The 135,496-nt window shown below is 41.4% G+C and overlaps 7 protein-coding genes across 14 annotated transcripts; 5 read left to right on the top strand and 2 right to left on the bottom strand.

The window, feature by feature from the left end:
* The first annotated feature begins 10,235 nt into the window (after positions 1-10,235).
* klf13 (Kruppel like factor 13) lies at positions 10,236-28,600 on the top strand. Its single transcript, XM_085282192.1, has 2 exons — positions 10,236-10,713; positions 22,090-28,600. Exons 1-2 carry the CDS (start codon positions 10,236-10,238, stop codon positions 22,383-22,385), a joined length of 774 nt encoding a protein of 257 aa, XP_085138318.1. The 3' UTR covers positions 22,386-28,600.
* A 7,657-nt stretch (positions 28,601-36,257) lies between these two features.
* Positions 36,258-82,554, bottom strand: otud7a (OTU deubiquitinase 7A). The gene is made up of 13 exons (XM_085282189.1): positions 82,274-82,554; positions 61,487-61,622; positions 57,449-57,602; positions 55,180-55,365; positions 54,852-55,070; positions 53,533-53,634; positions 52,878-53,005; positions 52,152-52,264; positions 50,676-50,803; positions 50,434-50,583; positions 42,676-42,790; positions 42,005-42,089; positions 36,258-41,234 (listed from the first exon to the last, which is right to left on the bottom strand). Exons 3-13 carry the CDS (start codon positions 57,531-57,533, stop codon positions 39,669-39,671), a joined length of 2,877 nt encoding a protein of 958 aa, XP_085138315.1. The 5' UTR covers positions 57,534-57,602; positions 61,487-61,622; positions 82,274-82,554; the 3' UTR covers positions 36,258-39,668.
* Positions 82,555-82,645: 91 nt separating this feature from the next.
* On the top strand, positions 82,646-97,648 carry LOC146569707 (uncharacterized). 2 transcript variants are annotated; one of them, XM_085282188.1, is made up of 16 exons: positions 82,646-83,488; positions 84,957-85,160; positions 85,244-85,312; positions 85,452-85,491; positions 87,933-88,078; positions 88,830-89,024; positions 90,018-90,104; positions 90,212-90,410; positions 90,540-90,763; positions 90,852-91,094; positions 93,209-93,454; positions 93,838-94,033; positions 94,312-94,517; positions 95,461-95,561; positions 96,728-96,899; positions 96,980-97,648. In XM_085282188.1, exons 1-16 carry the CDS (start codon positions 83,110-83,112, stop codon positions 97,360-97,362), a joined length of 3,090 nt encoding a protein of 1,029 aa, XP_085138314.1. In that variant the 5' UTR covers positions 82,646-83,109; the 3' UTR covers positions 97,363-97,648. The 2 variants fall into 2 exon arrangements, with proteins under 2 accessions (XP_085138314.1, XP_085138313.1); XM_085282187.1 differs by having other exon boundaries at positions 82,647-83,488; positions 85,449-85,491.
* Positions 97,649-97,955: 307 nt separating this feature from the next.
* On the top strand, positions 97,956-99,840 carry LOC146569706 (beta-1,3-galactosyl-O-glycosyl-glycoprotein beta-1,6-N-acetylglucosaminyltransferase 3-like). The gene has a single exon (XM_085282190.1). The coding sequence runs from the start codon at positions 97,975-97,977 to the stop codon at positions 99,241-99,243; it is 1,269 nt and encodes a 422-aa protein (XP_085138316.1). The 5' UTR covers positions 97,956-97,974; the 3' UTR covers positions 99,244-99,840.
* Positions 99,841-100,166: 326 nt separating this feature from the next.
* On the top strand, positions 100,167-101,519 carry LOC146569705 (beta-1,3-galactosyl-O-glycosyl-glycoprotein beta-1,6-N-acetylglucosaminyltransferase 3-like). Its single transcript, XM_085282191.1, has one exon. It carries the CDS (start codon positions 100,167-100,169, stop codon positions 101,424-101,426), a length of 1,260 nt encoding a protein of 419 aa, XP_085138317.1. The 3' UTR covers positions 101,427-101,519.
* An 8,599-nt stretch (positions 101,520-110,118) lies between these two features.
* On the top strand, positions 110,119-111,411 carry LOC146569704 (beta-1,3-galactosyl-O-glycosyl-glycoprotein beta-1,6-N-acetylglucosaminyltransferase 3-like). Its single transcript, XM_085282186.1, has one exon. It carries the CDS (start codon positions 110,119-110,121, stop codon positions 111,385-111,387), a length of 1,269 nt encoding a protein of 422 aa, XP_085138312.1. The 3' UTR covers positions 111,388-111,411.
* An 854-nt stretch (positions 111,412-112,265) lies between these two features.
* Positions 112,266-126,127, bottom strand: bnip2 (BCL2 interacting protein 2). 7 transcript variants are annotated; one of them, XR_014893396.1, is made up of 12 exons: positions 125,064-126,126; positions 122,172-122,267; positions 121,984-122,051; positions 117,858-118,034; positions 116,271-116,453; positions 115,573-115,675; positions 115,367-115,498; positions 115,154-115,240; positions 114,966-115,064; positions 114,357-114,392; positions 113,840-113,948; positions 112,266-113,086 (listed from the first exon to the last, which is right to left on the bottom strand). XR_014893396.1 is itself a non-coding variant. In XM_085282185.1 (12 exons), the coding sequence occupies exons 1-11, from the start codon at positions 125,426-125,428 to the stop codon at positions 113,770-113,772; spliced, it is 1,359 nt and encodes a 452-aa protein (XP_085138311.1). In that variant the 5' UTR covers positions 125,429-126,126; the 3' UTR covers positions 112,266-113,086; positions 113,755-113,769. The 7 variants fall into 7 exon arrangements, 6 of the variants coding, with proteins under 6 accessions (XP_085138311.1, XP_085138308.1, XP_085138310.1 ...); XM_085282185.1 differs by lacking the exon at positions 113,840-113,948 and adding an exon at positions 113,755-113,782; XM_085282182.1 differs by having other exon boundaries at positions 112,266-113,948.
* Between the last annotated feature and the right edge of the window lie 9,369 nt (positions 126,128-135,496).

Genomic DNA, 135,496 nt, shown 5'->3' with positions numbered 1-135,496 from the left:
AAAAAAAAAATCAGCCTGAGCTAGATCCTCCAGACAGGAGACTCCCAGTGAACATAGCAACAGAAACTCTCCTCCCATCTCTCTCCCCACCCTCCCTGCCTCCCACTGGAGCGATGCGGGCCAGGCTCTGTAGCTACAGCCTCACTTGGCTTCAGGATTGGGGGAAGGGGAGTGAGTTAACATATGGCTTATTGTGCATTGTAGGCTATGGCTTTCAGCTCGTCAACACTGGCACGAGCTGGAAAATTGCACTTGTGTTCAGCAGCTGAATCTTTTCTTCTTCTTTTTTTCTCGCGATATTTGTTTGGTGAAATACCCACTCAGAATGCCATAAACCCAGCCGCTTTGTCACCAAAACTCCCTATAATGTGCAGAGTTATTGTCTCCCAGACTCATCTATCATCACCTTAATAGCCACGTGTGTAACACTTAAAAATGGTAATCACCTCGGCTGTAACACCCGCAGACAGCTGCTGGAGAACGATGACTACCTGTTTTATAACCATGTTTGCTTTGGACGAGAGTGTGGTGCTGGCATAATTTGTGGTTCAGTTGCGTGTCAAGCAAAGCGGTCGGCCACAGTTTGGTGACGCAAGGGGAACTATTAATATCTCGGGAACGGGATGTTCTCGCTTCGGCATCGGGGTCATTCGAGGATAAACAACGTGTTGACGGTGTGGTTGTGGGGAGTGCGACAGAGCGATCGTCTGAGAGTTTTAAAGGGGGACACGCCGAAGTTTCCCTCTTTCCTTTTCTTTGTCCCTTGCACTGGGCGCATGCCCGCGGTCAAGCTGGTTCACGCTCCGTGCCGGGGTTGTGCACTTCAGTCCGTGTTGAGCCTCGCCCACTTGTGAACCCGCTGACTTCTGAGCACACTCTGGTCGAAGTGGTGGAAACAGTCATGTGATGTAACAGTGCCTCTTTGGAAGTCGTATGTTTTGAAATTCTGCCTCGCTGTGTTTTTTTGTTTTCACTTTGAACTTTCTCTGCGCCAAATGGAATATAAAAGGGAGGCTTATGTGCGCATTCCGTCCAGATTACAGGCCCGCAAAGCATCATGACGGCGCACAACTGCAAACAAAAGTTTGGTATTGCAATTAAAATGGAAACCTGCATTAGTTATAGGCAAGATGGATTATTGTCATGTAGTGCACAAGTCGGGGGGCTTGCACCAGCAACTGGTTGTTTATCATTATTATAAGAATACATTTTTTATTTTATTTATTTATTGGCGTTTTACAAATGAATTATTTTGAGATAAACAGTCAAATATAAAGAAAGACCAAATTTTAATATGAGGGAGCTGTCCGAGACACAACAGGAAGAGTTTTCTTACCGTGTCAGCACTTATTAGGAAGTCTTCTACACAGAGTCGGTTCATCAGCGACTACCTCCAGAATTTGGGTGTTGAGAGGATGGAATGGCGTGCCTGCAGTCCTGATCTCAACCCCACTGAAACCTTGTTGGATCAGCTCGGAAGTGCCAGAGTGACCGACACAACCATGGTGGCTAGGTTAATCTTGGTTGAAGATGCCATCCCACAGCAATGTGTAACCAAACTGGTGACCAGCATGAGGAGGATGTGCCAGGCTCTTGTGGCTGTGTATTAGTCTTCCTCATGCTACTGAGGCCTCTGTTTGTTAAATGAATAAACTGTTCAATTACTAGCACGTCTTGTTTCTTCAGACTTAAATCCCCCAATCCAATAAACAACACCAAACAAGAGTCAATAGCAGAATTAGCAGCTTGACATTGGCAGAGAAAATTTGTCAAATTTCTCAACTCTGCTGCTCAACCCACAAATGCGTTTCTGGATTCCTCACAAATATGGCAATATCTAAGGGGACATAAACAGGCTTTCCAATTGTATAACATTTATTGCCGTAAGTGTATTTTGTAAGTTTATATACAACTTTCAGTTCTGTTTTTTATTGATCTTTGATTTTTGTAACCGTTGAGTAGATAAAACAAGTTCAAAGACATAAGCTCTGGGAAATGATAGTGAGATCTGTCATTATGTTCTGAGATTCTTTCCAAATGGTAATTTCATTCTAATGTTTTATTTCAGCTTACAGTCCATATAAAGAGAAGTGACAGAAAAAAAACATCATGACCTTTATTAGGCTACCACAAGCCATGAAAAGAGCTCCAGTGCAGCGTGGCACTGTTTCTCTTATTGTCTGAAACAATACTGGATATTCCCTCATTTATCATGTGGTAGAGAGTGCTGTCTTTCACTTCAGTCCAAAATCTCCCACAGGTGTCCAACTGTGTTACGATCATATGGCTACAAACACCACAGTAAACTGTTTATCATGCTAATGAACCCAATCAGTGACTCCTTGAGCCCTGTGGATGGGGAAGTGAATACTCCATCAGGATATAAATGTTCTTTCACTGGATACCAGTGATCAAAGTAACTGTACTGCAGTGATCCTCCCCTCTCAGTGAACCATGTAACCCTTATTGCTGGCATAAAGTATTTAGGCCTGCCCTCATCTCTGGATGTACACAACATGTTCACATCACTTGCTGATTGTAAGGTTGGTGGTTTGACTCTCACGTCCTCTAGTACATAAGTTTGAAGTGTCTGTGGGTCAGATGTTAAACCCCTCAGTCAGGGGCTGTACACAAAAACACTAAAACAAATAAGAACATGAAGTTCCAGAATAGCCAATAAAAAGAATTAATAGTACACAATAAAATAAAAAAGTTTTTAAATAAATAAATAATAATAATTCAACAAACAGAATGCCGATTTAAACAAAAAAGTTTGCCCGATTGTGTCTTGTAATAAAAAGTGCTTAGTACTCACTTAGAGCATAAAAGCACTGTAAGTACCAGCCCACTGGCCATTACTGTAATATCCCTATATAATTATGGGTGCATTGTTCTTGCAGACGAGTCTTTTCACACCCTGCATAGACAGCCTCACTCACCTGAGGAAGAGCTACTCTTTAGCCTTGCCTTGCATGCACCAATGCAGCATCGCAGTCATCAAAGCTGCACTGCTGATGACAGTTGCCACAGATTTAAATGTAACTTGTAGCCATTTTTTCAAAGTGAAAACTTGTCAGACTGAGAACTCTGTCACTGAAGCTCCTGTAATTCATCCCAACAGTGAACCCTTTTTCACCATCATAAGAAACAGCAAGTTTTTTGGTTTGAGTTTAACTTAATACTATGCAGTGCACCAGCTTGGAAGCATGCTTGATTTGCTTCTACACTCATTTATTTATTTTTTTCCTCTAATTTTAATCTCGATCGGTGTCAGTAGAAAATGACTGTACTGCAATGACCTGTACATCTTGCACACACTCAAACACTGACCATTAATAATGGACTGCATGCCATTTAAGTGCCTCTGCTGAATGTCCCACCAAAAGAGATGTTCATCTCAAAAGCATCAGCGCAGTGAGCTAATGCAGGCCCCCTGCAGACTCACCGCCCAGATGAATAGTGCATTTCAAAGTGTTGTCCCCTCACCGGTGCCCGCGAGGCACATCCCTCTCCAGCCGTCACACCAATCAATGCATTTTGAATAGCACCAGCACTGACCAGCAAATGGGTGCAAAAACAAAACTGTGTCCGCTTCACATTGCTCTTTTGAGCTGTATTGTGTTGAGCAGACAAAGCCACCATGCCAAAGGAACAATGATGGCAGTGCATACTCATGGCTAAGCATGGGCCTAGGGTCAAGCGAGTGACGTACAAATCAGCTTGTGATTATGAACTCAAGTCTGCATGCAAGACAGTCGTCACTCTCACGTCAGAGCACTTGTCTACTGCTTTCAAATTACGCAACAGAAAAAATTATCATGTTCTGCCAGTGATGCTGGACAGCTCTCTGTTCTTTGTAGTAGAGTGCCGGGGAGGCGGCACCGAGGCGGGGGAGGAAAGCAGGATTAACATAGTGGTAAAGAAGGTTGCCTCTTGTGTGGCTGAACATTGACGGCCTGGAGGCAAAAAGACAGGGAGGATGACAACCAAATGGGACTCCCATCTAAACAACACCTCCCACCCTTCTGAGAGCTCGCACAGTGACCTCTTCTCAGCCTAAGCCCCCTTTCTGCAAAGTGCTAGGAAGGGAGTTGAGCACTGTTCTGGTCTTGTTGTTGTTGAAAAGCAGCACCTGAATGACGCTATCTATGAAAGCTGTCATGGGCAGCTTTTATGAGTTAATTTGTTTGTTGTTTATGTGCACAAAGCCCTGTCTTTAGATAAGATTTCTCCACATGAACAGGTGTTTGCATGGGGCGTTTTGTGCACATGTGTAAACTGCACATTACAGTTTCTTTTGTATGAATAATTTGCAGTTACTGGTCGTAATATATAGAGCCTTTGCCTCTTATTATGACAATTAAACTATGCTCTTGCTAGGAGTTGGCTTAGCTTTGCGTGATGACTATGAATTCAACTGTGGGGGGAAAAGAGCTTAAATAGGGTCATTTGTGGGACTTGGCACATATCCTTGGATAGAGCCAGTGTCCAGGATTTATACTGCTTCTTTTTCTTCTTCTTTTGGTTTCTCCCTTTAGGGATCACCACAGTGGATAATCTGCCTCCATCTAACCCCTGTCTGTCACACCAACTCTCTGCTATGACCTTCTTCACTACATTCATGAATCTTCTCTGTGGTCTTCATCTTTGTCTCCTACCTGGCAGTTCCATATTCAACAGCCTTTTGCCCAATGTATCCACTATCCCCTCTCCACATGTCCAAACCATCTCAGCATTGCCTTATCCCGTTAATATTGTTCATTCACTTTAACACCTTCAGCTTGGCCTTCTGTCTTTTTGTCAGTACCCCTCTCTCCAAACCATACCAAATGTCTCACTGCTACCTTGTAAACCATCCCTTTCACCCTCACTCTGTGCATGTTTCCACCTGTCTCCGTCTCATTCATACACACGTATTCTATCCTTCTTCTACTGTATATCATACCTCTTCTGTCAGAGCATACCTCCACCTCTCCAGACAATCTTCCACCTGTTCCCTGCCCTCACTACATATCACATGTATCGTCTGCATACATCATAGTCCTGCTTGACCTCGTCTGTCAGCCTGTTCATCACCAATTCAAACAAGAATGGACTCAGAGCCAATTATTGATGTAATCTTACCTCGAATCCTATCACACAGTTTACCACTGTCTCACTATCTTCACACATGTCCTGCACCCCCCTCACATGCTTCTCTGCCACTCCTGACTCCTTCGCACAATACCGCAGGGTTTATGCTATGCTAAGCTAATCAGGAGCTTCCTAAAGCAAATATCTAGTTTGGACACAGGAGAGGTGTTCATTGTATTGGCTAACATTTGGCAATGAAGTTAAGAAATCATCTCTGCGTTACTGGTGAGCCTTTAATTTAGAAATGTGGCTTAACTTGTCAGACTTAAAGTTCAACACCCTGGAATAAATTAATCACCAAAGTACACTTTTTTGGATGTTGCCCAAGAGAGTGTATTCTGTATCTCGTCTGTGAGAGATGCTACAAGTTACCTTAAAAAAAGGACACCCTGTTCTCAGAAAACATCAAGATTTTTGAATACCTAAGGAGGAGGGATGTGAGCTTATATTTGTTCGTGTGCCAAGTGGTCATTTACCATTTATTGTTCCCAGTAGCGTTTGCTCAATCTGATGTTTGCACTTGTGTTCCTAATGGTAATGTTATGACAGTAAAGTGTTGATAAGGACCCAATAACTCTGTAACTTGTATATCCTGCTAGACAGCAGGAAGGCTGCACTTTGTTATGATAGCATGTAGTTTGGACTTGTTTACCCATCTCATCGACGCCTGGCTGACTCATTGGACCTGGTTTTATTACTGTACGCATACGTGCTTTACATAATCGGGTGTTCTTTTCTCTCCTCAGCAAAGGGAACAAAGATCAACATTTCACTTGTGCCCTGTCGAAACACAAGCGCAAGTGGTTGGCTGTTACAGAGAGGTTCACGTGGTGGGTGTACGCCCTGCTGACTCGCACGTGTTACACTTACATCTTTACTGTTTAACACTTGTGTGTCGTCTGTATGACTAATCCTCGTTTTTTTCTACACAGGTAAAACCCAGCCTGTTTCTGTCATCATTAGTCACGGGGCTGCTTGTCTGTCACAAAGGGCTTGGAGAACAACAAGAAGAGGGATATATTATAGTGCAGTGTCCACACTATAGCACCTTCAGCTCTCTATCAGTCTTTATTCATTCATTCAAACCAATATTTTTTATAAAATATATACTGTATAAATTATATATCGTGACTTAGTCTCTCATTTTTCCGAAACCACAATTGAAATCTTGATTTTTTTCTTAGGAGTCAATAAAAAAAAACTTGACATTACCAGAAATACTGGTTTGGCGATATCTCGGAACTATAACAGTCTTAAGTGTTTTACTGCTTCTTCTGTTCTGATAAGAGGCTCTTTCCATTTCAGGGACGTTTACCAAGCAGTTGGACTGCCCTTCGAAACTCACAGCTGGATTAAAGGAAAGAAAGGCAAAAGGTCTTAGTTAATAAATGACTGAGGTTTATGAGTAGACAGCATTTTAATGATAAGCAACATAAGAGTGACTATTTTAACCAGACCCCCAGTTTAAGAACCACGTGGAATTTGATACTTTTGTAAGTTTTTCAAAGTCTTCAGAGGGCGGGGTCTTGCCTTGACATGACAGCCGAGCCAGAATGTTACAGTGTTCAGGCTTCACTGTGCTCGAAGAGGATATCTCCCATTGCAAACAAAAGTGAAGAGGCCAATCAAATTGCTGTTCCTGCCTGAGAACATTATCTCAGTGCCAGACAGTGTGCTGTTTGGACACAGTGCACTGGGGGTTGGTGCTGGGATTTGGGAACGTACAAAAGGTCTCTCGAATCATCACATTGCAGCAGCCACAGACAGAGATACTCCACTGTTCCCCTCTGAGTGAGATTGTGAAAGATATGATCACTTCCACAGCTGCTTGTCACCTTTGGAGGGGTTCCGTTGTTTGAGCTGCAGCTGATTTCCTCGCTGTCTCTTTTGGCTTTCGAGCACTTGACACCCAAATGGGAGTTGATAAACACATGCAGTTTCTACGCAGCTCTGGGAAATAACCCTGTGAAAGAGGAACTATCCCCTTTTGCTGCGCTCTCATTAGAAAAGATCGCCAAAGCACTACATGAAACACAAGAACACCACGTTTTTGTGGTGAAAGAATATGTAAAATAATACAGCCAGATGGCCTTCTGAATGCCACATTGCCGTGAACACTGGGAACTTTCTAGTGTGGGCTTTTGTGCACAATGCTGAAAGTGTGCATTCATTCTCACAGGAGAGCATCAGCTGCTGCAGGAAAGCAGGTCTAATCCTGTACTGGTGGAGTGCAACTTTACTCCTTTTCTTAAAAGAAAAAGAAGTTTTGTGTCCTTTGTCTGTTGCTCTTAAAGCATGCCACGTAATATCCGACACATATTCTGGTACATTCAAAATCTGAGCTAAACAGATCCTTGAAACTTTTTTGATGAAACACTGGAGTTCATGTGGGTCCACACGAGGTTAACAGGGACATTCAAGTGTGTCCTTGTGCTTATAATCAATAGCATTAGCTGGTTTGTTTTCTGCCAGGACTTTGTAGCTAGTGACATGATAGTTTCCAGCATGCCTGGATTTGATAACTGTTTATGGATTTATTTCCAGGTGTCTGGAAAAATGATCAGATTGATCCAGCTGTAAAGCTAACGCCATTAAAATGTCCAACACTGACAAAAACTTTGTATCTTGACTCCCTTTTTTTCCACCATAATGGTGTCACTTGTCTCTTACTGGAGAATAAACCAAAGAAGACAGTGCCTGTGGGAGCTGGCTGGATTACAGTTGGCAGAGACTGAGAGTTGCTCAGAGGAAGGTTTTGAGGTAAATTGCTAGTTTGCTGAGAGAAACCACCATCTTCCAAAAAAAACAACAAAACAACAACAACAACAAAAAACACAAGCTGTTCATTAAAAGAAATACTGAACTATAAAATAGATTATAATCATAAAGCCTGTCAACTGCTGAAAGTCATTTTTGAGTCAACAAGTCAAGTCTGATGAAACTTTTGTTATCAAACCTGCAAGACTGAGAGGAGAATAGCACAGACGTTATCAGCAGGGTCGAGCAGGATTTAAACAACTTACTGCTAGTGTTGTTGTGCCACTCTTCTGTCTTTGAATGAAAGTTTAAAAAGCAGTTTTGGAAACAACTTATTTTCTCTGTCTAACATCAGCTGGTTAAACCAGTACTTTCTTCGCTGAACTCTCTGCCGATGCACTGTGCTGCTGGCCAGAGGCCCACTAGAGATATTCATAAGAAGGGGAGTAAATAATATTAAAAACTCTTGCTGAATCTTGTTGCTTCGATTTGAGACTTTGTTCACATGACTTTTGCGCTTTTAGTTGATTGTTTTCGTTTTTGAGTTCAGATAATGTGTAACGGAGGAAATCGGTGCAATCACATTTTCAAATAGTCACCTCATCAGTTTTCTTCATGACAAAAATTGCACATTCAGAGCATAAAGGGGAAATTGCTCAAATGCTGTATTTCAACAGTTAGTTCTCATCAAATAAAGCTGCTTGTATTTGTGCCTTTGCAGAAAATCAGTTAAAAATGAATTAGCTAATAAGTAGGTCTTTTCCGTCTTACATCACTGAGAGGGAAGTATATTGGGGGTTTGGACTCTGGGTGCTCAACAACTAATTTCAAGTCCAGTTTGGAGAAGGGGAAATGTTAAAAAACAAACAAACAAACAATAAATTATATTTTAAACATTTACTTGCAAACCAACAGCATTCAGTAGATTTTTGACAAATATTGCAACAAGTGTCAGTCCTTCTGCATACAGGATGACTGACCCTGATGTACTGCAAATCAAATCAATCTGTACAGCAGTGTCCCCAAAAATATACACAATATCCCAAAACAAGTGCCACGAATAGATTTTATTTGTGAATAAACTTCACAGAGAACCCAGGCAACAGGAAAAAAGACCTTTAATAATAGTTTATCTCAGGAAGTCCTGGCAGGTAGGTTGTTCCAGCAGCTGGAATTCTTCTTCTTCTTTACACTCAGGGTTTCTGGGTGTCATCTTCTGTGAATATAAGGGCTCTGTGAGCAGGGGAACTTTTTTAATGGGGGGGGGGGGGGGGGGGTACAGGAGGGAACTCAAAACAAGATAGGGTACTCAGTGGTCCAAAAACACTCATGTGCAGCCCTGTGTCCTATTACAGATTTATTACACAGAAAATGATGACATGCAAGAGTTTAAAACAGTCATTTTATCTTTTGTATAATTGTTTTTCAAAGTGTAAAAAGGGATTTATAGCTTAACCTTTAAACTATAGTAGATCATAAGCAGAAAGTAGAACAACAACACCTTAAATAAAGTGAAAGTTGCAAACCTGTACTTGTATGCTCTCTTCCAATGGTGCTGGGCACTGTAACGCTGCTCCAGACCAGTGGTGTTGGTGGCGCTGTGGACACGCCCACGTCTGTGGGCCGCATACCACATGTTGGACGTATTCCTCTTATAGCTGTATATTCAGGCTATATTTGCTGCAGAATGCCTCTAAAGACACCTCCTTACCGATATCATCGGTGGACAAAACTCCAAAGCGCCTGGAAGCTTTTTTGCGCCACTCCGCACGATTCTGTTGTATGTTTTAAGATCTGTTAACTTTGCAGCCTGCGAGATATACATCATGTGAAATGCGTGGAGGCAACCTGTGGTGAAACTTTCAAGTTTGGTGCATTTGGGGACAGACAGCGCCCAATGAATGAGCGGCTACTCTGACGATGCTGCCCGGTCGTCGCCGGTCGACACGCCCCCAGCATGGATACACCGAGCAGGAACAGGCGCTCAGGAGACACGCACTATGCTGGAGACTGTTTGAAGCCGCGATGGGAGTTAACGCATCCAAGTTTCTAGACTTCTTGTTCTTACCAGCGTCGTTGCGCTAAACAAAGACTTTGGGTTTCTGTTGTTTTCTCGCTCGCTCGCTCTCTCTAAAGGGAGGTTGTCTGCATTTCTGTCCTAGGCGTTTCTTGCACAGGATGTTGATGATATTGGAAAGCCGGGTAAGATCATAAAGTCAATTCTCTCTGATGAGAACGACCTCCTCCTCTCCACCACCACCACCACCACCACTACACAAAGGGAACCACGGAACAAGTTCTTTTTCTTCCCCTCTCACGGGATCATTTTTATTTGATTTTTGTGAATGTCATTAAGAAGCAGAGGGGGCTCTTTCAAAGACAAAATGGATCACTTTGCAGCAGAGTGCCTTGTTTCAATGTCCAGTCGTGCAATTGTTCATGCTCCTAAAGGGAATAGGGAGATTAAACCAGAAATCCCATCCTCCTCCAAGAACGGGGAGGAAATTAAGGAACCTTTGGTGAAGGATAACTCCTCTCTTTTTGTGGTGGCGCGGATTCTGGCGGATTTTAACCAGCAGACTCCCAACAGTGTTGCCGAGCAGGCAAAAATAAAAGATGAGAGCATGCCGAACCTTAGAGATGATGGAAAATCTGCCACACCTTCCACCATCTCCGATCCTTCGCTCAAACAAAGAGGCAAAAAACCGCGGGGACGAACTGAGCAAGAGCCGCCTCAGAAAAAGCACAAATGCCACTATTCAGGTTGTGAAAAAGTTTATGGCAAATCATCCCACCTCAAAGCCCACCTAAGGACACACACAGGTCAGTTTCATTGGGTGCATTGGATGTTTGTTGCTGTGAATGTGGGTTTCCCTTATGTATCTGAGAACGGATGGGATGATTTAAAACATTGAGATACCAAAAGTGTGGATTCTCGTACATTCATAGCGCTATGTGTACAGAGGTGATTGCTGTGTTTCGAGTCAGTGACTCATAAATATTCACCCACGGATCCACCCTGAATGGATACTATGAGCATATCACTTTAGTAGTGGCCTCTATAGTTTCATAATGCAGTTGTGCGAACTTTATGAAATGTCCTTTTAATTTCGGTTGCGGGGGTTAGAAAACAGTGCCACTCCCACTCATGTCTCAGAGCTTTGTGACGGCTTTCCTTTAACCCCCCCCCCCCCCCCCCCCCCCACCTTACTCACGCACACGCGCGTGCGCACACACGTACTCACAAACAAACCCCACCGCATGGAACACTGTGTTCAAACTGCAGCGCAAATGCAGAACAAAATTACACAGATCAGATTTCGGGCGTTCTTCTGTTCGCTTTAATTAAAATAAACTTTGGGTTGTACCACGGCAACACGAGAGTCGAAACCCTACAAAATACAGCCTAATGTCCCCATTAGAGAATAAGCCAAGTGTGCAATAAATAAATGTGGGCATGCTGAAAGTTTGCAGTCCAGCAAGTGCGCCGTCACACCGCTGAGACAAACCCTTGCAAATGCGCTCCGGATCGGCAGTTTGCTACCTGTGACCTTCCCAAAGGATACCTCCACATCTGCGCTTTGCATTCCGCAGAATATTCTACTGAGATAGTGAAGGATGTAGATCGACTCAAATTGGGGGGTTGATAAGAGCTGTGCAGTAGCCTGTCTGCCCAAAGCCCTTTGTTGTGATGTGCCACACCCCCGCTAGACAGACTGCCAGCTGATCTGGCCAGCAACAGACTCAGCTAGTTGAGCCTCGACTGAGGAGCCTTTGCTTTTCCCCTCCTGCTCTGTATACTGCAGTTCATCATCTTCTACACACATATCGAGCTGACGGACCAGAAACAAAACAAAACCTTTATCACAGGAATCGCATACAAATTTATTGTGTGAACTTGACTCATCTTAATAATTGTTATGAATAGAGAAAGAAATTAAACCAGAAAATTGAAACTATGTGGAATAGATTCCCCCCCATCACTAGATTTACAGGGTGTGGGAAGAACTGTCCATCTAAAAATCAGGCTAAAATTAGGCACAGGTTGTGAAGATTTATACAATCATTTGCTGTTGTCATGTTGCAATCAAGTTTTCTAAAATTGTTATTGAAAGTAATAGTTTTTATTTATCAGCTGCAGGTGGTGGCAACTGTTGTAGTAGCAGTATGCAATCAGTGTTTGTCAAGGGAAGTTAAGAGAGTGAAACACAGATTTGGTGCATGCATATGCATAAAAAAGGGCTCTAGCTTTTTCTTCAGTTGCATCCTAGAGGAAATGAAAGGTCTCTCTACTGATGCAGTTCTATTGCTGTCACTCAGCCCTGTCCTTGTCCTTTTGCCTATTAGCCATTTCCTTTCTTCTGGGATTCACTCCTCTATGGCTTTGTGATTGGTTTGCAGTCTATAATTTCTTATAATTGGGCTGGTTTCTGCTTATTTTACCGGATAGTTAGAGAGCGTGAGTCATCTCAGTTAAGCTGCCTTTTTTTCTCAGCCAAACTTCCAGCAGGACTCTCAAAGAGCCAGCCTTCAGCATTCAGCGGTGCTTCTCCTGAGCCCAAACCATGTGAGCTTAGTGCAGTTTCATTGCTCCGTATTAACCCTGCCCTTGTCTCTGTGCCTATTAAGCATTTCCTTTTTTCGCCTGCCTTTCTGTTTGGATACAATTTGGCGTCTGGCTTCACGATTGGTTTATGTCCCATAAATTGTGAAAATAATGACTGTTTCTGCCTGTCTGATTGGATAGGCCCAGAATGTGGGTCATTTGAGTTCAGCCGGGATGCCTCAGCCAATCTTGCAGTGCTTTCATAGAGCCAAAATCTGGCAGCGTGCTTCCCTTCAGCCCCTACTAGCAGAGTCAAGAGAGAATGGATCCCAGCCCAGTCAGTTCCTGCCAAACACCACTATCTAATTGTGGAGGAAAACACTGTAATAGACACCAAACAAAGAACCGGGGACAAGACGTCCTTACTTGACTCCTGTAACGCCCAAAGCCTCATCATCCCAGCTTTTGCATATCTTATGAGTCTTATTCGTTAGCATCTTAAGAGAAGATGAAACCTGTAGGTTGTTTTTGTAAAGCAGTGTCTTCAGCACAATTCCATAAATAGGTCAAAACAAATCTTCCCCTTGAGTCACCATCATTTTTTATCATATATTTACATGTTTTATGTGTTATTTTATGAATGTCATTTACATGTGCTTACTTATACAGTTTATAGTAAATTTAATTAGAGTTTAGTGTACTGTAAATGTAATGTGTTTTTGTGTCTTAAACAAGCTACATTAGCTATGGAGCCTGTTTTTCCTCCAACCTGTAAGTTTTTAGGACTCTTTAGACCAGCCTTTTGCGGCCACTCCAGTTACACTCATAAACAGTGTACTGAGCATCCCTGAAATAACTGTGATTGGTTTCATTAATGAAAACTGTCCACAACAAGGCCCGTGTCACTCAGTGTGATGTTTGGGCTTTCATTTACTGTCTTTGTGTAATTGTTTGTCAGTAGATTATGTGGTTACTGCTGGCAGTAGAAAAATTTACCACTCAGGGAGAGCAAAGATGTTCTTGATCCCCTCAACGGAGATTATGAAGGGTTCATTGTAGGTTTCTTTTGAGACTCACTGTCTAATGCAGCAGACATCGAGGTACACACTGAATTTAAATTGCTCATTATGCTGCATTGAGTTGTATGGTGAGGAATGCGCAGCAGTTTAAGGGTCAAAGGTGACCAGACAGCTTTTTATCTGATCTCCTGTTGCAGGAGGTGGGCCTTTTCTGTGAAACATGCATTAGCCCTGCAATATGGAAAATGAAGTCATGTAACACCGATGTACATATAAACTATTTACGGTGTAACATTTGAATTCATTCAAATTATTTCTTGCGTTCCTTTTCCTCTTATTTTCATGTTCTTTCTGGCTTTTTAGCACCTTTTTCACCTCTTTTTTAAGAGTGATGCTCCATTTTCTAAATAGTGTGTCTAATAGTGTGTCTTGCTTCCATAGAGAGTACATGATGTTCTTTCTGAAGCCTCATTACTCTGTTGTGGTCATCTCACCCAGACTACCATCAAAGGAGAGATGGGCCTTGACTATTCTTCGGCAATAACAGCTCAGACTTTCTGTGTCCTCCACAGCTGGGTCGTACAAAAGGCCATCTTGTCAGTGTAGAAGACCTATTCAGAATCTACTGGAATCACAGGGAGGAACAGCGTCAATATTCCTCAAAGACAAAGAGTCTAATGCCATATTTTACACTTGGGTTAATGTTTTGTCTGAACCTCTTTTGTGTTCTGCTGGAGTATCTCTAATACTGCGAGATAGCTGCAAAGCGTGCCCTAAAAATTAGTGGGAGCACCTGGTAGACCCAGTTATTCATGCATGCTGTCTATTTCCAGTCAAATAACTGTGGTTAATTACGCTTTTTAAATGTAAAATTATCCAAGTTCCGCATGGAAAAAGCAACAGGACTCTCTGATTATATATACAACTTCACTGCCAGTGGTTTTATATTTGGCTGCACTTTTGCACAGAGTGCACAATGTTCCTGTGTGGCTGGTGGCATTGATGAGGTAGCAGGGTGGAGATGGGGTTTTCCTGCTCTTGCTTGGGCCTTAACCTTGGCACAGAAATCGGTAAAAGCTCTACTGGGGCAGGTCTGTCTGTCTACCTGCCACACGGCAGGATTTCCACCATTGCTCCCATTTGAGCTCTAATTCTGACATGTAATAAGAAGCTCGTGCTTCAGTCTTGAGACAAGTTTCCATTTGTCTCCATCCAAATGTTGTACGAGGGATGTGGTGTAACAAGCTACTTCAGGTTCAAATTGAAGCTATGGGATGGATTGCCTTGATGTTATGATTCCCTCATGGTAAAACCTAAAAAACCTGTGGCTTTTCCTGTTGTGTTAGCAGCAGGTTTAAATCTTTGTTTTTGAATTTACTGTCGCAACTTAACTGTTTGCTATTAGATTCGATTTGGGAGATTTGTACATGTTAGCTACTCTTTGTTTCAAGGGTCCTCTTTTCATTTAGCACCATAAACCTGTTGAAAGTATCGTTTCTCCAGCCTTTGGTCAGCTTTACTGCTTTATTTTTCATAGTAAGTAGCAAATGTTCAATGCCAATATTCGAAACCATGACAATATAGTACTGCTGTAATAGTGTACACCTTGTTCTCTAGTGATTAGCATGTTAGCAATGTCAATTTGACAGGAATTTACAGATGCAAACATTCAAGTGTTTGTTTTTTCTGTCGTAAGAGTTCAGAATGGCATCTCTCCTGCGCAACATGTTGTTGCCTTATAAAGGTCACATGTAGGACGGTATGTGTCGAGTAGAAATAAGGAATCCTTTCTACTAGGGTGTAAATAAAACCAAAGTGGAGCCACCATTTTCTCTGTTATTCTGCTGGTGCAGTGTTTCTGCTCCATGGAAGACATTTCCAAGGCATGCGCTGGTGCACGTGCTGTCCATATGCTATCCTGTATATGCACATGTAAAGCTGATAGTAGGATACTTCCTTGGTGTTGACATATAAACCTGATTTCACTGTGATTAAGCACCCAGGCATGCATAGAGGACAATCATAATACTGAAAGGTCGCTGTCAGGCAGTACCCTGAGCTGTGCTGCTTTCAGTGGCCCACAGGGCTTGTGTATTCTTTAGTTAGCTCTGGAGTAGCTCTATAAAAGCTGCTCTGTCTGTTTCCCCCAGCAGCCCCTCCCGCCCTTTTCCAGCCTGAAAAGCAAAATAGGTGCTGAAGCCTGCTGTGTTGCGAGGCCGAGCCCGGCCACGTTTTGTGGTGTGGTGTTGATTACCAGCGGCAGGAAGAGAGGGATACAGACCTGTGGAACACTGTGCATTCTTCATTTTTTTCCCACCTCCACCGCATCTCGCACGTGAGGGAGGGATCTGTAGTGCAAAGACAGAATATACAGTGCGGCGTGGTGGGGGTGGGGTCAGTTACCAGGATATTCACTGTCAATGCCCTCCATTGATGTAGGTCATTTATTCAGCTGCATCTGCATCTAATCTGATTAACGTCTGAAGGGCTGCGACCTCAGCGGCAGAACCTGCTCCTGTCAGCCTGGCACTTGCAGTGTTCTGTATGAGAGTTAGACTCTGACTGCGTCTGCTGCGTTATATTAATCGCAGCTTGAATAAGAGAGGAATGGCTGTGAGCTAACGTCAGAGGAAGTGTTTTGTTTCTGGCTGTGCTTCTCGCTACAGTACATAAGGTGTGTCCCCTTTCTCTGCATGATAAATCAGACTTGTGGCAGACCATATCATCATGGGGTGTGGTCCCTGGGTGCAAAATGAGGAGTATTTCATGGAGTCTTTTGAGAAGGATGGCCTCATCAGTCACTGTAAGACATGAAAATATTTCTGTCCCGCTCACCATAAGAGCATCAGGCATTATACTGGGACAGTTGGTATTATCTGTCTGTCCTCTTATTTCAGTGTGGTGGGGCCTCTCAGGATCTAGCAGGGTTGTAGCCCTTTGTTTGATGGTGGTTAAGGATGTCTGTCTCAAATGAGCTATAGTGTGAGACTCTATCAGCAGAATAAGCTGGCACTGTACCGCGTCTATGCTCCCACCTGCTTCTGTGGACCAACTATAAACACCCTTTAATGGCAGCAGCTGTTTGCATGTCGTCAGTTTAACCGTTGTTGTTGTTTTTTTCTTTCTTTAAAGATAAGTAGGTTGCCTGCAACATATCAAGGCGACAGGTTGTTTTAGCATGCACTCAAGGCTGAAAGAGAGTGCCCATTCCAGCTAATTGAGGCAAATCTGTTGAGCTGCTGAATGCAGGCAACCCCTCCCTGCTTTTCTCTTAAACAGTTAAGAGGATGAAGTAATGTATAGCAAAGTGTGTGCAGGAATCAGATGCTTGCACTCGACCCCTGCTACATGTCTCCGTGTGAACGTCGGTAGCCCGGCGCGGTGTGGACCGAGTGGAGTGAGTTACGGTTAGTACTTGCAGCCTGTCTGATTGAAATGCATTACAGGAGTGCTTCTCCTGCTGGAAGAGAGTCTGCTGCTATTGTTCACAGCCTGACAGCTATAGGCCCCACAAGGATAGGCACGCTATTCAACCGCGAGCAAGGTTCCTCTCAATGACGACAAAAGATGATAATACGTTAAATACTCTTGTTTTTGAGCTTCTCCTGAAAAGCTTAAGCTGATTCTCGTCACAAGCACCTGACACACCCAGAGGTCCTTTGTTGCTCCTGGTGACTTATTCTCGTCTGCTGCAAACTCTGAATGGAGTCGTCTGAGAAAACATGTTTTGATTTTCTGGTAATTTGTCTGTTCTCTCACTCGGGTACGGCTGTAATTTTTCATAGACTAACATTCACAGAAACAGTTGGTTTGATCTCAAGTGTGCAGACCACAGAAAATTGTAAGCCTTTGTTGTTATTTTTGCTAAAGCGTTGCCTGCATATACCGCTTCGCGAACAAAAGAAAGGAGGAGCTGCAGAAGCCTTAATGTATATTTATTGTTCTGTGCACACATGTTAGTGTTTATATCACCTTGGCACATGATGGTGTGTGGAGGGAGAGGCTGGGCACACTTGGGTTAACCCTGTCTGCTCCAGTGGTTTATGTTGATGAGGGCCCCAGCAGTCATTTTAGTACTACCCAGAATCCCCATCAATGGCTGTCTGCTGGCAGCAAAGATGGCTTCTGGTTGTTTTCAGGTCATAGTCTGTTGTAAACATGGATCCAAATTATAGGATTGTGCTGAGCCCTACCATTGGAGTTAGTGGTGTCCCATTTCATGTTGCCAAGCTGGCTGTGCCACCAAAACCAGCCTTGAAGTGAGGTGGCTCCAAATGTAATGAGCCGTGATCTACAGCAAGGCTCCATACTTTCTCTTTGTGAATTGTTTGCCTCTGTATAGGTGTAAGGTGCACCTTGTTTTTCTTGTAAGCTCCCTGAGAAAGATATTTCCTGCTCTGGTTCTCGCTGTGCAGGCACAGTTAACTTCAAGGTGATCTCTGATGTATTTGCCCCCCTCCTCTCATTCTGCACAGGTATTTAATCTAGTTCTCTTATAGCAAGTTCAAATGAAGTTTGCACATGAATGCCGTGTGAGTTTGGACCATGCCTGAGGACACACCAGGAATGTTATCTGCTCTCGGTCGGCGACTGAGCTCAGTTTCTCCACTGCAGTGCGCGTCAAGAAGAGATTTGATCTTTTCTTTTGCAGGCAGCATCCCTTACACCGGGAAGTCAGATTCCATTTCTCTTAAAGATTTCTCTTGAAACCAAGGAGCCCAACTCAGATATGAATGAGAGGAAGATGGAGGGAGAGGAGCAGAGATGAGCTGTTTATTCACTGACCCAGTGGACTCGCAGAGAACAGTTATACAACAAGAGTACCTGTGACATAATCTCATTGGCTTGGAGGGGGGACACTTGTGCTTAGTAGAGGTACAGTTGTGCGTGCATGATGTATGATGTAACTCATTTTATGGGTAACTGGGTCACTGTGTTCGTTAGGGAAAAGCTTCCCTCATTACCCACCCACCCCCCGCTCTGCTCGCCCTCTACACATTCGGAGAAAGACAAACCACACCCTTGGCATGGCATGATGCCAGAGATGGGATAACCAATGGGTGGGTCCTGGCGTCACAGTCACTATGGTGCTGTGCTGTGACAACACTAGAAGTAGATAGGAAGAAAAGCTGGGTAAGCGGAGTAGCTTACCGCATTCTCCTTTCTACAGAAATGCTGAGTAATAGCTGCAGTCTATTGAAAAATTCTGAAAAGTGACACCCTCATACCACACAGGCTGATAGGCTCTATCATTATTTCCACTCATTATGAAAGCGTTTTGTTCCCTAAACCATCTCAATGTTAGCAGAATATGTTTACCAGCTTCATGGAAATCCCAATCCCGGTGTTACGAAACGACACTTGATTGGGAAGTTGCATGCTTTTCCTTTATGGGAGTTGATATTTCAAGGCTGGCAGGTTTTTTCTTTTATATTAATATTCATATTGTTGGCTTTAAAACTCAAAGCTGCTCAGCGAGAGGTGAAAATGGGCACCACGTCTTTCTTTCTGCCCTTTCCAAGAAGTGACGGAGCTGCAAATAATTTGACCCATCTCAGAGAGTTGCTGCTGGATACCTGATGCTTCCACTACGCATTACTGTATCAGGGCAGATAGACTGGATATCTCAGTCTGGCTCTCTTGTGTCTGGTTAAATATTAATGTTGCCAGATCCGTTACACTGCTTATTTAGCTTTAAGCAGCCTGCAAAACTTAGCTGTGCTTTTAGGCCAATAACAAATTTTTGCAGTGCCAGGTGGCAGCACTGGTCTCTTCTTTTAGTAATAAAGCAGTGAATGAAATCACTCCATTATGAGCCATGTCAACCAGATGAGCACCTCACTGCTTACTTTTTCTCCAGGAGCTCAAACAAACACAGTCACGTCGTTCTTTATACATTGTAACGCTGCATCACGCATGAAAGGATGTGTGTCCTTGTTAGCTTTGCTAAAAACTATAAATAGTTGCTATGAAAAGGGGACAGGGCTGTGTTTTGGTGAGCGTATGCAAATGTATGCATGTCAGTTACAGTGTTTAAATATACTGAGCCTTGTGTGAGCCTGCAGGAACTATAGTGGGCAGGGCTGACTGAGTTTGTCTGGAGCTGAGGTGAGGCGTCAGAGGCAGGAACACAGACCGGACTGTCTAGACTTGCACTGTCTGTTGGCGTGTTTTGTAACCATGCAGTGTATGGGGAGGTGGGGAGGTGGGGGGAAGGAACTGAGACTTGTGCACCGAGTTCTTGTTGTTGAGACTCTCTGGCATCAGGTAGCATTTGAGTGTTTGATGCTTAACAGCACTCTTTCCATTGTGGCCCAGAGGGAAACCACAGAACAAAGAAATCATTTGGCAGCCGTGTTCTGATGTGCCACCTATAAACATCCACGCATCTCCTTCCATCTTTTCCCTTTCATACTTCAAATCCCTGCCATGGGCGTGCACATTATGATTGATTATTCTTATTCACTAGAAAGAGCCTAACCATTAGAAGAACACATCCTGCGGTTTCCTTTCGCTCTGTGAAGCCAAGCTGGTAAAATTAGACTGCTGGATTTCACTATTGTTGGGCAGGAGCTCAGTAAAATGGGGCTAAATGGAATATAGTATTGACCAGTAGATGCAGGATGCTGCATTTAGGTTCACTGCATACTGTTTCCATATTAGTATGGTAGGAAAATGCAGGATATATTGCAGTATACTGTACCATATGGCCTTGAGTATATTTCTGTCAGAGCCCACTTTTATTGGCTGTTGGAGGAGGGGGAAGGTTGTAATTTCCCATGTGCCGAGTCACAGATAGTTGCATGCTAGAAAATGGGCTGGGTAACCATTGTGAGCGTGATTAGCATCTGGAGCTTAGATAATTAAACTGTGGCTGCTCCTCCAGTACTCTGCCAATTTGTAGGTGATTTACATCCAGGTCTTATCGCTCAAACCTCTTTTTTTTTGTTTGTTGCATGTTTCTTAACAGTTTGAAGTTATCTCTGTGGCTTTTAATATATTATGGAATAACCTTGTGACTGTTGTTCCAGGATGAGTCAGTACTAGCACTGTGGTGAGCTGTTTATTATGTGGCGAGCACCATTTGTGTTACCAGAGTGCCGAAATATGCACACTTCATCATCAGTTAGTTTCATTTGATTTGAGTGAGACTCACCAAAGCCTCTGATACATGTGAAAAGCCCCGATGCATTAACATTAAACTGTATTTAAAAGGCTAACAACGTAAGCGCTGGAGCAGCTTTGGCATGTTTCGGCTCAATTACCACAAATCACATATCCTGTAAAATCCCGACCCACTGTTCGCCCATTAGTTTTTAAAAGTATTTTCATTTCGATTCTTTTGTGTCGACCTTTACAGCGACCGCTGGCTCCCGTTTATTTCACTACAGTGGTAAAATCAGAATGCGGAGACTTGAAATGTGCTCGAAATAGCAACTCCATCATAACGCAGTGATCCCATCAAGTTATGCTTTGGCCCGAGTTACAAAGTTTGTGTTGAATTTTAAAGACGCTGGAAACCACAAATGGGTTTGAAAACATGCAATCATGTAAAACAGCAACTAGGCTGCTGGCAGGGTGACGTGTATGGGCATAAAACCATGGACTCGTTCTAAAGGATGAATACAACCACCTTGAAGTCACTCACTGGTTTCTGGTTTCTTGATTTATGGCCAAAACACTAGGTTTATGACCATCGCCATCTTGATTTTCCTGGAGCCATAATTTCTTAGCAAGCTTGATCAGCATACTGCATATATAGACTATATAAATGCAGCACGTAAAAAAATCCTGTCATTTCACTCACCTAAAATTCTTAGAAAAGCAAGCCATATTATATGTCAGCTTATTCCTGCAAAAGGCACCAAAACTGCAATCAAGGTCAGCCGGTGTTCTGGGAATCCATCCTACCTGCCAAACCATCCTACCTTTGTGAATGTGACCTACAAGTATACTTTAACAGCTAAAATTCAGTGGCCAACCATCCTACCTTTGTGAATATGAGCTAGAAGCATACTCTGACGGGCAAAATTAAGTGCCAAACCATGCTACCTTTGTGAATGTTACCTACAAGCATACTTTAACAGGTAAAATGAAGTGGCAAACCGTCCTGGCTTTATGAATATGAGCTACAAGCATACTCTGATGGGCAAAGTTAAGTGGCAAACCGTCATACCTACTTAACTTTGTGCTGGAATTACTATGTGACAGCAGAAATGTGCATAAACTACTTACGGTAGGACGTTTTGCCAAAGTAGGATGGTTTGTCAGAACACCGGTCCAGTTCATGTCTGAAATTAGCATAGATGAGACCTAGCAGGCTGCTGTGTGCTACTCCTGCCGGTATCAACACTACTGTCAAAGCAGCTACAGATCTAGCTTTAAGCCTTAATAAAATCCAAAAAGGTGCATTAAAAATGATCATTTCATCTCTGAGGTTGGGTATTTTTGCCATGAAAGTCTATGAGCATCTTGTGATTATTTGGTGGTTTTTAAAAGTGTCATTGGTTTCATTTTCTAAGCCCTAGTGCTGGTGCTTGCATGAAAACTGGGGAAATGATCAACTGAAATTGTCTTTAAAAAAAGCACGAATGTGGATATGGTTCGTCTGACGCTCTGCCTCTGTTTTTGCAGGAGAACGGCCTTTCCCATGCACCTGGCCCGACTGCATTAAGAAGTTCGCCCGCTCTGATGAGCTGGCCCGCCACTACCGCACCCACACGGGGGAGAAGAAGTTCGGTTGCCCCCTTTGCGAAAAGCGCTTCATGCGCAGCGACCACCTGATGAAGCACGCCCGGCGACACTCAGATTTCCAGCCAGGAATGCTGAAAAGACCCCACGGCGGCAGCGCCACACGTCCCAGCTCCCTCAGCGACTACAGCCGCTCAGATGCCTCCAGCCCCACCCTCAGCCCAGCCAACTCGCCTTAAACTGAAACCCGGTCGCACTTTTCTGCCTCGAGACTGTGAGGCCCGTGTTTTCATCATAACACTTTTGTTGCACAGTTGTCAGCTACCCCCCTTCCCCACCCTCCCCTTTGCTATTTCTGCGCTTGCTGTGGTGTACCATAATGTACATAACTGCTTATTGTAGTGCAATTAGTTGCGTGATCCTAAAAGAAGATAATGCCTTTCCCAGATGGCAATATCTGCATTCAGTCTGTGTGTTTTTTTGGCTTCTGATCACGGCTACTTGTTAAATGTACGGTCGCAGTCAGCTAAACAAGGTCTAGACGAAGAAAAAAAAACAGACACCCTGACAGATCTTCGAAACATTTTTGTTTGTTTGTTTATTTTTGCTTTGATTTTATTCAATTTATTTTTGATTTTTTGAAAGGGTTAGGAGAAGGGGTACACACACACACACACACCTCAGGATTGAAGACAGTTGTGATTTCTGTAAGACCACAGTACTTAACAGTACTCACATTGACTGCACAATATATTCATCACTTTATTCTGAAATTCAACAGGGGTTGAATTTTACGCCCTGCTCAGGGATGGCCTTGTTAGCTTGAAAGAATGAACACGGTGAAGAGAAACATACAGTTCATATATAGCAGCCTTACACTCAACACAATTTGCACTCTTTGTTTTCTTTTTTTCTTCTTTTTTCGGCTCTCATATTTGAAAAAACTAGCCCCGCTGTCATGTGTAACGCATACACAAATATTTGTTTTCTCCCTCGTGTTTGGGGAGGGGTTTCATATTTAATGTGATTGCTGTGTAATAATGGAACAATCAGAAAGGCCCCGCCACAGAAAACAAAACCCAAATCTGTTTCTTTTTTGCAATGTTAATATCTATTGACATTACACTGGGTTAAATGTGTACTGCATGAAATGGTTGTGTGCAGTGTAAACTGTGTGAATCTGCACTGTAGAAGGATTGGGTTAAGAGTTTTCTTTGTATTTATGAAGTTAGAGAAACGTTCCAACCACAGAGACAGTCAAGTTTCAAAGCAGCTGTTCATGCTTGAAAAGGAAGAGAGAGAGAAAGAAAAAAGAAAAAGCCGCCTCATCAGCCTACATTTCACTCAAAACGGACACAAAGGGACTTAAGTTGAAACAAGGTTTAGCCATCTCTCAAGCACATCGGAAAAAGTACCAAAGACAAGAATGAATGAAAGCTTTTTATTCAGTCCTGTAAGCCACCTTTCACTGAGGCCTCGAGCTGCTGGTTGGCAGTATTGCAGGTAGAGCCAGATGCCGGCTCACTTCCCTCCTCCTGGCTCTGCCTTTTGTGGCTTCCCTGGAGGAAACAGCTGCACCCAAAAGAAGCAATTCACAGCCTGCAGGAGGGGTGCTCGCATGCCATTCCCCAGGGAATCCTTACTCATCTGGCTCTACCTGTCCTGTCAAAAACCGGTAAAGCTCCGAGCCTGCTAAATTGCGTAAGGTTGCCCGACTTGTGGGTCAAATGTAGGCCACCGTGTTAGGCAGGCCTGAGCTGGGCTCTGCTGTGACACTGCAACATTGAGTACAGAAGGAAGAAAGCAGCTATCTGCTGTAAACAGGCAAGAGAGGGCAGGCCCTGATAAAATAAAATAAAAAAAAGAGGAGAGGTTTATCATGAGCTGAACAGCACAAAAGAGGAGACACCCAGTCGCAGACAACCCCCATTTCCTTCTCCTTCCCCAACTCCCCTCCTCCCACCAACTGTAGAAACAGCCAGCAGAAAAATGGCTGTAATTAGTGGGCTGATCCAAACTATAGGATAAGACTAAAAAGTCTATGAACAACAGTTCAAGCAGTGTGGGTGGGATGTATCCAGCTCCATCCCGAGCACAGACAGAAACCCCTGCTGCTGAGGAGTCAGATTTCACAATTCCAAGGAGGACGTAACAGCTCCAAAATTCATAAATCGGAGGTCTCAAACAGCTGCTTTCAAACTTCTTTCTCACAACGAGGGGGGCTTTTTAAAAACTTGTTGTCAAAACATCTGAACCAAAACGAACATATCAGCAAAAGTCCAGTGCTCACCAGCCTCACGTCGTCCTGCCTGTGAAGCTCAGATGTCCCGTGAGAAAGCTGACTTGTGTTTCTAGACAGACATGCCTCAATAGGTCAGGCGAAAGGCACAGTAAACCTTCCACGGAAACAGGCACGGCTATCAAAACTGCTGCTGCTGCGCCGCCAGTCTGTGTTATGCCTACATTTTCCTTTAATGCTTCAGCACTACAGTTGGAAATATGGTCAGCCTTTTAGCTCTGTCCCGTCAGACCCTTCCAGGCCGCTGTCATCACGAATCGCATGCGCTAGCTTCATCGTCTTGCCCCGCAGTCTCGTGCTTGACACTATATGCATGTTAACTTTGCCTTGAAAGCGTGGATCTTTCTTTCTTTTTTTTTTTCCTTTGAGGCAGTCTGGCAGGTGGAAGTCCATGAATGGCAGACCTTGTCCCCCTCGTTCCTCACAGCAGCCATCGCTCTTTAAAGTTGTGATGAATCAGCTCTGTCACATTCTCGAGAAAGAAAACAGCCATTATTTCGATCGAATGCAGTAGTTTTCTCTCGCGACGCCACGTGCAGCATAATTTCTCTGCCAGATGTTTCAATGGGTTTCCAGACTGCAAGATGACACTTTGAATGCCACTGATCAGCAGCTCTGAGTGACAGAAGAAGCGAGAGGATTTCACACAGAAAAGAAGAAAAAAAAAATGCTGATTTTCACAAACTAATTCTCGAAATTGCTGTTGAACGGCTTTTTTGTGTCCATTTTCTTTTAAGTTTTAGGTTTGACCTGGTTTGCAGAGTAAATTTCTCTTGCAAAAAGCAAATATTTTCTCAGTTGCTCACCCTCAAGTAGGTTTCAGTAATCAGCTCTTAATCCATAATCTGCACATTTTCCTCAGGGTTGACATCTGCCAAGCAGATATGACACAGTTTGTGGATTTTGTTGTTAAATCAGTTACTGCACAGATAAAGTCTGCCAGCCTCCTCTGGTGGTCCTGGGTGCTTAGTGTTCACTGCTGGTCAGTGTCCGACCACACTGGAAACACAGGAATGCCTCGGCACAGGCTCGGCTCCTGCCTATTATGTCGTCATAAACCTACAGTCCCGCTATCGAGCACTCTGGAGTGAAATGTCCCTTTAAACACCTTTGACCCCTTAGTGTCAGTGGACTGTGTAAGGCAAACAGAGCTCCTACCATCTGAATTAAAGCGACTGTGACAGTCTAATCATCCCAGTATATCAATCCATCCAGACAGCACCGGTGACATAAAGGCGTCCACAGGCAGTTTCTCAAAACTTTTTCTCCTCACTGTACCAAATGTACTTGAATAATTCAAAAGAAAAGGCCATTGAACACAGTTTTGTACATGTCCATTTTTTACTGTACTTGTGTTTGTTGTCAAATAATTATTAACCTCTCTGTAGAAAGATGTATAGTCCGTGCTTTTCGTTTTTTTCCTTTTCGTTTTCCGAGATTTTGCATCGTCTTCAGGTCATTTCAGCTTTTGAATTTGGCGGTTTTCGCAGAGCAGTTCAAAGCACCGTTGATGCGGAAATCTCAATTTTAGCTCCATTCATGGGGTTCATCCCTTTAATCAGGAACAACTAATACTTTGTTGATGTCAGGATGCAGGTTATTGCAGTTAGCCTGTCGTCCAAAAAAAAAGAAGAAGGAAGAAAGAAAGAAAATGAAAGTTTTAGGTTTGTTTGGGGTGATTATAAGTAAAGAAACTTAGTGACCTCTGTGTAAGTTGGTTTCAGATTTCGAGTGGCTATTTTTCTTTATTATTTTCAGAGCTTTCCATAAGAATAGAGACCACCGCATTGTGAGTTAGCAATGTAGTCTTACTTTTGTTTTGCTTTTTTTTTTGTCTCATGAAATATTTAAGGCTGTATATTTATCAAAACTCATACCTCTTGAAATACTTTTGTTGTACTTTAATATCTTTTCAAAACATCCATCATGTAGCTTGCATTTTCTTGACGAGTAGCACAAATATTTGTTGGTTTCATTTGTTCCTACTTGAATGAAAAAGTAAAGACGGAGAGACTTTTTGTAAAAAAAAAAAAAAGAAAGAAAGAAAGAAAGAAACAAAAAAATAAATAACCAAAACACTGGGCTACATTTTATATAATCCTTCGATAATGCCAAGTCCTGCACATACATCCTTGTGGATGCAAAAAAAGGTAATATTTCAAGGAATTTAAAAGCTGATTTTTCTGTTACAAAAATCTTAAAACATCCCTTCTCAATCTCATTTTCAGCTTTTGCTCATGTAATGGGGGTGATGTCATCTGTAAATTACTAGGAAACCTTATTTCAGCATTTCTTAATCCAACTTTATGATTGTTATCCCAGTAAGAATCGAGACTTCAACACCCGTGAGAGCAGAAGGACTTGCAGCCGCAACAAGATACTAACTGTTTACCAGTTAACATTTTCCTCTTGATTGTAACATATATAAAAAAAGTTAATTAAGTGTTGCCTAGTGTGTGAACAACTAACAATTTTATTTAAGGAGTTCATGTTAAAGACATCAGTATATCTCACAGAACTCTTCGTCACTGATCTCGAGCATGACGCGATGCAATTGTGTGCCAAAACTATAACGATAACTTCATAAAGAGGATACAAATGTTAAGGGTAAAAAAGAAAAACAAACAAAAAAAATAAAATAGCTACTATCAGACATTAAACAAACATGTACAGTTTTATAAAGTGTGACACGTCGTTATGTAATGTACAGGATTTAATAAAGCAACGCTGCGTATTTGATATGTAGGTGTTCTAAGTTAAATATTTCTTTTCCGCTTTATGTAAACATTTTGAGTGTTTAGCTTTGTTTTTGTTTGGTTCTTATTTACATTTTTTTCCCCTTTTCTTGCTGTTCAGTACTCAAGCAGTGTATAATGGCTTAATGCAGGTATTTTCTTTGACAAAATCAGTCTTAATGAAGACAGACACCCAACCATTCCAAAGGATTGACGCATTGCATTTACTATAAATGCGCTGCTTGCATCAACCCAATGCATTTTTTTTCTTCGGTTATGACTAGAAGTCTGTCTCGACTGTGAGGTTTTACACATTGTGAGTTGTGCACAAGGTACGTTTCCTGTTGTCCCAAATCTAACCCCTTCTTTCTTCTTTTTGGGCTCTTTGTGCACGGAAATGTTTAAAAGTTAAGGATGAATAAAGTCTGTCTTAGGCTTTTTTTTCTTTTCTTTTCAAGAAGCAGCCATAAAAGTATAAAGTGGTTCTTGATTGTTGTTACCAAAGGCTTTGAAGGAAAAGATGAATGTTGCAGTAATTGTGAATCCAACACCATTTGTACTTCTGGGTTCAGTTTTACGTGCTGTAATTGTCGATCAGTGGATGTTGTGCTCGATATGGACCTCCTTTCGCTCAAGTAAGCGACTTTATTTTGTTTTTGTGTTTTTTTTACAGCGTAAAAATAACTTGATGAATCAAATCCAATTTATTCATAAAAGTAAAAGATAATTCAGAATTTGTGAGTGACAAAAAAAGAGTGGTATGTTATGAAAAATTGCAGGCCATATTTGTTGGTGGTCTAAGCTAAGCTGATATTTCTGCCCTTAAAAGATTAATCTGTTCTAGGTTATACAGCTCACAGTGCTGTCAGTGACCTCACCTTGAATACAAAGAGGGAGCCTCTCACCAGCCTTTTGGTTCTGTTTCCTGTACCTGTTTGTCCTCAGTGTACCTCCTCAGTGTAACATTGCTCTCTTGATACCTCTGTGTGTCCCTCTCTGCCCCTCACCATCAGTTGCCTGTTGTAGTGACTCCATGGTGCTGCTTCCCCTCTAAGCACCAGTATAATCTATACTGTAAATAACTCTCGACTCAGCTATGGCCAGTACATTCTTCAATGACCTCATTCTAACCTTCAGGTGTCACTTGTTTTTTCTCTCACAGCAAACCAAAATCACTACATTCGAGTATTACAGTTGTACATTTACTGGGATTCTACACACATCTAATGTGCTGGTCTTAGCTGCTCTGCTGTACCTTTTTATGGCATTATTTTTTACATGTTAGACAATATATTGTGACCATGTCCTATGCAAATATGAAAATTAACAGATTGTTGAATAATGTATGTTGTCATAACTTGTATGCATGAAATAGTGAAGTTTACATTTGGAAATAAATTCATAAAATAAGCAGCCATAATTTGTTTCGGCATACTTTCACTGTGTGACTTTTTATTGAACTGCATGGTGACCATAATAGTAGGATATTAAAACAAGCGATTGTGTAACATTTTTACTAGTAGAGATATTAATTAAAGGAATCCGGTTGTTCAGTGATGACACGACGAATCCTACTTCCGGGCCTAAAGTAGTCTGCGTTTAATATGGCTTTTGTGTTGTTAACATGTTTAATGTTATGTATTTTCTTCTATTTGATCTCAAAAAGCTCCTAACACAGTCAGTGATCACTGTTGACCTCCCTCGGCTTTTATTACCGCTAATCATTTATTTAAGCTCAGTTTTTAAAACCTTAGGATGTAACTACAGCCCAGCCCATGCAGCAGTATATGAATGACTAACCTCGTATTGTGGCTGCATTATCTCAGTTGTTCTCCTGGCTGAAGTTTGGTCCTTTTACAGCATCCTGCCATGCGATTACATTTGTTCCTGACCACCGAGAACACTCACGTTAACTTTTATCGAGTGGAAAAAAAGTTAGCTTGTTTATATTATGCTAACATAGCTGTGTCGCTAGCGGTCACGTAGCACATCATTATATACCAGCTAGCCCAACTTCAGTAACCCTACAAACGTCACTGCTTTTTAGTTTTCTGTCTTCATTTATGCTGGAAGTGATAACAGAGCTGTACGTTTTAATTTGTTTCTAAAACCCCGCAGTCAGGACATGCTATATTGTATTTAGATAGAAGCTAGCGAGCTAATTCCCTGCTAACTCCGTTAAATGTCATAAATTCCGTTTTCGTGGATGCCTGGATGTTAAACTCAATTGTTACACCTGGTAGAGCAGAACGCTGATCATTTTATTAAAGATGAAAGACTTTAGACAGTTTTTCAACTCTCAGTAATGCCATAGTGATCGTTTGATATATGGACCTGCAGCTAGGGTTGCCAACCGTCCCTTAAAATACGGAATCGTCCCGTATTTAGAAACAAAAGTACACGTCCCGTATTGAGCTAATAAGGGACGCACTTTGTCCCGTAATACAGTGAGAATCAAAAGTAGTCTATAAATGTTAATGGAATTAACGCTTTGTTTGAAAACATAATTCCCAGCCCCTCTCCTGCTTTGTGACCAATGAGCTGACAGCACACTTATGACAATTCGAGTATGACAATTCAGATTACCGCTCATCTCATTGGTCGAGGAAAGGTCGCTTACGGAGAAAATACCGGAAGACAACAGATGACCACAACAAGAAGCATGGCCAACAGGGGAACAAACGCCGTCACTGCGGTGCAAGTCTCGGACGACAGTACACCTAAAGCTGGGCAGACACTGTGCGATTTTTTCAGTCGCGTTATTCAGCTCCTGCTCAAACTGCACGATTGACTCGCAGGGGTTAGAAGTTGGTAGGTCACGATGCAGGTCTCACACTATACCGCCCGATGCTCTGATGCGACCTGAGTGCTCACACTGTGCGTCCATAAAATTAAGGTTATAACAGAAAATCTGTCGCTCGCTCTCTGTCTCTCACTCACACAGACACACCACCACCATCAACTTTGCTAAATTGCTAATGAAAAACATGATCAGGCAGCTGTGATTTAGCAGCGATGTAGATCCAACTATTTTCACGGTTGTTGTGGTCGTGATAATTTTGTGATGCCACATCGAAAAGGCTCGGATGAGCTTTTCAAAGTTCTACAAGTTGTGCCTCCATCGCTTGTGTCCAGATCACACGCTGCACAGCCGTGCTGCTCCGTCTTTTTCACGGCGTTTACGTGTTTGCGCGCGAGCAGTGTGAGCGGCTCACGAGCGATTGATGATCGGGAGCTGGTCGTGAGGTGTTAATCACTTCTCGTTACCCCACGTATACTACACGACGCACGATGAAGGCCAAAATCGGTCCGATCACTCAAAAATCGGCTCAAAATGGGCCTAAAACCGCACAGTGTAAGCCCAGCGTTAGAGCAGCAATGTTTGTTCCCCTCAGAGAAAGGGAAGAATGGGAAAAGGAAAACACCTGGCTGGAAAAAGTTAATATGGGCATGTGCAGTGAATATCAGCGCTATGTGGCCAGAAGTGTGATAATATAATTTATTTTGTGTAATAAACGACTGCAAGGATAGATGATTACAACAAATAGATGACTAATACATAAAAGTAATACATAGATGAATAATGATGATGAGTTAAGATGCGTAATCATGGGAACAAGCGGGTTTACAAACAGGAGCAGCTGATTAGCATTAGAAAAGCTGAAATAATACCTCAGCTGAAGCCAATTGTACTAAATGCACTAAATGTGCACTGTTACAAGAATATTTTTCTTTCTATTGTTTTCTATTATTTTAAGTTAAGCAGGACAGAGTTCTTTTAAAGAAAGATTTACTTATATTCTCAAAAGTTAAGCATGACAGGCTTCTGTTTAAGAAAGAGACCTGTTTTACTGTGTTAATGTTGTCATTTTGAGCTAAAAATAAATGGCTAAATGATCATTTGTTTCACATGTGTTCATATCACAAAGAATACACATCTACTTAAATCAAATTCAAGTCAAAGGGTTAAAAAAATAATTTCACACACAAAAAAAGAGCTAGAAAATTCACCACACTGGGAAGGGTGAAGACAACTGGGTCGCCCGGCCCTGGCCATGAGGTGTCCCTTATTTATTTTTCAGGGAGTTGGCAACCCTACCTGCAGCGGAGTTTAGGTCCAGACACGGCTAGTGACGTCAGACTGAACAACCGGATAGCTTAAAATTTCATGAAATAGTCTACTGTTAGTGCCCCAAAAGAGCACTGTCAGGTCTCTATGAAGCTACTCCCTGCAAACAGTTAGCTTAGCATAAAGGCAGGAAACACTGATCATATGTAAAAGATGGGCATAGCCACCTTATGGTGGTAGCTTTTTAGCAACTAGTGTCTTGGATGTTTTGGAGAAAGGAGTATAACCATATTTAGACACGAGGGTGGAATGCTAAGTAGTAACATGTTGCTGGTAAAACGAAATGACAGCTAGTAGCTACTAGCGTGATCAGTTCAATTCTTTGTTTTTCTTGGTTCAGTATGTAGTCCATCTTTTTGGGGGGGGGGGGGGGGTGAGAAAAATCGTAATATAAAATTTAAAAATATAAAAAATGCTGGACCGTTATTTATTAGGTATCGGATCGATACCAAAATTTGCAGTATTGCACAGCACTCCAGGGGGCAGCGTCACAAACAGTTAGCTTTGAGCTTTTCTTCGTGCGTTTTCCATTTCTTTAAACCAACCAGCGTTCAACCTACGCATAGCGTCATCCACCTCGTTTAACAGGCTGTTGGTACCTTGGAGGACTCCACACAAGTGCATTTGTGTTGGTTGCATACCACTTTGCGTAGACTCTGCGTAGGCAAATACCTACCCAAATGCAGTCCCATAAAACAAACATTAGACAGCAGGGAAAATCTCCTCAGAACCCTGAATTGGATAGGGGGAAGAAATGGATGGAACACTGTTAGGGCAATTAACTACAGAAAAAACTTTTTTTTTTTTTTTATCAGTCAGGTAATTACATTAACACCACAGACACAATCAAAAGGTTTGGTTTAGTGGCTTCAAATGAGCTCAGGTGACATGTAGCTAGAGACAACATGTCACCTGCTAGTCAAAGCAGCCTCTAAAAATGTACACCTTAGCCCAGTTTAAACAGGTGAATTATATAAACATTCAACTCTCACTATAGTGATGAAAGGGTAAATTAGCTACTGTACAAACTACAAGAGTTGTTTTAACCAGGTTGTAATAATAAAGTTTTCTACTGGAAAGATGGGTCTTCTTACTTGGTGATTGACTTGGTTTTGGGGCCAGACTCAAGTGGCCATTTCAGAAAGTGCAGTTTTTGGCACCTCTGTATTTTCTTTGTTTTTCACACCTGCAGGCTGACAGGACTAGACCTGCAGGCCTACACAATGCTATACTAGGAAGTCTAGCATTGTGTAAAGGTAATATAATGCACCCCTCCAGCTAATAATGCATTAAATTATATGCTTGTCATTCCTAGTCTAGGTATAGATATATCAGAGAACTAGATAAGCAACTATTATCCAAGATTAGCCACAAGCTGAAGTGAGCACTTCACTGCTTATAAGTTGAATTCAGTTTTATTTACTGAAGGGAGAATGTCTTTTTCTTTTTCAGAAACACATTCCTCATTTTCATATTGGCTAAATCCCTTATTTAAAATTGTAAAGTACTGCTAACGGCACAGAACTGTAGAAAGCTTTTTTTTCTCACCAGCCTGTCATGCGCTTCAGTATTATTCTTATAACAGGAAGTACACCTTGTTCCCTCATTTCACCCATGCAAATATTTACTGTAACTGCTGGGGTATCAACAGTGGGTGGGGCATCGAAAGCTGGGGACTCCTTCCTTCCTTATTGTGTTTCAGAACAAATAGATTGCGAACCATGTGAAGTTTCCTGCACACACGCATTCACACAGTGCGCTTACAAGAATGGACAATCTTCCTGGTGTACTTTAAACACCACATGACACAGATAAAGCAGACTGCCTCCAACCTTCTGCATTTTACTGTTCTGCAAAAACCCTGCCAATATCTCTTTATCCCACTCTTAAGCTAAGTTTGCCAAACAACATCAGCAGAGATCACAGGCGTGGCCTTTCCTGCTCATACTGAATCGTGCTGAGTGAGACAGGAAGGAAGAGGAAGAACGCAGGCATTAAAATTCTTGATGAGGAGCATGGTGTTCTCCCTGCTCATGCTGTACACCTCCCGTCTCCGAGCAGGTTGGAGCTACCAGCACACCACGCTACGCAAGCAGACAAGCTGGCACCCCTGGCACCACCGCACAGTGATGGGCCATCACAGCCGGCATGTTGCTTTTTTTTTCAAAGCCTGTTTGTCTGGCAACATGAAGGCCTTCTGCATAGTTCAACATCATGTGTTTATATTAAACTCTCTCCCTTTTTTTCTTCTTTGGATTGTTTTAAGCATTGAATAAAGGCAGGGAACTACTGTCAAGGAAAATGGAGCTGCATCTTTCCACACTGTTGCAAAAGTCCTGCTAATGCAAGAGTTGAAGACGCAATGGAAACTAGTAACTGAGTTAATTCACACATATCTCTGTGTTACAAGAACATCTCAGGTGACGGCTTGGGTAACAGACAGCTAAATGAGTAGCAGGAGCACATATCTGCTGCTGTTACCCTGCAGACAGGATGTGGGGGTGGAGGAGTTGGTTTCACTTTGACTGATTTATCATTTTAGTCGCACCTTTTCTTTGGATTATCTGCTCTAGAGCATCAGGTTTCCAGATGAAATCCTGCTTGCTGAGCAAACTTTGCTTTCGTGCGCGAGTTATTTTCACCGCGGTTGCTCAGTGAAAGTGCAGGACAGTGTGTGAGAGAGAAGGAACACAAGGATGAGGGGGCGGTTTTGGTGGTGCTACCCAGCGCTGATTGGCGCTTAGAAACACTCAAAGTCTACGGCGTGGGAGGCACTGCAGGCTGGAAAAGGGTCTATGCTCCACTGAGGTGTGTGGGCATCACTGACTTTGAGAATCTATAAAATTACTCCACAGAAAAAAAAGAGGAAGAGATGCAGTCAGCAGCAACAGCAGCAGCGGGCCTAATCACATAGTAGCCATGTGTGTGTGTGTGTGTGTGTGTGTGTCTTCCTACATGCCAAACCCCAGAAGGCAGCCTGAAGGGCCATGTGATGCCACCCACTCTCAAGTGCAGTGCATGGCAGGGCTGGCGCTAGTTCTTGCGGAGAGCGGGTGGGATGAGCTCAGATATTGGAGGCTGGCACTGGCTGAGAACAAGGCTTAGCTTTGGGGAGGGGGTGGTGCTGTGTGGGGCATACAACTCACTGCAGCAGAGACATCAAAGGCAGCAGCCCCTCTTTGAAACAGACCTGAAAATACTGCGAGGTGCTTCCAAACTTGAAGAGAAGTGTGCAGAGAGGATTTAAACACTCAAATTGCACGCCCATGGATATGCATATTTGTCCCACATTTTCATTTCACCATCATAATGAGACAACTGCTTACCCAACAAAAATCAATATTTATGGACTATTGTGTTCCTTTAAAGTCTGTAATGGGCTCTAATTATGCTGAGGAAAGAAACAGATGCGTCGGGGTGTTTTTTTAGCATGAATCGCAGTTAGAAATGAGCTGAGTGAATTTGACAACATGGAGGCTGTGCAGTTTCGAGAGAAAAAGCAGGCCTGCCAAAATCCTGCTGTATGCCTGATAGAGCTCTTTGTCACTTTTGAAAACCAACAGGGGGGGTCTCTCCAAGGACATTCTGAGAAGATATTATCCAAGAAAGAAGACAATGCCCTCTGTTTTATTCAGTACTTGTTCATAATTCAAGAGCTTGGGGTATAACTGCTGTGATGACAGAGGCCCCTGTGTGTCATTGTGTGACTAACACTGGGCATCACGTGGAGATGTAATTCATCTTAAAGACCTGAAAAAGTCATTTCATATTCATATTCATTTCACATTATTAGCAGCCACAGTCCAAAACCACAGAGCAAAAGCTGGAGAGGTAAATCCATCCCACTTCATCATCGACTCAGTCACGAGACTATACACTCAGAAGTATGCAGTTCATCCCACACATTAGAGGACTGCTGCCCACCCTCACCACCAACTCCAGCCTGCTGCTACTGTACAGACTGCACATTTTAAAAGCCTGGTTTTTGCCTCATTATAGGAAAACAAGGCATTTGTTTCTCTGCTGTCTCGCGGTTGCATTATGGTTTAATTTTAAAGACTAAGAGTAAAGCTCTAAGGTCATACATGTCGCTTGAGGTTTTTCTGACACAAGCGGTGGGCAGCAGTGGAAGAAACTGAACTCAAACACTGGCTCTCTGTGTGAAAGGAGCTCTTGTTAATTGGTAACAGCTTGTTAATGCACTGGAATGAAACCTTTCTTACTTCACTATTCTCACAAGCACCTCCTGCTCCGTGCATTTAAAGATTAAATTGAGCCGTAATTAACTTCATCCCTACATTGCTGTGATGACAAGTAAATCTCTTTGAATATCCTTTGAGTCATTTTGTGTGTGTGGTGTTTGATGTTGCTAATCTTGATATATGACTTATGGCTCACGTGCAGAAAGCCCTCATTGGATTTAATCACTGAAGGCGGGGGGCACTTCTCAAGAATGCGCTTGGAGATTTGTTTGCTGTTTTGTGCCATCCTCTTCAGTTGCTGGGTGTCAATCCTCTTGCCAGTGCAGGCGTGTCTCCGAGGGGGGATTACAGCTCCGAGCCTCAAATGCTGACCTATTTTAGAGTTCACTCAAGAATCCCAACTCCATAACCCTGATTTCGGTGGGAATTTTCCCCTCGTTGTGTTTGGATTGACTCATTCAAAAAACGCTGACTCATGATTCACGACCAGTTTATGGAAAAAAAAAGATGCCTTTGTTTAAAAATAGGCGAGACTGCTGAGTTGTGTTGTGGAAAATGTCAGCTATGACCGATGAGTCTGACCCACATTATCAACCAACAGTAAGGATATTTCAGTGCAAATGTTATGAGAATTCTTTTAAAATGTTTTTGCCAGTGTTTATTTGTCATCATAAAGTTCATAAAGTTAAAGGGCACATTCTCATGTCAGGTAAAGACTTTATTGGTGAAGTGGATGTTGACAAATTTGAATTTTAGTGCAGATAAGGCAACTAGCATACTTATTTAATAGGTCAGTGCCCTACATTTATAAACTATGAGTAGCTTATTAAAGATAAACCTGATGAAATTCCTTTGGTTCTCATCTTGAGCTACAATATATTTAATAATAATATTTTACTCTTGTTCTTGTAGAAATCAAGTCTCCCCACTTGCCAAGGTGAAATCTTCAGATACAAATTCTGCGCAGTTACTTTAAAGTATTATTTAAATAAAACCCACATATAATATCACTGGTCAGCTCTGACAAAAGTGAACTGAACTGTTCAGTGTAGGATACTTTGTGTCCTATATCTCCCTCTCTCATCAGTTAATCTGTAATTGAGAAACTGTTTAACTCACCTTTATTTGGAAAACTGATATATCGTATCTTCAGTCGGTCAAGTGCAATTCTTATGTGAAAAAAAGCTTTTGAAAGACTAAGTGCATCCTTGCTCCTTCCATAGGAATTCAGAGGGTAAGTCATGTGCTGCTAAACAAATGTATTTGATTAACTAAACATCAGTAAGTGTGAGCACCTCTATAAGCGCTAAAGGTTTGGCAGTTTGTTGGTCGGGAGCATTTAGGTGCGAGTTAACGCAATGGAGAGGAGGAAAGAACAACGATCTCAAAGAAGCATTCGTTTCTGCCCATCGCTCTGGGAAAGGTTATGAGAGCAAAGTAGCTGAAGTCCATCATTTTTCACTGAGAAAGAGTATTCACAAGTAGAAAACATTCGAGACAGTTGCATGGCGTCCTGGGAGTGGATGTCCCGAGAAATTCAGAGAGCGCAATGCTCAGAGAAACAACAAAAAACACCTCTGACTCTACAGGCCTTCATTAGTACGTTAAACAGTATAATCAGAAAAAGACTGAACATGTATGACTTGTATGGAGTAGTTGCTAAAGAGCTTTAAAAATACCTTCTGGAAAGTTACGCTTTAGAGAGGAGACCAAAGCAGAGATGTTTGGCAAAGACAGCGTATTGGCACAAAAACCTCACATCATCTATCAAGCACAGTGGAGGATGGATGATGGTTTGAACTCGTTTTTGCAGTCACAGGACTCGGGCAGTCGCTAAGTTGACCACAAACTCCTCTATGTACCAAAGTATTCAAGAGTTTAATGTAAGGCCTTCTGTCTGACAGCCAAAGCGTGGCTACAACTGGATTGTGCAACAGGATGTTGCATGCCCCAGCATAATACTTGCAAGATCCCAAAGCACAGCAGTAAATCTGCAACAGGATGGCTGAAGAAAAAAACTTAACCTGACAAATGCAAACCTCGAAGCAACCTTGAAATGAAGATTTGGAAAAGAATTCTTCTACAGTGATGTGACAGACTGATAAAATCCCACAGAAATTATTGCTGCTAAAAGTGAATCATAGGTTTTCTTAGGACTGTAGCCCTAATATGCTCATCTACAGTTTAGGGATGTTCGGTAATTCTAAGCAGTGATTATGGCAGGATAAATCTGGAACAGTTTAAATGATAAAAAGGGAACCAAACCAAACATCCCCTGCTTTTATGCCTCTAGAAAGAGGACCAAAAGGTAAAAAAAAAAAAAATAAAAAAAAAAGCAAGCAGAAACTGCATGTAGAGCAGATTATCACACATGACTCCAAACTCTGAGAACGCAGCAGTGAATAAAAATATTCTTAAGTCTCAAAATGTAATTTATCCGTCCAGATTTCTCCCGATCACTTTTTGGAGCTAAACAAAAATAACACAGACACACCACATTTGTAACAATAAACTATTCTTTTTCTCATATTTACATTCGTACCTAATGTGCAAATCAATAATTTAAAGTAGTGTAAAACTCTTAAAGAAATACAAAATCATATCTTACAGTCCTAAACATGGTGGAGAGTCCATGAACTAGTCGTCACATAGAAACAAAGAGGAGCAACACTGCAGTGTGTACAGGAGAGAGACAGAAGCAAACTGAGAGAGCAGTGGACATCCTTGGCCAGGACACACTAAGTTAAGGACAGCATGGTACATTATCCAAGCATCACCAGAACAAACAGCAACACAAACACTGCGTCTTTACAGTAGTCATGTCAAATGAGCAGAAAGCACTTGGAGGCCTGGGGTTTCTTTTTTTGTTGTTTTTTTTTTTGGAAAAGCCCCTCTGATTGGTTAAAGCACTGATGATCACAAAGGCTTGTGGTGCTCATAGCAGCAGGTGCTTCTTTTTAACGGCCTCTAGATATGGAAGAAGAACAATCTCACACTGGACCGGTGACACATCTATACTGCATGTCACCACATAGTGCTAGTAGCATGATTGCACATTGTGTTGTGTTGTGTGTGTGTGTCGGGGGCAACGGACATGTAAAAACACTTCAGACAAACACACATCAACCTGCTCTCACTACCCGCAGTTCTTCTCATCTAACACATTTACCAAGTAGCGCAGTCAACAGCAACTCAGAGAAACACACCATAAGCACTGCATATTTGAGAAGCAAATCATCCTATGCACATTGTTCAGTGTTTGGCACAAAAAAGAAACATTTTGAAAATCTGAACTGTACTTTTTTTTTCTTTTAAGAAGCCAGTTTGGCAGTGCTTGTGGACTTTTAGGAGGTTGACTACGGGCAAAAATGTGAAACAATGTCTTACACAATAGTTTGAGTCCAATTCCGAAACGGCAAACCTTTGCAACTTGGCTAGAACAAAGGTACACTTCACATATGAGAGTTTTACATTTCATCCTAATCCGACATTACAATCTCTAATGCTTACACATTTCAATTCCTGTAGTTCAAATTGGTTTACAAAAGCACACTGACGATCTTTTACAATGTACAAGACACAGTTAACCTACAGTAACTATATTATTGGTGCATAGACAAAATTGAGAGAGGGTGTAGCAAAAGAATCACCAATTTATTGCTTGAAATTCTAATATTATTCCCTCATTAGATTTATATTGATTGCAAAACAACTACAAATTTTTTTTTCCACAGAGATTTTGAAGAACCGAGCAGAGGTATTGCATTCAAACTGATTAAAAGAGATAAAATGTTCCTTCCTGACGAGATGCAAATGTTCTGCACTTTGAAAAATAAAGAAATTTCCTTTCCACATACAGAAAGTTACATCACAAAGATGACTTTTACTCTAAAACAAGTAAAAGACTAAATTGAATGAGACAGAAGTCAAACAAAACTACGATATCTGGCCAAAGCTGCTCACTGTTTCAAGTTCTGCTTCCCCCATCATAAAGTAATAACCTTTACTAACAAGGGAAGGGCGACGGGAATACACAAGCATTCTTCAACAAAACAGGATAATGTTTGCCATCATGTTATTCTAAATGCAGAGTGCAGATGGTGTTGTTCCCTCAGGTCTCCTGCAGACTTTTTGACAAGCTGGAGTAGCGGTGATGGCTATACAGGCCTCTGCATTTTGCTCTCCCTCTCCCTGCGTTTCACCTCCTCTCTGTAGCAGTAGGAGCAGTAGTTGTCTGTCTCTGGCCTACCGTAGAAGGAGCAGTTCTCCCTCTTGCAGCGGCGCTGCTGAAAGCAGTACAAAGGGCTTCCAGAGCTCCGCCCTTTGGTTTTATCTTGGTTGAGCCAGGTGTGAGATGAGTTGTCCTCATCGGCAAACTCAAGGCAGTCCTGAATGTCTCCCGCATCGAATCCATTGGTGTAGGTGTGGGACTTGTGTTCGCCAGGCATATTGTAGGACAGCGAATCTATGGTGTTAACAGTGCGGACCCCTGACAGGCGAGCAGGGCTGTAACTCTGGGATGAAAGTGTGCGGTTCTGCTGGGGGTAGGTGGCGCATGTCTTTAGAGTGCCCACCACAGGCTTGTAGGGGTCATCTTGGAAGATGGAGGATTGCATGTTGACATCTTGTAAGTGGATCACGCTGTGCCTCTGGATGGGCGGTGTATGGCTGTAGTGGGCAGACACAGGAACAGGCCCAGGTCTCTTAGCACCAATACTGGGGGAGGAGTAAGGCGCAGGGGTTGGGGCCGGGTGCGAGACATGGTGCAAGGCTGGAGGTGGGGTGAGAGGAGGGGCCGGGACAGAGGCAAGAGGCGCCGCGGGAGTGGGACTGTTCCTGCCCTGCATCTTGAGACCCAGTGGGGGCTGGGAGTTGTTATAGGGGTGTGTGTGGTGAGGCAGGATGGGAGAGCAGCTCTCCGGAGGTGAGCTGTCTGATCTCTCCCTCTGGAAGACACTCTCATGCTCAGGCTTCTTGACAGCTACCTCATTGGTGACAGCGGGCTTCTTTTCGACCTCCTTCCTTTTCTGGTCCTGCTCCTGGCTGAAGCGCTCCTGGGCGTTTGTCAAGTAGTAGCTGATCATCTCTTCGTGGAACTGGTGTCGATGGCTGGTGAGCAGGAGTCCTGCAAAAATGAACTTACGCTCCCCCTGCATGGCAGCCCGTAGGATGTTGAGGCTGAGCTTGACATCGGTGCTGTATTTCCAGTTTTCCAGGGTCTTGTCCCCTGAGCCTTTACCTGCACTGTCCTGTCTCTCAGTGGGCGAGGAGCTGGAGGGTCTGTCTCTGTCCGTGGGGGAAGGACTAGTGGCCTTCTCAGAAGAAGTGGAGCTTGCAGACTGGCCCGAGTCCTCCTTGCTTCCCTTGGTTGACTTAGACTCCTTTTTCTTTGCCTTTTCCCCTCCGTTCTCCCCACTGCGACCTGAGCCAGAGTTAGATTTGTTCATTTTGCCATGAACAAGGCCACCCAGACCACCCATGTTCTTCTTCAGCTTGATTCCAAGGGTTTTGCTGAAGCTACCTAGTTTGTTGGCTACAGAGTCGGCCCGGCTCTTGTCTTTGTCTTTTCGCTGCTTGTCTTTATCCTTCTCCTTGCTTGGCTTGCCAGTGTTGACGTTAGAGTTGCTGCCGACAGACTCGCGGTCAGAGTCCATGGACTCGGCCAGAGACTGGACATCCTCACCTGCGGAGGCTGTGGGAGACTCTGGCTGAGCAAGGGGAGCCTGCACAAAGACACGCAAACACACACGACTGAACAGTTGTTCAAAATTCGCTTGTGGATTAGCACCATGAAAATTTAAGGGGAAAGCTTGCCGCAAAACTTTACCTACATATTTTCAGTGAATCCATCTGAATTATTGTGGGGTTGACCAGTTTTTGCCTAACAGAACGACACCTACACTGCACTCGCCTTGTGGTGCTCAAAACATGCAAAAAAATATCAGCGTCGCTTGACCGACCTTGTAGCTCATAGTGAGCACCTTCATGTAGTAACTACCTTTTCTTCTACCAGACTAGACCTGCTCTATCTGGGTCATGTTTTCTGATAGGAAACACTGCTGCTGAATTTTTTCACTTCTATTTTACCATGACCATTTGCACCATGAAGCAAGCGCCTTCTACTTCCATTCTATTAAACAGAAGAAAGACTTATCTACAGATGATTTTCCAAAAATTAAGCAAATCATGGAATGATAAACAGCACTACAGACCAAATATGCATTTTTAATTTTGAGGTAAACTTTCCTTTTCATGTATTCCCAATGAATTCCAAACAAAAAAGAAGAAGAAATCAAGTATAATTGCCTGTTTTCTATTTTTTTATAGCCAGTAAACACATAAATGTCTAAGATTATTGCTTTCTGAGAGTAAATAAAGCCGACTGATTGGACTCTGGGGCTTCGAGAACATCTGGAATGGAAGAGTCCCTGCATAGCGCTAAATTAACCATGACAAACAAGGCACACTTGTGTGAAGAAGAAAAAAAGGTTACCCTTGTTTCAGATGGAATTCGGATCCATGTTACATTCATGTAGTTGTGCAGCAGGTTTAGTTTGGCCTCCAGAGACAAGATGAGACTGGAGAAGGGGGGAAAAAAACACATGAATTAACAACAAGCAGCGGTTACAACACGTGTGTGACATTTGTGACATATGTTCACCAAAATTTTGTGGCACATGTGGGTGTGCTATAGCATTTGTAGAAAATACTGACAAACTCTTTGAGCCATCTTGCACGAACGTGTTTCATTGTTCAAATGCAGAAGTGGAACCACGGCGCAAATAACGCCCAAAACGTATTGAGGGCAATATAAAGTCTTTTCTGCTTTGTTCACACTACAGCTTGTTGGGAGGATAAAATGACACCCTGACTGACAGGAATGTGAAACAGAAACTTCTTGCATAAACTCTTTCTTCAGCTCAGGCTTTCGCTGTTTCAGTGAGGCTCTACCTATGGGAACCTCACAATTTGCTCTTCCAGTGCTCTCATTCTTTTAAAGCGACTTGATCCTGAAGTAAATAATCTGAATTAAATCCTCCACATAGCACCTTGTAGGTGAACAGGCAGGACTCTCCTGACCTGCAGGTTTTACCCTCTCACGCCTTGTGACGCCGTGCGCCTTGTCGATAAGGATCGCCGAGTGATATACTGTACAGGACTTACTTGGCTAGCTTGGCATTATCATTGTCGTCCCTCCCCCACTCCCAATCCCTGCCGGGGTCCACGGCAAAATGGAGTGCCAGCAGCTTGTGCTCCGAGTCGGTCAGAGGGATAACAGCTGGAAGACATGAGATTATCAGAACATTAGCTTGGTCCAGCTTTACCACTGGAGACAAAATAGCATGCTACCACTTCTCTCAAGGCCATCGCACTGTCACAGCGAAAGCAAGCGGCACCGTAATGACACACTAGAATAATACCACGTTAATGATCCCAGATGCCTGTCAGTGTGGGGTAAAGTATACTGGAGGTGTATTCACGCCGTCATTTATTTTTCAGGCAGAGAAGTGACCATGACCTGTGACTGTCATTCAACATGACTCATTCAAACACAGAAGGGCCTCAGTCAAACTTGATTGTTTATGATGTAATGCAGACTGGCGTGTTTAGTCTAGTCTAAACAGACTTTTATCTTTTCCACGAAGAAAATGAAAGGAAAGCATTTCTTTATTATAACTTGGGTTGAAACTGGTCTGGAGCCCCAAAGTGTTTTTATCATATAATACAACTGAAAGTTCTAAAAACAGTGACCAAATAGACATTATGGTGAGACTGTTTTATCAATTACTGCTTCCAACATCACGACTGAACGTGCAATCCCAGCTTACACGCTGAAATACAGATGTGCTTACGTGTCTGCAACACTGAACAAACTCTGGTCAGACTGCTCTTACTAGTTTTGTTCAATGCTCTCCCATTCTTTCACTTACTGTACATTTACGTGGCATAGTGTTAACATTACCAAAATGAATAACAGCCCAAAACGACTAAAATAGGACCAACCACTCTGGAAAAGAATCTCAGAAACCCATATTGCATTCATAATAGAACAAAGAAAACATATCAAATGTTTAAACTGACAAAATGCACTATTTTAAAAACTTTTTAAATTTGATGGCAGCAACACATCTCAAAATAGCAGGAACAGGGACAATGCAAGGGTGGAAAGCCAAGTGGTACTAAGAAGAAACAGCTGGAGGAACTTTTTGCACATAATTAGGTTAATTAGCAACAGGTCAGCAGCATGATTTAGTATAAAAAGAGCATCTTAAACAGCCAGAGTTTCTCAGAAGTAAAGATGAGCAGAGCTTCACAAGCTGGGGGAAAAAAGATGTGTCGACAAATTGTGGAATAATTTTAGAATAATGTTCCTCAATGTGAAATTGTAAAGACTACAAATATCTCATTATCCACACTACACGATATATTAAAAAGAATCATCACTGGGTGCCTGTGATCTTTGGACTCTCAGTTACCACTGCATTAAAAACAGACATGGAAATCACTATATGGGTTCAGGAACACTTCCAGAAATCCTTGTCTCCACAAATGGAGGTTAAAGCTCTATCACGCAAACAAGAAGCCTGGGCTGAAACTCATTTAAAATGGACTGAGGCAAAGTGGAAGACTGTTCTGTGGTCAGACGGGTTTCGAAATGTGAAATTCTGGTTTTTTTGGAAAACACACAAGATCCTCTGGACTAAAGCGAACCCTCAGGTTTGATTGTATAAGGTTGCATTAGTGTCTATGGAGCTGCCAGCTTGCACATGTAAGGCACCATCAGTGCTGAAAGGTATTTACAGCTTTTAGAACATACGCGCTCCAATCCAGATGACATCAATTTCAGCGAAGGCCTTTAAAAATGCCTACTGCATCTGTTACAGCAGCATGAATCCCAGCACTGAACTGGCCAGCCAGCAGTCCAGACCATTCACCAACTGAAAACACATCTGACGCATCATGAAACAAAAATATGACAAAGATGACCCAGGAGTATTGAGAATCCTGTATCATACAGCATTCCTCTCCCAGAAGTCCAGCAACTGGTCCCCTCAGTTGCCAGACCGGATGTTAAACAGTGGTAAACATGGCTGATTTTTGGAAGCGTGTCGCTGCCATCAAATTCAAAACGAGCTAAATTTTGTCTTAAAACAGTACAGTTTAAACACTTGGCCTGTTTTCTATGTTCTATTTCTAGTTTTTGAGATTTTCAAATCATTACATTCTGGTTTTATCTGCGCACAATCCAAACAATTTCAGAGCTTGAGCGTTCTACATTTGACTGAAGCTGCATAAGCTAAATTTGGTTCAGTAATAGACTGCAATCAGACACAGCAGCAGAGGATAAGAGCCGGAGTGCTGAAATAATTCCATTCATGCTTATCTGATATGATCAACTACTTAGAAGCAGGAAGAGGTTTTCAACAGTAATCACTGGACACAGAACATAAAACAGACACCTACCCGGCCTCCTCTTGTGGGAAATGTGCTTACAGTGTGTACACAGTGCAGGCATGTACAGTACTTGTTTTGGTCTGAGTGTGTGGGTGCCTTTTAAAACAACCGTACATAAGGAGGACTAACTAGACCTCGCTGGCCCACATGACAGCTCTCCTCAGGCTACCTAGTGTGGGGGTTGTTGTCCACATGACAGCAGAGAGAGGCAGGCTGTTCGGGCTGGGGACATTCCAGCCTTCACTGTCAGACCCAGATGGAAGACGCAGTCTCCTCCCTGCTTCATCAATTCTTCCACTGCCAATAGGCTGCTCTGCTCTCCAGGCTTCACGGAGACACAGATACCAGCAGCAACTGCCCCTCCTGCGTCCCTGCACGTCAAATCCTCACTCTGTGCCCTCTTGCGTGTCTTTTTTTAAGTTCATATGCATAATGAAATGCACGCGATTAATCGTGCCAGGTGTCAAAATACTGGTGGGACATGCATCCTCGTGACGCTTGAAGCTCTTGAGACACAATTAGTCCAGCTACACCCACGCCAGCGTTAACCTGATCACTCATATATATCTGGCACCATTAGTCACAAATAAATGCCTGCTGGGTAAATATATTAATAAGAGCACTGATGACAGACATTTGTCCTTAGAGGTCACCGCTGCCTTTGACTGCTTGCAAATCACAACATATTAAACACAAACTTAAAATAAAGAAATAAATGCATGACCTATGCCTGCAGCCACACCGTCAGGCGGTAATGAGCACTGGCATGGCAGCGCTGTAAGCTGAGAGGAAAGGTGGTTTTCTTTATAGATGTTTTTTCCTAGAATGTCTTGCCCAGAAAAATTCTGTCATAATCGCAAACACACACACACACACACAGCCAGCCAGAGGACAGTGAACCAGCTCCCACTCAGTTCCCACTCGGGTCATACAGCAGAGGTCTGCGAGGTGCCGTCCGGGCTCCCACGATGCAGCTGTCCGTCTTTCTCGCCATTCCAAAGAGCTGTGTGTGCTGTTGTTCCCATTTGGGCCTGGTCCAAATTTAGAGATTCAACATTGCCAGTTGAGCTCTGGGGGACTAAAGTGTGCTGTAATGTATTTACTCTCCCTGTTGGCAGCTTTGTTTTGTTGTCCTTGAATGACCAATTTCCATACTTTATGGATGGATGACATCACAGCGCTGCATGGTATGCAAGCTGTGCACTCAGCAGCATCGCTGATAGCCTGCCTCACTTTGCTAAGTTTGCAGTTTGATTCGGGGAAATACGAACATACAAAACTTGGGTGTGACATGTAAGGAAACAGCAGTTAAATGAAAATCACTTGATTGGTCATAAACATATTTGTCCTTCTTTTTTGTTAGTCAAACAAAACAGCAGAATAAGATGTCAATGTGGCTTCTCCAACTTCTCCTTTTCCCCTCACTTAGACAAAGTCACCTTTTACAAGGTTTGATTGGCAGCAGAATCACGGAGTCAATGTTTCCCTCTGTATTGAGATTCAAGAACAATTTGTACTGTCTGGAAAATGCACAAATTTGAAATTCCTGACTTTGCACAGCTGCAGATTTAAAGGGCTCAATTCACCAGGGTAAACAGCAGCCATGCATGTAAACAAGTCTGAGCCTTTTCCCCAGAAAATCATGGTGGATAATAGAAGTGAATCACATCTGAAGCAACACAGAAAACTAAAATAAATACAATTTTAATGGCCATTCCCATATTGTTATACTTGATACTGCAGGCACAATGTCAAAAACCCATGTTCACATTTTGCTTTCAGGGAGCCAGAGCTTCTTGTGTTTTTTAAAAGTGGTCTTGAGCAATAGTTGTCCAGGCTTTCTGAAAGTCCTTCCATTTTTTGTTAGACACTAGCTGTTTGTTTACTCTTTTTTTTAAATCAAATCCTTATAACTGACCATTTTCAGAGGAATGTTTTTTTCCTTTGTTATGCCACTTAACACTGACCTGTGAATCACTCAAGCATAAAAAAAGGCATCAAACAAGGGATGAACCAGTTTTGTGTCTACACATAACAGACAACTTAGCAAAGAACCTGTTTTAAATTGTATTTTTAGGCACTTTGTTGCTAGCAGCCTGTAATTTGTTCCCATTTCTTACCAAATACCAAAGATAACACCATAAATAGCAATTTTGCACCAACAAAGTACAAAAGAGCTATTAGGTGAAAACTTGATGTGTTTTGGCATAGTATGCAATCTGTCCTTAAAAAACTCTCAGAAACTGGATGAGTGGAGGACAAAAAGAAGAAGTAACATGGGGACGACTGTGGTTCAGGGGGTTGGGAAGCGTATCTGTAACCAGAAGGTCGCCGGTTCGATCCCCGGGCTCTCTGTCCTGGTCGTTGTGTCCTTGGGCAAGACACTTTACCCTACCGCCTACTGGTGTTGGCCAGAGGGGCCGATGGTGCAATATGGCAGCCTCGCTTCTGTCAGTCTGCCCCAGGGCAGCTGTGGCTACAACCATAGCTTGCCTCCACCAGTGTGTGAATGCGAGAGTGAATGAATAGTGGTATTGTAAAGCGCTTTGGGTGCCTTGAAAAGCGCTGTATAAATCCAATCCATTATTATTAAAAAAAAAATCCAGTGAACGGTTTCTGAAAAGTCAAATCCTTAAGAGACAGGAAACAAATCCAGGCAACAGGTCTTACAGTGTGACGAATGTAAAAATCTGCACAGAGGAGGTCAGGTGGAGGTTCTGTCATGGTTTGGAGCCAGTGGTGTTGGTGGTGTTACTGCCAGTGCAGTAAAAGCATATATGCATAGAGAAGCACACAGTGGAAATGAATGTGTCATGGACTGACTTCACCAGAGCCCCGGCTTCAACATTATTGAAGCAATGTAGGATCATCTAGACAGAAGAAAAAGCAGGAAACATCCAAAGACCAGCTTTGAATGAACTATTCCTGAAGACTACTTGAAGAAATCACAAGAAAGCTTGCCTAAGAGAGTTCAGGCTGTGCTGAAGAATAAAGGTGGTCACACCTTTATAGGTATACTGTTTTCCGTGTATGGTTTCACATATTTCAATACGTCACTGCACCTACGTATTCCCCATTTTCTTTGCAAATATAAAGAAATGAGGGGTGCCTCAAGACTTTTTCACAGTACTGTATACTGTCCTTTTTTCAATAGATGTGGATCTGGAGAGAAGCTGTGTAGTTAAATGACACTGTTTTGTAGGTGGTCTTTGCATAAAAGTTGTCCATTTACTTTTCATTCAAGAGAGTGTTAGAAGTGTGATGATGTGATGCCAAAGAAAACCTGGAAGTGTTTTGGTTTTAGGAGCAGAGCTTGAAATAGCTCCAGAGTTTTCCAGAGGGTCAGTTCCTCTCATAGATTTTTTAGCCACAGAAGCACAAACAAAATCATGAAAGACAGCAAGTGGCATCTACTGAGGAGCTAGTCATTATTACACAGCTGGTGACCATAGAAATGTGCACAGGTCTCTAGGTTCACCTGACTTCCTCACCCAAGCAAACCACTTGACTCCTGAGGGGAAAAAAAGGGGAAAAAAACTGCAATAACCTCTGGCTTCAGTCACTCCTCACGTGTTGTTTTTTCATCCGCCTTCAGTGCAACCCCAGAAGTCATGCAGGCATGCTATAAAAGGAGCAGAAGCATGATCTGTCAGGGTGATTTAGAGTCAGGTTACTAGGAAGGACTCCACTATAATCTTCCACACAGAGGGCGGAATAAAGAGCCACTATTCTAACCCAGTCCCTGACACCTGAACACACACAAGGCCAAGAGACCCTCGGATGCTCTTCACTGTGGAAGAGGGAAATTGAGAGTAAGCATCCACCTGAGACGTCCACACAGTGGCCTTACTGTCAGAAGAGCGGGTTGGTTTGCTGGGGCCCCAAGCATCCCGGGACCCTGCCCATATGTGGTGATGTGGTGAGGTCTTCGGGGCTGGCTGGGTCTGGCTCTGCCCTAGTTGGCAGTGGAAGATTAGGTCTGTCAGTCAGACTGACCGCCTGTCTGTCTGGCAGCCGTACAGAGATATGAACCAGCACGGCCGCACAGTACTGCATTGAGAAATTTACAAATTCTATTAAAATGCAGACGCACGTTATAAAAATGTGTGCATAAAAGAGAAATATGCATAACACATTTGCAGATGCTGACACTCATATTGAAAGCAGTCCAGAATTGTATAAGAGCCATGCAGTACGGGTTATCACATGGCATACTGGAGAAAGACTGCAGATGAAACACTTTCTGATCCTATCGCAGTACACTCTGTACCAGAAGGAAAAAGTACAGCCACGCAGTGGTGTTGTGATCAGGCTGCTGTGTGTTTTTTGGGTATATGCACCATCTGGTGGACAAGAAGAGAATCCATCAGCCCGCTAAATCCCCAAACACTAGTGTAAGTATTCAGTAGTTCTCAGCTGTGTGGTAGACTGGCTTTGATGTGCTGCTGGGGCATTAAAGAGAATGACTGCAGGGCAGGAATGGCAGGTTAGTAATCATGTCTGTCTGCTAGCCTGCAGTGGTCATAGACGGACTTAATAACTAGGTTGGTGTTTGATGACCCAGATTAGGACCTTGAATATTCAAAAAAGCGAGAGAGAGAGAGAGAGAGAGAGAGAGAGAGAGAGAGAAAGAGAGAGAGAGAGAGAGAGAGAGAGAGAGAAAAGAGGAAGAATGAAACTGCTTGTTCGCTTGCGAGTGAGAAAAAGAGACAGAGACGGAGTCAGCCAGCTGCCCCCGCAAATGACACGTGAGTTCCACCCACTGAGTCAGATACAGAAGAGTGCCGTGACTACTAAGACTGGTTGTCAGGGAGATCCACTCTGTTTATCAATTAAAAACGTCCGTGTGAGAAATGCTCTGACCTCAAGAGCGAGCAACGCACCCAGAGTGGGAACGCTGGCATCTGAGTGAACAAAACAAGCCTTGCTCAACACAAGGGACAATCCACACTTCCTTACCACAACATAACACAATCAATATGCTCTGCACAGCATCGTGTCACAAATTCCTGTGAAAGAGGCACACATATAAACACACACCCCTACTCTGACAAATTAAACTCACAACAGTGACTGCAGGTGAGCTTTGAATTATTCGGTCAGCTCCTAATAAGAAGAAGAAGCGTGCTGTCCACTTTCCTGCATGTTGGCCACTTTCTGGTTCCTGCTGCCAACTGGCCTGTTTAAATAATGGATCACGAGTAATTAGACTGCTGTCTCATACATTATTCACCTCTAGCAGGACAGGCAGACCACTCGCCTTCCCTCTCGCAGTCCTCCACCCACCAAGTTAAAAGCAATGGCTGTCAAACTACTGCAGATGTTGTCAGAAAAAAAACCTTGAATTTTCATGAACAGGAGGTCAAGAAAAGGTTTTGCATTAAAGATTCCCACCTGAGGATGCCGTCGGCTCTTTCTGTCAGGGTATAGAAGCGGTTTTTGGTTTTTTGCTGGACATCTTCTTACCTTGCTCGCGCTGCTGGTCTCTCTGCTCCATGGACACCAGTGCGGAGAAGTGCGCCTGATCGTAGGCCAGGACCAGTGGGGAGCAGTGACAGCGGCTCGGGGGCACCTCGAGGGGCAGATAGAGCCCTCCAAACGGGATGGGAGCAAACGCTGGAATTCAGATAGAGAACCATATTTAGTTTCACTCTATCGCTTGAACTGCTGTACCAGAGAGGAGCGAGTCGACATGCGTTCAAGTCTACCTTCTCCTCCCGAGTCTCTGAGCATTGTATCAGCCACCACTACAATTGGCCTGCGTAGCACGTGGGCCAGCACAAACACATGGAACTCCTCCAGACTCTCATAGACCGGATCCTCTGAGTTATCCACCCTGAAGGGAAAAAAACCCAAAAACATTACATTACACACTGCAACACTGTAGCAATTTCCTGCTTCTGTATTGAGGCCAGCCAAAATAGCAATGTCCATGCCAATCATATGCCTAATCTGATCCTCTTGAATCCATTTCCCATTTGGCTCGCTTTAACAGACAGGACAACGATGCCCATCCTGTCATACATGTGTTTCAGTAAAAGAGAGCAGGAGAGGAAAATGAGAAAAGGGAAGGGAGAGCCATAGCTCTCAGGCATGCAGCCACCAGGGAACCAGAGGATGTACAACAATTAAGTTGTCAGCCACACAAACAGCCACGCTGCCAAATTCACTCTAATAAAGAGCCTCTTAATATGCGATCCCACTCATCCTATTTAGGGCCTCATCTCACACTAGGACCATCAAACATCCCTAACCTGATTACCGTATCACAGTCAACCTCAATGAGAGGTTAAAAACACCAGATTAAATGAGGAAATGATTTCCTTTAACAGAAATTTTTCAGCACTGGACGGCATTGCACCAACATGAGGAATAACACAGAAAAACTGTGCTGTTTTCAGATGTCGCACTCACAAAGAAACAGTTTGCAAGGAGGTTTTTTTTGTTGTTGTTGTTGGTTTTTTTTACATTTCACTTTCAACTGAAACAAAAGTTAGTGATGACGAGCACAGATAACCACAGCCTCCTTAAATGGCACTGTATGTATTTCAGCAGACACCGTGATGAGCCTGTCTGTCCGTCAGAGCGGTTTTCACTTCACTATAGCGAGCACCTACATGAGAAAGTATGTATGTTTATTTCAGTGAATATGGAAACAGAGACAAACCACAAGTTTCTCTGCGTAGGAGGAGGAAACCAGAGTACGTTTCAAATCTGCCTCTGTAGCCTGAGATAAACCCTGCGTTACCCTTATTTATGCAGCTTTCTGCAGCTAAAAGTAACCCACAGCTCAGGGGAGGTTCACAGCTCAGATGATTAATACTGACGACAGCCAGTAGATGGCACAGTTTCACGCGTTAGCTTCAGCAATGTTATTAAAGGGAGGCAGCGGTTCTGAAGAGAAACTGTCCAAGTGGAAACAATGAGTTTCCCTGACAAATTGATTTTACTGAGAAGGTCACTTTTGTTTTAGCTGTGGGCTTTGTGCAGCGCTTCACCACACAGGGTTAGGAAACAAAGGAGGGTTGTAATGTAGGATTAAAACGGCACTGCTCGCTGCTGCATTTCCGTTTCGTTCCATTCATTTTATGCAGTGATTCAGGAGCAACTTTTGCTGAATTTTGGTCAGTGGTAATGTGTCTGGGAAATTGAATGTGCTTGTGGGCTCGACTGTAAGCCCGTACCCTCCACTGGTGTTCCCGTTTTTGCTGAGGTGACTTCGAGGCTCGCTGGAGGCCAACTTTAGCAGTTCGTTCCACTCTTTCTCCCACTCCTCTTCGGTGTACACCAGCCCCGACTGCAGAAAAAAAAAGAAAAGGAAATTCTGATTAATATGCACAGTGTTCACCCAGACAGCCCATTTTTTGCCATTGCAGCTTGCATTTGTGGACATTTTGTCATTTTTCCACCGTTAATGAGTGTTTGGTAAAAGAGAAAGTCAGGAGATACGGGTAATTAGAGACAGGTGGCTGACATGAAACAATGCTCCGTGCCCAGACGCAAACCAGGACGCTGCGTTACATGAGATGCATCTTAGATCACTGGGCCACCAGGACGCCTTGGGCGTTTTTAAAACATGAGCATCTGGACTACTTCTTAGGGCTGAGCTATCTTTGGTGACACCGTTTTTCTAATAGATTTTAAAACTCTTTAATACATGAATATCAAGAAAATGGAGGAAATGTAGAGGATTTGACAGTATTAGCGGCACTGCTACTAATGCACGCTTGCGATCATGGAAAGATCATTTTTTATCAAAGCAAAAAAAACTAAAAGTGCAAAATCGGAGACTATTAACTGCGGCTCGTTTAATGCTTGCTTGCTCATATGGATTTATTAATATGTCATTAATGAAAGAGGATGCGGTGCATTTAGGAGTTTCAGTGTGTGAAGACTGACGCTCTCCCTACCTCCTTGTTCTGTTGCGTCTGCTGCCACCTCCATCTCCTCTTCAGAGCGTCTCTCTCCGCTCCGCTCTTCATCATGGTGTACAGGGACTTCCTCAGCATCAGGTCTCTGTCATGGAAGCCCCACATCCCTGATAAATGCACACACATGACATGTTGCTGAATGGTAGGACAGAGGAGATGAAACAATGTGGCCATTACACACAAAACAAGATTATGTTGATAAATCATTCAGAGGTGTCCATGGCTTTTTATTAAAAATGTCCTTCATCACTCCTCAAACAGCCTCAGTTGTCTGACAGACACAGTAGATTGCATTAACTCCGGTGTGCCTAACCCTGTGCTGCTAGCAGTCCTCACACTGAGGAGTCAACCACCTCTTTCAGCAGATACCTGAATATGGCGTTGTCTCTTAAACCCTACGGCTGAAAGTCTCCTGCAGTGTATAGGTCACTTTCCTCCTTCCCTTCCTTGCTTCCTTGGCTTTCTCCAGCTCCATCATTCGCAGACTATTCCTTATATTCAGCAGCTGCTCTGCAGCACTGACATGGTTTTTAGATAGACATGACACCAGCTCGCACAGCTGATGCTTAGAGAAGCGCTCCATTATTACCGGGTTTTTGATTCAAGCGTAAATTATGAATAGTGAATAACTCACCCAACGAGGCAGCATGCAGGAGGCAGTTCCCATCCCCTGTGGTGGCCAGAGGGAGCAGCTTCTTGCAGCTGGTGCACATTGTAGACCACCAGTTCAGACGACCTGCGCACAACAGCGAGAGCAACACGAGGATGTCAGAAAATACACTTATTAATTACATCACAGAGGCAAGAAAACACACAGTTTTTCCAACAAGCACAATTTGTTTCAAAACCAGCACGTCTCCCTAAAACAAGTTCCTCCTCAGCCCAACTTTTACAGTATGTACAGCTTTCCACTTCATCATAGCCGTGCTTGCATCCCTGAGGGAGAGACGACTGTTTCACAGCCCTGGGCACCACACAGTGCTTTACTGCAGCTAGCCGCACTGCTCTGAGCCGGGGGTGATCTGACTGCATCATTTATTTAACAACATTAAACACAGAACAGCGTCTGAATGATTTACCCCTCAGTGTGGATGGGCTCAGAATGCAGATGTTTTCTCGATTTGCAGCTCCTGATTTTATTTCTCACAATAAATATTCGTTAATTGTCTAGAAAGTTGGACTAGCTTGACTTATCAGCGCTTTTTATGACGTTACATCAAAGAGTAATACATGTGCCCTGCACATGGAATATTACGGCTGAGAATCAACCACCCATGAAGAAAGGCTAATTCACAACTGGTTGTACTTTACTGTACCTTTTCCTAATTGCAGAGATATGCACTTTATAGTAGTGGCTAAGCTTTGGTACCCACAGTCTGCGATTTATAAAGTTTAGAGTAAATTTGCAGCAGGAAATCCATCACTTTTTCACAAGAGATCAGATAAATCTTGTGTTTATCTAAATATTTAACTATAAAGACACTGATTCTGTCCTATTTATGTGTTAACGGTTAATTGACCCAATATTTCTCTGGCTGAGTGTTCGCAGACCTTGAACAGAATCAAATTTAGGAGGTTTTACAGTCTCTGCAGTCCTGGTGTGGAAAAGTCTGCAGGAAGATTGGAAACTTCTCTAACTAGTTTCTCTCCGTAGTTCAAAGCGTCGGCTGGGATATGAATCCTTTGGGGTCCCGGATGCTTTGAATTAGCTGTTGTCATCTCCCCTCCAGATGATGCTGCTACTCTGATTTGCTCAGTCTCTCTGTCTTAATTTCAGTCTAGCCCCCTACATCTGTCTGCTTCACTGACTTTCAGAGCATTTTCTCACTGCTACTGCTTTGTTAGACGAACATTTTATTCTCACTAAACTGAGAATATGGGGAAAAGCACGTATCCCATATCAGTAGGAGCAGAAGGACTTTAAGTGAATGTATAACATCCTACAGTACTCACCAGCCTGCTCCAAAGCCATCATGGTTGACTGCTCTATCAGATCTCTTTCTATGAAGCTCCTAAAGTCTTCGCTGTAGACGCTGAGGTCCGGTAGCTGGAATGTGTAAATGGGCATCTCAAGAGGGAACTGCTCGCTGGTACACTCACTAGCCACCTGCAACCGTGCCAGGGAGACGATAGCAGAGCTGGCATGGGAGATTCCACGCGAGAGACGCTTCTCTGAAAATGAGAGACAAATGAAAAGTGAAGGGACGAGTGGAAAGCAAACTGAAAGATGAAAGAAAAAGATTTCTTTGGATCTTGGCGATGGTCGCGCTGAGGTGGCTACCTTGTGCATTGTCCTCCTGCTTCTGTGCACACGGTCTGTCGATCTTGCTGACATGGGTGGGTGTGTCACGCGTCTCTGGCTGTTTGTAATAGCGGCCCTCGTTAAAGACCTGCGGCAGGTTGGCAGTGTGGACCTGTCTGAGCTCCTCGTAGTCATTTAGAGCAGCACTGAGGTCCCAGTTTTTACCTGGAGGAGAAACACACAAATTTTTTATTTAAAAAAAAAAAAAAAGGCTTTTCTGAAAGAAAAAAAAAAGCCAACATTCACAACAAGACACTCTTAACTACAGCTTACAGTAAACAGGGTTATCTCGTGGTAAAAAAACTACCTATGCTACCTATTGTGGGAAGTAAAGGGGAACCCTGGGACAGAATGCAAAAAGCTGCTGAGTATGCTGCAAATAAGCCACATAAATCATTTAGCACAGATAAATTCCGACAAATTCCTATATCTTAAAAATTTTAAAGAATGAGCTTCAGTTATAACGATACAACATCCATATGGAGCAAAGTCACACAGTGCTTTTGCCCGAGGAAAACACGCTGCTTCACGTAAAATACAGACTTGGATATCGAGGTTATAAAGACAGTGAAGGGAAGCAGATCCATTAACATTATGACAGCAATATCCTGATGTGCAAGGAGGGACCCACAAAGAGACCCACACACATACTGGCAACACATGCAGAGACACAGTTGTCTCCTCTGGGTGCTGTCTCTCTAACAGAAATCCCCTCAAGGCTTTAAAGACACGAGTCAAGTCTCAGTCTTATTATACCACAGTGTGATATTTTTTAACAATGCCATAGGAACTCTCTGCAAACCAGTCATTTCAAAACCCACGGGTGTGTCTTCGTGTAATCGGAGCATGTTCGTGAGTCAGAGTCCATTAATGGAAAGCCTTTGTAAAAAGAGACCTGCAGGAAGTTGTCCTCTCTTGCTGACTTCCAGACACGATGATTACGAAGCGTCTGGATATGAGAACCGACACCACTAATCGCTGTCTCTCACATCAATCAATGCAAAGCTTATTTCGCTCTATGGATCTCAGTATCTTGAGCTACACAAATACAGGAATACAACTTATGGTCCAGCTGCACAGCCACTCAGCACCTAATGCACTGTCTTTAAAAGCTTCCACATTAGCCTGCTATTAACTTTGGTTTGGAAAGCACTATTTCAACGCTTTCATTTATAATGCCTGTCGTCTGCAAAACAAAACAAAACAAAAACCCACATAAATTCATGCAGTATGAACGTACATCACAATCTGAATACAATAAAGGCCCAAAACCAATTCAACAGTGTAGATTCAATACTTAAACAGGCCTCTAGGGGGAAGCACCACATGTGCTCTGTCATGTTTCTCTGTCTCTTCACACCAACTTGATTCAGACCACAGGGTCACAGAGCAGCTGTTTGATTCAAGCCTCTAAAACTAAGACAACATCAGACCAAAGCACAATACTGAAACAGCTCATCCAGGCTCTTGTCTGCCTTGTCTGAGTGCACGGTCTTGTTTGGTGTCTGTGAGTGTCACGTGTAGTCCACCGAGGTTAAGTGCCAAAACAGAATCAGGAAAAAAACTGACAGTAGCAGAGAATCGGACGCTCAAAACTCTCACTCTTCATCCGAAGAGACGAAACTGGATGTACTATATACACCCAGACAAAAAAAAAATTCCAGGACACATGCGTGCTGCCAGCACTCCACGAGGATTTCATCACCCTAATGGATGCCTGATTACTGTGGTGCACGCTTTTATTCCTGTAAAGCAGACAAGAATGCGTTTGCACTTATGGTTCAGCGTGCTTCACTTTATGCTAAATTAGATGAAATCACAGAATTTCCTGTGGACGAACGAAGAGTAGAAACGCACAACATATATATCTACTGAAGCTGATTCAACCAGCTATCAATCAGCTTTCTGAGGCCGTGTGCATTTTGCTGCCTTTTCTTTTTTTTTTTTTTTGGAGCTGCACCCAAGCTATACAAGTGCCAGTAACACTGTGCTCCTCAATGAGTTCCAATGAATGGGCACAAAGCTTTCTCTGGGGAGCGCCCTCGTAAAACTGTCACACTGGCCTCTAAATCAGCAAGCTTGCTCTCCGACGCAGGCCCCTCTCCTCTCCGCCCGTCTTCTGTTTTCTTTATTTTCCGTTCCGCTTATTTCCTCTTCTCTGCTCATGGCATAACTGGGAGCAGCCGATCAAAACAATACATATAAATATTTAGATTTCGCAAGAAAAGAGCGCGTAGTCATCTCTTACCTTCCAGCAGGTCTCTTGCCAGACCTGGTTCTGCCCCGGTGGACCGAACAAAGTCTGACAGGACCGCGTCCATGTCCAGAGTCATGTGATCATGTGTGTGCGCTGCCCAAGGTGCAGCGGTGGCCTTGGTGGACGCCAGGCTTCACGTTCTCATCTGAGGTGGAATATGGAAAAAAAAGGCAAAGAAAAACACAAGCAGGTTTTAAACACACTGTTCAACAGCATCGGCCACACCTTTAAAAACGGATTCCTCACTAACCCCTTTGAGAAGAGACTGCCCCGCTGCCTCGTTTTAATCCTAGCCAGCAGCTCAAGCCAGCTTGTACTGGTGTGCAATGCTTTATAGAGCATAGTTCATAGTAATGTGAAGAGCACTCAACTCCCAGCACTCCTCCTAGCCTCTTCTAACATTCACAACATAATAACCAGCATCACAGATGCAATATGAAAACCACAACCAGGACTCACCTGCTTATGCCCAAAGAATCTGGCCAACTGCCCATGAACATAACAACACTGAGCTTCTTCCAGCCACTGAGTGTCAACCTGTGGTCTTTGGGTATGATCCAGTATCTGAACACATCAATATACGGATATTATTGATGTAGACAGAGGAAGGATGCCTCTGACTATTAGTGTAGTTGTGTGATTCAGTGTGATGTTATTTAGTGTGATGGGATTTTTACATCATGGCTATAACACCCGAGCTCTAATCATCAACAAACATTGCCTTGTTAGGTCATAAATAACACAACTGCGCACGCGCACTCACTCCCTCGGTCTATGGAATGAATGAGTCCACGCATAGCTTTCATTCCCCTTCCTTCTGTGTGGGTGACGGGGAAGCTGAGCTCAGAGCATTGTCAGTGAAGAAACAAACACCTACAGGCTGGAGCTCTGACACCAGGCTTCTGTGTACTGAACAGAGGTTGGAGAACAGTTCAGATGTGAAACTTTGACCTTAAGAGGAGTGAGAGCATGTTGGAGCCATCCAGATACTCTGCCCACGCATGAGAGAGGCAAGCAGGACAGAAGCGCTAGCTCCAAGTGCGCCACAGGGACTGGACTTTCCATCAGGGTTCGGATAAGCTTTGTGGGCCGGCAGACACTCCCGCTTCCGAGGTTACAGAAAACCAGTGAAATAATCAAAAAGCATAATGAGGGACAGCAGAATATCGTGGCATCTTTTGCTGAGCACTACAGAAATTTTTTTTATTTCAAAGTGTCCCCTCAGTCAGTATTATCAGCACATGGAAATTAAAGGCACGAGACATAAAAGAATATAACTTGAGTGCTTTTTGATTGTTGGCATTAGATTTAGAAGCATCATTCTTCAAGACCCAGCAACTTCAGTCTTTGTCATATGCATTATTAATGAGTTAAAGCTGCACTTAAGCTTTAGTTTAGCTGACCTACTTAGTGTGCATTGTGTTGAATGTAGATTATTGTACCGAGAGAAACAGGAAATGCAACATTTACAGTGTTCGACTGTGAATAATAAAGCTATGAGCCAACGTTTATAATTTTGGCTTTTTACATACTTGAAATTGGACATTTTCTTTTTATAACCAACAGGCAAACTTTTTATTTCAGCCATAAATACCACTTAGAGAAAATTCTAAACCCTTGAACGCAGTCTGTGAGATATTTATCTTCTTTGAGGACTTAAGAGGCACCAATTGTGTGCGTAATTACACTATAAGGGCTCAATATGGATTAATAGGCTGCCTATCAGGGTATCAATAACGCTTTGCAAAGGAAAAATCTTTGACGAACGGTAGAGAAGGAATGAGAGAGAGCGCATTCTTTAGAAGCCAGGGTCTCATCTTTTCCCATAAGAGCAGCACTACTGAGGTCATTTTCCCTGTGGGAGGTAATTATGACTCAAACACCCAAATGTATGCTTTTCTACTTGATGTAAAAACATGTGGGCCATAATAACTATAGGTCTATCTAGCTTCCTGTTAGTCACCAACTCTGTTGGCTTTTTCACACTTCTGCAAAATGTGAAGGCAAGTTGACAAATGCAGCAAAAGGACTGAAACTCAAATGCAACTTCTGTACCTCTCAGGGTCATTTTTGTAGAATATGGATGAACTACTTTGGAAAACTGACCAGTAACGTTTCCTTCAAACTGTAATATCCAGATATAGATCAGTATAAATTCAGGAGTAAGCTGTTTTGGAATGTAAATGAGTACAATCATTTGGCTGCTGTTGTTAAACAGGTTTTTTTTCTCTTTACTTTAGTTTGATTTATATCGTTATACAAACTGTAAAAAATGGGACTTGTAGTAGAGGTAGTACTTGGATGGTACTTCCCTGAAAACCTCCAAACCTGTGGAGATCTGTGCTCGCATAACAAAAAACTGAAGCTACACAAAAGTTGTTGCAGAGCTCTGTGTACACTTTGTGATGACCATATATGTCTGACTCTGACCTGAGAAGACCCTCGCCTTTTTGCAGAAGCAGAAAGCACATCACTTCCAACACTTTTCTGTTAAGCGTTCTGTGCACACGTCTTACCATAAGTGTATAAAATGTGCCCTATTGTGACATTGTACACATCAAAGCGGTCAAGTTATCTCCAGCTTGATCAACTGCCATGAAACAGTAAAACACTACTTCCACTTTAAAGTGGATCTTACACGCCGTTTCTTATTTTCTTCCATAGATTTAGCATTACAGTGGTGGATAATCATGTTAACCATGGCCAAAGTTTCAAATACTGTGGTCAGCACTGGATAGGTAATCCCACAGTGTCAGAGAGATAATATTCCTTATACAATGATCTCAGGCACAGTTCTTGCTAAGAACACAGAAGCCCCACCCACCTGCTTGTTTAAACCTTCTGTATGCAAAAGAAAGCTGGCTCAAGGTAGTGTCATATACCATGCATAACTGTTCTGTTATTTACTGTTTTGATGGTGAGGTTTTTGCTCTGTGAAACATGTGAATGGACGTCACACAGAGAAGGCTGGAAGTGAAATCAACTATCCGGTCGTTAAGTGATGACGTGAGGAATCCTACTTCCGGGCCTAAAGTAGTCTGCGTTTAATATGGCTTTTGTGTTGTTAACATGTTTAATGTTTTGTATTTTCTTCTATTTAATCTCAAAAAGCTCCTAAAACAGTCAGTGATCACTGTTGACCTCCCTCGGCTTTTATTACCGCTAATCATTTATTTAAGCTCAGTTTTTAAAACCTTAGGATGTAACTACAGCCCAGCCCATGCAGCAGTATATGAATGACTAACCTCGTATTGTGAATGGATTATCTCAGTTGTTCTCCTGGCTGAAGTTTGGTCCTTTTACAGCATCCTGCCATGCGATTACATTTGTTCCTGACCACCGAGAACACTCGCGTTAACTTTTATCGAGTGGAAAAAAAGTTAGCTTGTTTATATTATGCTAACATAGCTGTGTCGCTAGCGGTCACGTAGCACATCATTATATACCAGCTAGCCCAACTTCAGTAACCCTACAAACGTCACTGCTGTTTAGTTTTCTGTCTTCATTTATGTTGGAAGTGATAACAGAGCTGTACGTTTTAATTTGTTTCCAAAACCCCGCAGTCAGGACATGCTATATTGTATTTAGATAGAAGCTAGCGAGCTAACTTCCTGCTAACTTCTAACTCGTTAAATGCCATAAATTCTGTTTTCGTGGATGCCTGGATGTTAAACTCAATTGTTACACCTGGTAGAGCAGAACGCTGATCATTTTATTAAAGATGAAAGACTTTAGACAGTTTTTCAACTCTCAGTAATGCCATAGTGATCGTTTGATATATGGACCTGCAGCGGAGTTTAGGCCCAGGCACGGCTAGTGACGTCAGACTTAACGACCGGATAGTACCCATGCCCATCACTCAAGAAAACAAGATGCCCACTGCAGAAGTGCTGCTCACTGATGTGTTTTTGACAAAGTGGGTGTCTATGACAGCCACATCCAGCCAATGTTATTATTGTCATCTACCAGCTGAATGTGACAACACTGATGATGTGATGCAACTTTCTCTCTTTAGGTGGTGATACATACATTCTGTATTTTCGCTGAGGGTTGTTGAGAAGCCATCTGATGACCCACAGAACTGCCAGGACCAGACGGTGGGCTAGTCCATGACTTCAGAGGCAGCAGAGGAAAGGAAGACACTGGGGATGCAAAGAAGAGAATCCTGAAACACACAAAAACACTGAACATTAGCATCCAAAAAAAATTTCAGTTGGCGAGTCTGTGGAGCAAACTCTGTGACAATCAGCACTTCTTGGTTTTCAAGTATTGCTCACAAAGGTGTTTTTAGGTTCATTACCATGCTGCAAAATGAATGCATCTCCACAAAGATGCAAACCTGAACACGTCTCTGATGACTGGAGTGCTACTTCTCTCTTGTCAAGGTGGAGTGGATTTGAAGCAGGTGGCCAACTCCAGAGAAGGCAAATAAATGAATAAATAAATCATTTTGCAAGAGTGGTGAAGTGATTTAGAGACCACTACTCATTTTCCAAGACCACAACTAGACTATATTTTTGTTGATTTGGGGTGTTGCTATTTTCATTTTACAAATGTGGTTTGTGATAAAGTTGCTTTTCCACCTCTCTGTGACTAAAATGTGATTTAATTTTGTATTTACTTTACTTGTGATGCTTGTGCTTTGGACAGCTGACCCAGCATCCTTAAAAGTGCCATGCGCTGCCCACTTATGAACCTTAAGTCTAGCTACAAATGGGACCCATTTGCTAAGAATAATGATCCACTTTCTGTCACTCTCACTTACTAACACCTATCACAACACTAATTAGTTAACAAGGTTTGACTGGAATAACAGGTGAACAACGGCTACAAATTAATTAACTTAAACAAATCTCTAGCGATTTAATCAATGCTTGAGTGGCATCTGATTCTTTTTCATATGCACTGCATGTGCCCTGAACTTTTATAGACATCACCCAGGAGAGCTGTGTGTGAACGCCTAGCGGCAACTTCCAGGGCTGAAAAATAAAGCCAACATGAGTGCCAAAAACTTGAGGCTGAGTCTAAAAGTGAGTCAACTGCCAAACACTCCAAATTAAAATGCCCAATGTAACGCATACTTCTGGATACTGGAGTAAGAGGCGTGGTTGCTTTGATTGACAGGCGTCCTGGCTTTACTTGCACTAATTAAAGTCAGTAAACTGGACCTCTGTCGATGGTCTTGGTGCCCTTGGGAGCATTTTTAATGGAATTATCTGACACATGGCTTACTGAGCGGTGAAGCCTGTCCAAGAAGTTTGTGCTTCAGCTTTCAAGAGTGAATTTCTAGTATTTTCCTCTGAATTACCTCTAATCGCCACAGATGTTTCCCTGTGTGTTGTATCTGTGGAGTTTAGTTAAGCAGCTTGGTACACAGGCATGCTGGTGTTACCCTCCCAACATTAGCAGTTTAGTGTTGGGTTGCAGATGTGTGATTAGGCAATATAGCATATGTACACAAGAAATGAGAGGACAGTAAGCAATAAGTCCCAGTTCAAATACAGCAGTGACTATTACGCTATCCTCCAATGGGTCACACCAACCAACGCCTCTCTCCACCCTTTCAGCACAGCACTGTGAAGTGCTGAGGAGTTAGTGTGAAAGCTAAGTGCTACTAAAATATCCTTCAGTGTCATGCATTATTCACATCAACAGAAGAAAGGTTCATAAACTCCATGTATCTTGTTTATTTGTACAAACTCAAAATTTGGCGAGAGCACTCTACGTTACCTCGAAATCTGAGACAATCCTCACTTTTAGTTTGAACTTGAATTTTTAATAAAAGGCACGTTGACCTCAGGTTATATGGAATTACAGCATTTAAGACAGGTATTGAATATTTCACCAATTTTCTAAGTAAATATATTTCTGAATGTGCTATTGACATTAAATCCTCACCAGATGTTGATAACAACCCATCGACTCCACTCAAGCATAGAAATCAGACTATCAAACCACAGATCTGAGCTGGTATCATGACTTCCTGTGCCTTTTTGCATCACCCTTTATTCATGTGTTAAATACATTTTTCCTTTGTCATTTCTCATTGTTACACATACCTTAACTGGCCATTTATGTCTGCCCTCCAGGTTTGATTTCTTTGCATGTGTGAATTTGATGGGTTACCAACATCTGTTGAGAATTTCATGCCAGTAGCACCTTTAGAAATACATTTGCTTAGAAAATTAGTGGCGTGTTCAATACTTATTTTGCTCAGTGTATATGGTTTGAAAAGAGGAGTCAAAGAAGCCATCTATGTCCACTGTGAACGACCCTCTTTGAACAGAGGTGGTGGCTTATGACACCAACTGTCTGCCATCTATAATCAAGTTTTGAGATCCCTTCCCAGATGCCTTAACACCCACTGACATCCGGGGCCTTTTGACATCAGGAAATCACATGATAGGGTGGGGCTAGGTTTCACAATGAGTTCACCTGAAACCTTGGGTGATTGTGACCTACACCCATTTTCACACCTTGGCTCGTGTGATTAGTTAGAGGATTGTTAGCGGGTCTATTTCCCTCTTGGGGGGGACACTCCCATAGGGCTTATATCTGGGACTCTACCATTTAACCTTAGAACTGAAGAAGGTGAAGCATCGTCAAGCAACTTAAAGAAGTCCAGATGTTTTCTTTCCAAGCTCCTTAGACTACAATAACCTGGATGACTGAGAACCTTCACAGACAATGTATTTTAGACTTGTTAACAGTCACTCTCAAAGGTTCATGCTGGATCCTGACTAACTTTCAATAAAAGTGCATACTTCTGACCAAATGAATTACCACCTCTCCAATCTAATGCACTCCAGAGGGGTTCATCTGCCATTTACGATTAATAGCTCAAAATGTAAGTGTTAAAATTTGGAGTTGCTAAAAAACACTTGGGTATTAGGAGCCCACAAACAGACCATCAGTCTTACGATGAATGAATGGTGAAATGCTTTGCCGCCTCAGCTCCAGCTTTCCTTTGTTTATAATTCTTTCACTGGTGGATTGGTGACACTGACAGGAAAAAAAATCATTTTTGTCTAAGTAGATGTTCTTCTCTTTCACATCTGACTATGGGAAGCGTCGTATGGCATGACCAATCACAGAAGGTGCTTCCCATAGATAAAAAAAAAAAAAAATCTCACTTGAATTTCAGAGAACTAGGGTTAGCTTGGTAACCTTAGAAAGCTTTATTTTAATAATATGCAATAATATTTTACAGTATTATTATAGCTGTTAATTCATGTCCAGAATACTTCTTTTGTTTCTAAAACTACTGAGAGGTTAAAAAAAAGACTTTTCATAGTTTCCAAAAGAAGCTCACCAGTCCCAATATATGTTGAGTACATGCTGAACTTTCGACGCCTGCTAATAAGTACCCTTTTATGCCAGTACTCTATATATCTGTCTCAGAGAGAAACTCGTTTGCTGCAAGCTGTATGTTCTGTAACTTTGATCTTGTGGTCTGAACACTTCTACTTGCAGGCTAGAAGTGAAAAAAAAAACAAAAAAACTTGTGGTCTTGCAACAGCCACTATCTCTAAGTGTTTGTGTTCACTCTCCCTCAACTTTCGAGTAGCAGACAGATACGCAAATAACAGAATAGAGTCAAAGTGTGTATTTTAACTGCATTTACAAAACAAAATTAATTAGATATAGAGTTTAGCTCAGTTACAAGTTTTGATAGACAACAACTTAATTATTATCAACAGACCAACCCATGGAGTTGACGGATCCACCCTACAGAGAGTAATTCGTTCCTAATGTTTATAACTGAAATACCAAAGATGCTTTTTATTGGGTGGCATTTAAGATGATTTATCGAACTATACACCACCAGTAAATAAAGCTACCTGCGTGAATCCTTTACTTAACGGCCCTTATAGCCACTGAATTTTAATGAACCTTTTAAGAAGTCGAATTTCCCAGAGGAACCCACCCGAGGGATTAATAAAGTTCTATCTTATCTTATCTAAGAAATGCGGCATTATTTTTGAACTTATTTTTTTACCTCAACACTAAGCTAATACTCACAGTCGGGGTCCCACCCACTACTTCCGTTGATATGTTCAACACTGCGTATTGGGTGATTAAAATGTGTGAAATTAGGTAACTGTGAGTGAATCTAAAAAAAAAAAAAAACACCTAAGGAAAAAGTGCAGTTCTCTCTTTGCGAATAGTTAAATGGACAGGAAAAATCAATTCAACGCAATTTGTTCCACACAGATTATTTGTCATCTATTAAAGATGTCATTTTCCATAAATTACGCCATTATGTGAAAATGTGCCACCAGCCTCTTTTCTTTCCATGATGTGCATGTGTATGTAACCATTTTACAGCGAGATGATGAGTTATAGCTGAGATAATTGTCTCCATAGTGAGCGCTGATCGCCCACGTGCAAGGCTGATACACAGCAGGTGGGAGGTGAACATACTGTACAAACACTCACACTCTACTCTTTGCACTGCATCTGCTCCATAACTGGAAAATAGCCAGGCAGCAAACCCTATATGAGGTCAGCAGCAGTGCATGCATGTGCAGTTATGCTCTCAAACAGGATTTTCAAAAGCCTGCCCCTGTTCTGATTTAGATTTCCAGCTTTTTTAAATGTGATTTAATGTAGCTGTCAGATTACACAACCAATTGGTTACATGCTTTGCAGACTGTTAGATTTCATTAATTTTCAGTTTGTTCATGGGTTATATGGCCATAAAAATGCCCTGTCTGCTTCCACTTTGGATTTTGATTGCCTCCTCCTTACAGCATGCTTTCAACAACCACCAAGCACTGCTTCTAATCAGAGGAGAGCAAACACACATACGGTATACTATTCAGAGGAGGGAACAAAAAAAATACACATTACACAAGAAATACTCTATTTTGGTCCATTGATGGCATTGTCACTGGAAAAAATTGTATATATAAGTGGTAAAAAGAAAGAAAAGCTTTGTAAAGCTGATTTCACAATCCAGTACCTACCAATGACACTAGATGAATGTCAGTAATTTTTATAAGCTGCTTGTTATTACATCCAAAGAAATAATTTAGCATCAGGTGAAACTACATTGAAGAGAACTACACAGTTTGTATTACAACAGAAAATACTGTGCACTCGGCAGAATTGTAGCACAAAGCTGTCAATTTCCCATTAATTTCAAATATTAAATATTACGATTTTATGTTTATCTCTCAGAAGAAGACAGAAAACACACACGCAAACAAAGTCCAGGTTTGGTGCATGTTTTAACAAATTTTGCTCTTTAAAACAACATATAAACATCAGTATCCAAATTATCTGATGGCACTCTGGCTACGCAGGAAGACTGGCATGTCTTTCATTACCTCTCCATACTCCAAATCTAGCTTGGTTTGATCTGATTGGGCTGATCTGAAACATTCTTCTCTGAGAAGGTGATTCACGGCGCCATGTCACACATCACCAGCCTTCAGCTAGCTATGAGAAACAACCAGTTTTGCCTTCTCAGTTCATCGCCACCCATTAGAAAACCAAAAAAGGGGGGAAAGATTCCAATCTTTTTAATTAAAATGATCAAATTTCCCCATTGATGCATTATATCAATATCATCCTTTTGATATTCACAAGTTAGTTAAAACTGCAAAGCCATAATTTCACGCCACACCTCCACACAGATCAACACTTGTCACATAGCTGTGTCTGAGTGTGCATGGGTCTGCGGTAGGCTGCCACAAACAATTATTTTGATAGTCGACTAGTCACCGATTATTTTTGCGATTAGTCGACTAATCAGATCATGCATCCATTGGACGTAAAACGTACAGCTTATCGCACCAGCATGCATCTGCTCTTATATAACTATCATTAGCTTGCAGCTTGAAGTGTTTAAGGTATGTGCTAACCAAAAATAAAGACAAGATGATAGTTTATTAAACTTGTTATTAAATTTGCAGATTGTCTCGGTGGAGTTTAATACACTCAGCCGTCTGCTCCTTGCTCCCTAATATATAACAGGACATTGGAGTAAATTCTCGATCATTTCACATTTCTGTTTAATCAGTTTTCTGCTTGATGTTTATTCAGCGGTGTAAAAACTATAACTTTAATCTCAGCCCAACCGATTTACTCAGGAACAAATAAAACATTGAAAAAAGCCAAACAATAACATTTTTAAGTTATCTAAGTGACTCATATATCATGTTTAACCTGAGTAGCGAAAGACCGTGGGAGGTCTGAAAACAATGTGCCGGGAGTTCGGTGTTCTCACCGGCTCTAGTGAGCCGTGAACCCCCGACTAGCTACCGAGGTGGTGGGTAACAGACGTCTCCGAAAACATCAGAGCACTTTTGCAAATATGCGGTGTCTTGATAAATCGAGCCAACATTTGAAGTTTACACAGCTACATTCTCGCCTTAAAATATCTTAAAAGTTTATTTCGTGACCCAGAAAGAGTTATATTAAAACGAAGTAGCTGCCGCCATTGTTGGAAACTGGTGATGGCAGCTACATTGTACATTGTAGCCACAGCCACCCTGGCTGAGCCACGCTATGAATTCTGGGATAGGTTGGGCCACGAAGGATACACCCGACCCATCCTTCAAATCTGGGGAAAAGGAGGACGCATTTATCGGCCGCATTTGTCAGAGTCTTCGAATTCGGACAGCCTTCGTTGCGTTGCTGTGACGTAATCGGCCTACAAATACGGCCTCTGAAGGATGCGGCCCCTGAATTTGGACACAACTATGATACCGGAGACTGCTTCTTCTTCTTCTTCTTCAGTGTTTAACGGCAGCTGGCATCCTTGTAGATGCATTTCTGCCATCTTCTTTTTCAGTCCGTTATTACACTCTTAAATCCTACTACTTCTTCCTGCATCTTTCAGCATCTTACAAAGTTTCAAACGACATGTCGACTATTAAATTAGCCATCGACGATTTTGATAGTTGACGTAATCGTGACTAGTCAACTAATCGTGGCAGCCCTAGTCTGCACCACACAAGCTTATGCCTTGTCTTCTGTATGATTTGGACTTCATGTGTGTGCATGTAAATATTCGTGTGTGCATATGTGTAGTTTTTAAGCTTGACATGATGAATGAGAGATAGATCAAACTGTAAGAGTGCAGATTTTCTCAGAGTAGAAACTTGTCCTGAAGCCCACCGTACCTTATCCACTTCTCACTCTTGGGATCTTAATTAATAAAATGACAATCACGTTGGTACAGCTTAAAACTAGACATTAAACTCATCAGGAAAATATTTATTGAAGACACGGATCAAAGGAGTTAAGGCATAATTCCCTGAAGGCCAAACCATTAGAAAGAATGTAGGATTAAGGCATGTTTTGCATAAACAGCCAAAGTTAAGAGAGCAAAGTTTCTGAGCAATGTTTTTCATCTACTTTCTCACCAGCTCTGCTCTTTCCCTCTTCTCCGTCACGTTTGTGTCAGCATCTAACACTTTCTATTTTACCGACTGAGCTACTATCTGTGCACTGTTGTTTACCCTAATAACGTTATCCATCTTAGGATCCTGAGGTTTAAAGTCATTAGAGTTAACGTCACTGGTACGTTTGTTTGCACATTTGGCATCTGCTAACTTTCCCGAAACAGCAGATGCCGAAAGTGCAAACTAAAGAGTTTGTAACCTCACAGAGAGAGGAATCGAGAGTCGACTGTCGGCCCACCTCTGCAGCGCTTCTGCATAGTTGCTCCTCACTAGTGCAAAATTTGGGCTAAACACTATAATATTGCTGTGGTAACTTCCCAAAATAAAAGTGCTAGAATATTTTTTGGTCCTTTTGTCTTTTTTTTTGGTAAGACAATCTAGCTCATAAAGGAAAGTGAGGGAGAGAGTGAGGGGGCAAAGACACACAGAAAACAACCCAGGGTGCACTCAAAGGAGGCTGCAGGAGGGGCTTGGCTTTGCTATAGGGATACCTGTAAAGGTGCTAGATTTATGAGATCTTAATTATGCACTATCTACAATCCTGCACTTATATTCATGCATCAACTACAAAAGCACATTTACATGTAATTTTCATGTGGACGTGTCAATATTGAGGTAAAGACAAGTAATTCTTCACTGTCAAAGCAATGGTGTTTGCAACTGAGCTATCATTAGCTAGCTATCTAAGGCCTCAGTCTCATAGGCCAAAAGAACAATCAGTAACCTACTGACATGCTCTGGTTGGTAGGAAAAATGTGTATTCTCCATCCAGTTGGCCAGTGGTTGCTGGCTGTCACTGGGGCAACCAAGCAACCTCTAGGAATCACTTAGCAATTGGAATCCATGAGCAATTGAGCAATGAGCAACTCCCCAATGAGCAGTGGTTACCAGGGGGATCCCTGACTGTTCTCTGAGCTTGCGTGACTGGTGCTTTAGCAAACAGTTTCATAGCTATTCCCAGTAACCACTCCAGAATCAGTTGGGGAATACTCACTTCCTTTAGCCATGTGTGACAGGGGCCTATCACCGATCCATCAGCTACCAGTTTCAGGGTCCCTGTAGTCAGCCCTGTTGGCCAGTACTGACAAGGCAGTAGCAGTACATCTGATACATTCTCCTCTTAGAAGTTGATTTATGGCACCAGGTCACACATCACCAGCCTTCAGCTAGCTATGACAAAGTTCATCGCCTTAACATTGGTTTCCACCTAATACGAAAAGAATTCAACATTTTTAGTCTGACGATGGTGGATGAAACCTTTTTATAAAGACTTAGTGTGACATGGTGACAATCTACTGCTAAACTTGCCAATGGCAGAACATCTGGTGTCAGTCTTCAACCCAACGCCAGCATGAGAGGAGACTGTTTTTCCTTTTCTTTTCTCTTTATAAATGTACATATAAATGATCAACTTTGATTTACAATTTCTTCTGATCTGATCTTTGTTTTTCTGCTGATTGCTCATTGTGCGATGTGTCTTCTTGTTAAAGAAAACTGACTGATTGGCTCAAACAAAGATTTTTGGTCGATAAACATTTGTTACTGTTGCAAAGAAAATGACATTCATAAATAAATAACAATGCAATCACAGAGGCTGACTCAGCGCATACTGCTCATAAACAACCTGTTCACTATATACACTGAACAAAAATATAAACGCAACACTTTTGTTTTTGCTCCCATTCCCCATGGGATGGACGTAGAGACCTAAAATTCATTCCAGATACACAATATAACCATCCCTCCCAAACAGTGGTCACAAATCAGTCCACATGTGTGGTAGTGGGCACATCTGCCATATTGCGATAATCCATCCCACCTCACAGGTGTGCCACATCAGGATGCTGATCTGACATCATGAGTAGTGCACAGGTGTACCTCAGACTGCCCACAACAAAAGGCCACCCTGGAATGTGCAGTTTTGTCTCACAGCAAAATGCCACAGATGCCACAAGCAACGAGGGAGCGTGCAATTGGCATGCTGACAGCAGGAATGTCAACCAGATCTGTCGCCCGTGCATTGAATGTTCATTTCTCAACCATAAGCCGTCTCCACAGGCGTTTCAGAGAATATGGCAGCACATCCAACCGGCCTCACAACCACAGACCTCGTGTAACCACACCAGCCCAGGACCTCCACATCCAGCAGGTTCACCTCCAAGATCGTCTGAGACCAGCCACCCAGACAGCTGCTGGAACAATTGGTTTGCACAACCAAACAATTTATGCACAAACTGTCAGAAACCGTCTCAGGGACGCTCAACTGCATGCCCGTCGTCCTCATCGGGGTCTTGACCTGGCGTATACGACAGCGTGTACCAGTTCCCACGAATATCCAACAACCTCGCACAGCCATTGAAGTGGAGTGGACTAACATTCCACAGGCCACAATTGACAATCTGATAGACTCCATGCGACGATGTGTTGCACTGCATGAGGCAAATGGTGGTCACACCAGATACTGACCGGTTCTGGGTCCCCAGACCCCCAATAGCGCAAAAAAACTGCACATTCCAGGGTGGCCTTTTGTTGTGGGCAGTCTGAGGTACACCTGTGCACTACTCATGATGTCAGATCAGCATCCTGATGTGGCACACCTGTGAGGTGGGATGGATTATCTCAATATGGCAGATGTGCCCACTACCACACATTTGGACTGATTTGTGACCACTGTTTGGGAGGGATGGTTATATTGTGTATCTGGAATGAATTTTAGGTCTCTACATCCATCCCATGGGGAATGGGAGCAGTAACAAAGGTGTTGCGTTTATATTTTTGTTAAGTGTAGTTTCCCATCAGTATACTAGTTCAGTGTCAGCAGAACATCTGAAACCTAAAACCTGAGCCTGGTTTATAAAACAGTGGCATGAGACCCATGCATCACGGTTGGATGGAAGATGTGGGCTCGTTGTTTAAACACAAATTGAATCAAATCAGTCTTCAAAGTGTGCAATCCCTCCGCTAGTGGATGGAATATTTTGGATTCTTCAAGGCAAGCAGGGAATAAAATCTTATATTCTGGCTCGCAGAAGCAGCTTCCTCAAGCCAACTGTGGCTTCATCACCAGCGTGTGAGCTGAGCTGCAGTTAGCAGTTTCAGGAACCGACAGGCCCAAACTGCTGCGCTCAACACTGGTAGATAAACACCCTATGATCCCCCTCTCTGGAGTTCATGAGTGTGTGTGAATGCAAAATATGCACACGTTTTCCTGTTTGTGTGGAACACTGTGGCATGTTCACTCAGTGTTCCCTCGGCGTGTTTACCAATCTCAAAGCTAACGGAGCAAGTGCTTCCACAAAGGGCTGCCAAAACACAGAAGACAGCTAATAAAGGATGGCATTCATTCTAACCCAGTACTTATTCACATGCCTGTGCACAGCAAAATGTCAAGCCACCCTCTCAGTTATGGTCTGAGAGAAACACAAAAACAAGCCCGTTATTTTTGCAACAATGGACACAGCTCAGACATTTTAATATAGTACAAGATGAAGACAGCAAAAGCAAACAACAACAGCAACAGCTATTATTGATGAAGCCAATACATAAATGCACAGACTGGCAAAATACAGTAATGGAAAAACATTTAACTCGGGGTAATTATATGTCGGAGAAACAAATGAGCACAGCTCCAGGAAAACAGTTCATTTCCACCTTGCATCGGTACCGAATAATCAACGCAGTCCATTAGCATGCTTCAAAATTACAATGCACACATTCCTAGCATGGGAAATGCATGTAATGGGATATTATAATGTCTCGCCAAGCTAAACACTAAGCACTTTGACTGTCCTTGCTTGAGAGCACAAAATTCAATTAGCGAATTTCATTGCAGAGTGGTGGAAGTGCCACTTGCTATTCAGACTTTATATCAGTTAGCCAGACTCAATCTCTGTCCCTCCTTAATTGCAGCTATAATAACAACCTTGCAATTGTGGTGACTGCATACGTGCTTCAGGAGTGTGTGCATGCGCCTTCACGTCACAGACTGTAGATAAAAGATGGGCATCAGGTTAGCTTTATGGCCATCATCATCGTAATTTCCTGGAGCTAGAAGTTACCATATTTTTGATGCGATCTATCAACGAATGAGGACAAATTTGTTAGAAAACTGTAAAAAATAAACTGTATGACTCCAATGCGCAAACACAGATGCCTGCTAATCCGTGCTAAAGCAGCCACTCACCAAAACTGGACCGATGACTTCTTCGATGTGCTGTTCCATGCAGCAGGCCGTATTATTTAGACAGGTAATGCAATTTTTTTTTAAAAGAAGAAGAAAACACTGCAAAAACCAACAGGCCCATGTCAAAGCAAATGTCAAAGCATGTCAATTCAAGTGGCCACATCTCTAACTTAAAACCTTAACAAAATCCAAACATGTGGGTTAAAAAAGAATAGTACTAATATTTGATGCAGATGTTATGAAGGGAGAAATTAGCAATAGAGACCAAAACCATTTGAATCCCTGAACACGGACACTGCCTCAAGTGGCTTTTTAAAGAACTGCAGTTTTTTTTTTACTTCTACCGGTACATTGGTTTCATTTTTCAAGGTCCCTGTTTGGTTTAAATGCGTATATCCCATCATCTAGACAGTATAATAGGTGGACTGTGGAATGCATGCTGTTTCAATCAATGCACTGGACAGCAGACGTCTTGACCAGGTGTCAGCTCATCATGGTAAATCATTTAGATTTTTGCGAGCACCCGCCATGTCTGTCTCTCCCTCTCCAATCAGCATCTGGGAGTGTGCTGTGTCCCTGCTTGGCCCTCCATAATACTTTATTCAGTAGCGGGACTTACCCTGCCATCAGAAAAACCAACAGATGACACGTCTTTGCAGGGATTTGAGAGCATCCCCACACTCAGAGAAATCAACTGCTGAGAAGCACTTCCATGGACAAGAACATGGAGGAAGAGGGTAAGCTGACAATGTGGAACGATGCGCTCTGTTTTACGTCAAACCCTAATTACTTTTGTTTAATGCAAGGCAAAATTTCTTGACCTCTTGACAGTGTCTATAATGAAGTGGCGTACAGTGTACACTCATACCGTTACCTTTTGTTCTTCTCTCATACTTTAAACTTTAAAAAAAAAGCACACCTCTGCGCAGATTACTGTTAGCTGCTGTGAGAAAGATGCTGCCAGAAGCAATAATGTCACTTTGCATTTCATTACTGCGCTGCATACCGCCACCACAGCAAATTTATGTAGTGAAGAGATTTTGTCAATTAGCGCTAAAATGTATTATCACATTATTATTATTTGAGGTAAATTGTGATTAATGATGCACTCCACAACATGGATAATGTGCTGTTTACAGTACCTGAGGGACCTTGATCGTATAACACCAATTAAAAGGTAAAAAAAACCAAAAAAACACAACTTACTATCAGGCTTTATTAAAGTTTACAAACAACTTTTCTGCTTTATGCTTGTTTTGGATTATTTACAGAGACAAAAACAAGAGTTCGCACCTCGTACATCATTTTGGAGTCCTGTTAAAAATTTAAGTAGCCCCTCGGGGTGTACTTAAACGGGGTAAGGAGCAGCCCGGTGCTGTTAATCAAATGCACTTGATTAAATGATCATCAGCAAGTGTGAGCACCTCTATAAAAGCATAAGTTTTGTCAGTTTATTAGTGTGGAGCATTCAGATGTGCATTGACACAATGCAACAATGTTCCCAGCAAATACACCCCAAGGTCAGACTGTGTAATGCTCAGAGAAACTGCAAACAAACCCCGAGAGGTAGATCTTAAGACTCTACAGGCCTCAGACGGCATCTTAAATGTTAAAGTTCAAGGCAGTACAATTAGAAAAGAAAAAGAAAAAGGAACACGCCAGCACAGTTTAGATTAGACAAGAAAGAGCAGCATCCGCTTGACAGAAGAGACCAAATGAAACAGAAAATCAGCACATCAGAGCTAACACCTCATATAAACTGTCAACCACAGTGGTCAAGAGGTGATGTTTAGGTTTATTTTGCTGCTACATGACCTGGGAATCTAGCAGTCATTGATTTGACTACGATAAGTATTCTAGAGTCAAATATGACGTCATCTGATTGCTAAAACTAAAAATTGGCCAAAACTGGTTTGTGCAACAAGACAATGATCACAATTGCAGCAGCAAATCTATAACACAATGGCTGAAAAAGAAAAAAATAAAGATGTTGCAATGTCCAAAAGTCCAAACCTCAACCTGACTGACAGGCTGTGGCAGGACCTTAACAAAGCTCTGCATAAATGAACATCCACAAACCACAATGAACTGAAGCAATGTTGTAAAGACTTTTCACATGACTGTGGAGTGAAATTAAATTTCTGGTTCTGGCAGAGCTGAACACAGCTCAGCTGTGTGTACAGCATGCACCGAAACAAAGAGCTGGTTGCTGAGGGGCACAGAACAAGATCATCACCCCTTAAAATGTCAGTCCCTTCAGCCTTCCTGCTGCAGCGGCCAATACCTCTTTTCCCGACTGGTTCCTTTTAGAAAGAATGCCACAAGCAGACAGCTGCGACTACAGACTGAAGCACTTCCAAAGCAGGAGCTTGACTTTTGTTGATTTGAAGAAAAAAGCCAAACAAAGGCAAACAAAAAACTTGCATATTGTGGATATAAATAGTACTTCGCAACCTATGTCAGGTATACTAAAGTCTTGCAGAGAGTGTTTCAAGCACGTAGGGTAAGATATGCACAGATTAGATATATAGAAATGCTTGTTGTCTGAATATGATGAATCTTCTGATGCCACGTGAGATAAGTGAAGCCAGCTGGTGTTTCCTGTTTGAGTTTCTGCTGAGGGAGAGTGTCCTCTGTTAGTGCTTGCTTTCACTATTCTCACAAGCTCAAAGGCCTGCAAGTCTTTGAGTACTCTCAGTTCTTGAGGATCTCTTGTACGATGGGTTTATAAGCTTTTCATCTCCTGCAGATTATCCAACTACACTGTTACTTTACTTGTCTATGACCAAAAAATGTATAAAGCAGGTTCGAATGATGTCCCTTCAATTCACTCTTTGAATTTCAGAACGACCACACAGTTATGGAAAGAGGATATACAGTACTTCAAAATATCTTGCTAGCCTGATTATTTCCATGATTTCATCTTGGTACCATGAGAAATCGGGAGAACAATACAGTGTAGGGCGCCCTTGTGCTGCTTTTACGCTTTGATGAATGGACTGAACGTGCCCTCTGAAGATGTCCTGTTGTACTGGGCACTGAGACGTTAGAGGCAAATCCATGTTGCAGTCTATGTTGAATTCACAGACCAGATCCAACACATCCCACAGATGATTACACTGAAACCCGCGGAGTCTGGAAACCAAGTCCACAACATAAACTATTTCGGGCCACTGCTACCAGGGAATACTGTTGCCATGAGCGGCTATATGCGACAAATGCAAGGATGAAAGATTTCCCAGGAGAACATTACCTAAAGCTTCATACTGCTTCTCCCAGTTTGCTTTTTTCCCCTAATGTGTATCCTTCTGCCATTTACTCCCAGAGTAAACAGTAACACTGCACCCAGATATAGTTTGGTCCATAATTCCTTGGACAAAGACAGTTTTTTGCAGTTTTTTTTCTGTACATCACCACAGGAGCAAAGCCAATATGTGATTGAAGTGATGGTACCAATGATGGTATCAATTTAAAAGGTTTTACGAGGATTTTGTTAAATGTTTAGTAATTAGAGTGATTTTTATACACAGTCTGCAGCATCATGGCTACATGACGCCTGTTCATTTCATTCTTGCATGATAAATAAAGGAGATTTAATATCTGAAATTGATTCAAACTGCGACCTGTCCAGGGTGTACCCTGCCTCTCGCCCCAAGACAGCTGGGCTCCCCAGCATCGAAATGTCTGGCAGAGCTCATCAAGGGAGGAATGCAATTGTTCTTCATGGGTTCTAAACTTCAGGGAGTCATTAACTGCAAAATACTTTCAAGTATTAAAAGCAGTCTTTATGATTAAAATTACATTAAAGTATGTTTTACAATTAATGTTGAATTAATTCCTAAACAGTTAATGCAACCCTTTTGAGAAACCACTTGATTACTTGATTTAAAATCCACTGTGGTGGTGTACAGAGGTAAAACTGCAAAAACTGTGTCTCCGTCTGACAAATTATGGACGTAACTGTAAAAAACAACACAGAACTCATCAGACTGAGCCATCGCTCAGTGGCCTAGTTTGGATATTCAGGCCCATTGTAGATGATTTTGGCAACAGACAGGTCAAGATGGGCACGTATACCAGCCTGCACTTACAAAGCCCCTTATGAAGTTCTCTGTATATTCTGACAGCTTTCATTAGTATTAAGTCTTCAGCTATTTGCAAGACAGTAACTCTTCTGTGAAATTGGAGCGCAAACCCAGCCCTCTCTCCCCCAAAAGGATCAGTCAGCCTTTAACACCCTTGACACTGTCACCACTGGCTCTCCTTTTTTGTGCACATTTGGATAGGTACTGTCAAACCACTGCGAGAGCTGCTGTTTTGAAGATGCTCCTACCCAATCACCTACAAAAATCCCTGTTTGACAGATGTCTTTGTAACAATATAATCTATTATTAAAACAATACACTACACAGGCAAATAAGAAATTTCATGGTCATTCGAACAAGAAGGGAAACAGATAAAAAGATATTCTGACACCTGTTATATATCAAAATCTACATCACACAATACCAACATTGTACAGAGTTTCATCACTTTTGGATTGATTGTGTGGGAGGGTGCATGCATGGCTGTGCATGTACACTCAAGTAGGTGGAGAGGGCAGTATCACATAACCTTATCCTTAATATAGTACTCAAAATAAAACATGTCAGGTATACAAACCCCTAGGGAGCATTTGTACCTTTATACTCTCCTTTGCTAAGCCCTTCCTAAACAGCCTCTGTCCAATATAAGGAACCCTAACAGGACAGTTAAGTTTTAATATGCAAAGATGCTGAAAAAGTATTCAAATAACTAATCATAACAGAACATAATCTTGGTATTAAATGAATATATATCACTCTAGTAAACTCGAGTGCAGTTTGAGAGAGACAATTAGGTTGCTAGCCAAACGAGGTGAAGAGGGATGCCCAAGGAAACAATTTCAAAATACCCCTTGTTTGTTCTGATTCATAACATTTGTGGAAATTAACCGTTCTTCCAAAGATTTGCTTATTATTTGGTGGCCATCAGAATTATGATCAGGATAGAAATGTTTTGTCACAGGATGAAAGCGAATAGAACAAAACTGCGGTGACTCTTCCTTTTAAAGAAAAAGGGAACCCAGCAAAATGCCCCCACAATGTAAGAGAGCCACCAAATCCCTTTAATTGATTCACTATTTGGTTTCAAAGGCTCAAATTTTCCCTATATTTCCCATTAATCTGTACATTATTCACTTCAACACCACATTTTCCTAATGTGTTCCTAACTCTTTGCATGTTATTGAACCCATACCAACCTATTATCACAGAGCGAGCAGGAACTCTGAATGCCCTGTTGTATCTGCCACCAAGGCATATGTAGAAGATCCTTTAAATTCTGTTTCCAGTTAAAAGTTTGTCTCTTCTCAGAACACAGTTATTAGGGAATCACCAGATCATAAGTTCACCTTAAATCTTGCTATTTTGGTTGTTTGGCCTTTTACCAACTCCCTACAGCTAGGCTAGCCACTTCCCCCACATCCAAATGGCTGGTTACAAGAGCCAGCTGTTCAATTTGCCAGGAAACCTTGAGGATTACAATCATAAGACACTAAAATCTTACGTGCCACAGCAGTTAGTGTTGTCAAACTGACTAAAGCGAGCACAGTATTTTCAAAAGTATAATTGAATTCAAATAAACTGCACAAATTGAAGCACTACTCCTTCTTTGTACGGGAAACAATTAAACCATCTTTTAAAAAAATGCTCCGTGACCCCAGCCTACACGTACTGTGACCTCACATGGAGTCCAGACCACGCAGCTAGAGTATGTAAAAAGATGCACCAAAAGCTGGTGGGAGGAAACCAGCTGCAGGGAAATGATCAAAGCACACCTCCCACCACAGATTCTTGTGAAATTATGAATGTATAGTATCTGCAGCTATGTGACTATAAATGTAGGGGGACATCAACATGTTCAGCGAAAACGTTCATAAGTAAACAAAAACTAGTTATTCCTGACACAGTCGATTTCTCTCAGACATTTTTGAACTGGCTCCTGATTGGTCCGTGAATGGGTTTCGTCAAACATTCAATGATATATTCGTTGGCTTAACAAGCAAAGAGGAAAGACAGGGCAGTGACAGTGATAGACAGGGTAGCGTTTTCTTTCTCTACTTAAGAAAATGAATGACGTGAAGACTACAGTCAAATACAGCACGGCTGCTTCTCTCTACCCGTACCCGTGAGTGCGTTTGCCTTTTAATATGTGACAAAATGGAGAAACACAGAGTTTCTACCAAATACAGCTGGAATTTGCAGGAGAAAAAGAAGCCTGACCTATTTCTCGGAATGAATGGAAATGACCTACGCTGTGGGCCTGCATGAATCTAAATTGAGTCACCAAGGGTATCCTGTGCAACAGTGTTCTGTTTGATTTAGAAACTGCTCCCCTGCTGATTCGAGGCAAGACAGGGGATGGCTGTGCCCACTAGGCCTTGAGGGGGGAATGTTTCAATGGCAGACGTCTCCAGCAGCACCCTGCTCCCAGACTCAGCACCAGACAAGCCAAGCAACACAAATGCAATTAGGTGCAGGAGGAGCAGACACAAACGTGTTCACACGCATACGTCTCCTTGCTACAGCCTAAAATCCAGTTCCTGTTGCCCCCTGTCTCAGCTGAGCCCTCTTTCTTACAGGTTGCGTTTGAGCAAACATCATATCGAACCATCTGTTGAAACCTGGTAGATTCAAGAAGTTGTTTCTTAAGTGGCTAATAAAAGGAAGTAGAGTGAGTTTCAGAGGTTGTTTTCTAAATTAAACATCAGATTAAAAAGTGAAGACAATGGGGAAAATACCTTAAGTCGCTCATGGAAAGCTGACTGTATTAAACATTATTCGACATTAAAAGGAAAGCTCTGAAATTCTCTGAATTTAAATGCTTTTCATTTAAACTTGGCTTGTGGATGCCGTCCCTGTTAATCGACTGACAAATGATTCATTTCGACAACATAAAAGGTGAAAGAGGGCCATCTTTGTGGGAGTGTTTGCTTGATTGGCATGTGTCTCAGCTTATCACTTTAAACAAAAACGACACAAAAATGTCAGCGCTTCGTCACGACAGAATTTTTAAGGAACCTTAAGGTTGCGTTGCTCCCCTTTGGATTTTGGTTGCAAGCTTATACGTAGCTCTAAAGTTATTCAGACATCAAAAACTCGAAACTGTAAAACACAAGCCCTTTCTAGTATACGTGGACAAATATAGAAACTACAATAAAGGATTTCCACAATAATCTTATTACAACACTTCTGTGAATGAAGCCTTTACCGCAGTATGAAAGGAAATACTTGTGCAGGGATTTATTGGAGCTTTATGAGACAGGTGATCTGTAATTTGGAGGTACACGTCATATTTTCATTCATACGCAAATTCAACAGTGTGCTGAATTAGGGCCTCAAGAAAAAAGGCCTCACACTGGACCAGAGCGCAGTGGCTGGAAAGCTAACCACTACCTGCTATGCTGATGTGTGAAAGAAGCCCCTCTGCCTGCATCTTTGGCCTCTAGCTGACCTCCCTCTGCCTGCAGACAGACCACTTAACACTGCCTCCCCACCTGTAGAGATGTCTGAAGAACAGGCCCCACTTCAGAGCTACGCAGTCAGTGATTGGCCATGATTACCATGGGCACTTGACTCATTTCATCTCCTCTAAAGCACTAAACTTTGGGGCATCAAGCACGGAGATGGATTCTTCTTCCCATCTATATTTTTTGATTGTGTACATTAATACCAGTGTAGAAACACTTTAATTAGAACTTGTTTCTGATGCAAAATATGCATGAAATGCTGTAAAATGCTGAATATCTGAAATGTTGCATTTATTATGCATCTAATGTTGTTGGGTTTTTTTTCCATAGTGATGCGTTGTGAAGGGAATTTCTCTGCTGAGGTTTTCGAGTAGGTAGTGGAACTGGCACCGATGTTTGCAAGGAGGTGTCATTCTGTATCAGCCGAAGAGCAGTTTGATAAAGCGGCACTGCCTCGGTGACATGAAAGCCCAACTGAGTTCAACAACAGCCGTCATCTCTGCTCTGCTTTTCTGTAGATAAATGCCACTGACAGGAACAGAATTCACTGTGGTAACTGATCAGGTGCCAAGTGCCCTCTCCCCAGTGCCCTGCTGCACAGAAGCCCTCCACGGAGCTGGCATTGGCCTGGCCTGGCCTGGTCTTGCAGCCACGGGCCCAAGCTTTGTAGCTCTACCCTCGACTATTCAAGCTATCTCCAAATCACACCCGCCTGCTGTCAGCAGCCCGACTCACAAACCTAAGCAAACAATTTAAAACCCGGCAGTAAAGACCTGACTAGGAGGCAAAGTTAAGACAGCAAAGTTGACTTGATCGGAAATCTAATCTTGCATATTTATGTGGTGTTTATTACACCAGCGTTGCAACTAGCTCAAATATAATTAGTGATAGAAGAGGTGTTATTATGTAGGTCTTTGTCAGAGGACGTGAATGTGTTTTAAAAATACCACAGCAATGAATCAGTGGCCTCACTATCTTTACAGGCAGGCAGAGCTGGTAGGTTTTGTCAACCAGGCCAACAATAAGAGAAGCATACAGGCACCAGAATGAAAGAGGCAGTGGTGTTTGCACTTATTGTTTGGCTTCAGCTGAAAGTGAGATTGCTGTGATTTAATATAAAACAACCAGCCGTTATGCATTTTACCACCATCTCCATGTAAAGCCACCTGGCCCTCCAAAAGAAAAAAGAAAAAAAAACATTGGAATGATTAATATCCCATGTCTGGAATACTCAGAAAATATACATATTATAACCTTCACGGTTTCACAGCCTCATAAACCTAATAGGATATTTATTTTATTTTATTTTAAAAAGTGATTTAAGGCTAGGCTGCAAACATATATACCCAGCTGCCTCGGATGAAGCCTATATTATATTGCTACATCACAAAGGTCTGTGACTAAGCATTGAGGTCCATGTTTACAGCATCCCAGACCGTCGAGGAAATATGTGGCCTCGGTGCGTTTGTCTTCGTCCAAAGAAAAATTAAAGGTATTCGCACAGGAGCTGAAGTTGAATGCATCGAGGCACGTACTCCCATAAAGGCAGGTGCACCTGTCTGCAGTGGCAGCCTTTTGTGCTCACTACCAAATCTACGTGTCGCGCCGTGTGTGCGAAATACAGCATAGACGTACATGTAAAAGGAGATGAAACCATCCGTGTCTCTTACCGTTCTGCCTTCAGTCATGGCTCCCCATCATAGCGTTTGGAGTCCAGACCTCTGACGAGCCGTTTATTCCTATCAGGCTGTGTCACTCACTCCCTCTCTCTCGCTCATCCCCATGTCATGTTTCTCTCCGCTGCAGCAGAACCAAGCCACGCCTCCTCCAGTAGCCGCGTGACGTCTGCCTCTGACGAGCCCTTTTTTGCACACGCCCTCGCATGCGCGTCCATCATTTGGCCGCCAGAGGCCGCTGTGCATGAACCAATAAAGAAAAAAAAAGAAGGAAAGAAATGAAAAGCCAGCGTAATCACAGCCTGTACGAAACTCCAGTGACTGCAAAGCTATTCTCCTGAGATTAAAAGCACACTGAAGACTGCTGCACTCATTTACCACTTTATTAGGAACACCCGTGGATATATAAATCTGCCATACATTTCACAAGGCTTCTAAATGTTATGTTTTAATTACTTTAAAACAAAAAATAAGATAGAAAAAGGGGGATCAGTCTACATAATGTTTATTACTGATGTCAAATTAGGTGACGATGGTGGTGGTGAAGTAGACCTCTGGGCTAATGGGTTAGACAATAGGTTAGGAAATCTTTTTTTTTTTTTAATCTTTTTTTTTTTTTCATTTTTCTTTAAAGTTCTGTCATACACAGGCAAAATCTCGAGTTTCTACAAGAAACAAATTCACCAAGGTGTTATTTTAATAGACGTACCTAACAGGTAGACGTTTGGTTTGGGATCTACATTCCAGTGCTGGGGAAATTATTTATCTATCTATCTATCGTGACTCACAGAGACTGGGTGTTTTCTCATTTTCTTTGGCTCGTTGACTAAATGCTCACCGCGGTCCATTCTCATTGTCCAGTGTTTCACTTGAACTGGTCCAGCAAGTTATCTCTGGGCTGGTGCCTCACACCGAGTCCCCATATCGATCCGCCAGCTTTACCTGCCGCACGGACACTGCGTCTTTGGAGACAGTCCTCACTGTTTGCCGTCTTTCTCACTTTCAACCGAAAGTCCTCGGGCACAGCCATGAGGTCTTCCGTCGCGTTTGTCATTCTCCTGGTCTTCTGCGTTGGATTTACTGGATGTAAACCCTCGTCGCCCTGTCCGAGTGGCCAGTTTATGCTGAAGAACCAGTGTGTCCTGTGTCATCCCACCTGCTCCGAGTGCTACGGACACGAGCTGTTTGAATGCACTACCTGTGGAGTTTGTGAGTAGGATTTTCTTAGCACGTATAACGCGGTGAATATAGGGCTGTTGTTGATGGCTTTCTCAAATGAAAAAAAGGCGATTTTTATTAAATATCTATTACATTTTCCACACACACTAGCTTGCAGTGCATTTGATATACCCACGGATTTTTTTAAAGTCGTGTATCTTATGTGACAATAACTTAAGTTTTCATCATCATTGGCAAAAAGATCCAACACAGTACCTATGAAATGAGGACATGAGAGCACTAAATTTGCATGCCATTGTTCATATAATTGTTTTTTTTAAAGGATTTTATTATAATTTGTTATTATTTTACCACACCTATACCAGATTATGACAAAGACCTGTTGACGACTCAGTAATCCAGTTTTTTTTTTTTTTTTACTAGTCTATTTAATGATTACCCAGCTCTTTAAAAAAGGCTTTTGTTCGATGAGGAGCATTCAGCTCTGGTTTACCATTTACTCTTGTTAAACAATCAGAGAGGCTGGCTGTAGGACTTGCTGGCTACCTCTGAAATAGGGAAGGGTTGAATGTATGAATGTATGATCGTTTTTCACCCGAGTTTTCACGGTGTAATGTGATCGTGTCAGAAAGAGGCCTTTGTTAATCAGAACAGGGAAAAAATATCTGGAAGAGCTGGAAGTAGTGCTGTTGCTGTTGACTAGGCTCAACCTGCAAAAGCTGCAACTCTGTCCCTCCTTCCCTCACACTCTCCCTCCCTTGAACACACACTACTGATTCTCTTACTATACATTGTTGCTGGGTGGACCTATGCTTGGTTGTCATGTGCCATATTTTTCTGATCATGCTGTGATTGAGGGAAGTGGAAGGATAAGAGAGGCAGCAGCTTGCAGCCGCTCTCCTCCCTGTCTCACACGTCTTCTGTGTGGCGCTGAGCAGATGAGACAATGCTGTAACTCGGCTGCTCTCAGAGATGCCTCAGGTGCCACAGGTGCCTTGCTAGGCTAGTGGCAGGTGGCAGAGCATTAATCATGAGGGCCAACACAAGGCTGTCTCTGCTTACAGCTCTGATCTCTGGTCTCCCGCTAATTGCCAGTGTTTATATTAGTTGGAGCATCAGTCCACAAGTGATCTGGCACTGTTGCTGTCTGCAGTCAGTTTATAATGATCTTTATGCCTTCCATTCGCCTGCCGCTATTCTCTGTTTTTATTAAATATGCATGTGAAATCTCTGAATCCAGCACCTCCCAGCAGTTGCCACAGATTCCCTCAGCAATCCTCATCTTTCATTAGGCACTTACTTTTACACAGTTGCAGTGTCTTTTTAACTTTCCTTCATCCGACTGGCTGTCAGATGAAGAAAAGATTAAAACTTACCTCTGTATTTATTAGGAGAATCTGAATGTTTTTCACTCTCAGAATACGGCAAACAGCATTTTTATGATAAGGGAAAATAGAGTATGCTAACAGCTCCTCCGTGACCTCCTCTTCCTCCTCAGATGAAGACGGACAGGAACGTTTCCTCCACCAAGGTCGCTGTCGGACACACTGCCCACGGGGATTCTATCCTGACAGGGGTCACTATGCCTGCCTGCCCTGCATAGCCAATTGTGAACTGTGCACAGATGGCAACATATGTGCCAAGTGTCGAGGACATTACAAACTTCACAATGGGGTCTGCCAAACAGCACTCTGCGGCATAGGTAAGTGCAAAACAGAGTTTTTGTGGAGGCGATATCTTTGCCTAACAGAGAGGCATTCAGTATTCTGGACCTCTGTGTTTCAGGGCAGGTGCAGGACCCTGATACAGGAGAGTGCATTGACTGTGAAATTGGCTGCAAAACATGTTACACAGGTAAACATGCTTTCTGTATGAGGCCCACACACCATTACTGTTTAGCGATGTATATTAAAACGCTGATAAAGGAGCACAATGCAGTTTGTTTCTCCCTATGAATGCTAATTAATTACCTTTTCTCCTCTGTTCCCAGAAGACCCAGAGATCTGTAGCAGCTGTGTTGAAGGTTACTTTCTGTGAGTGTTTTTTTTCTTACCTTATTATTATATTTTGATAACTGTGTTTTCCTCCTGTTCTGCTCTGAAATCATCCACAGACAACAGCGTCAATTGGCAATTATCTTTTCATTGTTTATGGATTTGACAGGTATTTTCTATTAGTTTGAATATTAGTAATTATTAATAAAAAACACAAAAAATTGAAATCATTATTTTTTGTAATTTCTTTTCTGATTTTTAACAGTTTTAAAATTAGTTAATCAGTTTACGCTTATAAATTTGAGTTCAAAAGGTCTGAAATGTTGCAAATAGTAAAATGAGAAAACTCGACTTAGTTATTTGTTTATCCGGCATGGAACAGTTATGCTTTTGCATGCTATGCTTTATGATTTTTCAAACAGTTTTTCTTTTTTTATGGAGATTAAATATGCTGCCAAGAAGCAATTAACCTCACAATGACCCTGTAATTGTTTTTTACATTCAATGGTATTGCTTTGCAGGAAAAAAAACAACAACAACAAAAAACGGGTCTTGTAAATCTACATGCACTGTGAGGCATTATATGGCCAACCATTTCACAAATTGCTTATCAGAATATGCTTAGCTTTCTTGCCTCTACAGAAAATTGCATCTATATTCCTGTTTACACCAGCTTATCAATTGGACGCAGTGTGTAACACAAGTTATAGAGCCAGAACAGACCCCCCAATTGTGCACTCCTCCCTCGAGTTTAGGCCTCCTGGAATCGTGTGAATCAGGTTACCTTCCATTCAGAATCATACGCTGTTACCTGAGCCTTGGTTTTGAGCTCAGAAGAGACTTAACAAAGTGTTCTTATGTGTAAGGAGTAGAGAAAAACAAGTAGAGATGGAAGAGCTGCAAGAAAATACAGCACCTGCTTTTGTGGATGCTACACAGGTTTATTGGGATAGTCTATTTTTCTGCATCTGCTTGTGTAGTTTTCTTTAAAAGTATGGTTTTAGAGATTCAATATGACTGTTCATCTTAGCATTTTATGTTGTTATAGCTATTATATATCTACATGTGTAGCAGACAAAAATAAAATAAATATAATCCAGCAGGGAGCTATTATAAATTGGAAAAACAGCCACACTGCGACAGATTGTGACAGTTTCGAGCACTAAAAGAAATTCCTCCTTTTGAGATTTTGCTGGTAGTGAAAAATGTTAAAGTTCGACAGCTTTGGCATAACCATGAATCAGTGAGTCCAGTGTTACTCTTGCATTAAACGCCGCCTTTTAAAAGAAATCACAGCATGATGGATGTTTGGTATTTATTGGCATTTACTTTCCTCCCCAAGGAACCAAAGAAGTGCAGCAAAACCAAAAATTGCTGTGATTCATTCTCACTATAATTTAAATCCTTCATTTCCCGGGGCTTTCTCTTTTCTGAGACTAGCTGCAGTATATTTTCTTCCTTACTAACAAAGTCCAGGAGTAAAAGACCTAAACAGAAGTTGCGTTGGAAATGCAAATGTGCTCTTCTGGAATGGATAGCCTGGTGTTTGCACAGGGGGATTCTTAAACATCCTGCAGATTTTAAAGCAGAGTAGTTTTTCCTGGCAAGAAATGGGGCCTGGTTTGTACCAGCTGCTATTGTGAACCACTTGATGGATGCATCGTGGCGCCTCCAGCTGTTCCTCTTCAAACAACCCCCACATCTTAGCACCAGATCCACGGCAACGCAGTAGGAAGGGCAGGTTGGGCTGTCACTGGTCAGGTTCCCTTATGTAGGAAGGTGGTGGAATAGGCTACACAAGATGCTGCATCACATATGTTAGTGGCTTATTTGCTGCTTGGCTAAGTCCCTCTTTCTTTAATGTTTTAGCGTGACATCTTTGCAAATCAAATCTTCACTTTTTTTAAAGCTCGTTTCTGGGGCAGCTGTCTCATGTTTAATAAGACAGTTAAGCCCCGAAGGACTGATAGGATAGGTTAATGACAGAAATCACCCCATACCTGCGGGCTACAAATAAAACACCAATTATCTTTTCGCCTTAAGAAGAAAGTAGAACCACAATATGCTTGAAGAAAGCCAGCCTACATTGTGCTTCCTGTCCTTACTGTTGTTCGTCTAAACTGCATGAGTTGCTCTGAAGTCAACAATTCATCTACAGGTGTGCGGCTTACTGACACAATGCATGTTGGGATTACCACTTGTGTGCGGTATACCTTGTGTTTCTGCTGCCATCAGATCATGGTGCTTTTCATCGGCTTTTTTGATATCACAATAGTTCTGTTCAGCATGTTTGCTTTGCAAAACAGAGTCTACTTTCATTTAATAGCTGTGGCAGGGAGTTCAAGTAATGCAGTCACTGACCTATTAAAAGTTCTACTGAGGAAAAATACTTTGCTAATTGCCAGGGATTCTTATTGCTCACCACGTGCAAACAAGTTAAAGAAACTAATGGAAGATTTTCAATGAACCTTTCTCTACAGTTTCAGGCACCAGTGTCGCAGACATTGTCCTCAGAGCACCTATGAGGACAGAGGCAGGCGTGTCTGTCTCTCCTGCCCAGCACCATGTGAAGACTGCAGGAATAACACGCACTGCTTTGCCTGCCAGCCTGGTTACTTCCTCAACGGTAGAAGCAAATAACAATCATATATCTATGCTTTCCTTACTATCAGTATACTAAATGATGCAGATGTTCCATACCATACTAAAAGAGTATATTCAATATATTCTTTAATCACGTTGTTTTTGAGACTAACCAAAGACAAATGAAAGCACTCTGAGTCTTAATTTGGCTTGCAAAACATGTTCATTTAAGCAAATCTGTAACATAAGATATGCAAATGTATGATTTATGCAAACAAAGAAGAAGGGATTGTGTTTTTGTGTTCTGTAGGCGTGGGAGAAAAAGGTTGGAGACTGTAAATAAAGCCTGGAAACAAAACTATAGTAAAGAAAGGTTGGCGAGCCCACTGCTGCACTAATCGGCCTCCACCTTCTCCAGCTACAAGGTCCAGTTTCAAAAAAAAAAAAAAAATCTAGGTCATTGTTTTGTGCCTGGGCAGTCAGATGGAATTTGGAGAGAGAGTGATCCTATAAGGGCAAAGGAGAAGGATTTACGCAGCAGTGAACAGCTCACTTATGAGAATAAGTTTATCAGCACCATTTAAAGAATAAATAGTGTTTTTACAAATCAAAGTAACTTCTTATGGTTTCTCTTGACTTATTTCTACAGAAAAAAGTAGAAGAGAACATGTAGAGAAGTGCTTTTGTCTGCTATAGCATCCATGTTTTTAAGATTGTCAGTATAGAAGAAATGCTGTAATGGAATAATGTCGTAATAACATTAGTCCCTCTCTGTGCTTCTGTGTCTGTGTCAGAGGGACAATGCATTAAAAAGTGTCCTCAGCAAACCTTCAGCGACTCCAGCGGGTGGCGCTGTCAGTCTTGCCACAGCTCGTGCCAGACATGCCACGGACCTCGTGCAACAGACTGCGACCTTTGTCCTGGTGGGAATTTTCCTGTACATGGACAGTGTCCTCACATTAACTGCCCACAGGGACAGTATTTTGATGGTAAGTAGAGGAAGCACGGTGAAAGCTGACTTAGGCTGGTTAAAAAAGAAGTTTTATGTGATCCACTGTAATCCAGGTAAATTACAGATTTACAAATTTACGAACAAAAGGACAGAATGACATATCAGGTCATAGCTGAATCGCAGATAACACTCGTAACACGATACTTCTCTGAATCTCGGGTGGAAATGATTGCTTTTCTCCTTTGGGTGACACTGGAGGTCAGTACACTGTCCCAGAAATGTGGAGGGATTCATCGTCTTGCTCAAGGACACTTTAGGAAGTTGATACTTGCTCTGCTGAGCCCACAAGCTTGAACCCTGCTGAAGGACCTCTGGGGTCATCTGCCTCAAGCATCTACCTCTCTAGCCCCTTCTCTTTTGTGTCTGTGTCACCAGCACTTGGATACAATACTCCATTGTTCTTGTTATCAGCCATATACGGTTAATAAGTCGATTGTTTTAATTTCCACATCATTGGTTTCATTATTTGCTTACGCGTGTGGATAAGCCAGCTTCGTCAGGAGCAGTTCGCATTCAGCCATCAAGTATTTTTCCAAGCTATATACTGCTATTGTAAGGAAACAGCTTCATTTAAAACATTCTACTTCTTAGGTTTCGATTTTAACACAGGTGTCATTCACATATCTGTAAAACTGACCAGTGCTGTCACTTTGAGCCAAGAGCTGTTATTGCGCATTTGCAATTTAGTGTTTTGTTGTTTTTTTTTAAAACACTAGTGCCTGTTTTATCCTTAGGCAACACTGAACATGAATGGTTTTAGAGCAATACCTTTTCTTAATGTTTGCTTTTGAATACAGAATGCAATAGTCCAAAAGCTCCTGATTATCAATCATTTCTGTTTATTTCTGCCCAGAGCCCTTTCTTATACAGTCTATTTGTGCCTGAGACACTAAATCTTGTTATGGTTCCCTCTTGTGGTGGGGATGGTTAAAACAAGCTGTGTGCTGTATGTATATTCTTTTCCATCCAGGGAAATATGGTGAATGTCACACGTGCAATGTTTCCTGTAAGACCTGTTTTGGCCCACAGGCACTGGATTGTTCTTCTTGTTTTAAAGGTAATATTTACTGCTTTTAGCTTTTCAGAGTAAACTATCTTAATCGCGATGTTAATTCTTGATGCCAATCGTGCGAGTGTGGATGTGTGTGTATTTGTGCTTCACAGGATATTTCCTGGACCAGGACAGTTCCTGCGTAGAGCAGTGTCCACCTGGCTCATATGCGAACTCTGCCACTCAGCTGTGTGAGGACTGCTCTCCCAGCTGTGAGGCCTGTGTGGACACCAGTGATAACTGCATCAGCTGTTCCAAAGGCACCGATAAACTTTTTCTCCACCAAGGCCGGTGCTGGTCCAATTGCCCAGAGTAAGCAGTTTGATAAGCGGTGAAACAAACACGGAGCTATGCAATGATGACACGATCTTCTTCGTGCTTCGCTTCTCTTTTGTTTTCTCCCAACCGTATTGGGGTTATTTTTGTTTTGTTTTTCTTTAGAGGTTTCTTTGAGACAGCAGAGGGGTCGTGTGAAGCCTGTGATAGCTCCTGTCTCACCTGTGATGACATCAAATCCCAGTGTCTGTCCTGTGCTGACGGCTACTACCTGGAGAGTGGCATGTGTAGACTCAACTGTTCGCTGGGAATGTATCCTGCAGATGATGGTACCTGCAGACGATGTCCTCCCCACTGTGAAGTTTGCTCAGATGACAGGACCTGCTTCCGTGAGTTATTAGCACAGTCAGCAGATTTAAAAGATATAATGTTCGATACAGGTGAGAGATTTGTGTTATAAATTTTTCACCCCTCCAGGGTGCAGTTTCCTCTACTTGATGCTGAACGGTGAGTGTAAGGCTAGTTGTCCTGTGGGCTATTATGAGGACATGGAGGAGGGCCGCTGCGGTCAGTGCCACCCTACGTGTGGCAGCTGTTCAGGGCCTTCAGCAGATGATTGTGAGACCTGCTCAACCTACAGCCCCAAGCTCTATAAAGGTGTATGCTCAAAGGACTGCCCCGCTGGTACTTACTATGAGACTGCAGCTATGGAGTGTCAAGGTGAGCACCTGGATTCACAGATTTGATTTGGTTTTAAACACCAAATATGTGGAGTTTTCTTGTTACGGCTTCACCGTTCTACAGCGAGAATTCTTTCTAGTTTTCATGATGCTACTACGTCAGTTCAAAGACCATAAATTCAGATGTCAAAATGATTAAAATACACTTTAATCATTTAATCATTTTAATATTTATTCAATTTTGATGAAATTGAAATTTTAGAAATTGAAACTGTAGCAACTATGAAATGCAACTGTCAAATTTCATTTCATTTAAATCCAATGATATTACCTCTGTTCGAGTTTTGGATTTGACCTTCCTAGTAGCAGGAATTCTGCAGTGTTGCAAAGTTATTTGTTTTTATCCCTCAGCCGTAAAAGGCTGATGGGGTGTGGTTGTCACCTTGCGGAGCGGGTGGCTGGCACGAACACTCAAGTTTATGAATGTGATAACTCGAGAAGGAAACCACCTAAGACTTTTAAATTGATAAAATTATTAATTATTTAATTATTATTATTATTTAATTAATTAATTATTAACTAAAAATTTCAGAAAACTTCAAATCTCGGCGACCTCGACCTCAAGGTCAGAAGATCTTGTGAATGTGATAACTTCAGAACAAAGCAACATAGGATTTTCACATTTATACCATAGGTGCATCTACTAGGAGCCTGAGGGGTACTACTGGCACCACCAGAACTTTTAAGATAATGTTAAGATAACCCCACAAGTAATATTCTCTAATGTTTTTTCACAATGTGTTGCTGAAAGTACTTTGACTCACAGGACTTGCATCTGTGTAATATAGAGCTGGGATATCCCTTTGAATAAGTACGGTAGTTGGATAAATTAACATGTAGATGTGTTGCAATAATCATGCATAATACTCTGGGTAATTGATCAAACTGACCCTTTCCATGTCGTAGTTTTTAGGGAATTGATGTAAAAGAAGCCCAGAGTTATTATTATTGTATTTTCTGATTCATTTTTATTTGATTCTTTGATTTCAGAGTTTCATTTAGTTTCCAGAGTGGGTTTGCTATTTTCAGTTTTGGTTTTACTGTTTGAAAATGTTGCCTTTTAGTTTAGTTTGTATTAGTTTTAGTGTTTATTTCATGTGCTGGAGGCAATGTTTCGGAAAAAATCTGGCACAGACTTTTTAAAAGCAGTTTACTCCCAGTCCTGCAGTATTATAGTATCTATACTATACTGTAGTGTTTATACAGTCGTACCTATACTACTGTATAAATTAGATCATAATGTAAAATAGATCAGCTTGCAGCACCACATTCGTTTCAGCGGAACTGCTGATTTTTTCACTATACAGCTCCTATTCTCACCACTTGAATTTGTATATCAGCAATCGGTTCTGGATCTCCTCCACAACGTTAGAAGTGTGACCCTTCAACTTGTCTTTCATTTTGGGGAAGAGGATAAACTCACCAGGAGCCAAATATGCCAGAGTTGGGCCAGTGGTGACAACACCACGTAGCACAGTGGAGATGCTAAAGTTTCTCTCCCTTAGACAGCTCAGCGTAATATAGTAAAGCTCACCACAGAGAATCAGACAAATTTATGGTGCAAGCTCTGTAAAAGTATAATAAAAAAACCCAAAATGCACATGTGCCGCCTTGAGGTTTGAACACTGTGGACTCCACACACACTAATGTCCACAGACATGAAAGTTAGGTTAGCTAGACTCAGAAAGTTAAATGTTTGCGCTGTGCTTGAGGTCCATGGAGTGGTTAGAATGGCACTCACACAGAACAGTCTATAAAGCGTGCACTAGAAGTCCACGCCAAGTACACAAAGAAAAAACCTTGAAAGCGAGATCATCCAATTTTTTCCTCACACCTTCTATTAGACTTTACCTTGAATAATGTTAAAGCTTGAATAAGCGTTAAAAATAAAATAAAACAGAAAATGTGTAACAAAGGGAGGTTAATGCAATGGCCAAAAGCAATTACTAAACTCACAACTGAGTGATAATGAAATAAGCTATTTGCTTAAAATGAAATCCATTCACCTCTAAAACATGATTATTGTACCCTCTTGTGTAAATGTGGTAATGTGACATGAAGGTGTTGCAATCTGCTTTGCTTGGTTGTATTTAGAGTGCCACCAGACTTGCCTTAGCTGCACCGGGCCGGACGCCAACGAGTGCACCCAGTGCGAGAGAGGACTCGTGTTGGATCCAAACACGTTACTGTGTGGTGTGACGGGTGATACGGCCTGCCCACCGGGGACCTACCTACACAACGACCAGTTCACCTGCAAGGGTTGCCACCGACACTGTCTTTCGTGTGAGGGGCCAGGCAACGATGAATGCCAGACCTGTGCTGTCCCCAGATATCTTTACAGTGAGCATTTTCAACAGGTTTATGTGCAGACACAGAGGTGATTTGTGGTATAAATGAAAATCAGCACAAAACTGATTGTTTTAAAGTTGATTTATCATGCAAAGACAAAACAAATCTGAATCATTTATCTTTTAACTGTTAGCTCTACAGGTGTTTGAAAAAGCCTTTTCTCATTTTAATCACTAATGAAATTTTTGGCCCAAGTTATAGACTTTGCTTTTGCATTTAGTGCTCTCACAGCTGGCTTCATAATAATGGCTTTTGTAAGACTATTTGACAATTTCAGGTTAAACAGATTTATGCAGTTGTACTGGTTGCTTCTCTGAAGTGAGTACGCCACCAAGTTAAGGTGCTAACTCTGTTGCTGTATGCTTTTTTTCCAGACAGCACATGTGTTAATACGTGTCCTGATGGCACGTATACCACAAGGCAGGAAGCTGATGGAAAGATGTTGGGACTCTGTTTGCCTTGTGACCACGTGTGTTCCTCTTGCACTAGTGCATCACCAAGAGATTGTCTTACGTGTTCTCCAGGATATCTGCGGCTCCTTCAGCTCTGTGTCACCCATTGTCCCACTGGGTAGAAAGCTCTGTTACTATTTGTGAAATGTTTACCTCAAGTAGACAAACAATTTCTGCAAACAGACCTTTATGCTTCAGTGACCCCAAACTAGAGATAATACAGTATTTGTTTTGGAAGTGAACCAAAGTTTCTTAGGAAGAAAGGGTGTAACGTGGTTTCTCCTTCTTCAGCAGCAAAGTAACTTTTTCTTAAAGCTTTTTATTTTATTTTATCAGTTACATATTTGACAAACATGAAGGAAATGTTTTAACCCATTTTTTTATGCATTTCTTCAGGTATTACAGGGAGGGCTCCCAGTGTCATAAATGTCACCAGTCCTGTGAGCTGTGTACAGGACCGGGGCCCGAGTCTTGCAGGGCATGTTCCCCTCCTCTGCTGGAGCTGAAAGGCACCAAGCTGTGTGTCGAACGCTGCCCACACCGCTTCTATCAGTCTAACGACATCTGCAAAAAATGTCATATCAGTTGTCAGACATGCATAGGTAGGTAGAGGTGAAATGTCAAACCAGTGAGTCAACAGAAACCCATTTTTAAGCATTCAGGCATGTTTTTTACATGTTATTTATTTTACTGTGTTACATACAGCTTTTTGTTCTAATCATTTCATTTAATTTCAGTTCAGCAAACAGAAAAATAAAATTCCTTCTGAAATGTAACACTGATGTAACTATTTAGACCATTTGCTTTCATTTTAACTCAGGAGTCTCTCTTTCTCTTAATCATCTTTGAGATGTTTCTGTACCTTGATTGGCACATGAAAACAAAATCAAAGGGGAAGCAAAAGGAACTCAAAAGCCCTCCCTAAAGTGCTTGTAGACATGACTGTGTGGAGGCACAGATCCATATTCTTACAGGGAGCACATTTGGAGCAACAAGCACTCTTCCTGTAGACAAACGATTCCCAAACTGAGGAATCATGAGAGCAAGATCGTGGTACTAAAGGTGGTTAGGAACCTGGTGACCTCCAGAGAACCTGTGGTGACATGGGACAAATAGAATATGCATTATAGCAGCACTCCAGTGATCTGGGTACAGTATCTAGCAGCACAGCTTCATTCAGTAGTATTAAATGGGGGGGGGGGAAACCCTCAATTGTTACTTTATTTTTTATTTTGTAGACTGACTGTTGACTGTAAATGGTTTTCGGATACTAAATGGTGGTATGCTGGGTAAGACTGTTACCTCACAGGGTCCTGGATTTGAATCCAGTCTAGAGTCCTTCTATATGTGGATGTCTGCATGGGTCTCTCCAGTTACTCTGGCTTGTTCTCACAGTGTGATGAACTGGGTTGCCACCACCACCACCTTTGACCCTGAACTGGGGCTTGAATAATTTCTGACTGTACTTTATATTTCCAAACTGTCAATATCGTGGATTCACTTTCTCATTAGGTATCTGCTCAGTGCCTGTATGTGTGTTTGCAGATGCCTCTCCTCAGGGCTGCTTGACTTGTGACTGGGGCAGCATGCTACAGGACAAAGTGTGCTATCCACGCTGTAAGGAGGGACTGTACTTTTCTGAAGAGGTGGGTTATGATTAGGGCTGTTCGATATGACGATATATATTGGATGACGATATAAAAACGTCTATCGTTTCATTTTATGCTATTGTTTGTTTCGTGGTGTCACAAAATAAACTGTTTACGGCAATATTTTTCATCGTTTTGATGGTCACTGTAGTGGCTATATTAATTTCTTAAAGTTCTCTATTTCTCTTATATTCAATATAACCACACTACAGATGGACAAGCGCCTGTTTTATGCTTTGTGGTTAGCAACAACAACGGTAACACCATCGCGTGTCCGCTTGTTTATGTTCCACATAAACCTTTCACAATAAAGCTCAAGATCCTGTTGAGACTTTTCAAAATAAATTGAATCACGTGAAAGAGCAGATTGTTTACGGATGAGAAGTAAAAAAAGAGCCGCCAGGTGCTAAAAGACTCAAACGTTAGAACAGGCTTTCCCCGCAGCATGCCGTGTAATAAATACTCACAAAGAAAACGGCGGGCATTACAATTTATGTCTAAAAATGTATCGTTTCATGCATCGGTTAAAACACTCGACTCCAGCTACATGACGCCCAGCTGGAAACACTTCCCGCAAGTCGAGCTGCCCAAAGTTCACAGAATTTACAGAAAATGTTACAGTTTTGTGATTTATATCATTATCAGACGATAGAATTCTTATATCGGGATATGAGATTTTGGTCATATCGCACAGCCCTAGTTATGATTTAATGATCGTCTTGTCATTGTACTACTCTATGTATCATAACCATTGTATTTAAAGGCAAATGGCAGGTGTTCTCGCTTAAATTGATAGCATAGAATCTGCCTACAGACACTAATTGATCACACCACCATAAATGAGTGAAATAATAAAAAACACTGATCCAAATTAATATTTTAGTTTGGCTGCCACATATATTCGTAAGCGAGCTACCACGGATGTTTGCTGTATGCCTACTAGCTTGTGACAGTACACAAAAGAAAGTACATAGACATCCTCTCAAAACCAGGATGTAGTAAAACAGGATTAACAGTGAGTAATACTGACATACTGAATTGTCAGGTTAGAACTGATAGTGGTGAAACAGGCTGGGCTATTTGCCTTCCATTCTCTTCAGAGCATAATATAACCTCTGGCATAACCTTTTATCTAATGTCTGTATCTAACTGTTCGATTGTAGGAAACATGCAAGCCTTGCAACAAGTCATGCAGGCATTGCTACGGCCCCGGACCTGACCACTGTCTGACTTGTCACACTGACTCTGCTCTTCATGCTGTGGAGAACCGTTGTGCTCCATGCTGTCAGACTGGAGGCAATTACACCAATTGCTGTGTTTGTGACAGCCGCTCAGGTAGTGATGCTGTCTTTCATAAGCGAAAGAAAAGTTTATAGATGTGACAGTTTACTAAAGGAATTTTGTGTTTTTTCTAGCACTGTGTGTGGAGGCCCCCCAGCCTAAATCAGGAGACATCCAGGAAACCGATATGAGTTTGTCCTCCAGAACTCTGAAGCACACCTCGGCTGCCTTGCCTATTGCTCTGCTGCTGGCAATTGGTTTGACTCTGGCTGTATTTGTCTTGGTTAAAGCCCATGCTAGGAAGAGGCTTTGTTGGAAACGAAGCTATGAGAGATTGAGTGGTAGTGCGAACATTAACATGCCCCACGGCGTGCCCGAGCCAGATAGCGGAGATGAGGTAGATGTGGTGTACACCAGCAAAGGTGGATCCGTTTATCGGCGTTACAGCTTCATCCACGAGCAGGACACAGATGCAGACCAGGATGTGGATGAGAACATCCGTTTTAGTCATTCTTAGATGCATTTAGAGCTCAGAGTAATTGAGGAATGTTTCGGGATGCTCAGTATCAAGACGGACACGTAGTCAAAGTTAAAATAGTTAATGTGTAAAAGAGAACGCAGCAGTAATTTTCTTTGGTATGTTTCTTTTGACTTCAGGTGAATATTTATTCTATGAAGTGCCTGTATCTGTATAATGGAAATTCTTAGACACGTGAAACAGTACAGATCATACACGTTTGTGTAAATGTATATGGGTTTTTTTTTTCAACTTGATATTAAAGTCGTGCTTGTGAAACAGTGAATTGGTCATATACTGTAAGTTAAACTTGTTTGTTGGAAAGAGAAAATCTTTTCTAATTTACATCGTTTGAATGCCTTGAAACAACTGCCTTAAACCCTGTCATCCTGGTAATGTTATCAGTGTCATCTGGTCTATCAGTGGCATCAGTAGAGTTGAATACAATTCTGCAAACTGTAAAATACTCCAGGAATGTTTTTTGGTTTTCCACACCTTAGTTTTACATATTTCCTAATGTAATGAAACAGTGCAGCCTCTCACCATTTAGTCGAACTGTAACCTGCACTGAAGACAAAGTCACCTGTGTGGCAGTCCCTTTCAAACAAGGATATGTATTTTACAAAGGGTCGTATGTTAAGAAATCTTTTTCTTATCTTGATGGTTTTGTTCCTTTCTTTTGCTCTTTGGACATTTGGCTCTGAACAGTCATCGTCTGATCTGCAAATACCTCCTCAGTTCTCAGCTGATCTGCCTGGTTGTTCGACTATTATCACTGGTGATGTGAAAGGTAAGGAAGGTGAATTAGAAAGGCTTCTGTCATCCAAGAAAAAGAAGAATGTTTTTTCTGAGGACTTCTACATTAATGCAACAGTCAACTGTCAAGTTTACGTTGAAGAAAGAGGTTTCATCACAGCTCCTCTCAGTGAGGAAGAGAAAGATTTCCCCATTGCATACTCCATGGTGATCCATGACAAGATTGAGATGTTTGAGCGGCTTCTACGAGCTGTTTATGCTCCTCAGAACATTTACTGTGTACACGTGGACCAGAACTCCTCTGCAACATTCAAGAAGGCTGTGGCTGCGATTGCTTCATGCTTTCCTAATGTGTTTGTAGCCAGTAAATTAGAAAGAGTGGTATATGCCTCGTGGTTCAGAGTACAGGCAGATCTGAATTGCATGAAAGATCTGCTAAATACTCACATCAACTGGAGGTACCTGCTTAACACCTGTGGGACAGACTTCCCCATCAAAACAAACAGAGAGATTGTGAGGGCACTGAAGCTTCTCAATGGGAGGAACAGCATGGAGTCCGAGGTGACTTCTGGCTACAAGAAAGGTCGTTGGCAGTATCACCACAATATCACAAAGAGTGTTATCAACACAAATGTGAGGAAAAGTGACCCACCAATCAGCATCCCCATGTTCTCAGGAAATGCCTACTTTGTGGTCACAAGAGCTTTTGTGGAACATGTGATGGAGGACAGAGAGGTTCAGAAGTTTCTGGAGTGGGAGAAGGACACATACAGCCCTGATGAGCACTTGTGGGCCACCCTGCAGAGGATGCCCTCTGTTCCTGGGTCAATGCCCCAAAATGGGAAGTATGACATGTCAGACATGCTAGCTTTGGCTCGGGCAGTGAAGTGGTCGTATTCAGCAGGAGATATGAATAAGGGAGCCCCATATTACCCATGCACTGGTGTTTACAGAAGATCTGTTTGTGTGTATGGAGCGGGTGACCTCCCATGGCTCCTGAAACAACACCACCTGTTTGCAAATAAGTTTGATCCAGAGGTTGATGATGTTGCCATAAGGTGTCTGGAATCAGTGCTGCGTTTCAAAGCTTTAGTCCATGACCCACTGTCCACTAGGAAAATGTGACCATTGAGTAAAACTTACAATGAATTAAAAGTGTCATTCATTATAAGTGAAGTTTGCGTTGTTTGTTGTAAGTAGAAAGTCCTTTCTAAGTTACACCCGTAGAAGATCCTGAAACAAACAACTTCATTATACTCGCTCTTCTTGGTAATGTTATCTGATTGCATTTAACACTACTCTAAAAGCGGCATTAGTAGTGTTGATGCTCAACTATGCAACAGGCAAAAATGGTCTCGGATATTTTTTAGGTTTTCCACACCTTAGATTTACAGACTTCCTTATGTAATGAAACATCCGTTTTAGTCATTCTTAGATGCATTTAGAGCTCAGAGTAATTGAGGAATGTTTCGGGATGCTCAGTATCAAGACGGACACGTAGTCAAAGTTAAAATAGTTAATGTGTAAAAGAGAACGCAGCAGTAATTTTCTTTGGTATGTTTCTTTTGACTTCAGGTGAATATTTATTCTATGAAGTGCCTGTATCTGTATAATGGAAATTCTTAGACACGTGAAACAGTACAGATCATACACGTTTGTGTAAATGTATATGGGTTTTTTTTTTTCAACTTGATATTAAAGTCGTGCTTGTGAAACAGTGAATTGGTCATATACTGTAAGTTAAACTTGTTTGTTGGAAAGAGAAAATCTTTTCTAATTTACACTGTTTGAATGCCTTGAAACAACTGCCTTAAACCCTGTCATCCTGGTAATGTTATCAGTGTCATCTGGTCTATCAGTGTCATCAGTAGAGTTGAATACAATTCTGCAAACTGTAAAATACTCCAGGAATGTTTTTTGGTTTTCCACACCTTAGTTTTACATATTTCCTTATGTAATGAAACAGTGCAGCCTCTCACCATTTAGTCGAACTGTAACCTGCACTGAAGACAAAGTCACCTGTGCGGCAGTCCCTTTCAAACAAGGATATGTATTTTAAGAAGCGTTGTATGTTAAGAAATCTTTTTCTTACCTTGATGGTTTTGTTCTTTTCTTTTGCTCTTTGGAGATTTGGCTCTGAACAGTCATCGTCTGATCTGCAAATACTTCCTCAGTTCTCAGCTGATCTGCCTGGTAAGTTGGCTCTTATCCCTGGAGGCAAGCAATGTGAATTAGAAGGGCTTCTGTCATCCAAGAAAAAGAAGAATGTTTTTTCTGAGGACTTCTACATTAACGCAACAGTGAACTGTCAAGTTTACATTGAAGAAAGAGGTTTCATCACAGCTCCTCTCAGTGAGGAAGAGAAAGATTTCCCCATTGCATACTCCATGGTGATCCATGACAAGATTGAGATGTTTGAGCGGCTTCTACGAGCTATTTATGCTCCTCAGAACATTTACTGTGTACACGTGGACCAGAAATCCTCTGCAACATTCAAGAAGGCTGTGGCTGCGATTGCTTCATGCTTTCCTAATGTGTTTGTAGCCAGTAAATTAGAAAGAGTGGTATATGCCTCGTGGTTCAGAGTACAGGCAGATCTGAATTGCATGAAAGATCTGCTAAATACTCACATCAACTGGAGGTACCTGCTTAACACCTGTGGGACAGACTTCCCCATCAAAACAAACAGAGAGATGGTGAGGGCACTGAAGTTTCTCAATGGGAGGAACAGCATGGAGTCTGAAGCCACTCCTAGACGCAAGAAAGGTCGTTGGCAGTATCACCACAAAGTCACCAACAAAGTTATCGGCACATATGTCTGGAAAAGTGCCCCACCAATCAGCATCCCCATGTTCTCAGGAAATGCCTACTTTGTGGTCACAAGAGCTTTTGTGGAACATGTGATGGAGGACAGAGAGGTTCAGAAGTTTCTGGAGTGGGAGAAGGACACATACAGCCCTGATGAGCACTTGTGGGCCACCCTGCAGAGGATGCCCTCTGTTCCTGGGTCAATGCCCCAAAATGGGAAGTATGACATGTCAGACATGCTAGCTTTGGCTCGGGCAGTGAAGTGGTCGTATTCAGCAGGAGATATGAATAAGGGAGCCCCATATTACCCATGCACTGGTGTTTACAGAAGATCTGTTTGTGTGTATGGAGCGGGTGACCTCCCATGGCTCCTGAAACAACACCACCTGTTTGCAAATAAGTTTGATCCAGAGGTTGATGATGTTGCCATAAGGTGTCTGGAATCAGTGCTGCGTTTCAAAGCTTTAGTCCATGACCCACTGTCCACTAGGAAAATGTGACCATTGAGTAAAACTTACAATGAATTAAAAGTGTCATTCATTATAAGTGAAGTTTGCGTTGTTTGTTGTAAGTAGAAAGTCCTTTCTAAGTTACACCCGTAGAAGATCCTGAAACAAACAACTTCATTATACTCGCTCTTCTTGGTAATGTTATCTGATTGCATTTAACACTACTCTAAAAGCGGCATTAGTAGTGTTGATGCTCAACTATGCAACAGGCAAAACGGTCTCGGATTTTTTTTTAGGTTTTCCACACCTTAGTTTTAGATACTTCTTTATGTAATGAAACAGTGCAGCCTCTCACCATTTCGTCAAACTGTAACCTGCACTGAAGACAAAGTCACCTGTGCGGCAGTCCCTTTCAAACAAGGATATGTATTTTACAAAGGGTCGTATGTTAAGAAATCTTTTTCTTATCTTGATGGTTTTGTTCTTTTCTTTTGCTCTTTGGACATTTGGCTCTGAACAGTCATCGTCTGATCTGCAAATACTTCCTCAGTTCTCAGCTGATCTGCCTGGTTGTTCGACTATTATCACTGGTGATGTGAAAGGTAAGGAAGGTGAATTAGGAAGGCTTCTGTCATCCAAGAAAAAGAAGAATGTTTTTTCTGAGGACTTCTACATTAATGCAACAGTGAACTGTCAGGCTTACATTGAAAAAAGAGGTTTCATCACAGCTCCTCTCAATGAGGAAGAGAAAGATTTCCCCATTGCATACTCCATGTTGATCCATGACAAGATTGAGATGTTTGAGCGGCTTCTACGAGCTGTTTATGCTCCTCAGAACATTTACTGTGTACACGTGGACCAGAAATCTCTGACCCTCTGACTGCAGGTTTTCCCGAATCGTATAAACTCATCGCATATTAATAATCAAGGAACTGCCCTCCCAGCCCATTGTTCCTTCAGTGGTGCTAATTGCAGTCATTATGCAATGTACTGTTTATAAGATTGGGGAAACCTGCTGAGACCAGCGGAGGTCACGCTGAACAACGGCAGGACGTTTAAGCGTGATCAGCTGTTGTTAGCATTTATTTAATATTAATTTCTAGTATCAGCTGATGTTCGGTGGAGCCACAGCTGTAAAAGCTGCTGGTCATGATATCGGTTTGTGTATGTGGGGAGAGGGAAACATGAAGATGAAACCAGGAGATGTCCTTACTGAATCAGTGTTTGTGTGTACAGAGAGACAGCCAGGTTCACAATGGATATAAGAAAGTTTTTTTCAAAAAAAGGAGCCACATTCAGGTAAACTTGTAAAATCAAATGATCCGTGAATCAGCAATAATGTTCGATCAGTGTTTCAATATTTATATCTTTTATTAGATATGCATGTGGTTTGGTTAGGACTTTTTGTTAGTAGTCCGCTGTAAAACTTTTAATGCGTACTCCAGCACATGACAAAACACACAGACCGCACCGGAAGAACAAAACTCCCCCCACCATACTATTCCGGTTGGGCTAGTCCCCCACAGTTACGGCAGGTCTGCACAAACAAATATTGCTTGGTGATCATTTAACCAATGATCTACATCCTCCCCATTTAGCTGGTAGCACCTAACAAAACTAATTCACTCACAAGTCTCTAAACAGTGCTTCTTAACACAACTTTAACTTAACAATGTTTTTTTGCTCGGAGTAACCCCACACCTTAACATAACAGCAATTATGAAAAATGCAAATAGAAAGCATCATATTTCAACATACTGACAACAAACTGATTACACCTAAGGTATCCTAGTGTTTTCCATTTACGTGTATCTTGGGTTGGGTCTGCAGATGCGACCTGCACGTGTAGTGTATGGTGTCTGGTTCACAATGTTCTGGCCGGGCACCTGCACAGCAGGTTGGGGCTGAGGAGAGGATGTGTTTTGTGAATCTTCGTTTGAGCGTGTGTGTGATTGCGGTGTGAGTGTGGAACTGTCCATTGTAGAATGGTTAGTGTCCTGGCACTCAGGGTCATAGTCATGGAGTGGTGGTGGAGGCGGTTCTGCCACTGGGAGGATGTGGCGGCGATTCCTCCTGTAGGTTCTTCCATCGACCTGAATGATGTAGGATCGTGGCTCCTTGCTCTTCCTTTCCACAATTCCCAGCTTGTCGTAGCCTTTCTCTGTCTGCACGCGGACCACTTGTCCTTCTTGCAACAGCTGTAGCGTGCGACTGGACTTATCATAGTGACGCTTCAGTCTGAGTCTTTTGTCGCGAAGTCGGTCACGGATCTGTCCTGTGTCTTTTGCAATGGGTGCCAACAGCTTGCTGCACACAGGAATGCCCGCGCGTGTCTGACGAGACATGAGGCGTTCAGCAGGGGAGCCTAGTTGTGTGTCACGGGGAATGTTTCTAAGATTTAGGAGGTCAAGAAACACATCGGTTCCATCTCGGTGAGATTTTTCCATGAGCTGTTTTGCACTTCGCACTGCTCTCTCAGCAAGACCGTTTGACTGTGGAAACTCTGGGCTGCTGGTTGAATGGGTGAAGTCCCACTGTTTTGCGAAATCAACAAACTGTTGACTAGTGTATTGTCTGCCATTGTCAGTGAGGAGCGTGTGCGGTGTGCCATGAACTGAAAAGTGTCTCTTTTGCTTGGAAATGACCGCTGCTGTGGTCAAGTCACGGAGAAGGTCAATCTCAATCCATCCTGAATAGGAATCTACAAGGACCTGGTATTGTTTTCCATGCCAGGTAAAAATGTCAGCAGCCACCGTTGACCATGGGAGGTCTGGAACAGGGTGCAGTTGTAGCAGTTCTCTCTGCTGATGTGTCTTAGTGCTGTTACACACAGTGCAAGAGAGCAGCTCTTCTGCGATGTCTTTTGACATTGCTGGCCAAAAAATGACACTCCTAGCTCTGCGCTTGGTTGCTTCGGTACCTGGATGGCCTTTGTGTACGATGTTGATGTACTCTTTGTGCAGGGACTGGGGAATGACAGTTTTGTGGCTTTTCATGATGATCCCATCCTCCATGCTGAGCTCATCTCTATATGGAAAAAACGGAGCCAGAGCGGGCTGTACTTGGCTCTCTCTGCTGGGCCACCCTCGCTGAATGACTGTGCTGAGCGCTTGTAGCACATCATCTTGTGCTGTGTGCTGTCTTAGCTCCTCCAGGCGAGCAGTGGAGATGTAGCTCACTGTCATCACTTCATAATCAGTGTGTTCGACCAGGCAGCGTGACAGCGGGGCGAGCGGGGCTCTTGCAAGGGTGTCGGCTAGATACATGTATTTCCCCTTTTTGTAGACCAGACTGATGTCGTAACTCTGTAGTCGCAGTAACATCCTCTGGAGCCGGGCAGGGGCGGCATGGATTGGCTTTTTCATTATGGTCACCAGGGGCTGGTGGTCAGTTTCAATGATTGTTGCTTTGCCATAGACATAATCTTTGAACTTTGTGCAGGCAAACACCACGGCGAGGAGCTCCTTCTCTATTTGAGCATATCGCGTCTCTGTGTCAGTGAGAGCACGCGAGGCGAAGGCCACCGGTCTGCCATTTTGCAAACACGCAGCGCCCAGCCCATAGCATGATGCATCACATGTCAGTGTGACTGGCTCCTTGACGTTGTAATACGCCAATACTGGCAGGCTGGAGAGGCATGATTTGAGGTGGTCGAAAGCCTCTTGGTGCTGTGGGAACCAGCACCACGCAGTCTCCTTGTGGGTTAGTTTCCTTAGGGGTGCGGCAATCTCACTAAGGTTCGGTATGTATTTCCCAAGGTAATTAACCATACCGAGGAAGCGCTGTAGCAACGTGACATCCATGGGCACCGGCATTGCTCCTATTGCTGTGGTTTTGGAGGGGTCTGCTTTTAGACCGTCCCTTGTGAAGATGTGGCCCACATATGTCACTTGATCTAGGCGAAATTTGCACCTGTCAGGGTTTAGCCTGAGTTTGATCTCTCGAGCACGTGTCAGCACTTTTTTCAGGTTGGCATCATGCTCGGCCACTCTGTGTCCTCCGATGATGATGTCATCCACAATGACCGAGCACGGGTAACCGGCAAACAGCTGTTCCATGGAGCGCTGGAACACCTCACTGGCTGAGTTGATACCAAAGGGCATCCGCAGAAACCTGTATCGCTCAAATGGGGTGCTGAATGTGGTCAGCATTGAGGATTTCTCGACGAGCCGTATTTGCCAGAAGGAGTTTTTTTGCATCTAGCACTGAGAACACTGTCGCTCCTGACATCTGTGCTGCCACTTCCTCAACGCTGCGCATTGGGTGATGGGGTCTTTTCAGTGCTGTGTTGAGGTCTTTTGGATTTATGCACAGTCTGATCTCATGCTTGTCTTTCTTGTGTGCTGCCACCATTGAGGACACCCAGTCAGTAGGCTCGGTGACTGGTGTTACAACGCCGATGCGTTGCATGCGTTCAAGTTCAGCTTTGACTCTTTCTTGCATCGCGACGGGGATGCGGTGGGCTGGACGGACGACAGGCTGTACATCAGGGTCTAGTATCATTGAGTATGTGACTGGAAGTTCCCCCAGTTCATCACTGAACAGGTCATGGTATTGTGTGAATATGTGGGAGCTGAAATCTGTGCTGCTTTCTGTGCTGATCTGGTGGACCTCAGGGCTCATTTTCACAATGCCCATTTCCATGCATGCTCGAAATCCTAGCAGCGGTTGCACTTCTCTATCCACCAAAAAGAAAGGCAACGTGTGACACTGCTTCTTTAAGCAACAAGGGAGTGTAACAGTTCCAGTGGTCTGAATTCTCGTGCCTCCATAGGTAACAAGGCTCACAGGATTCTCTTGTTTAACAGTCTGTCTTCTGCCATTCACTGTTTCGAAAGTCTTGAGTGACATGACATTGCATTTCGCTCCCGTATCTACTTTCATCTCTGTGGGCACGCCATTTATGTGTATTGTGACAAATCCCTCATCTTTTTTATTAGCTTTAGCGTGGATGCAGTCAATCTGTCTGTCAAGCTCTACACCATCCACGTAAAACGTTTCATCTTGAAGTGGTGGCTCACTCACTGTTAATTCGTTCACAAGCCGCCTTGCAGTCTGTCTGTTAGGGGCTCTGTGATGGCTGCGTGGTTTAGACTTGCAGCAACTTTTGTAGTGATTCAGTTTTTTTACAGTTGTGACACTGTTGTCCAAATGCTGGACACTTGTCTCGCTTGGCTGCCTCCACATTTGGAGCAATTGGTGACAGTCTGTGGGAATGAAAGGGGCTTAGGCTTGTGCTTGCTGTTCAGAATGGGCTTTACTGCGTCGACACTGGTAGCTTGTGTTGCTAGTGTCTTGCTGTTTTTTTCAGTCATTTCGTGTATTCGACACACCGAGATAGCTTTAGCAAGTGTTAGCTCGCTGTCTCTTAGCAGAGCCTTTCTCAACGTGTCGCTAATGACACCACAGACGATACGATCACTGAGCATCTTGTCAGTGAGGTCCCCAAAGTGACAACATTTAGCCTTGATCTTTAAATCACTGATGAATGATTCAAGTGTCTCACCTGGCTTCTGATTTCTGGTGTGGAATCTATATCTTTCCATCGTCCTGTTGTGTTGAGGATTGCAGATTTCTCGAAATTTTGCCTTCAAACACTCTGGATCCTCTCTGGACTCAGCAGCAGTGAGTATCTCTCCATCTGCACCAGCTGCGCGAATGGCAGGAGCATAAACGAACGAGCGTTCTCGTTCAATGGCGTCTGGTCCAGCAATATTCAGGAGAATGTAAGCCCTTGTCTTTGCCGGCTTGTCAGAGTGAGCTGCGGCGATGAAAATATCATACTCCCTTTCAAAAACACGCCAATTCTCGGCAATGTTCTCATCAAAAACCAGAGGGTCAGGTCTGCAAAATCCGTCCGCCATGATGGGGCGACTTCTTTTCTCTTTTTTGTTTTTTCTTTAGCGGCTAATCCGACACAGCGCACAATAAGCAGTGCGGTACCCCGACAGGGATATAAACATACGCGCTGGCGTGACGTCCGTACCGTCTTCTGACACCATGTAGCACTCTCGTGTGATGCGACGAGCCAATAATCACTCTCGATGTTCGTCCGCTGTAAAACTTTTAATGCGTACTCCAGCACATGACAAAACACACAGACCGCACCGGAAGAACAAAACTCCCCCCACCATACTATTCCGGTTGGGCTAGTCCCCCACAGTTATGGCAGGTCTGCACAAACAAATATTGCTTGGTGATCATTTAACCAATGATCTACAGTATTTGTTTCATATTAATTTAATTTTTCATCTAATTGTATATAATCTATTTGTGTAAGATTGTCAGTCCAAAGAGGGAGAGAGGAAAGAGGGGAACATGAGGAGAAAGTACAAGGTCAGGAAGAACCGGGTAAGAAGACAGACAGGGAACAGTGACAGGCACAACAGAAACTGTTAAACTGACAAAGAGAAAAAACCTGATTTTACTCACACAATCTGGAAGTTGTTTTCCCCCTATATTAAACCTGCTATGCAGAATCTGCAAAACCAACATAACATTATCATTGATTGGGGAGATTAAAATTAATGATATATTTTTATGTGGTTCAGCCACAACTCTACTTAAACCTCAGCCAGTAATAGGTAGGCCAACCTTTGGACCATCCGGTTGTCTGTATGACTGCCGCAGTACGTACATCACATTTGCACACTATCAGAAAGTGCCAAACAGCCCTGGTGGAGTGAGGAGCTGTAGAGAGAAGCAGAGTGCTCTGTTTCTATTCTAAAAATGTTTTAAGCTTGTTTCAAAAGATTCTGTACTGCAGCTTTAAATGTTTTCCAAAAGCACACATACACTTATCAGTGTTTCTCAAACTTTTTACAGTGTGTACCACCTGATAAAATGTCAAGCTCTCCCAAGTACCACTATGAATGTATGAAACTCATAAATCTTACAACACAAAATTAGAATTATTAAATTAGTAAAATTAGTATCAGCAGTAAAGATTTTTTCATACATTATATACATTCTACCACAGGCAAAGTTGCCTCACTTTCATAGTTTTTATTAATATTTTCTAATAATTTATTTGTAATATTTTTATTCTGTTTTGGGAGTATTTTTTTATGTATCCAAAAAATGCAGTCAGTTTACTTTTTACTCACTATGAGCATCATCCATTATTCTCCCCCAGTAATTAAGGTTAGGATATGTATTTTTTTTAATATTCCAATTCATTCTTCTTTTCCAGCATTTAAATAACCTTTATCAGATTTGATGGTTTTGCTACAGACTTTTAAAAAAAGTGTTTTGCATTTCTTTAACAAATGTGGGGATTAAATTGTGTTTAAATGTACAAAACAGTGATGTCATGTTTTGTGACGAGGACCCAGGCACAGAGTAATACTTACAATGATTTAAAAGTGTAATTTGTGATATTCGAGTTATTTAAGTAAATATCATGGCATTGATATGTAGTTTTTGAGATTTAAATAAATTATTATAAAGATTTATATTAAGAATTTTTTCATTGCCTTTAGTGAGGTGACGAGGAAACAGGAAGGCAGAGAAATGGAGTTACATGAAGCAAGGGTCCAAAAGCCATGCAGCATAAATAACTGAGCTATTGAGAAACATCGACTAAAATATCAGTCATGTAATATGTAAAAGCCTGTGGTTGTTACTGTGCCATTGTTTTCTTGAGTTTTTTTTTTTAATTTTATGATCAAAATGTTAATGCCTCAGATGCATCTAGAGCTCACCCTAACTGAGGTATGTATCATGGATGCACAGTATCAAGACGGACAAGTATTCAAAGTTAAAATGGTTAATGATCAAAAGAGAATGAAGAGTTAATTTGTTTTGGTAGGTTTCTTTCGACTTAAGGTGAATATTTCCTATATGAGGTGCCCGTATCTGTACAGTATATTACCATTTCTTAGACCACGTGAGTAATGTCTGAAAAGTTACAAGTTTGTGTGAATGTATATATTTTTTTCAACCTGATATTAAATTTGTAAGTGAAACTTGCATGATTTATTGTAAATAGAAATAAAATCTTTTCTAATTGATGCTATCAGTACACCTTGAAACACACCAGCGTGTTATAAACTATCATCCTGAAAATATCATCTGTTTGAATTTGCACTGGTGTATCAGTGACATCAGCACTACTGATGCTGTAAGAAATAGAGAGATATTTTTTAATGCGTATCTGCTCATTAGATTGTTTTATGTAGAAAAGAAGGCCAGCTTTGAGACTAGGTCACAGGCTGACAAGAAACTGCATGTTTTTTGTAGAGTATGAGCAACAGACAGAGTGAAACTAAGTTCAGACAGACCTTAGAAAGGGGAAGTTATTGCAAGCTGCACAGGAAGTTTTAGTGCACAGGCATATTAATAGATAAGACACAGAAAAGTGGAACTTTGCCATATGAGGAATGTTGGTATCGAAACTGTGTGATGTGTAAAGTACCAAAATAATATATGAGACATAGTTTATGATTCTAATGTTAGAGATCCTGCAACTGGCGTTTGGGCTGTGCAGGGGTCTCTCTCTTCCGGAAGATGATTGAATAAAAAGAAATATAGATGTTTTAATACACTATGAGTTGGTTTTCTCTGATCTATCATGGGGACAAAAGAAATAGATGTAATAGGCATAACCTCCCAGGTAATGTTTTTATTGTCTCCGCCTTAGCTTGACACACCTCCCCACGGTGCAGCCTCTCACCATTTAGTTGAATTGTAACCTGCACTGAAGACAAAGTCACCTGTGTGGCAGTCCCTTTCAAACAAGGATATGTATTTTACAAAGGGTCGTATGTTAAGAAATCTTTTTCTTACCTTGATGGTTTTGTTCCTTTCTTTTGCTCTTTGGAGATTTGGCTCTGAACAGTCACCGTCTGATCTGCAAATACCTCCTCAGTTCTCAGCTGATCTGCCTGGTTGTTCGACTATTATCACTGGTGATGTGAAAGGTAAGGAAGGTGAATTAGAAGGGCTTCTGTCATCCAGGAAAAAGAAGAATGTTTTTTCTGAGGACTTCTACATTAATGCAACAGTGAACTGTCAGGCTTACATTGAAGAAAGAGGTTTCATCACAGCTCCTCTCAGTGAGGAAGAGAAAGATTTCCCCATTGCATACTCCATGGTGATCCATGACAACATTGAGATGTTTGAGCGGCTTCTACGAGCTGTTTATGCTCCTCAGAACATTTACTGTGTACACGTGGACCAGAACTCCTCTGCATCATTCATGAAGGCTGTGGCTGCGATTGCTTCATGCTTTCCTAATGTGTTTGTAGCCAGTAAATTAGAAAGAGTGGTATATGCCTCGTGGTTCAGAGTACAGGCAGATCTGAATTGCATGAAAGATCTGCTAAATACTCACATCAACTGGAGGTACCTGCTTAACACCTGTGGGACAGACTTCCCCATCAAAACAAACAGAGAGATGGTGAGGGCACTGAAGCTTCTCAATGGGAGGAACAGCATGGAGTCCGAGGTGACTTCTGGCTACAAGAAAGGTCGTTGGCAGTATCACCACAATATCACAAAGAGTGTTATCAACACAAATGTGAGGAAAAGTGACCCACCAATCAGCATCCCCATGTTCTCAGGAAATGCCTACTTTGTGGTCACAAGAGCTTTTGTGGAACATGTGATGGAGGACAGAGAGGTTCAGAAGTTTCTGGAGTGGGAGAAGGACACATACAGCCCTGATGAGCACTTGTGGGCCACCCTGCAGAGGATGCCCTCTGTTCCTGGGTCAATGCCCCAAAATGGGAAGTATGACATGTCAGACATGCTAGCTTTGGCTCGGGCAGTGAAGTGGTCGTATTTAGCAGGAGATATGAATAAGGGAGCCCCATATTACCCATGCACTGGTGTTTACAGAAGAGCTATTTGTGTGTATGGAGCGGGTGACCTCCCATGGCTCCTGAAACAACACCACCTGTTTGCAAATAAGTTTGATCCAGAGGTTGATGATGTTGCCATAAGGTGTCTGGAATCAGTGCTGCGTTTCAAAGCTTTAGGTCATGATCCACTGTCCACTAGGAAAATGTGACCATTGAGTAATACTTACAATGAATTAAAAGTGTCATTCATTATAAGTGAAGTTTGCGTTGTTTGTTGTAAGTAGAAAGTCCTTTCTAAGTTACACCCGTAGAAGATCCTGAGTTTTATTTTTGCCTTTAGTGGTTAAAAAGATAAGAATGTTGGGAGGTGTTGTAACAAAGCAAAGGGGTCTAATGCCTTGGTTTTTCAACAACTATGGAGAATTAGATTTTTTCAGATCAGCAATAATTTATACTAAAATGTCAGTCATGTAAATGTAAAATCCCGTGGCTGTCACTGTTCCTTGTCATTTTTGGTACTTCTTTCAAGCCTTCTTGTAGAGCTGTTAATAGTTTCTTGTCAGTGAAACCTGTAATTGCAGTGCCATCTAGTGGAGCTCAAGTATGGCAGAAGAGACACGCAAAGGTGAAAAACATTGCTTAAAGTATGTCTATTAAACTTTCACAACAGATCATTTGAAATTCAAATCTTTTCTTTTTAAGTGTATTGTTTTTGTATTGTATTTTTTTTATATTGTATTTAAACAGAGGTTTCTCAAATTTTGTCCTTGCAATTACTAGGTAGTTAACTCAGCTCACATTGTCTCAAGCAAAAGTTTTAACCTAACTGAAAGCACATTTACTGCAGAACTACTGCATTAGGCTACATTTTTATTTCCATATAGACAATTAATAGCTGAGTGCACGGTGCCTTTTGTTTTTGTTCTTGTAAATTCTCATTTCCTGTTAAACATACTTTTGACCACTACAGAACTATTGTAGCGCAAAAACTATCTTGTTATTCCCAAAAATTTTGCATTACAAAAAAAAAAAAAAAAAAAAAGATCTAAAACTAATAATAACAACAATAATAAAAGATACAAAGCAATCAGATTGGATCCATGGCTTTACTTTGAAGGAAATGAGAAAATAAAGACCTACATCCTTGGTTCAGATAGTTTCTTTCGCAAGTGTTCACCCCCAACAAGCAAAAACAGTACATTCAAGTGAGGGGCCAAAAAAAAAAAAAAAAGAAAAAAAAGAAAAGAAAAAAAAGATCGAGAAAAAGAAAAAAAAAGATAAAATAAAAACAAAGATTTCCTTTCCCCAGGCAGGATTTTAACAGAGAACATCAGCAGTGAACAGTGAACAAGATGCCATTAAACGTGTTCTATCCAATGCCACTCAGTGAGTCAGTGACCTAATACGCAGTTTAAAATCAGATCCATCATAAAAATATATTAATTTATTTCCTTTGACACCTTTTGAATATAAATATATAATTTTAAATGTAATAAAGTAGAACATGCATCAACCACTTGTAACAAGAGTGCCTCAAATAGTGTACATACACCAGTAGCTACAGGGAAACCAATGCGCTTAGTTTGACATGAGATACAGGAGTAAATAAAAAAGGATTAAAAGGTTTATGACAGCATGTGGACAAAGTGCTGCAGATCAAACTGGTTGACACAGAAATGCAGCACAAAAACAAAAAACAGTTCCAACATGTAACAGGCAGCATCATGTCAAAAAGGCACTTTCTTGATGCAAAGAAGCCTCCAGTCCCATCACCCAGAAAACAAACATGAATGGCTGCAGTCCTCAACATTCTTCACCGATCCTTTCCACGTCTCGAAGCGTGAGCCAGGTCACTCCGGGACAGTAGCAGCTGCGCTCTCCGTTTTGCCGTGCATGTCCTGATCGATTCTGCACACAAGTTTAGTGGTCATTAAAACTGTACAAAATCTGTAACACTATCAAAATGGGATTTTTTGGTGTCAGGATTATTTCTATACACAGGAATGTATAAAAATGATCAGACTCACTAGACCAGTTTGCCCAAAAAAAAAAAAAAAAAAAAAAAAAAAAAAAAAAAAAATTAAAACGCTAAAATATATACAAATCCCAATTTGTATATTGTATATACACATGTATATATTTTGTATACATGCAACTTCTTAAAATGTCTGATCAGTACAAAGATCAGTACCAGCTGTATCGTTAAAAGTTTCCTGTTTCCATTGAAAAGTGAAAAATTTCTACTTTGGCTTCTACTTTAGCAGTAAAAATACATTAAATATTGCCAGAAAAGCCTTTGTCTTGCTGAATACCATCTCTTCCTGAGTGGTCATTACTGAATCAACAATAAGCAGAATATTAAAACTGAAAGAAGTGGCAATTACCAAAAATCAGTGGGCAGCGGGTAAGCAGTGAGTCATGCAAAGAGCTGTGAGAATGAACAAACCGTGTGTTCAGTGAGAGCCAGTTACTAAACCATGTGAGGCCACGGCTGCAGTGCCACCAAAAACCACAGTGACTAAGGCGAGCTACTTCCTTACTTGACCCCATTCATTTGTACACACGAACAAACTTACCAAACACCAACCTCCTCAAAATAAGAGCCTGTTTTTCACAAGATAAATGCAAGTAAGTGCAACTTAATGCCCTGGCTTTTTTTACCTTAACAAGCAGCAACACATTCAGCTTCCTTGAAACCTTATCTTCATGTAGCTTGTGAAGTTATGACTTGTGACAGCAAGTATGAGCTGTGAGCAAGCACGCTCTGCGGCTTAAAAAAAACAAACAAAACTAAGTGCTGAATACAATTTTAAGGTAGCTTTGAGGTAATAAATGTAAATGCAATAGTCTTTTGGGGATGATCTTCACAAATGTGTCTCAGAAAATCTATTTAGCTGGTTAAATAATCACCAAGTCACCTATTTTTTGGAGACCAAAAAATGTACTCTCAATCTGTTAATTAGGAAGGTAAATCCTGAATCAAATCAGATGAACATGTGGGGAGTTGAAGAGGAAAGCTGTTGATTCGGGACAAGCAGTAACTAAAAATCATCCAACTATGAAAATGAAAGAAAGTTAGGTGTCTTGGTGCATTTCTGAAAGCCAACTCATCATTTCTCTGTTAGTTTTATGAAATGCAGAAGATGCGGAAGCTGACCCTGGGTGAAAGTGCATATACCTTTTACGGCTTTTCCTATTTTTTTCCTCGTCAAACCTTAAGAAGGGGGCAGGGAAATCGGGTTAGGCAGAAGAAGAAACACACAGCCGACAGCAACCACACATCCAAAAGAGAAAAACATTTTACTGAGTTTCACTGAGTCAAGAGGAGTTATTTGTGCTGCCTTTTTAAATGCCGTGACGATACAAGATTTGTCACGTGCAGAGCCTCAAAGAAGAAGACAGCATGAGTAATTTGTAGTGCAGCTCAATAATTATGCATATTAGCAAAGAAATGAAGACTACGATATTTAACAGCAGCTTATAGAATACTTACAAAACAACAACCTAAGCTGTGTATACACTGGAAGCAATATGTAGTGACGTGGCAATAAAACATTGCCATTGTAACATGGGATCATGCATATATGATGATGATAATAATAATAATAATCATAATAATAATAATAATAGTAATGCTTATGGGCTTTGGGCAGACTGTATCTCCTGTATAATGACGCAGTGTGCACATTTAGGTCAGTGGGACACAGCTAACTTACGGCCTACCCTTGCCACGAGGAAAACCACTATAATGCAACACAGACATCAGTGCTACAAACACCATACTTACTGTTTGATACAATCTGGTATGGACACATACTCCATTGGAACCAGGTCAGCAAGGTCTGACAAGCTGTACACGTACTTGATTTTCTGACTAAATTTGGAGCTGTGAAAAAGAAATCAGAAACATTCAGAATAAAGAGATTACACCACGAATGTCTTTGACTTGTGATTACCTTTTTACATTACAGTTACCTTATGAAAGGTTTGGTGAGTGCCAGCAGGGTGCGAATGAACCAAGAGGGGTGTACGATTATCAAGGATTTCAGATTCTTCCGTAGCCTGTACAGAAGAGTGAGGACAGGTGTTACGATCTGATGCTTATTTGTCTGAAGTGACCCAAATATCTATGTTCTCATATTGTCTGTCTTTTAAAAACCAGTTTTCCAAGTTGTGCAACTCACTCACCTCCTATCAATCTGCTGATAGCACTTTCTAAGCCAGCCAACAGTTGGCATCTTCTTACGAGAGGTCGCCCCGTTTAAATACACAATCATATAGTTCTCAGCAACCAAAAGCTCCAGTGTGCCAATGACGTACCTGAAACAAGAATATCGCATTTGACACAGCTCTCTAAAATGTGCGAAGGAACTAAATTTCAAATAAAAACTCACTTGAATAAATTCTCCATGATGTATCTGTAATTTGGCTGATTGCTCTCCGGCATAAAGCACACAGCAAACACAATTACGGCATTCAAACCGTCTCCATAGTAACCTGCAATGAGAGATTCAAACGCCACAAAGTCATTTTTAATATTTAAAAAAAAAAAAAAAAGGAATTCATACTGTGAATACACACAAGCTGATTGAATCATGTCAAACGTGTACCGGCAATACAGTTTATTCATCCACTGCTGCTACCAAAGAACCGATCGGATAAAATATGAGCCAATCATAACATTGTTTTGGGCTTACTGTGTCTATAAGATTAATTAGCATGCCATTTGTTCTTTGCTCTGGTGAGAGGAGCCAGACTATGGCTTTGATTGTGTCATCACTGGATTTAACCGTTAATGAAGCCATAATCTTGTGAATCAACGTTTTGTAAAAGTGTAACCTCTGTGATGAAAGCTTTTTAAGCCTCAAGCTGGGGCAGATATACCTAAGTGTCTTTGTTGTCAGATTTCACCGATGACTCTATAAATGTAGTTTTCATGTCCTGGCTGCAGCTGGAATTAAGATTAGGAATCACTCATAATTTATTTAGAGAGGCCCTTAAAAATAATACTTCTAATAAGTACAGTGAGATGCTGCCAAATTGTATGTAAAGTTTCAAGACTTGCTACTAGAGGTACTTCAATGGTACTGGCCTCCATGGCTGATGACTCTCTTGTAAGGTTCAATGGCCTTCATGTCCACTCTGTGTTCCTGGTCTCCAATACGAAGCATCTTCCAGCGTCGACTGTCTTCCCTCTCCTCTGAGGCCGAATACTCGTGAACTGACTCCACGCCTTTCTGTAGTAGTTCTGTGGGTTTTGGCTTAGGAAGATCATCTGAAGGAGAAGAGGCAAGTTAAACTAACAACTTGAATGCTGCAAACTTAACACATGATTCAAATCAGATTCCTTTTGGTCAAATGTGATACAATTTTGAGATCACTCGATAATTCGTATTTTAAATTTCAAATCATATGCACATTTATTTTCTTGCTTTAATCTTGTGTATCTTGAGGGATGTTCTTTCTCTGAATCAACACCAACATTCACATCCTCAATTCCATACGCTCACTTCACTTTTTCTGGGGAGAAAATTCATAATTTCCTGTAGGAAAGCAAAAGCAAAACACACTTCTACTGTAGAGTGCTGCATTTGCTCAAATGCCCAAGGATATCTGAGGATCGTTTGTAAGATTTACAGCATAGCTGCATGATGTGCAGAATGTCAAGTTCATCATGCAGACATCAAGGAAAGTACTCACATGATCACATGATATCAAGCATGCAACAAGCAAATCAAAACTTATGAAACCGTGAGATTAAATCAAACGGACAAACTTGAGTGTGTTTTCTGTGAAGAGGACCAAAATGTTCTTAATTTAATTTAATTCTAATTGTCTGGTCTCATGTCTTGTTTGATTTTGGAACAATATAACTTAATACAAGTTTAATTTAAGTTTTATGCTTAAGGCATTTACTCTTTTATTACTGTGTTAAGCAACTGCGGCAAATCAATTTTCGTGCAGAGATCAATGAAGTTTTCTTGTTCCAGTAGTTATTCTCTGAAATTTGAATGCTTTTAAATTGTGACTCACTGAATAACTGATAATCAAACAGGACAAAATGGCCAACAATTTCACCATTAAGTGATAACCTGCTATTGTTTACTCAAGCAGGAACAATTGAAAGAAAGGGGGAGATGAATCAAATATATTAAGTAAAAATGAAAGGGTATGAAATATGGTGGGGAGGAACAAACCAAACGAACAAAAATGAAAAACAAACAAAAAAACATCTTGATTTGTTTGAAAAATAAAAAGACAGCTGTCCAAAAGATCTTACCACAAGGAACAGAGAAACCTGTTGCTGGCCTGCAGCCTGTTTCCAGGCAGAGAATGGAAACAATTCTTCCAAGTGAAAAAGAGGAAGGCAGCAGTGTGGAAACAAAAAACAACAAAGCATATTTTAACCACACTGCAGGCAGTCAGCTGCCTAAGCAAACCTGTAAAAAATACAGGAAGAAAAAAAAAAACAAAAAAAAAACACATGGACGCAAGAACCCAGATATTAAAAAAAAAGACCGGAGAACTTCTGTTTGTTGTGAAAATAACATCCCAACTAGACCTCATCTAAAAGATGATGTGTAACATCTGCCTTTAAATAAGCAAAGTGAAACAATGAGGGTTAAAGGATAATACCAGAAGTACCAGACCAATATTTTTAATTATATATAATTCCTACCTTCCCATTCAAATTCATTGCTGTTGTCCGAGGGCGTGTCCATGTCACTGAGGTCTAGCTCTGTGCTTTCATCCAGCTCGTCAGAGAGAAGAGAACCTTCACTGCGGTCAAGAGTGAGACTGATGTCTGGAGCTGCAAGTTTTTTCTTAGTCTTCTTGCCATGATTCACTGCGTAGCCTAGGGTAGGATGTCAAATCAATAATGATTATACGGTCTACTGTGAGAACAGCTTTTTGAAAGGTTCAAGCTTTTTCAGGTCAGAGATAACACAGTGATTACATGTGGTGAGCAGTTCTTTTCTGGTGCGTCTCTTATTTAAGTAGGGATTGGAATCATGGGTTGGTAGGAAGAGGCATTTTAACCTATTGCATAGGCAGTATTCTTGTTGGTACTTATTTTAATGTGTGTGTGCATTTCAACTAAAAGTGAATGCAGGGCTTTTCATTTTGACAGTATTTTTAATGTGCAGTCTTACCAGTTTTCCTTATAAAAGAAATTATAAAAACTTTCTACTGCTAATACCAAAAAAGATCTATTTTAAATTGGTATTTAAAGACAGAAACGGAAGAGCAAATTTAAGAATTTATGGAGGGAAAATATCCAATAATAGTTAGAAATATGCACTAAAATATGCTATAAAAATTATTTTTTGAAACTGGCTCAGAGAAATTAGTCCATGTATTCATACTGGGGAAATGAAACTACTGTAATGCTCTATTTGGCAGATTATCCAAATCATCAGTAGCTTGTTCAGAATGCAACCAGAACCTTCACACATACTTGTAAATTTGAACATATTACCCAAATTTTGAAGTGCCCCCAGTTCAGTACGGAATTTACTTTAAAATGCTTCTATTAGTTCATAAAGCCCTCAATGGTTTGGCTGAACAGTAGATCTCTGACTTCCTCAGTATCTATAACCCTCTCAGGCCATCAGGTGCAGACATTTTAATGGTTCCAAACATCTTGGATATTTGGCACACAGAGCAGCAGATGCAGATGGGGATCGAACCACCAACTACCTGATTAGTAGATTAGCCTGCTCTACCACCTGGCTGTAGCTCAGCACAAAGTGTGTGTGTTACCTTGTATTTCTTTGTCAAGTTTTTTTTATTTTTATCTTTTATGACATTGAGTTTACATGTCATGAAATGTGCTATATGAATAAAATTGAAATCGACATTAATGATATTGTTTATATACTCATAACAAAAAGGAAATCTCTTTTCCAAATTTCTATAGCAATGAAAGCAGAACTGACAATGCCAGGGATAATGATTACTAAAGTATTTAATTAGCTCCAGAGCCAGTTTAATACTATGCTTTGGTACTTCACAGAGCTTGTTTATGAAAAAATACTTTTCAAATACTTTGAAGTTCAGCCAACACTAATGTGAAGCTTGGCTGGTATAGAAATTAAGTGACACTTTCAACATTACAGTCTTTTAAAATGGAAATTTTGGTTTCAGCGAACATCATTCCACTGCAGCTTGGCAAAGAAATATCACGGTATAATTTGAAGCATGTGCGGTAACGATATATATATCGCGATATATTCTTTTCTTCTGTATAACGTATTTTTACACACCATTGGGCACACTTAAAATCATTTAATTTTCTCAAAGATCAACAGTGTGCCTTATGTATGAATTCTGGTTGTGGTTACCGACCTCAAACAGATTTTATGTAGTACATGGCGCGCAGAAATCTGTCAAAAATGTTTCAGTACGACTTTGGTAAGCTATGAAGGCGCACCGCTTGATGGATTGCCGGAGCATTACGGCTGCCGTAGTGAGGAGCCTTGCGGAGTAATCTGGGTCCAAAACTCTGTCTGCTTCAGGTCCCAAAGTCAAACAAACACTGCAGCATCACTGAGAGTTAAAAACTGTCTAAATTCTTTCACCTTTAATAAAATGATCAGCGTTGCTGCTTTACCAGGTGTAATAATTACGTTTAACATCCAGGCATCCATGAAAACAGAATTTATTTTTAACAGAGTTAGAAGTTAGCAGGAATGTCACTACCCGATCCGTACCGGAAACCCGATCGGTACCCCGCATGCGCGAAAGGTTTCTACTTCCGGTCGTAGCGTTTTACGATAGTTATGGGTCAGAGTATCTGTTAAGATGTTAAGAATAACAAGTATATCTTAAAATGTTTGCAATAATGAAGCATTTCAGTACAATGTAGACAAAAACGAAAAATAAAAAGAAAGTTACGGATCAGGACTCCCCGATCCTTACTGCGCATGTGCAGATGTTTTCTTTTTCTTCTGTTCGTTTAATGGCAGTTTACTCCCCAGTGTACGAGAATACCGCCACCTGCTGACGGAGCAAATAAACCCTATTATAGGGCAGCACGGTGGCACGGTGGTTAGCACTGTTGCCGCACAGCAAGAAGGTCCTGAGTTCAATTCCACCATCAGGCCGGGGTCTTTCTGTGTGGAGTTTGCATGTTCTCCCCGTGTTTGCGTGGGTTCTCTCCGGGTACTCCCACGGTCCAAAGACATGCAGCTTGTGGGGATAGGTTAATTGGATAATCCAAATTGCCACTAGGTGTGAATGTGTGAGTGAATGTGAGTGTGAATGGTTGTCTGTCCTTGTGTGTTAGCCCTGCGACAGACTGGCGACCTGTCCAGGGTGTACCCTGCCTCCCGCCCTATGACAGCTGGGATAGGCTCCAGCGCCCCCCGCGACCCTGAAAAGGATAAGCGGAAGCGAATGGATGGACAAACGTGTGTTAAATCTGATTTAGCGATAGTCGAGTGTGTTTATGCTTGTCTGTGAGGAGAGGATTGTTGGAATAGTGATGATGATGTGCGCTATCACTGTCAATTGTCAGTAAACACTTAATCTGGCTGATGAATCTACACGTGAGATATTACAAAGTCTGCATTATTAACTCTGTAATTAGGCGCCATTCTTCTTATTTTACGGCGCTGTTGCTCAATCGGGGGACGCTCTCTGTTGAGGAGAAAAGCATGAATTTCTTTGTATACGGATTATCCATTGTTTAAATGTCCCGGGCAGTCGAAAAGGAGGCAGAGCTGTTGAGAAATGCTAGGAGCTAACTGGGCGCTAACCGTATCATTCAAATATATTGAATGTCGCAATGTTGGCAAAGAGAGGAAGTGACGGAAGATTTGCGCATGCGGGGTGCCGATCGGGTTTCCGGTACGGATCGGGTAGTGACAAGGAAGTTAGCTCGCTAGTTTCCACCTAAACATGATATTGCATGTTCTGACTGAGAGATCTCTGAAAAATTCAAACGTACAGCTCTGCTGTCATTTCCAACATAAATGAAGACAGAAAACTAAACAGCAGTGACTTTGTAGGGTTACTGAAGTTGAGCTAGCTGGTATATAGTGATGTGCTACGTGATCGGTAGCAAAACAGCTACGTTAGCATAACATTAGCACAGTGAAGCTGAAGGATGGCTGTTAACTTTTTTCCACTCGATAAATGTTAACGTGAGGGTTTCTGGTGGTTAGGGACATATACAATCACATGTCGGGATGCTGTAAACGGACCAAACTTCAGTCAGGAGAACATCTGAGATAATCCATTCACAATACGAGGTTAGTCATTAATATACTGCAACAACATGGAATAGAGCAGCTGCGAGAGAATTCAGCAAAAATTAATCAATGGTACGGAAGTCTAGGAAGTGCAGTTTTTGGCTTTCCCCGTATTCCAAAAGTGCTTAGTCTCTTTGCTATTACCGTCGCTCGACATAATTTGCAGATGATATTGTTTGCAGCCGCTGCGATGCTTTCGACCAAAACAGGCGCAGCTTGATGACACCATCAACATTCGCTATCGCAGTAAAGTCAAAATCTCTACCGTTGGCCAATTTTATATTGTTTCTACCGTATACCTTTTATACCGCCCACCCCTACCTGAGAGGATTTTGTACTAAAAAGACCACGTCAGAAATTACTCTTTTGATTTGTAAAACTCAGACTGCTCAGGCCTCAGTTTCAGCTGAATGCACATGAATTGAAGATCAACCAGTATCTCTTTTAACTTCCATATGGCCATGTGCATTTTAAAATGCAAGAACTTTGTTCTTCAGTGTTCTGTTTTTGACTGTAGCAATGCAAAGAACAGTATTGTGTTTTCATTACCAGAGTTTCCTGCCTCAGAAGCTTCTGCAAAAAGCTCATCTTCAAGCTCCTCTTCCTCTGGGAGAGGCCTAAGATTCATACAAAAGATAATGATACATTCAACAGATTCACGGTTAATGGGACTTTGAAAAACCCAAACATGTGATGCAAAGCTATGAAGCATGATATAAGTGCGATTGAGACAGTACCGTGGAAAGTCCTCATCCTGCCACTCTTCCTTAAGTTCAACTCCTTCCATTCTGAGGCGGGCTTCTGTTGTGGCAACTGACTCTTGACGTTCAAGGCTGGGAATGAAAAGGGGAAAAAGGTTGAACAATCTGTTATGGTTAACAATCTCTAACTGCTTGATTGTTGTCTTGCACTTGAAAATGTATCAAGATCAGGAGGAGGGCAAGCGGAAATTATCTGTGAAATCCAAACGTGTAATTGGGCATCTTAAAACAATGACTTGTTTAGTCTTAAAATGATTAAGGGGAAAATGCAGACGCACTCCTGATGTGCTGAAAGTAAGGCAATTTTTGTCCTTGGGCTAATACATCATCAATTAAAATCTTCAAAAAGTCAGTGTATAATAGGTACACTTGGCTACACAAAAGCACATGAGCATACACTGTACGAATAAAGAAGGAAGAACATCTGCCATAATAACTGGATTTATTCGAAACAAATCAATTCGATTTTAAATTAATAAGCTGACAAGTAATTTTACTTAAGCTATACTAATGCAAAAGGTACCCAACAAACCCAAAAAACAAAACAGTCCTCTAATACTCAAAATGCTGCCAACTTAAAGAACCAATATACGTTTACAGGTCTGTAGGTCCAAAATAAGGGTTGGCATTTTTGAGTAATTTTTGACCCCCAAGAACTGTAAGGAGGTGAAAAATATCTTTGACCCTTACAATGAAGGCACCAGAGCCTGCAAGTATTGATTCACCCACCAATATTACTTATAATTGCAAAACTAAAATCTTCTTTACATATCACTACTATGCATGTGTCACATTCATGTTTATTAAAGGAAATAATATCTAAAATATTGAACTCATAAAATAACTAACTATTGGTATTGATCCTAAAAATCCTATATCTGTCAGGCTACGTTTTCATTGCCAACAAAGTAGAGCAACTGTAAAGTGTGGGGTAAAAAGATTATGGAGATAAAAGCATGTTTTTGGACTGTATATTCAATATTGTGGCTTTTAATGATTAAAGCAACCTAAAAGGAAGTTTATCCTCATTGCCTGTTTTCAATTAATAAAATGTCTTAACATGAGACAAAAGTAATCATATGAAATAGATGTTTGAAAATCTCAGTTTCAGTAGCTTCTTAAAAAGCTTACAAGCTTGTGCTAAGGGCTTAGTTTATAAACCGACTGCTCACCAGTGCAGACCAATGGTATCTGTATCCATGTTGTACCAAGCTCCCTTTGATGCATTAATCATATAGACTGCGGAATTTGTACTTCCAGACACACAAACATTCTGGGCATTCAGTACTCAACATTTCATAATATGTCAGTTTAGCTGTCTACTTGTACATGGTGCTAATCCTCACATTACATCTGAAATCCAACTGCTACAGGAATGTAGTTTCCTGAGAGGGAACCATTGCAATCAATGCAAATGGAAGCATATAGAAAGAAATTAGCTACATTAAAAAGTCAAAAGGAAAAGATGACAGAAATTTTAAAGGTGTAATTATTATACTGAGCACAATAGAGAACTGAATTAATATGGTTATCAGTGGGGGATGGTTCAACTATGGAAAAACTTTAAAGATGCAATGCTAATTTGTTTAAATAAAGCTCAAGGCAAAAGTAAATGTGTTACCAGTTAAGAAGTCATTTTTCATATTCATAATTTCAACATAAATGAAACAAATACAAGATTATTGTAAGTTTATCATTCTATCTACATTTATTTTTGCTGCGTTTTTCTGTTTTAGTTATGTGAAGGGTTGAAGTCTGTTACCATTCTTTATAGCTCCCTCCAAGTTAATATTCACAATACTTAGTTTAAAAATCCCTCAGGGGTGCAGAGCAAAGTGCACTAATGTCTGTAGAGAAAACCTTCAATTTCACATCTTAACAAGTTCAGAAGTTACCGTAGGCAAACCTTTGTAAATGACCAGTTTGGCTAAACTGAAACAGCTTTTTCTGAACTTAAGATCTGCAAAGTAATCTGATGGTCCTGAATTAGTTTTGGGATGGCTGGTTTCCAACAGTTTCTGGCAAGATGTTGAAAACAACTATTTTTAGAGCAAAGTACCAGTGCTACAAAGACGTAGATGAACTCTGAGGTTAAATGATGACATTTTTGGAAGTTAACTCCTGGACAAGCAATTTTCAAGATTACTGCAAAAAATGTAAAATAATAAATAAAAAACACACCTATAAGTACAATGTTTTAGAGTATCCACGCCATGTCAAGTTGCTTATTTTTTCCTGCATGAAAAAAACATTACTGACAAATATCTAATAAGAGAAATGGAATGAAGACACAAGAGTGATTGGCTCCCAGTAAGCAATATTTATTGACAATAATAGTTAAGGATAGGTGGCTTGTCAATTCTGAAATCCATAGCTTTGACACATCTTTCTGCAGAGGATCGATGTTGTGCTAAAAAGTGACTCCTGATTTTTCCATGTTTCTTTTTTAATATGTAATATGAATTTTTAATGTCAATGAGACTTTCAACCTGAATAAATAAAAGGACATAAAAGTCACTCTTCCAAAAACTGATTTCAGTTTCTACCCTATGACAGGGATGCTTTTCTGGCTGAAAATGACTTCATTCATGAGAGACATGTCTGAGATATATTTCACAGACTGTAGGCCAATGATACGACGCTCTTTGGCACGCCACCGGAGCCTATCCCAACTGACACAGGGCCGTCAGACTACGCTATAACCAATACAAAGGCAGATAAACAAACAGTCACATGTACACCTAGGTCCACTTTAGAACCACAGACAAAACTATCGTTTGACTCTGGGAGAGACTAAACCATATCTGTGCTAATTTTCTCATAGTTTGCTTCTATGTAAGGAAAACACAAAAATGTCTAAATACACACCTTCCAGTGGCTCCAGCTGGTGAGCGTGGCTGGGGAACGCTCACCGGGGTAGAGCTTTTTTCTCGTTGCTTCTGCACATTGTCTGGAGTCTTCCTTTCTTGTGGCGTACCGCTTGTTTTGGTTAGACTGTCTTGAAACTCCTCTTCGCCCTTTTCTGCAGCAGAAGCTGTGCTATTTTGCAATTCGTCTGTTTCCTCGTCATCGCCTTCTCCCGATACACCGGATGATGACGGGCTGGAAGTCTGTCTGTTTCCCAAATCCTCAAGAGTCCTCCTGGGTGTGACAGTATCTGGGCTGCTATTGTTCAAATTCATATTACTTACACCCTTCAGCACCGCTTCACTCTCAATCACATCCGATGCCATAAGTTTCTCGGTTGTCCCGGTGGTACAGCAGATCAGAGTTAAAGAGTCTGACCGTGAAACGCTTTAATCACCGTTCAGCTCCTTGACCAACTCAACCAGAAAGAAAAATCTGACTTACACAACTTCTTTGGAAGTTTGTGGCTAACAGGATAGCTCTCGTCTGCTGCACAGCTAGCCCAGAGACGTGGCGCTAGCAGCTAGCTATGCCAACTAACAGCATATCTCATTAACCAAACAGTGTCAAATATCACGCGAAGTCTACAGATAGTCACCTTTTCTAAATGCGTCACGGTGTTAACTCAAGAGTCCTAAAGAGTTCTAGCTTTGCAGAAGCATAGGTGCGCAGTTATCCTACTTATCAGTTTCCTTCCTTCCTTCCTCCAAGTCCAGAGGGCTCTCCGGTGGACGTAACACATTCAGTCAGGCTAGCTTTGGGGTTAGCAAAGTTTAGCCACGACAAAACAAGCTTTGTATTCCAATTAACGCTGTCTATGAGCCAAAAAAGAAATAATTCGGCAGTCATCAACTACAGCTCAACGTAAAGACAGTCTTTTCTTGGACCCATGTTAAATACAAAGACTACTTCCTTTTAATTTGCCGACACACGAACCTCGGCAACTAAACGGCAGAAGTTAACCGTTTGCTAACAACGCCTTGCTCTATCATAGATATGCATACAGTTTATGGTCAGCGGAGTTGCCAGTTGTGTTTCCTGCAGATTCTTCGGCATAAACGACACAGTTTGTGGTCACGTGTGATTTATGAATTTATTTTTTTGTGTGCAAGCACACAAAAGCACGCCAAATTTCATTAAAATGTCATTTTGGTGCACTGTAAGCTTTTCTTTTTACTGCCCTGCTGTGACCACGAGTAACATAATGATATTATATTTTCAAAACTGAAACTTCTTTTTGAGTGTCCCACATAAAATAAAGTTAGCACAATGTAGATTATAAAGTATGTAATAATAATGATAAAAAACAAAACAACGCAATATACCTAAAGAGTTAATCGCTCAGACTGCTCTGGTCCGTGGAAAACGAGCAAATCTGGCAACCCCTAATAGCAACGGCCCTTCCATTAGCCGCAGAAGTGTCTTTACCCTAGCAAGCTTCACTGCCCTCTGCTGATACTGGAAACATATAATGACAAGGTAGAGACTACACAGTCTGGTTCACACACGTCTCTAATCCAGCTCTGTTGTCCAAATTGTATTTTTTGCTTTCATCTTGCTATCCATTAGTGATTCGTGCAGCAGTGGGTTAAATGTTAAAAACCGCAACGTGCTGATTTCGTCTGATGGTTTATACTAGGAATCGCACTGTTCTCTCTTATAGTGGGAAGTAACTGCTAGTTATTTGGTCAAGCCAAAGTAATTTTTTTTTCACTTTTTCTTTTTATTCACTTTATTTAATAAGCATTAGTGACGCTGTGTCTGAAAAGGCAACACTGTAAAAAGAGCTTGTGTTATGATATATTTCATTACATTAGGGCAGTAACATTTATACCTAATCCAGCAAATAATCTCTTAGCTAATAAGGTTACACAAATAAGTAACTCTGAGCGCAATTCATTTGTAAAAAGATATGTAATCGGATTATAGTTACTTTGTCAGTGATTACTTCATTATCCTTTCAGTAATTATTTAAAATATGACTTTATTCATCATTACCAATGAAATAATGAAGCTGTTGAAGTGCATACTTGTAGCCTGTCTTGTATAGTAGGCCTCTGTTTTTGCAAGGCTAATTTGGTTTGACTAACTGTAAATGTTGAATATGCAAAGTTCTCCTGTTTGCATAGAAATACCGAAAAGAAAAGCATTATTGTGTAATGCTTTATCCATCTCTAACTTTGCAGTAATTACTTTCAAAGAAATTCTAAATTAATGGATTTAGTTATTAACTACATGAAATAATGTCAGTTATGGTCAGTAGCTGACTATTGCAAAGTAAACTGAACCAGTCCTGTGTATAATGCAATGGAATTGGTATTTTAGAAGCCCTGTCTATTTTATCAGCTTTCTACCTGCAGCCTCCAGCCAAGAGATTTTGTGTGCACAAAATAATACTCAGTTTTGTATGTAAGAATGCAGAGTTGTCAGAAGTTTACATACACTCATCATGGCCATGAATATCATGGTAATTGGGGGCTTTAATGATTTCTTTGAACTCTTCTTTCTTTCAGGGTGGAATGATACAGTGCATATATTTAATGACTTTAAAAAACAAAAATTGGGTGCACAAGTTTGAATTTGAATTTATTTTACTCTTTCTTGGCAGAAGAGTTCATTTAAATTGGTTGGTTTCCTGGCACTGACCCAGCTTTCAAACATAGTCCACAAATTTTCAATAGAGTTTTGGTCAGAGCCTTGGAAAGGTCATTCCAGTTGCTTTATCCATTCCAAAACCGGCTTTGATGCATGCTTTGCAACAGTTGTTGATTTGAGATGAAGCTGAAGAATTTTGAGGTAGTCCTGCATTATTTCTTCCACTTTGTGCAATGTGCCAGTACTACTGATAGCAAAACAATCCTAGAACATGATGATACCACCACCAAGTTTGACAGCTGGTTCAGTGTTATTAGGTTTGAAAGTTTCACTTTTATTGTGAAACTCAAACATAGCTCTTTACTGTGATCACATAGCTCAGTATTTTTGGTCAGATAGTGTTTCTCCAGATTTTCCTCCAGAGGCATTTGGCTTGTAAGGTGTTGATTTTGGAGCAGAGGCTCCCTTCTTTGTCAGCACCCTCACAGGCTTGAGTTTTGGTGGTTCTTGGATTGTTCTTGAACATCCTAACCAATTTCTTCTTATCTGAGGGTGACAGTTTGGACACTTCTTCCAGATTTTGGCAAAGTGACACATGAAAATAACCTACAATGCACTTGTTTAAACTGATGATCTTGGAATCTGCAGTTGTTTAGAAATTGCCCCAAGACCTTTGCAGCTTATGCAAGTCTACAATTTTCCTTCTTCACTGAGCTGCTTAGACGTTCCCTTTTAAAAAGTTTTGCTCAATCCAATTAGTGCTGTCAAAGAAATCCTTTTGATGATGAGAGGTGATGAGAAATTAGCAGTTGTAGTCAAATGTGATCACTAATGGGAACCTTCAGCACCATTTATTTAAAAAATAAATTAAAAATACAATTAAAAAAAGGAAGTTTATGTACATGCTAAGAGTTTATACTTTTGGCTGTGTGGATTAGAGAAAATCCAAACTAAATTCAAACTTGTGCACCCAGTATTTGTTTGTTAAAGTCATTAAAGATGCATGCTGTACAATCAGTTCACCTGGGGAAAAGATCAGTTCAAAGAAATCATTAAAAGATAGTATAGTTTTTTTTTTGTTAACATCATTAAAAAATGTAAAATTATAAGAACTGAAAAATATACAGCTCTATATAGCTCTAGCCTCAGTAACCAACATTTACCACTAGGTGGAGGCAAATGCTTACTTAAATGCTGTAGACACCTTTATTGATTAAAATCTGCTGTGAACTGTGCAACGTCCAAATTGGACAAAGTCTGAGATTTATTCAGAAGTAACTGGCAGCTGCAGCCACAATTACAAGGCCCTTTCCATAATATTTTCCAAATTAAAAACAAATTAGGAAAGACATACGAATTGAGGAATAAATACGTTACTGAACAGCATGTACATATTTTTTTTAAATAGTTAATTTCAGTATAATATAATTTCAGTCACAGCTAGGGGTGGTTTTATTTACACGCATTGCTGGTCAGTTGGCTCTTTAGGAGCATATCAGCTACATTGGAAATAATATAATTTTTTTTTAGATATTTTATTCTTATAAGAAAAGAAAAGACAACTCTGAGTATAATATAACGATGCAGCCTGATTAATACCTCCTCTGTGTGCAGCGGATCATTCACTGTAATTTCTAATTAACACATTGCTATTTACTCTGCTGGATCATTAGGCCTCATCACAAAAGGATAATCCAGTCAAATTGAGAGTTTATGCTTCCCTTTCACCTTCCAACATGGCACTACATGCTAATAAGGCAAGTTGAAATTGTCCAACAAATTAAGACAAATGTTGCCTTAATACCAATAATACCAATTTATCTTAAATATTTATAAATGATGTGATGACTTTTTATTTTTAGTTAAGTGAATCCTGGAAATATTTTAGGAAATCCAAACAAAAGTGAGAAATATTTAAATAATTTGAAAATAAAATACTATCAAATGAGAAGGACATGAGACAGTAAACCCAGTGAAAGAGAAATGTTGTGGTTTTGTGTTGCACCTTTTTTTTTTTTTTTTTGGTAAATCTCTTTCTTCAATATACAGTTAAGCACCAAGAAGCAGGCATTCAGAGTACAGCTGGTCCACTGCGGCCCAGCATTGGGTTTAAACAGTAAAATCTAAAACAGCATTGTCTGATGGATAATATGTCAGGATTAGTCCTCCTTTTAAAAGTAATACACAAACTTGGGATCTGCAGCAGACCCCGCCTTTCATCCTGAAAGGATAGGGTGAACGTTAGGATCAGAAACGCAGGCTGTATGCTATTTGTGAAGCAGAATCATTAGGAAGGTTCTCTGACCAATTTCCATAAGTGGGGTAGCGGGAAGTATTTAGGCTACTCGAAGTATATCACTAATGAGAAAAGACAAAAAGGATTCATGTGCATGTTTTATGCAATCTCTTTTTGGGTGTAGATGAATAATTATTTATGATTGCAAAGCCTAAAAGGGAGGCAAGAAGATAGCAACCGAAAAGAGACTGGTAAAAAATTTAAAGAGGAAGTTAAATGAATATTTAAGGGAAGATGAAATATTTAATGGAAACAAATGAGCAAAACATTTAAAACAGCATGATAAATAGTAGAGACTGCTATTAAAATGGCCCCCATAATTTGTGCTATTTGCTACAGTAGCCGCAAGGTCTCAGTCACACTTGTAATGGTGTGAACCGAGGACTCTGACAATTGTTTTCACCGTGCCAGACAGTGTACGGAGACTCTGTATCTGTAACCCTGAGATGACCTTCTGTCTGAGAAATATTAGCCTTTGATTCATCGCAGTTTGTATTGATGCCACGAGGAAGAAACATTTTATGTTTTATTGACTGTCTTCACGTCGAGGTTATGGTTTAAAAAAACACAATTGTCTGAATTTGGTTCCAGATAATTTCTCAAGAGATATTTTCCGAAAAGAAGTCATCAGTCATTCTTTTAGTCTGACACTCACCTGCATACATCAAAAGAAAACAAAAGATCCAAAGTATGTACCAGCACGCATTCATTTGTTTTCCAAATGTGAAAATAATTAAATCAGCAAACAAATAATTATTCAAGTCAATGAGAACAATTATCTCAAAGACGCCTCTGAGACTTGGATGTGCATACTGAACTGATTAATTATCTTGCTGAAGCTAATTGAGTGGAGCTAGATCTTTGACTGCTTTCCCTCAATATGCCTTCCTTTTGATTACGTGAGGAATATCGTGTGTGCCATGCAAAATGTGGTCGAGAAATGCCCCAGTAAATGCCAAGGTGTAATGGCATAGTAATGGCGGTTTAAGAACTATGTTTAGTATTTTGCAGATCTCTTGCTCTACAGCTGCATGACATTATTCCTCTATGGGTCATAAGGAAAAAAGCTAAAAATGTCTGCGGATAGAAAAAAAGAAGCATGCACACCTCTTATGAATTTTAAGTTTCACCACATATTCTAATTTTTTATTAAACTGCCTATTAAATTTATTATATTCCCTGCGCTCATCTGTCCAAGTTTAACTTTGTCAGGGTAGCTGTGTCATGCCCTTACTAACCTGTGGGCAAACTATTACTTACTTCTGAGCCAGACAGAGATCATTACCTCTGTGAATGATGGCAAGGCAGCCCGAGCCCAACAGCTTTATTTCCCAGCTCAACTCGGCGGACGCAAGCCATCACATCCTGTTAACAATTCCATGGCTCCACCATAAAGATAAGCTCTCTCAATCAGCTCTGTCTGTCTCAGTCGCCGCTGAAGGGCCATCAGTCATCACTACCCGGGAACGGAGCCCTCCTTATTCACTTGTGATTGACACCGTTTAGATGATTCAGCTAGAATCACCAGGCTGTTTATTTCCTCAGTGGAGCAGCGTGGTGTTTTCTGATTAAGGGAGTTCATTAAATATTTATTTTTTTGATATCAGCGTATTCAGGTTTATGTAATCAGTCTTTTCTCTCTGAGCAAATATTGGCCCTTTTCATGTGGAATTTGACCAAAACGAATTAAGTCAGAGGCTTTGACATTTTAATCAGAGTGACCACAGGAAGCAAATTGCCGCTGTCAAACCACATGAAGGTTGTTTGAGTTGTTAAGAATCTGCTTGCCGTAACAGTTAATCTGTATATTCTAATGATTCTTTTACATGTGGGACGTGGTTGATATTTTATGTATAAGCACACATTCTATTCAAGGCCCTTTATTCTATTAACCTGCACATCTTTATTAGATCCTTTCTAAGATAATGCCTGTATGGCTTAGCCTTTGATAAATATGCTTTTAGGTCTACCTAATTAATCCATTCCGCTGTGATTTTCTACACTTGTCACCCACTCTTTAACCTCGTAGCGAAGGAACAGACTCTTCCTCCTCAAATTAAAGGTCCTCTGAGATGCTGTACATGTGTGAGCTAATGATGTGGCGCGCTGTACAACCTGATGTTTTATCTTAAGGGCCTCATTGAAATGTTTTGAGTAAAAATGAATTGCGTGACCTCACTGTTGGAGTGTAGATATATTCCAAGCAAACATGTTTAAGTTTGTTGTGTCTGAATTAAGCGATGACTTTTTTGTTTTCAGTTTAAATCTTTTAATAGTAATATAGTTTCAATATAATAAAACTAGTATAATTTTATGCACATATTTGCTTTGTGACTATATCCTCAGTATCCTTCAGTTCACAAATGATTTGTACCTATTATTTTTAAACTGGGATTTCTCATATGTTATTAATTATTAATGCAACTTTACATTAATTTGAATGTCAGTATACATGGCTACTTTGAAATTCGTGTGGGCGCAAAGCATTGGCATGGTGTTGAGACAGCATTTTTGAAAAGGACGCAGGAGAATAGACCTCTACTAGCTAAGTCTACTTTTACAAAATTAATTAAAGCAATTCAGCATTTTTAAATGTACCACTCAATTTTACCTTTTCCTGCCAGCATTAATAGACTTTCCAGTCATGCGGTCAAGGGAACATTCATAGATATAATGAATGGGATAAGGTGATCAGCGTGTAGACTCTTGGCCATTTCATAACGAAATCTGCTAAGCAAGAAAAAGAACAGCTGCACTCCTAATTAAAATACAGTGTGTGTCTCTTTTCATCTTTAATATGTTATATTTTTTAGAGAAAAATGGCATACTGTCATTTGCAATTTAAGTATGTTAGAAACTCAAATATGGTGTTTTAACCAGATATAACCTGTTCATGTAAAACGTTACAATGGGGCCAAACAGGGGATGTGGTTTAAAATGTCACTATACGAGTTAGAGTTACTGGCTCCGACTAGTATCTGTTCCAGGAAGCTTGGTGCTAAAACAGCACCTTTACAAGTAGTAAGTATAGTCTTTACACATCTAGGACAAATGTTGTCAGGAAGAAGCTGCTAAGCTTCTTGTGCACTCGGCAACAACAGGATCTTAACAAAAGATTTTATTATTGTTTTATTTCAGTGGGAACTAAACTGACAGCATGGTGGTGTAGTGGGTCACACTGTAGCCTTAAAGGAAGAAGGTCTGGGAGAATCCTCCAGCCAGCTCTTTCCCAGCTCCTCTCCTCTGTGTGCAGCTTGCACGTTCCCTGTGTACTCTCTCCGGGTTCTCTGTCTTCCTCTCATAGTCCAAACACATGCTTGTTAGGTTAATTGGTGATTCTCAATTGGTTGTAGTTAGGAATGTGTTATGTGTCTCTGTTTGTTATCCAGCATGTACCCCAGCTCTCACCCTATGACACCCAGGATAGGCTCCAGCATTAGTGGAAGAAAAGAGAAAAAAATGGATGGAAAATTGTACAGAAAAAGCTAGAAGGCACATTTTTTTAGGTTGTTTTTCCCTAACAAGCTACAAAGAATATTATTTATTTATAGATTAATATTATATCATTTGCAGTGTACCATTTAAGGTTAAGTTAAATAGGTTAGATTAGGTGATAATATTTACTCTTATAGGAATATTGGGTAGATCTGGTACACTGCACATCAGGCTACAACACTATTTATATAATAACAGTGAATTTTTAATTTAGTTAGGTTCAGTGAGGACACTCGTCTTAAAGATCGACACACAACTTCTATTTCTAACTGTAAGAGTTATAATATTATTTGGGAAAAACAGAGTTCTGATGCTTGCAGAATATGTCAAACAACCTTTAGTACATTCACTGTCAAAATGCCAAGACTATCTCAAAATCAGAGGCTGATCAACCCCTCAGCCAACACAAAACTCTTTGAAGAACATTTTTAATTTAGTGTGTCAGAAATACCTACCGGTAACTGTCAGTGCGTGCATCTTACATCCAGCGCGTGATGAGAAAAAACAAAACTTATAATTACTCTTACTGTCACTTTTTCACAATAAATGTTTAAGTTTCCAGCCATGCAAAACAATAAATACTGTGCACAAAAGCTTCCCTTTTCCCTTTCTGGCTTCAAGCAAAGAATTTATTCACTATTACAGCCAAACAACGTAACTACAAGAATACTTTTCCTTGTCTTTTAAAAAGATGAAATATTTTCTCTGCTGTGTAATTCTCCTCTCTGTATTTCGAGAGATACTGACCTAAAAAGGTTGATCAAAGACTGTTGGAACTCCACAGCCTGCAGCAACCAATAAATTGGTCCATTCGATGTTTTGCACTGACAAATTATTCTCCAGAGTACTAACATTCTTGGTAGCAACTCAATTAGCAAGAGACAGATGTAGCAAGAATTCACATTTATGTTTCATAGACATTTCAATATTTTATTATTTCAGTGCATGTTGGCACGGACTCTTTTATGTCATAGAAATGATAACTGTTTGCTAATTCTCACATGAAGCGGTGGTTGTTTTGGTTGCTTATTGCAGATTTGTAGGGAAGCTGCACTTTGTGTAAAAGCCTCGAGGCTTTCGCACAATGTTGGAATGGCCTTGAGCATCCATATGTTTTAGTTTAACTGTTAAAAGCCAATATATTTTTTATTGTAGCTCGGGGTGGGGGCAGATCCCACTCACTGTTAATGTAAAGAGAAATGTCGCCAAAAGAAAAGAGGAGAAATGAGACACTTTTCATTCTAACCATTAGTGATGCATATATATTTGAATTTCACGAGTGAATTCGGAGCATCTCAGTGTAACGTGAAATGATTGGTGAATTAAAATATTATCACATTATTCAGGTAAGAAGATATACAAAGCACTTATTCACTGATTATCAAATTACTGAAAACAATACCCCCACCTCGCCAGAAAACACATTTGCCATTCATCCGATCTCCTTTGCACAAGGGAATATGCACTATCATTAATATGCGTGGGTCCCCCTTGTCTGTGTTTGGGCATTTGATATTAACCCTCAGAATCACTGGTGACCTATCACACAAAACCATATGGTTAACAATGAGTGATCTTCCTGCTGTTCAAGCATCATTTACCCTGAGCTTTCCTGCACGATTCAATGAAGACAGGTGAAAGCATTAGGAGTTCTGTTCAGCTCACAGATTGTAGAGATTTAGATGAACTGTATCTTATTTTTATCTATACGCACCATTTGAACATTTTATTTAGCTCTTGTACTTAGATGCTCTGTGGATTACGGAGCATCAGCAACATAAATATCTGATTATACTCATGTTTTGAAAATCAAACATTGGGGATTACCACCTTATGTCCCAGGAACTGAGTCGAGTGAGGTATGATGTACCAATAATGCATCTCCACACATACAAATACCACCAAAACAAGCTGAGTGCCTGAGCTGCAAAACACATGGCACTCTTTCCGCTATGCAAATATGAAATTGAACCAGAGCACAGAGCAGCATTATAGTCTCACTGTACAT

The sequence above is a fragment of the Mchenga conophoros genome, linkage group LG7, assembly GCF_057382185.1.
Source record: "Mchenga conophoros isolate Kocher_MC1m ecotype Shallow Benthic linkage group LG7, M_conophoros_male_GT1.1, whole genome shotgun sequence".
NCBI lineage: Eukaryota > Metazoa > Chordata > Actinopteri > Cichliformes > Cichlidae > Mchenga > Mchenga conophoros.
The sequence above is the reverse complement of the archived record's forward strand: the minus strand, read 5'-3'. Positions and strand labels throughout refer to the sequence as shown.

Coding starts and splice junctions, on each gene's coding strand:
- klf13 (XM_085282192.1), top strand. CDS start 10,236: ATGTCATTAAGAAGCAGAGGGGGCTCTTTCAAAGACAAAATGGATCAC. Junction 10,714..22,089: donor CCACCTAAGGACACACACAG/GTCAGTTTCATT, acceptor CTGTTTTTGCAG/GAGAACGGCCTTTCCCATGC.
- otud7a (XM_085282189.1), bottom strand. CDS start 57,533: ATGACTCTGGACATGGACGCGGTCCTGTCAGACTTTGTTCGGTCCACC. Junction 50,804..52,151: donor AACGGGAACACCAGTGGAGG/GTACGGGCTTAC, acceptor TTTTCCCTTCAG/GGTGGATAACTCAGAGGATC. Junction 42,090..42,675: donor GATAATGCCAAGCTAGCCAA/GTAAGTCCTGTA, acceptor CCCCTTCTCCAG/TCTCATCTTGTCTCTGGAGG.
- LOC146569707 (XM_085282187.1), top strand. CDS start 83,110: ATGCTCACCGCGGTCCATTCTCATTGTCCAGTGTTTCACTTGAACTGG. Junction 85,492..87,932: donor TGTGTTGAAGGTTACTTTCT/GTGAGTGTTTTT, acceptor CTTTCTCTACAG/TTTCAGGCACCAGTGTCGCA. Junction 91,095..93,208: donor TGCAGCTATGGAGTGTCAAG/GTGAGCACCTGG, acceptor GGTTGTATTTAG/AGTGCCACCAGACTTGCCTT.
- LOC146569706 (XM_085282190.1), top strand. CDS start 97,975: ATGTATTTTACAAAGGGTCGTATGTTAAGAAATCTTTTTCTTATCTTG.
- LOC146569705 (XM_085282191.1), top strand. CDS start 100,167: ATGTATTTTAAGAAGCGTTGTATGTTAAGAAATCTTTTTCTTACCTTG.
- LOC146569704 (XM_085282186.1), top strand. CDS start 110,119: ATGTATTTTACAAAGGGTCGTATGTTAAGAAATCTTTTTCTTACCTTG.
- bnip2 (XM_085282180.1), bottom strand. CDS start 125,428: ATGGCATCGGATGTGATTGAGAGTGAAGCGGTGCTGAAGGGTGTAAGT. Junction 122,268..125,063: donor CCAGCTGGAGCCACTGGAAG/GTGTGTATTTAG, acceptor TTTCATTCCCAG/CCTTGAACGTCAAGAGTCAG. Junction 115,499..115,572: donor ATCATGGAGAATTTATTCAA/GTGAGTTTTTAT, acceptor TTCTTGTTTCAG/GTACGTCATTGGCACACTGG.